Below are 144,179 nucleotides of genomic sequence, written 5' to 3' on the forward strand. Positions count from 1 at the left end.
CATTGACTCTGTCGGCTATGTTTTGCCATGCATGCTCACTTTCTTTTGCAGCTGTGGCTGTGTTACTTTTTTCCGCGGAATTTGCATGTTATCGGCATATGCTGCCATCAGAATTTCGGCCTCAAGCGCTGTAAGATACATTGACCGCGCCTTCTTTCCCTCCGTCTCCATGGTGACTCGCTTAATCTGTGCTCCGCTTATCAGGGCTTTATGTATCCTCGTCCGCGCGCTTCACTTGGGGTTAAAGCAACTCCGCGTTGACTGAACTAATTGTTATCAGCCTTTCTGAAACGGAATATTCCGAGTTGGACAGTTCGGGGTTACTCAACCCTGAGTGTCGTTTTTCACTCTGAGTTTTCCAAACCGGCTTCCTGAAACAGGGCCCAGGTATTGATTTGAAGTCGAAAACGTTGACCTCTGTATTTAAGGTCTCCACTCTGGTGGTTGTACAATGAAGTTAGAGGTTGATTGGCCTTTCACTGACTTTAACTTTCTCAGAGTGCAGTCAGGATACTTGGAGAGAGCAATGAGCATACTAAAGCGTCTGATCTCGTGTACTGCTGCTGATGGTGTTCAGTTCAGTGAACTAACATCATGTTAATCGTGACTCTTTCCTTGTGAAAGTCACGGCGTCCCCATTGTAATCAGTTACTTTATAACTCTTAGGGAACCGGACTTTGATTGGTGATTGTATCACAGAGTGTAAAAGTTGGACATTACTGTCATGACGTTGGCCGTCCTGTTATGAATCCTCAAGCACGGCCTTTTCCCGGTTCGATGAGAGGTGAAACATCAGCGATGCTTAAGGCTACCACGACCTTGGTACCATGAGAGGATGAAAATAAGGACCAAGAACATTTCTACTAAAGACCAGCTGGTCACGAGAAGAAGGCCAAACAGAAGTTGAAAGAATGAGGTAGGAAGCAGTGAGGAAGATTTAATAATAATAATAATATTTACCCAGTGAATATCAGAGGATATGAAAACGTATTGATGTCTGTAGTGATGATTGTAGCATGTGATCTCAGAGGGTTTTTTGTTGTGAGCCACAACATCAGCTTAAATCTCCACACAGCTCGTGAATCAGATGAGATATTGATGTTGAAATATGCCTGAGCTATTTCACAGGTATCAATATGAGATTTATTCATTTCTATTGTACACTTGAGATATCTATCTGTATGTATGCGCTATTTTCCCATCAATATGCTAAGGATTATGGCTGCATATAGTGCTGTCTAATCATTTGATTTCAAAGAAGAGCAGCTTATACAACCGAGGACAGAGAGAGAGGCGCAGAGGAGTTCCTTCATCTTAAATCCACTTTCTTTACCTCCTGTATGATATATATGATGCATGGCCACCACAGAGTCACAGAGAGCGAGGGGAGCATCATGGATGGATGGTTGGATGTAGCTGCGGGTTCTTTTTCAGCACTAAACAAACATTTTACCTTGTCAAGTGTGGAGAAAAGGCTTATCTCTGTTTCTACACAGACTGTATCACATACTTTGTCAGTTTATTAGGTACACGGCTAAACCAGGAGCAGCCTGAGGCTACAAGTTTGAAGAACTCCACCCCATCCCTGAAATGAGTCCTTGGGTCCGAAAGGATATCTGAATCTGACTTAGTCTGAAATATCTTTTGAGTCTTTTGAACAGCTATCGAGTATCAAAGCAGGGTGTTCTCCGTTTTCTTTTTAAATTGATATATTTGTGAAAGTATGAAACTAAACGCCCTGTCTTTTATAGAATCCTTCCAAACATCCCAGACGTTTTGTGGGAGAAACGTTTCGTCATCATCAGGTGACTTCTTCAGTCTCAGCTGACTGCAGGTTTCAATTTTATAAACAGTACATTTGCATATGACTGAAACCAGCCCACTGAAGGAACAATGGGCTGGGAGGTCAGTTCCTTGCATAATTAAGATTAAGGAACTGATCTCCCTAAGATTGGGGAAACCTACAGTCAGCTGAGACTGAAGAAGTCACGTTTCTCCCACAAAACGCTACGTCCAGATGAACAGAATCAACTTTTTGGACATATTCTGTTAAGTTACTCAATGTGAGTAACGTATTCTGAATACCTTGGATTACTTGATATATTGTCATGCCTTTTAAAACGATATGAATGTACTATTGCTGTGAGATTTATTACTATTACTGAAGGTTACTCACCACCGAGCTAACTGGCATTAGCTGAGGTTAGTTCATAGACTGCTTTCAGAGCTGCACATGATTATTTGCAGCTAGCAGGTTGTTAATGCTATCCATCAAGTCTAACAGTCTGCAGTCTATGAACTAACCTCAGCTAATGCCAGCCAGTGTTGCCAACTCCTCAGTAATGAAATTCGCTATTGGCTGTCCTAAAAGTCGCTAAATGACATCATCACCTAATTTGCATAATTGGTCATGCTAATGTAATTGTAACCTATGTTGTTGGAGACAGAAATAACATCATAGAAGAGACATAAAGTGAGTAAAAAACGTGACTTCAACTGGTTGGCAGGTAAGAAGAAAACATTTGCCAGTGAAATGATGATGATGTTTTAATATTATTGATGGTTAGAAACAAATAAATACAATTGATAGATAACATATATAAATAAAACCATAATCATTAACTTTGTTTGGAGTGTATATACACAAACATGCAATTTCTATACACTATTTTACAAATTCAAACAGTTCATATACTTAGTATAAGGATGGATAAATACATAATAAATAAACTATACTTGTATTGTTTAAATGCTATACAACGTTATAAACATATATAATACATTTTTTCCATTTATTTACCATGTGCCACTAGGACTCAGGTCAACTTCTCATCTCTATTGGCAGGTTAAACATCTCTATGTATTTAGTATTTATTTATTTATTGTCATTGTCAAGAACAATGAAATTGCGTTTGGGGCTTCCATACAACCCAGAAAAAAGAAGAAAATAATAAATACCCCTTAAAACCCAAGTGTACATATTTAACCCAGTGTGACTCCAATGCAATAAGACAATCCTTAGCAATAATGTTCGTAGAAATTCAGACAAAGACCTGAGAAACATGACAAAATACAACAATGCAACCCATTCAATATTATTGTACTGTGAGATATGATATCAGATATGATAGTTATCTATTTAAGAAAGAGGGGGGGGGGGGGGGGGCAGGAGGGGGAAGAGAATAAAGATATGATGCACCAATGCAGACCAGTTCATTGCTATTAAGAAGTTGGATATGGTTATTGTCCGTGAGAGGGGGGCAGAGAGTTCAGGAGCCTCACAGCCTGTGGATACAGGCTGTTGGCCAGTCTGGATGTTCTGGCCTGTATAGACCTGTACCTTCTCCCTGAGGGCAGCAGATGGAAAAGGTGGCGCGCAGGGTGATGTTGGTCCCGCAGGATACTGTGCACCCTCCTCAGACAGCGAGTGGGGAAGATATTACTGATCTCTGGCAGACTTGTTCCAATAATTCTGCCAGCTTCTTTCACCACCCGCTGGAGTGCTTGCTGATCGGCCTTGGTGCAGCTGGGGAACCACACTAGAAATCCATACGTCAGAACGCTGCTGATGGCACAGTTGTAGAAGTTCAACATCAGAGATCTGGGAATGGATGGATGAGCTTTATGAAGAGGGTGTCACTTAGGGCTGGGTATCGTCACTGATTTCTAGAATCGATTCAATTCCGATTCACAAGGTCCCAAATCGATTCGATCCACAATTCGATTTAATTCGATTCGATTCGATTAAAATCTGGGAAATTTTGACAGTCAGAAATATTATAATTCAGATCAGTACATTTACATATTTTTGTATCAATAAAAAGGAAGCTGACACACACAAGACTTTATCACAGGTGTGAGCGTCACAGCAGATGCCTTTGTGTCAAAGTAGCTGAAGATAAAACAGAAACACATGAAGGTTTTCCTGGCCTGGGATTTTATAAAAATATTCTGCAGTACATCAAAAACAAAAGAAAACCATTAATCAACATATGAAAATTACCTCTGAAGTTACAGCGGTTTTATTAGAGACACAGCGTTTTGCATTTTGCATAATTTTAAAAAGTTTAAATTTGTTCAGTATTGAACGGCAGAAATGAGGTTTTCTCTTTGGAAGAATGTAAAAGGGAAAAAAACAGCGGCCGACAGCCTGTAAACAACAGTAGACTGGTGCGTAACAAGCAAGCGAATAATGAAGAAAGGGAAACTGTTCTTGAAGTACAGAGAGGGAGAGAGAGAGAGAGAGAGGGAGAGAGAGAGAGAGGGGGGGAGAGAGAGAGGGGGGGGAGAGAGAGGGAGGGAGGGAGGGAGAGAGAGAGAGAGAGGGGGGGAGAGAGAGAGAGGGAGGGAGAGAGAGAGAGGGGGGGAGAGAGAGAGAGGGGGGGGGGAGAGAGAGCTGTGCATTCTGGTGGAAGCAAAACAGTGAAAGTCAGAGTGAATTCATGACGATGTTTATGTGAAGCGTAGTTTGGATCTTCTTTTGCTGCTGGTTCGGTCAATGTTGTTTGGAGAGAGATCAAACTAACAGCTTTAGAATCAGCGCATAAAGGGCGTGAACACAAAGCGCCGACCCGCTGACAGATCAGAATCAGCGAGCTGTCGGCTTTCAGCCCCGACCGTGAGAAAGGCGACATCTCACTGATTCTGATCCGCGGGTCGCGCTGTGTGTTTAAGTCTTTGTGCAGAAGCCCTGTACCTGCTCTCATTTACTGTCTTAGCTGTTTGGTGGTTGTGGAATTTTGTGAGGTTTCACCAGAGATTCTGGCATTTCGGGCAAAATACATTTATATTAAAAAAATCGATTCAGGATTTTAATGAATCGATTTTACGTTATCCAAGCCAGAATCGATTTTAATCGATGAATCGATTATAAAAACCCACCCCTAGTGTCACTGCAACCAGCCTTCTGGAGCACCTCAGCAAAGAACATCAGGAGAAGGAAAAGCAGCAGTCCAAGGGAACAGCAGGTGACCTCCCCGATATCCAGGCTGTTGTATCCTTTGTACTCAGCATCCCATCTTCCACTGGGTTTGAGGAGAGGATTTTCTCTCTTATGAAGAATAAGTGGACTGATGTGCGGAACAAATGTTCTACTGAATTAATTAGGAGTGAGCTCATTGTCAGTCTAGCTTATGATATGTCTTGCTCAGAGTTTTACTCTGCAGTACTGAACGACAAACAACGCCTAACTGCAGCAAGAGCTAAAAATATACAAATGGAAAAACGAGTCTGTTTCCACCTAATGTGGCTTTGAGCTTTTGAGCTCCTGAGTTTGTTCTTTTTTTACTTCAACTTCCGGCTACAGTCGAGGCCTTTGAGGCACAAATATTGTGTTTACAGGTGTTCCACAGACTTTCTGTTTGCACTTTTCTAATTGCACTAAATGTGCACTGTTACAAGAATGTTGTTCTTTCTATTGTTTTCTATTAATTTATATAATTTGAAGTTAAGCAGGACAGAGTTCTTTTGGTATAACTGTGTGTTTATTGAGTTTTAAACTTTACACTGACACCAAGATTAAACAAACAAACAACCAAAACAACAACAAAAAACAAACAAACAAAAAACAAACAACAACATAGCAGAACAAAACAAAACAGACAAAACAAAACAAACAGGCAACCCGGCTCATGAACACAAAGAAATAAGTGGAAAATCCAGACATTTTGATTATGAGATACGATTAACAGTACATATATGTAAAATAGCAGTGACCTGCTTGCATCATACCAAGGCCCGTGAGAAAACAGCAGAAATATCCAAACCGACACACGCCATAAATGGGTCCCATATTTTATGAAACTTTTTGTCCCTACTATGTAGCCTGCATGTTAGGAAATCTGGTGACACATATTCCAATACCGTCCGGTGCCATTGAGTCTTAGATGGGGCCGTGTCCGTGATCCAGTTCAAGAGGACACATTTCCTTGCACAGAATGTTAACAGTGCATAGTGCTGCTTTCCAAACTTCCCCCTAATTTTGTCGTTTGCCACTCCAAGTAGCATACACAGTGGATTGCATTCAGTGTCAGTGGTGAAGATCTTATCCAGTTCACACTTTATCAGGAACCAGAATTGTTGTGTTTTCCGGCAGGACCATAGACAGTGCGTGAGGTTGCCCACCTCTATTTTACATTTAGGGCAGAGCGGAGAAAGGTCTGAATTGTATTTATGGCGTTGAGAAGGTGATATGTGAGCTCTGTGTAGGATTTTAATTTGGATTGCCTTTACTTTATTACGCTCAGAGATTTAGCATTCTCCCAAACTTTGTGCCATACCTCGTCACTGATCTCTATATTTAATTCCTTTTCCCAAAAAAAGGACAGAGTTCTTTTAAAGAAAGATTTACTTATATTCTCAAAAGTTAAGCATGACAGGCTTCTGTTTAAGAAAGAGACCTGTTTTATGTGTTAATGTTGTCATTTTGAGCTAAAAATAAATGGCTAAATGATCATTTGTTTCACATGTGTTCATATCACAAAGAATATGCAGCTGCTTAAATCAACTTCAAGTCAAATGGTTAAAAAATAATTTCACACACAAAAAAAGGACCTAAAAAATTCACCACACTGGGAAGGGTGAAGACGATCGGGTCGCCCAGCCCTGTCCACGAGGTGTCCCTTATTTATTTTTCAGGGAGTTGGCAACCCTAGTTGGCACCTCGACCACTACCCAGCAGCGGTAAAAACAAGAGATGTGAGATCAATTTTGTTTTAATGCTAAATGAGGTCGAGCCACACTCTGAAACAGCTGGGCTACGCTGTGAAGGAAAGCCGCAGGATGAGCCAAATTCTAAATCTAAACTTTTCATTTTATTATTCAGCAGTGATATGGTGGGAAACACGGCCAACGCAACTGAAGAGGTCATGGTGAGGAGGAGGAGGATGAAGGTCCGGCTGAACAAACTAAAGATGACATCTCCAGGACAATCACTGCCATCACCTAAAATATAATAATTAAAATATAATAAAATATAATCATTATACTTGTCTTCTGTAAGTCACCACCTTATCGTGGTGGAGGGGTTTGTGTGTCGTTTGCTGTTTGTGTGGGATGATGATGTCAAAGGGGTTTTGCCCCCTCCCAAGCCAAACAGATTCAGACAGCCCATCAAAGGAGATGTTTCCTCTGTATTGTTGTAGGATTTTGAGCTTACACTATGAAGCACGTTGAGGCAACGACTGTTGTACCTGATTGGAGACACTTGAAACACATCACTTAGGAGGTGTCAGAGGTTGACGTGCCTCCTTTTGATGTGGAGGAGGAGCAGCTGTCCGCTCGTAACAAAGTCTCTAAAGATCAGATTTAAAATGAGTTATTAGTTGTCTGTAATGTGCAGACTGAGGACTGGTTCATCCTTCATAGGTCAGACTGAAGTGCTTCAACAAGCAAAACGTTATAAATGTGTTTAAAGGGGCTGCTAAACTAAACAGCTATGTTATTATAATAACTTTATTTTAATTTGAATATGTTCAAAGAGCAAAGAAGAAATGTGCAAACATGGTTCAGGCTGTAAGTTAGAAGGACACAGTCACTTATGATGTAAAATATTTTAGCAGCAGCACAAACTGCAGCCTCCAGAGAGGCGTCCACACGGAGCCAGCAGCTCTCTAAACGTCGGCATTCATTTTAGCGAGGAGCGCCAAAAAAACTGGCAACTGAGAGTATGCTCCTGATGTGTTGTGGAAAAGTGGTGCAAAGAAAAGACACATTTTCCTTGTCAACCAAAACATATCACGTCTTCTATAGTTATGTGTAATTCTCAAAATGGGTCATCCACACACACACACACACACACACACTCAGAATGATGGGTTTGAAGAGGACGGGGAGGAACTTGTCAGCAGTGCAGCATTTCAGAGCAAAAAAAAATGGTGGAAAGAAGAAAACAGCAGACAGGAGCTCATTATGTGATTTACCAAAGCAATGGAGGGGTGGTGGGGGGCCGCAGCATAGGAAGGAGGGCGGGGGGGTTCTATTCACACCCTTCTGTTGGATGATAAGATAAGATAAGATAAGATAAGATAAGATAAGATAAGATAGAACTTTATTAATCCCTCGGGTGGGTTCCTCTGGGAAATTCGACTTCCAAAAAAAGCACAGCAACGACCGAAGTTACAGTTACAGAATTGTTATATATATATATATATACACACACACACACACACACACACACACACACACACACACACACACACACACACACACACACACACACACACACACACACACATATATAAATACAGAGACAAATATAAATAAAATATACAAAGGGGATAAATAGAATAAATAGGAATAAAAAATAAAAATACAAGTGAATTGCACATTTCAAGTATTGAGTCTATTGCACTGTTGACTATTTACAAAAAGTATTGCACAAGGTATTGTACAGTGAGGTGCAGAGGCACTGCAGCTTAGTTGTTCCCCCCTCCTTTGTCCTCCTGTCTCCCCTCCCTCTCCCCTCCAGAGAGGAGTTAAACAGTCTGATGGCGTGTGGGACAAAGGAGTTTTTAAGTCTGTTAGTTCTTGTCTTTGGGAGAAGCAACCTGTCACTGAACAGACTCTTCTGATTGTTTATGGCCGTGTGCAGAGGATGCCCAGCATTGTCCATAATGTCCATCAGTTTCTTTAATGTCCTTTTCTCTGCCACTGCCACTGTCACTGATGCAAGGTCAAGAACACTCAGCGTGACAAGACGCGTGAATGGAAAGGAGTTTAAAGCAGAATGTGTTCCATTAGAATAGCTGGGAACGAGGCGAGCGCGGCGCCTCCGAGAGCGTCTGTCCACACATCACACGGAGATGGACAGATCTGGATCACTGGGCAGACAAACAGCCACAGGTACAGCTCAGTAATGAGGAAAACTGTCTCTAAATGTAATCCGTTCCCTGCACTGTCTGCTGTATGATCAGCACACAGCTGCACAGCTTCCAAACAAACACGAGGGTGTGAGAGCCTCATTGAACCAGAATCTTATGACGAAGCTTATGAATACATTCAGTAAGGAATATTCAGGCGAGAGACACGTGTCTGTCTGCATTCTTGTCCTCTCTCATCATGATCTTCACCCAACTCTCCACCTACTTCATCTCCACCACCAGCAGTGGTGTCTAGTGGATGCGTCCTGCCTGTGGCCATCTCCCTGTACAACGCATCCACTTAACACACTGTTTGCTGCTACAGCTACACATGTTTCTTTTCCAACTATTTATTTATAAGTGACTTATGTATGTATGTATGTATATATATGTATATATTGTACTATTCTTAGTTAGCGTATTGTCTGTCTTGTCTTAATGTTGGTTTAAAATGGAGCACTGTAACAAAAAATAATTTCCCCCAGGGATCAATAAAGTATTCTGATTCTGATTCTGATTCTGATAGACTCTGCTTTACTTCCTGTTAATGCTGGCGCTCCTCTCTGCTATGTAGTTTCATCTGAATCTGATCAGCAGGTCACTACTCAAACACTCTGCTTCAATAAGTGATGTTCAGTTCTTCCACGTGAGCTCTGCTTAATGAAATGCAGCTGGTTAAGCAACTCTAGAGGACCAGTTCTAGCCACCATGCCACTCGCTGTGCATGAAAGATGGATGAATTCTGAGACTGCAGTGCCTCACTTCCTTATCCACTGCTGTCATCAAACTGACTTTATCCTATGACTCTGAGACTGAACGGGTCAAGCTGGCTGTTTGTGATAAACCAGCAAAAATCGCAAATCCTTTGCTTCCTAACATTAAGAGTCCAGCTCTGAAACAGAAATTCCTCCACAGACAGTGAGGCAAGCAGGACGATGGTGTTACTGCAAAATGACAAATGCACCTGAAAACCTTGGTTGATTCAAATCAAATCAAATCAAATCACTTTTTATTGTCACATCACATGTGCAGGCACACTGGCACAGCACATGCGAGTGAAATTCTTGTGTGCGAGCCCCACAAGCAACAGAGATGTGCAAACACAACAACACAAACGAGCAAAATACAAGAATGGCCAACCTGAAACTAATAAATATATGTACAATATATAATAGTGTATGCATTTCTGGATGTGTATACTAAATATTTTCCTACGTGTGTGTGTGTGTGTATACACATTTTTACAAATTAAATAGTAAAAAAATAAAATAATAATAATAATAATAATAATAATAATAAAATATATAAAATATACAGAGTTGAATATGTGCAAAACAAGTGGCATTTATATACAGTGTGGAGTGCATAATGATTGCAATATAACCAGAATACAAACATCCACCCATCCATCTTCTTCCACTTATCCAGGGCTGGGTCACGGGGGAAGCAGCCTAAGGAGAGAAGCCCAGACCTCCCTCTCCCCAGCCACCTCCTCAACTATCTGGGGGAACACCAAGGTGTTCCCAGGTCAGTCGAGAGATATAACCTCTCCAGCATCTCCTTGTTCTGCCCCGGGGTCTCCTCCTGGTGGGACATGCCTGAAACACCTCACCCAGGAGACATCAAACCACTTCAACTGGCTCCTTTTCATGTGGAGGAGCAGCTGCTCTACTCTGAGCCCCTCCCAGATGGCCAAACTCCTCACCCTATCTCTAAGGGAGAGCCCAGCCACCCTTCGGAGGAAGCTCATTTTTGCCTCGTTCTTTCGGTCACTACCCACAGCTCGCTCAGGATAGGGACATAGATCCCTACCCTGGTTATTAAATACAAATAGCTGAGCCAAATCCTCTGTAACCTGGCACATCATGGCCTGAACTCTCTGAGAAGAATGATGCAACACCCTGAAAGTGAGCTGCAGCACAGTGGTCAACAGCATCCAGCAGTTTAACAGGACAGGTTCCACTCAAACCTCGCTGTGAGCGACCCAAAAAGTTCAGTGCACATGCTCAGCGTCATATCCAGATGTTGTCTTTTGAAAGCAGATGCATGAGTGCCGGCAGCATTTCCGCAGAGGTTGAGGGGGGGTTAGCACTGCATCACATGGCTGTCGTCCCAGAAGGAAGCTTCTTCTAAAGATAATACACTACGGATATACATTACGTGTGGTCTGATGAGACCAACATAAACGTATTTGGTTCAGATGGTGTCAGGGGTGTGTGGTGGCAACCAGGTGAGGAGTACAAAGACAAGCATGTCTTGCCTACAGTCAAGCATGGTGGGGGGATGTCATTGTTTGGGGCTGCATGAGTGCTGCTGTCACTGGGGAGCTACAATTAACTTAGGGAACCATGAATGCCAACATGTACTGTGACATACAGACAGAGCATGATCCCCTTCACAAACCGGGCTACAGGACAGTATTCCAGCATGATAACAACCCCAAACACGCCTCCAAAAAGACCAGTGCCTTGTTAAATCTACTGAGGGTACGTGACTGCCCACGCATGTCTCCAGACTTAAACCCTATTGAGCATCTGTGGGGCATCCTCAAATGGAAGGTGTGCAGCACTTTCTGTCAGCTGTGGTTGTTTTAAAGAGCTTTATAAATAAAGGTGATGATGATGAGTGGAAGAGGATTCCAGTGGCACCCTGTGAAGCTCTGGTGAACTCTGTGCCCAACAGATTTAAGGCAGTGTTGGAAAATAATGGTGGCCACACAACTTACTGACACTCGGGCACAGTTGGGACATTTTCACTCAGGGGTGTACTCGCTTTTGTTGCCAGCAGTTTACACATTAATGGCTGTATGCTGAGTTATTTTGAGGTGGCAGCATATTTACACTGTTGTACAAGCTGCATACTCACTACTTTACACTGTATCAAAGTGTCATATCTTCAGTGTTGTCCCAGGAAAAGATATAACAAAATATTTACAAAAATGTGACGGGCGTACTCACTTTTGTGAGATACTGTATGTAAGCATCTTGGGTGTATTTAACACAATCGCCTCATGTTTGAATAACTTTAATAGTCTTAATTTAATCAGTTGTTAAAGTCGCTACCAGAGCAAATCATCTGTGTGTAACAATGTCCACTAATGAGTGCAATAAATCCAACATGTTCTTCTTCTCAGTGATTTTAGAATTCCCAGTTAACCTAAGCCCACATGAACTCTCATTCTGATTAGCTCGCCTGAGTTTTTCCTCGTGTTTTACCATCGACCTTACTGAATCTATACCACGTGCTGTCATTACTTGCTGTGGTTTAATTTGGCTTCATAACTCAGTGCAGTTAACAGGAAGAAACTCAGGAACAGAACCAGCGTTCTTACTCTACCTGTGTGGCTTCTCTCCAGGTACTCCAACTTCATCCCACAGTTCAACTACACGTGTGTAGGTTACCACTGGAACATAAACACTTGAAGTACATTTACAATTAGTACAATCAGCATTACTCTGGTTCAGTGGCATCTATGGGAGAAAATCAATGATGGCAATCAAGTTAAAGGGGGGACCAGTGCAGCATATGCCCCCGTCTCCCCACACAGATATATGTAAATGGCCTGTATTTATATAGCGCTTTTCTAGTCCTTAAGGACCCCAAAGCGCTTCACACTACATTCAGTCATCCACCCATTCACACACACATTCACCCACTGGTGATGGCAGCTACATTGTAGCCACCCTGGGGCGCACTGACAGAGGCGAGGCTGCCGGACACAGGCGCCACCGGGCCCTCTGACCACCACCAGTAGGCAAACATGGGGTTAGCATCTTGTCCATGTTTATCTGTTCAGTAAGATGCTTCGCAGGTCAGACTGTCTCTAAAGCTCACATGGTGCTACTATCTTCGTTTTAAATTATTCAAGTCGTTAATCCTTTCTTTTCCATTTCTAAAATAAACTTCACAAATAGAAGAAAAAATAACTTCCTCAATAAAAAGAAGAAACTGCTAAAAATACGATGGAGTGGTGCTGCTCTCGTATTTTTTTTTTTTTTTCTTATTTATTTATTTATTTTTTTTGGAAGTGACATCAGAAACAGCAGCATGTGACATCACGTGATGGCGGAGCTTCAGTTCATCCTTTGTCATCCTTTTTTTTTTTTTTTTTTTTTTAATAGGACAGGGGGAAAGAATGAAAGAAAGAGGGGGAGAGGAAGAAAGAAAACCAAAGGGGAGAAGAGACGGTGAGAAGGGGGGGAAGAGAGAAAAAAAAAACAAAAAACAAAAAAAAAACAAACTCCTGGGTCACCTGTATGGAGAGAAAGAAAAACAAAAAAAACAGGGGAGACAGCAAACAACAAAGAGCAACATAATAAAAAAAAAAAAAAAAAAAAAGCACCATCACAATAAACTAGCTAGTCATAGATATCAATAGTTACTAAATAATAAACGATATTGTGCAGCACGCAAGATAGACAGCGCACAGTGTGCTTTGAGGCAGCAGCCAAGAAAGCTGTAGTCCGCATCTATGAATACCCATGTGTACACCTGTGTGCATACCTGTGTGGATCAGCATGCTTGCATTCCAAAGGTTTCTCCATGTAATGATCTGCTAGAGAGTGTGGGGGGGCCACAGCCCCGTCCTCCAGGGTGTGAAGCGGGTATGGAGGAGATCAAAACTCCAGACATCCAGAGGCCCCCAGAACACAAGAGACCATGGAAGACCCACAGAGGGGCAGCCGCGCCATTGTCCCAGTAAGAGCTGAGGAGAGTCCCAGATGAGGGCTCACTCAGCAGCCGCGGAGCAGAAGCCAGGGGGAGTTGCAGTGACGCGCCCGTGAGCTCCGCCGGCAGCCAGCTGTGCCTGAGTGACCGAGCCCCAGGCTGAGAGGCCGGGGGCACCCCACCTCCAAAGTGGCCCGAGCGAGCCCCAGGCTCCAGGCCCCGATAAGCGGCCGCCAAGGAGTGAGCCGGTGTGTACCCGGACACCCACCCCCAGATACAAAGAACCACCAACGCACCGATACCTGAGGGAGTCCGCCACCGGCAGGGGAAGTGGTGGTGGGTGGAGATAGGCCTCCAAACCTTGGAGGGCCTGAGGTGTCCCCAGAGAGGTGGCGTCTGATACCCAACCTGACATATAGACACAGACATACAGGCACACACAGACACAAACATCCATTCCCACCCTCATGCTCTCATATGTACTTCACACTCAACCGACGTGGAGACAGACATAAAGGGACGCTGTACACACGATCACACTCCCCAAGCGTACTCTACTAACCGGGTCTAGGTACCCTTGCCCCTGGAGGGGGGAACTGCACCCAGACCCAGGTGGTGTTACCCTTTTCCCTGCGGTGGGGAGAGGCAGACCGCCCCGACTCCGCAGCAGCAGGGAGGCCCCAGACCGCAGTCGGATGGCCCACTCCTCCTCCTAGCCCCCCCGCTCCAGTAGGCCGCAGAGAATGGGGGTGAGAGAAGACTCCAAACCTCCCTCCACCCGCTCATTGTAGTGTTGATGCATGTGTGTTCTAAGGTGCAATTAAAACCCAGGAGGGCATGGAGCTACCTGCCAGAGAGCAGCAGGTAAGCGCATAGTCCCTCCTGCTAGCCCTCAATGTCTACGTGTATTTAAAATTGAGAGGTGGGCAACGACGCCAGGGGTGAGGTGTACACCCTGATGGTACTTTGGACTCCGTGTATCGTGCCCACCCCCAAGATCCTATATGTATGTGTAATGAGGGTGTGAGTAATGTGAATGTCTAAGTTGTGGGATAAAATTGAGGCAGAGGCAGCCAGAAGGGGACAGAGGGGGGGGTAGCCTCCTCTGCATCCTGGTGACATACCCCTACTCCAAGGCCCTGCATGTGTGGGTGGTTGTGGTGGAGCAGGAGGAGGGAGGCAGCTGGAGATGGGGAGGGAAGGAAGGGAGGGGCAGGTGACCCCTCCCTGGGGCCAGCTCCCCCGCTGACCCCAGTAGGCACTCCCACACTCCGCGACCCGCCAGGGAAAGGGGGGCCCAGGCCCATCAGACCGGGGCCCAGCGCAGCAGCGCCCCCCGGCCCCACAGAGCCCGGGACAGTCCACCCAACCCCACCACAGAGAAAACTGCACCCACCCCACCATCCACTCGTCTTCCAGACTACATGAGACAATAGACGCCCAGGCTGAGATCTTCCTCCACCTCTCCTGTATCTCCCCCTCCTGCAGAGAGTTCCTGAGGGGAAGAAAGCTCCTGCAAGGTGTAACAATCTCCCCCACCGGTTGAAGAGCCCCACAGGCGACTCGACACGCCGGCGGCACCCTGCGCCAGGGATGGGCTCCCATGCACCCACCCGCCCACAACCCCGGCAACACACAAACCAGGACCCAAGGCCCCGAGGCCCAGCCAGGGCCCCGGCCCAGAGATGGAGCGCCCCCAGACCCTCACGCCCATCCCGGACCCACCCAGGGGCAGACAGGCTACCAGGTCAGTAACCCACGTCCGTCACCACAGACCCTCCCCTAGCCCCGCTGCACGCAGCCGCGAGGAAATGGTCAGAAAAAGGCCCCCAACCGGACATGACCGCTACCCCGGGTTGAGCCCCCCAAGGAAGATGCCTCCGGGGAACCCCCCGACGCCCTAAGCCTGTCCCTACCCCCACACCAATCACAACAGTGAAGGCGGGACCAAACTATGACCCCCCACCCCCACTAGGTGATGGAGCTGATCAAAGGAGCCCAGAGCAATTGATCTGATGTGGTGGCAGAGGCTGTATCAAGACTAATGTAATCTAATAGATAATTTCTATATTGGTTAGAATTAAGATTATTTTTATTTTTCCAGTTCATGAGGACTGTTTTCTTGGCTATGCATAGGGCAGTGAAAACCATATGGGCGATATTCTTTTCTGAAGTGACATTATCTAAGCTGCCCAACAAACACACTAAGGGGGAAGTTGGAATGTTACATTTCAGACATTTTGATAAGTCTTCACATATCTCGTGCCAAAACTTCTGCACTGGTGGACAGAACCAAAGAGCGTGGATATAATTGTCTGGTGTATTGTTTTGACAGTGTGAGCAGTTGTTGGAAGATGTAAAGCCCATCTTGAACATCCGATGACCTGTATAGTGCACTCTATGTAATATTTTGTATTGTATTAATTGCAGACTGGGATTTTTAATCAATTTAAAAGTTTTTAAGCAAATCTGAGACCAGAAGTTTTGGTCTAAACTGACTGATAAATCTGCTTCCCACTTTGCAATAGGAAGGGATATTGATTCATCTAATTTAGAGAATGTTCTGTATATTTTAGATAATAATTTGGGGGATTTAAGAGTAAGGAAATGTGCCGCACTTGGTGGTGTTTGTAATTCAACTTGACTGAGGTTAAATTTCTTTTTTATTATGGATTTAATTTGTTGATATTCTAAAAAATTTTTCTTGTTGATCCCATATTGTGCAACTAGTCTGTCGAATGGGATCAATTCTGTTCCCTCCAATATATGTTCTAAGTATTTAATTCCTTTACAACTCCATTCTGGGAAGTTAATCATATTATTGTTTTGTAATATGTCAGGGTTATTCCAGATAGGAGTACGTTTGCATGGGATTAGTGAAGACTCCGTTATCTTTAGAAACTCCCACCATGCTGTCAGAGAGAAGCTGATGTTGATACTTTTAAAGCATTCATGTCTTTTGATGTTTGAGCTAATAAATGGTAGGTCTGAAATCTCTAGATCCTTGCATAGTGCCTGTTCAACATCTAGCCAAGGTTCATCTAGGAAGGTATGTTTTGACCATTCTCAGATGAACTGAAGCCTGTTGGCTAAGAAGTATTGGTGAAAATTAGGCAGATCTAATCCTCCTCTATCCTTGGTTCTTTGTAGCGTTTTTAAGCTGATGCGCGGGGGTTTATCTTTCCAAAGGAATTTGGAAATATATGAATCCAGAGATCTGAACCAATCTTGTGATGGTTTGTTAGGGATCATCAAAAATAAGTAATTTATTTTTGGCAAGATCATCATTTTTATAGTGGCGACCCTTCCCATGAGTGATATGGGTAAAGATTTCCATCTAGTCAGATCGCCTTCTACTTTCTTTAGAAGTGGGATGTGATTTAATTTAGTTAAGTCTGAAAGCTTAGGAGAAACATTAATACCTAAATATTTAATATTTCCGGATTGCAGTGGGGCTCTCGTATTTTTAGCAGTTTTTTATTCTAAGGCGTGATCCTTAGAACTCACCACCACTTTTATTCAGAACTAATTTGGTATTTATTTACTTGTCATGCATCTGAGAGAAAGACCATCCTAATTTATGAATATTTTCTTGCTCTTATTTTGAAAACCCCTGCTGACACATCTTCCTGGTTTGTTTCCATGACAGCTGGTTGACCGTCAGTGAAGTGGTGGTCCTCGACATCATCTGTTCTGGAGGATGGAGGTCCACTCCAACCAGAACCTGCAGCAGGTGGAGGCCTGGTTGACGAGCAGGGACCACGTTTGCTGTTCGCTGTCTGAGTTGGTGTGAAACCAGAGGACGAGGGACTCACCGGAGAAGAAGCAGAGCATTGCTTCATCGACTGAGGCTGCTCATGTTTGCACGGGATGACACTATACTGGTACCAGTGTGCACATTTAGCCGCTAACACACTAATGCAGCTCTGCAGTCGTATATTCAGCCTGCGTTAAGTATCTGTTTGTGGTTTGCACATCAGCGAATGACCTTGGGGACTCAAACGCTTCATGCTTACGCTGCTGAGCGGGTCAGGCTGTAATGAAGGAGCATGTCATCGTGGACAGTCCTCATGACCGCACGGGTAATAGCCAGGCTGCAGCAGACCAGCTGAATTGTTTTCTGAGTGACTTTTCCTGGGATTGATTGTCAATTTATTTCCAATTTAAAGTCCTGATCCTCAGCTGCACAGTTTCCACCCACCTATCAGACTCCATGCACCCCCACTCCCCCCACACACACCTTTAATAGAGACCCAGTGCACTCGACTGCATTCAGCTGTAGCCTGTGTGGCCAACGAGAGTTTTAATCAACCTTCCCTGCAAAAGAAGTGTGATAGTGAAGCCTTTGTGGCTATAATGTTTCCTCAAACAAAGCCCTGAAAAACTGTCAAAAGCTACAATCTTGTACCTTTTATGAGACCATTCAATTACTGACAAAAAGAGATTCAGTCAGCTGAAATTACATCTCATAAAGTCTGTCACAACTCCAGAGAAAACTAATCATGTATCAGAAGGCTGACTCAAGCAAAAACGCGTTTCCCCTGCTCCATTCTGTCCGATCCAGTTTTACCTGCTGGGGAAATTTTCCCCGTGCTGTTAACGGTTTCTTGTCAGACCAGGGTGTGCTTTTTGTGATGTAGATGAAATCTGAAAATGATATAAAGGATACATCCTTCAGATCAGAATAGAGTGTTAAGAGAAACCTAAACTATGCACGTAAAAGAAATGAAAATCAGCCCCTTCGCTCGTGAATCTAAAACCAGAAACCAGGGAAAATCACAAGATGTGTTTAGGGAAAGTGACAGTAATGCACATGCTGATCTCAAAGCTGAGGAATGGGCCTTTAAATGCTTTCTGAATGGGTTCATGGTCCCTTCTTGCACGTTTACAGGTTTAGCTTCCTGTGTTTGTGAGCAGAGGGAGCTCGTAGTCTGCGTTTCCTCCTGAAGTCAGTCTGAGCTCCTCGACACGTAAAACTAAGAAGCATCGCGAGGGTGTGCCTCAGACGTTTCAGGTTTTCTGCCCTTCACCGTTTCTGTGTGACATCTGTCACGTCCGGCCATGCTGTGAATTTAATTAAAAGTGTCTCTAATTATAAAACTTGAGCACTGTTGCACTTCTTATCATAAATCCAGCTGCAGCTGAGCTGCAACAAAACTATTTATGACACAAATGAAGTCGCTTTAAATGAAGGTGAGGATGTCTCTCTCTTTTTACCTGCTGCCTCGCCACCTCAGCTCAGGTAGGAGGTGCTAAGACATGAGGAAATGAGACAGGTGTTGTTGCGGCGGGATGACTGACGGTGCTTCTGGAGAGTCGTTTGTGTCGCTGAGCTTGTGAAAGTCGATTAAATTAAAAGCACAACCCGCACAGTTCTGCTGATATGACAGTTCATTACATAAGTAAATGATCTGAATATTGTTGCTTTTCTCTTTAGCGTTACAGCTACAACACTGGACTAAATTCAGTGTGACTTTTTTCAGGGCCTCTGGCAGGAGTCACGGCAGTACCACAGATCAGTACCGTGCACCTGAACACGAAGTATTTCTTTAAATGACCTCCATTTTATAACGTACTGTAAACGTCACACTCTTGTTTCTCCTCCAATCAGAATCAGTATTAATGAGCAGTGTATGACCTATGCCGACGTCTTCAGAGGGGTGTAACTCCAAAGCGTAGAAGGAGAACAGGTGTGAGCACAGTTTTAAAGATGCTTTGCAGCAGGTTGGGATCAGTGAGCAGGTAAAACCAGGGGCACCTTTGTGGCACTTTAGCCCACTAACCTTGTAGTTGCGCTCAGATGAATGTCTAAGGGTTATTTAGGTCCAGATCTTCCCCTTTGTGTAATTTTTACCTGTGTGAAATATCCAAATGGAAAGGCCAGCTTGCTAAGCTTGTTTAGCATGTTGCTAAGATGCAGTCTAACCCGTTTCTGAGACTGTGCTGGGCTACTTGAACTGAAGCCAGTAGCCTTTCACACTTCTTTGCTTGCCCAGTGAGGTCTGAGTCTTCACCTTGACCCCCATCCTCGGGGGCTGTCGTGAAACCTCTTCGCCGTCTCGTTGGTCATCAGAGATACTGCAGCTAAAGAGCCGTCAATTTCACCCTTTTTATGACCATGCTGCTCATTTTAATTCAAAGGTCGAGAGTCTTGTCATATATGCGCACACCGAGCCACCTCACGGGTTGCCTCAATCAAACCCAGATCAATCCCCCGTTAATCTCTGTCATCAGTACGACCCGTTTATCCATTTCAGCATCTACGGACGTCCCGGGAATACATCGATCATCGCTTCCCCTACCTCCAAATTAAACTCTGTCGTGAATTATCGCAGAGGGACAACAGAGCTGGCAAATTGTTTACATCTAATCAATATTCCAAGTAATCAATGCAAATTATCTGTATGCAGCGTGTGGAAAGACAGAGTGAGCTGAGAGACTGTTTTCACAGCGTAGCCTTTTTAATGGGAAGAGCTTTCAAACGGAATTGTCCAACTAGTCATTCAATGGCAGAATAATTTAGTACAAAAAGGACAGCGGTACAACCGTTCCAGTGAGTCCAAAGACCGTAGATGGTTGCCAGGCAGCGAGCTGTCTAGGGAGGTAAAACCTCTTGTGGACTTCAGACGGATTGATTTATCAATTCAAGGCTAAGTGGAGCAGTAGAAAAGTGAGGGTGACCAAAAATCTCATCCATAAACATCAGTCAGGGTGGGAGAAAATATTTTCCCGGCAGAAATGAGTTAAATCAGAATGAAGAAAGGGGTGATTTTGCTTTTGTTTAAGGTACCACTTGGTTTTATTATTACAATGCACACTCCAAAAGCAAAAAATAAAAGCCTTGGCATCTGCACACCCGACAACATCACGACCGTACGAGTCACTCGAGCCTGCGTCGACCCGTTGCTGGGTCGACCGCAGCGTACATTATTATTGCAAAGGGTCACTTTCAGTTGAACTCATCATCAAACAGAAGGACATAAAGAAATAAAAGTTGTGAATACATAAAATATGGATCATTCAATTCTTGAATAGTGGGAAATACACTTTAAATGCAAACACACACACAGAGTAAAATAAAACGTTAAAACATGTGACCCATGACAAAAAAATCAAAGTACATAACTGAACCAATAATTGAACTTCTAAGCTAAGATTTTACAAATCACAGAAGACTAATCTTGAATCATTTTCTCGTTTTAATCATTAATCGATTTGAGGCTGTATCAAAAACTCTTGTAAAAAGAAAATTAAAACGTGATCTTATTGTTTCGGTGACTAATCGCATCCGCGTCTCTGCCTCCGTCGTCTCCTCCGTGAAATCTAGAATGGGATTATCTGTACAGTCCCGCGTGGCGTTCCCCATCCGAGTGGAGAGAAGAACTGCCTCGTTACATAAAAAAATAATTCTCCCTGGTCCAAAATAAATTGCAGGGTTGTTCTTCCTGTTAGTATACAACGTGGAGGTGTGTACAAAAGGGCAAGAGTTGTGTTGCTACATTTAATAATTGATCTCCAAATCTCGTCAACCTGTCAACTAAATTTCTTTGTTGCTTCCATCTGATTGAGTCTGTCGGCTGTACTGAAGGGAGGAAGGTTCATGTTTGAATTGTGATATTAGTGTTTCATATATATAAACAAACAGGAATACAAAGCTCCTGCAGGTTATTTTAGTGAGGCAGTCCCTTTCTTCCACATTTCTTCGACCTCCAAAAAAATATAACAATCTATCATAACGTCTTCCAGATATACAGTGAAACCCAAAACCAATGAAACAAAAATTATTCTTCTTCTCTAAATCTTTTTAGGCTACCTTGTTATTCTCATCTTTACTACACATTGTGAATAAGGATAAAAACAGACAACTAGTGTTAAAAGGCAAACCGTATTGAATCTGAATAAACACGCCCGCTCATTCAAACACACACTCACGCACACACTTCGGCCTCCTATTGTCTTGTGTCGTCTGCAGGGCTGAATTGAGATCCTCGCGATAGCTTTTCTCATATTCGAAGGATCTGTCTCCCTTTATTAAAAATGCGAGCTGTCGCCTGCAGCGGTCTGATGACAGGACGCCGTCTTCTCGCATTATTTAAAAGCCAGGCAGAAGAAGAGTTAGGCAAACACTTCAGTCCAGAGGAAAAAGAAAAAAGAATCTTGGGCTAAAAAGGTGAAAAATAATCCAGTATCCAAACTCGGGAGAAAAGAAAATGCTGGGATGGGAGCGCACGTCTCCCAGTTGTTGCTTCAGACCAGCTGGTCGAACCAAAGCCAGTGTGATGAGAATTTGCTCGTCTTAGGCCACTGTAGTAGGTGGGCTACCACGAAAACAGTAGTCCCTCCCTGTGCACTGTAAAGCCCACCCAAATCATTGCGCCCCGACCCATCCCAAACCAAAGTCGCTTGAAGCCTTTTTGTACTATAGCACCTCTTGTCATCACTCCCTGCAAATGTCCAGACAGACGAACACCAGAAAGGAAACTGTCAGAGTTCCTCAGGCATCCTCACCCTCCGCCCTATCAGGGGAGGGTTAATCAAGTCTTAGGGCGGCACATAAGGAGGTGGAGATCTGTAGGGAGTTATGTTCTTCGGACGGGAGCCCTTGCCCTCCATAGGAGTGGTGAAGGGAGGAGGCGGTTGGTAGGGAGGCGCGTTGGGGTCGTCATCTTGCAGAGCCGTGTACTCCCCCAGCAGCTCCTGATTTAGGGGAGTGGTTTCTGGCGTGGCCATGTTGGGGTATTCAGGGGGTGGAAGTGGGGGCTTCTCTTCCTGGAGAATCAAGGGCATACTGGAGGATGGAGGTGGCTTGGAATCATCAAGTTCATCTGCAAAGATAATCGGCACACCTTTCTTAATGAAGGTGGCCTGGTCCTCGATGGTAAGCTTGCCCTTTCGTTTCTTTCTATAGCAGATCATTGCAATAATTCCTGCTATTAGCAATATTGCTGCCACCACCACAGCAGGAATGACCGTGTGGAGATAGACGTCATCTGCGCTATCCTTGCTTGATCCCACAGCTGGAGTGACAGCTGGAGGTTCTGGGATATCGATGTCTCCTGGTGGGATGAAGGAATACATTCGGCAGCTTGCCCTCCCCTTCACCTTGACGTCCAGTGGTTTGAATTCGGGGTCCATTATGTGCTTGAAGCTCTGTGAGGGTCTTCCGTCAGAATTGGCCAGCGTCCTGCTCATGACTAAGATCTGCTCCTTTGGACATGGATGCTGAGGCAGGCTGGTGTTCGTCCACTCCACCACAATGGACCCTTTGGTGATGTTCCTTAGACTCACCGTGCTGCTGTTGCGGTCCCCGAGGACATATGCCAGCTTTTTAACCAGGAGGATCTTCCTGTGGATGTTGTTCGTTACAGACCGTGGCTCACCCTCAAATCGTGCCGTAAATATAACGGGCGTTTTGTCATTGGTTGGCCAGCGGTTTACGCGTACCTCAAAAGCATCAATTGCATTGAGGTCACCTTTGTCAGCTGCCTGCATGAAGTATTCATGTTTTCCCACATGCTGGACATCAGGCAGTCCATACAGGAGTTGGCTGGTCGTGTTGAACTGGATCCAGGAGTCCTCTGGAACTATTTCATTATGGTTTTGTCGAAGGGTTAATCGCAGCTTATCTGTCGTTCCATCCTCTTTGTCAAAGAATGTATCAGATGGGATCTTGACTTCGAAATAAGTGCCGACCAATGCATTGACCTGGTCGATGGGGTTCCTTAACTCGGGCTTTTCGTTGAATGCATCTGGAACAGTGCGTGATGTGGTGGTCATAGGAGACTTTGTTGTGGGGGTCTTTGGCGTTCTGAATGCTGGTGTGGTTGTCTTCTGCTTCCTTCCTGGTTTCCTGGTAGGTTTTCTGGTGGATGTGGGTGTGGAGGCTGTGGCTGGTGTGGCGGTGGGTTGTACGTAGGTAGGCCTGGTCATGCTCGGCTGGATAGCAATGCTGCTGGTGGACTCCATGACCTTCGTTGGCTGGGAAGGTCCCGTAGTCGGAGTGTGAGCAATAGGGTCACGTACTCTAAAAGTAGGCTTTCCCGGAAGCGGGACGGGACCTCTCACGGGAGGGGCAGAGCTTTCAGTCGGTGCAGCAATAGAGGGAGAGGAGAGGGTTGGGATAATTCGCACTGGTGGCTCCACTGCAGTTGTTGGAGGAGGCACAACCAGAATAGGCGTCGGAGTGTTGTTTAGTTGTCGTCTCACTCGTTTGGGGACATGAGGTTTCTTGTTAGCGATGTGCCAGCCCACCACGGGGTAACCCAGCTTGGCTGACATTGTGCCTTCCTTTGCAGGACCCTGGACGCTGTTGATATCTGGGACTGTGCTCTGGTCCAGCGAGCAGCCGAGCTTCCAGGACAACAGAGCGCCGTTCTCCACCACCTGGAGAGACATCAGAAATGTTGATTAGATGTTTACCAGTTCAACCCATTGGTGACTATTAGAATTATTTATAAGTAGCTGCACAAGGTAACTAATTTTGTTCTATAAGAAGCCCTTCAAATTGACACAAACTGCTCAGTTCAGAAAAGAGCTTTGAGGGGTACTGCTAGTAGAGTGAAATGACTATTCACTCACCTTTTTGGCATTCCCAGGTCCAGCCATAAACGCAGACATGTCAAACAGCCTGTTGTTGACCACAGGGAGCATCTTCATGTACTGAAGCCCAACACCAGAGAAGCTCCTCATGTTATCCAGAAGCTCTACCCTCTGCTCTGAGCTCATCTTTGTCAAATCAGCATCCAGGATCACCGTCAGCACTGTGACCGGTTCCTCGTTCCCACACATGAACTGTTGGACGTCATTTTCAGTGGACGCCTGGTTAGACGTCAGCTGAGCTGAATCTGAATCCAGGCAATCTTCAGGGTGCACTGCGATGGAAAATACCTCTGAAGAAGACGAGGATTTAGTGTGGTTGGAGATGGACACGGTGATGTAGTGAACACCTTTATCCTCTTCCAAAGGTAGACCTTGCAAGATTCTGCTGCTGGCATCCCAGTGCAGCCATTCTGGGAGCGAGTCCTTACCCATCTCTGTAATCTGGAAGACAGAAGAGGGGGGAAAAAAAAGAGCCAGATAATTATATATATTAGCTAGCTTAACGGTTTTAGCATGTAGCTACAAAATATCCAAAAAACTGGGTTGGAAGGGGAGTTGGAGATGTACTATGATGTGGTTTGGTTTAGGCCAGGGGTGGGCAACATTTTAGATGTGTCCTTGATCCAACACAGCTGATTTAAATGGCTAAAAGTTCTCCAGAGGCCTGGTAATGAACTAATGATTTGATTCAAGTGTGTTGACCCAGGGTGAGATCTAAAACCTGCAGACCCTCGAGCCCTGGAGTTGGACACCCCAGGTTTAGGCTCTAATCAAACATGATTTCTGGTCAGCTTTGACAGTAGTCTAACAGTATCAGAAGACAGGTATGAAAGTTTTGGGACCTCTCTACTTCAATTTTGCAACGAACCCGATGTAAACGTAGCTTCTTTGTGTAAATCTGAAACGGCCCCTCGGTGCTCGTGCCGCTAGCAGTCAACCACAAATGTCGATGCTCAAATATAAATCATAGTTTGTCATCAGCGTCTGCATTAACATAACCCCTACGTCAACCATAAATCCAGTTTAAGCCTTCCTCCTTCAGCGCATATGGACACACTCAACAGAATTGTAATTTAAACCCGACTAAAATTAAAATAACTCGGCCAATTACACGGCTGGGGACGCCCACATGGCAGGAGGCTGATGGAGAGAAATGGATCGCAGGGGACTGACAATGCATCCGTGCACATAAATTCAAAAACAAGAGCGAATGCATCCTGCGCCGCCTCCCCGCCCCCGACCCTCCACCAGCCCCTACAAGTTAATTCTGCGGCTAATAAATCCTGGTTGATAAATTATGTAGAGGCAACGCTCCCTAGACACATCATTAATGCTCTAACCAGCACACAGGCGTCGCCGGGGGAAAACACACACAAACACACAAACACACACAGCCATGCAAACAGTCGAACACACACACAGAAGCCTATTTTCCATGAGAGGTGCAGCGCATGTGGCCACCTCAACAAAAATCAAAAGCATGCCAGCAGCTGGACTTCTACCAGTTACCCCCTCGTGGACAACAAGTCTCCTAAATACCCCCCTTCACGCCCCCTGCTGGATAAGCGCCCTCAAGCCTTCTCTGGCAAACTCTTGGATCTCGTCCTTTTTTCCAGAAGCAGAGCAAACAGCAAAGGGACATAGTGGAAATAAGTTGTTCCAGTCATTTTATTTATATCTTCCTGCCTTTTCTTTGTTGCCTCGCCTGCTTTTCTCATCCTCAGTTTCCCGTCAACTTCACTCTACTTCCCTTTCTTTCTGCATCGCCATGCTCTCCTCTTTAGTCCCGCCTTCCTTTTCCTTCTGTCATTTCAAAGTGTCACGATTAAAATCTGATGCTCCTTTTCCCCGCCGCCAGATAAAAGCTCATTTCTGGATGTCACGATTCAGCTCGAAAATTATTACTGCAGGAAAACAAATTATAGATACAGTTCTGTCCACATAATTATAGATTACAGAAAAGCAGACAGGGCCCATTATAACCGACACTTGAGCTTCATAACATAGGCTGTTTGAAACCAGCAGCCTTCTGCGATGCTGCGCGGCGAGCAGCAGAGACGGCAAAAATATCAGAACGGGTCAACGGCTGGAAATCAAGAAACAAAAATCTTCAGCTTCCTCGGCTGATTGAGTTTGTCACAAAGTGTTCTCCAAAGACAGAACTTCAAACCAAACGCCTTCTGACACGGCGCTGCAAATTAAATCACAAAGAGACGACGAAGGACAGGCGAACTGTCGGGCAGCGATCTCCTCCAACTCGTCTCTAATTGTTCGGTAAATTGCTTAATTTGTGTCCGAATAGCAGAAGGATGATCGCTTACTTAAGAGTTGCTAATTAAATATGAGTGTGAGGAAAAAACACGGGTGATCATTTCACTTATCGAGGCCTATATCAGGAAAAACTCACTGCTGTGCTGTGTTAGTACCGTACCGGAGCCCCAGTAACACCAAACTGGGCCCCAGGTCCAGACAAACACAAAGGAACCGTTGCACCCCAATAAACATATCACCCTTTATACAGACATTCAAACAAATAATATTCAGTAAACCTAATTTTAGTAATTACTATATTTTTATGATCTCATTTCTTATTCTGCAGGGATGTAACTCCCTGGTGGGCTGTGAAGGTACTGCAGGTTAAAAAAAACTATTCAAAATCCTTAATTCTTATAAAGGTAAAAAAATGACAAAAGTTAAAAATTTATATGACTTATTCCCTGAGGATTAAGCATAAAATCAAATTATAATCTTTGGTTTAATTCTTATATCAGGCAGTAGGACAGCATCCATTGGGACTCGTTCGTCTATTAAAATCTTCCTTTGGACTTCAGTTTTCAATTTTGAAAAGAAGTTAAAAGACTGAAGCACGAATGTGAAGTTTAAAAATGATTTATTCTTCATTTTGGGGGTGCGTTTGATCCCAAATTCACTGAAGAGACTTTAATTTGAAAAGTAAAGCTGCTGATGAATCAAATTCAAGAAATGAATGAAAGGAAACACAAAGGGAACAGTTCATTTTCCTCTCGTGTGATGATCAGAGCTGTGATTACAGGTTCGGGTCGGCTGCAGAACATTTTCATTCTTCACATGATCCCAACAAGTGTTAAGATATTAGCAAATAAAAATGGAGCGATTCACTGATTCGGCTGAGATGTGAATTGGACTTGTGTGTAGCTTTTTCTGGCAGTTTCCTGTTATTTTTGGACATTTCACAATTAAAAGGCGCTCGAGTAAATTCATCTCCACTTTAGTTTATTGTGGATCTCAGTTCTGAGGACTTCTCTTCCTATATGCATTTTTATATGCAGGAAAAATCCTGGTGAAATATAAAAAGCTCCTGCTGCTTGCTACCAGGCATCCACCACAGGGTGAAGACATGTCGGGAGAACGTGACGAGAGTGGAGCAGAAAATAAAAGATGACAATGAGAGGTGGTGCTGAATGATAAGCTGCAGGCCAGCTGTTCCCGTTAGCTGTGTGGATACAAACGGCAGATGAAGCTAGTCAAACCTGATGTTTTTTTTACTAAAAAACCCCAAAAACCCATCTTCCTGACCCGACTGACACTAAAACGGCAGCGGCACAGGCCCGACTCCAGCTGTGATTGGGTAAGCACATCCCCTCCACAGCACATTCCCCAAAGCTGCTCTCCGAGGCAGCGTTCCTGGCTCGGCGTACGTTAAAACAGAACACAACAGCACCTTTTTAACTCCTGCATGAACCCAGCAGAGAGCGTGGAGTTTCCCGCTTCCCTAAAAGAACATGAAAAATACATCAAATCCTCTCAAAATGTCAAGAAAAATATTTCACATCTTTTCCCGGCACAAGTCTGCGGCGCAGAGGAGTTTGATGTTTGGCCCTAAAGGTTATCGTGCGCTCTCACGGGCTACTCTGGCTTCCCTTCTTCCTCCCATTTAGCACGCACCTCTGGCGAGGTTACAGCCCAAGCTCCTCTGAACCAGCCGGGAAACTTTGGGAGGATTGGTCTGCAGAGGAGAATGGAGGGCGCTAAACCGCTTTGTGGGACATTATTAAAGGTGAAGGCGAGGGATGTACGGACGTACCGAAGCAGCGAGCAGGATGAGAACCTTTCAGAGCTTCGGTTAAATGCTCGAGGACTTTACAGCAGAGAGTTCCTTTGCATCCAAAAAGACTTAATGCTTAATGATGACGTTGGTGCTTTATGGCCGATTCAAAGACCGAATCACTGACATGCAGACAGAGGTGTGGATGCCCCCCCACCCCCCCACTTAAAAGACTTAATTAAAGCCAAATACGTGATAATCTCAAAGTTGGGACTTGTTTCATCGTCTTTGAAACAAGTCCCAACTTTGTGGCTGACACATGCGTCAGCCACAAAGCCACCATGACTATCAGCTGCAACAAACTAGGCAGAAAATGTATTTGAAGTCTGTGTGAGCGACAGCCATGAAACACGAGGAGACGTTATCGCATATCAGCAGCATCATCCTCGTTTTCCTGCGCGTCGCCGGGCTCGCTCGCTCTGCAGGCTCAGCTTCCTCATTCAGAGACGCAGCCTGGACAAAAAGTCAGAGACGGATCGCAGAGTATTCGCAGTGTGTCTGACGTGCAGAGGGCATGAGCTTTATTTTGAAACACCCCCTCTGACCTCTGGCACGTAGGCGTGGACACTAGCAGGCTCTTTAACGAAGCACTTCTAGTTCGAGCCCAGTGTTTGAGTTTTCATTCCATTAAAGTCATTTTTAAATGAAATGAAATTGAATATATTTTATAGAATTATATTTTTAATGTTGGCCGTGTTATATTATTTATGTTCTATGACCTACATTAGCTGTTGTAAACGGGCCGCAGCGTCTCTGCCTGAGAGTAAACAAAGGTTTTCATGTCCTCTCTGACCAAAAGGACCCTCGTTGATAGCATCACAGTCGCTACGCTACAGGAGCAGCGCTTTTATAGACCGTCCCACCCGGTTCTGGCTTGTGAAGGTGTGGCCTGCATTAGCCACGCCCTGGATTTGGACACAGGTAACACGTGTTAACAATCACAGGTGGTGTGACACATAATTAACTTCACTTCTGTCCTCACTCTCTTCACACCCGGCGCTCTAATGACCTGATAATATGGCACATAGATACACCGCCTTTATGAAACACTGGACAGACACACACACACACACACACACACACACACACACACACACACTTTTGTTACCTCGAGAAAAATGCAATCACAGAGCTCTTTCAAAGAAGTCCAAGAGTGGGAGCGAGCGCGAGGCAGATAGACTGAGATAGTGACAAAGACAGGAAGCAGGAATGAGTGAGAGAAAGAAAACGAGAGGTCAAGCAAGAATAATGAGAGAGAAAATGAGGGAGAGATCTCCTAAACATGGACATATTACGAGGAGGCGTCGAGTCTCGCAGCAGAAAGAAAGCAGCTCATTGTCGCAGCGAGAGGCGAACGCCGAGAAAGGAGTCCATTGTTACGGCGGACCTGGTGACAGCTCCACAGATAAGCCTCATATTTGGGAGGAGGACGAGAATGAGGAGGTGCAGCGGGAGCACAGTGATGCGATATGATGACTTGGGGCGAAATGAACCTCAGAGTGAGATGAAGGAGGACAGAGGGAGCGTGAAGGGAGGAAGAGAAGGAGGAATGATGGGGGGAGCAGAGGAGTGTAAGGAAATGCAAAGAGGGGAGAAGTAGAGCGAGGTGAGAGGCTCAGCGTGGGGCGAGTGAGAAAGGTTGCATTCAGAGAGCAGGCGGGTGGGGGGGTTGCAGGAAACCTGCAGAGGGAGAGAGGGCAAGATGGGAATGGCTGCCTGGCACAGTCGAAGGTTTCCAGTGGAAAATATGAAGACGGACGGACGAGCTATTGGGGGGGGGCTTCAGCTGGCCAACAGGCAGGCGGATGTTTATGGGGGGAAATCCATCTTAGAGCCTATTTTCTGCTGTTAAAAATTCGAGGCCCCGTCCACAGCAGGCACACTCACACTCTCGCGGTGCAGTCAAGGAATTGGAAATATATGAGCAGCGAGGGCCGCGAGCTGTCCAACTCCCAAATGTCAGCTTGATCGCAAAAAACAACCAAGTTTTTAAAATGGAAAAGTTCTGAGATCGGAAAATGGGTTTAAAGGCAGTTCGATACGAACGCCGCTCTCCAAATTCACTATGGAGAACACTCAAGCCATTTTCACACAGGTCACTGTGGACTTTTTCCCCACAGTCGTCCTTCTGTCATGCGGCACAGGAAACACATTCTGCACTCCTGGAAATACTGTTTGTTATAGGTGACGGGGTCTGACGAGGCACCGCTCAGGAGCCACACGGGACTGAGCCAGGCTGAGCGCAGCATCTGCACAGCACCTCTGTCTGACACCTCAAAGGCTTCGGCCTCTACAGCAGCACGGCAGTAAAGACGTCCAACAACAGGAGGTCATCCTGGGAGCGAGGACTGAACCCTGGACTTTTACCCCGGAGGCAACAGCTTTGTATTTGGGACCGTTTACTTTAACTGGAATGACTCTAACACAGCTTCATACAACATGCCTCGTTCACCCATTCATACAAGCACTTGCATCTGTGCTCAAGTCCTTTCTATCCACCAATGACACGCATTCATACTCTGATGGATGCAACTTGGTGTTAGTAATATTGTCCAAGGACATTCGACATGTAGATGGGAGCAGCCGTGGATCAAACCACCAACCTGCTCTACCTCTGTGACTTATGCCGGGCAGTATTTTAGCAATAATTTGGTTTCCTGGAACCGTTTATTAAGTGTCAAGTCTGAGCCTCAGTTAAGCTTAGAACACCATCATCTTTGGCGTTTTTCATCAATGGAACTGCTTCTTCCTGGTAAAAGGAAGTTTTTCCTTCCCACTTTCGCCAAGTGCTTGATTGTAGGAGTTTTCCCTGTATGATTGTAGGATCCTTACCTTACAATAAACAGCGCCATGAGGCAACAGTTCTCGTGTTTTGTTGTTAGTTTTATATTTTACAATAAAGGCTATCTATATTCTATTATTATATTCTATATTATTATATTATATTCTATATTCTAGTAGAAATAACCGAACTGAACTGATACCACCCTTTGTTCTGATTTTCTAAGCGCTCATTCACGGGACTGTTACCTGCACAAACATGTGATCAGTACTGCAGTTCCTGCTGGCGAATTCGGACGAACAATGAAAATCATACAGAACACACACGTGGAAAAAACACAGATTTACACACAGCTACAGAGGTAAGTTAGACACAGTGCTGGTTTGTAATCTGCTGAAAGCTTTAAGGTATCAAACAAGATTTTCCATTCTCAGTATAACTAAAAAGAGAAGTGTTAATGTCGGCATTTCTCCAATAACAGCTGCAATATGCAATTATTATAAATTATATATACCTGCATTATAAACCAAAATTGAATTAATACATCCTCAAATATGAAAATATACACCCAGAACTCTGCATGTTTGTGGAAGGTGGGTTTACTTCATGGTCATAAAGTCAAACAGGGGTGTAGATTCCCACAGATGAAACACGTTCCAGGAAAAATATACTCTTCCTATTAACAGGCTCTATTTCAGGATCAATGTGGGATCCACAGGAATCAGCGGCATCAGGAAGACATTATGGGCTGTGGGAGTTTAAGAAGTCATTAAAATGTTTGCGACTGCTGCGCACAAGTTTGCAGTTACACGCACACGTGTGTGCACGTCACACACACTCATAACCACACACACGCGCCTATTATAAAGTCGTTAAAGTATGACGATGAAGCGGCTCTGGGCTACAAAACCTGTGCTGAAGTATGCGCTCTTTATATCACACACACACACACACACACACACACACACACACACACTGTGGAAAACCCGGCCGCCAAGGCCTGCGGCACGCTCACAAAGCTCTCCTCCTGTGTCTCTCTATCCCTCTCTCTCCGTTTTCTTGCCGTTACAATAACGAGCCAACAGAAGCCGGCCATTGTGGGACTCCAGCTGTGTGGGTGAGAGATTCAAAGGGAGGGAAGAGAAAGATGTGCGTGCATCAGCCGCTCCTGCAGGAGGAGAAAAGACGAGTGTGTGAAGCGGCCGAGAAAAAAGGTTGCAGGAGAGTGTGTGTCGTGTTATGACAAGGACGAGTGGAAGGCGAGCGAGGAGCCGAGCGCACAGCTTGCGGCCTTTGCAGAGACCGTCCGAGGAGCAGGCTCGACTTAGCAAACACGACGGAGCCGAGCTTCCTACCGCGCTACGCCGGACGCGCGAACGAGGAAAATGAAACCGTGTAAACAAAGCCAGCTGAGACAGATGTGTGTGTGAGAGCAGAGAAGCTGAGCTGGAAGGGCAAAGAAAATGAAATACTGCGTGCACACACACACACGCTGCATATAATGTGCATGCACGTGTACTGTGTGCTAAAAACAATAAACGTGTGTGTTTGTTATCTTGTCTCAGCGTGTGGCTCGGTTTTCGCAGACTCTCACTTTCAGCTCTGACTAATGCTGCAGCCCCACCACACCACAATTACTCACCACACACACACACACACACACACACACACACACACACACACACACACACACACACACACACACACACACACACACACACACACACACACTATCCTCAGCAGTAGAAAATGTTCCACTATCTCTTTACTCTCAGCCTCACGAGGAAGGCAGAGCACAGGAGTACACACACACCTACACACACACCCACATCTTCATCTTCCTCTGCAGCGCTCGAACACAAATACCTCAGAATAGAGACTGGCCTAAATATCTGTCAGCCGATGAAACAGATCTGCTCTCCAAAGCCGTCCTCTAAAATGACATGGTACCTCCGTCTCCACAATTCTCTCCATCTTCCATCTTTGTCTCTTAAATTTATTTTCTCCCTGTTATCTTTCCTGGAACCTCACCTTTCCTCACCTTGCATCTTGTAAACTCTTCCCATTCATTACTGAACTCGAGCAGTCTTATTCTGTTTACTGATGACACAAAGTTATTCCATTTTTCACTGAAAAAAGTTGCCAAACACAAAGCAAACACCTGGGGTGGAGGTGGGTTGCAAAGTGGCTTGCAGGAGCACGCTGAAGCGGCTTAAATGGCGTGTCCTGCGTCAGCCGCAGATGACCACATGGCCTTGGTCACATTTGCTGAACGTGTACGCTCATCTCGCCGTTGAATTATGTCAGCGGCTGGGATTTAAGGCATCAGCTGGAAAAATATGTCTAAAAAATGACATAAAATCTCAAAAAGTAGCAAAAGAGAAAACGGTGCTCACAGCATTACAGTCCTGAGTGAGCCGAGCGAGAGACTCAGCAGTGATTCACAGTAAAGAGTAAACTAAAGACAGCGCTGTGGGCCAAATAAGAACGCTGTTAAATCCTTTGTGACACGGCTACAATGGAGGGAAAAAAATGGACAATTAAGCACACGTCACACAAAGTTACGCTCCCATCATTTCTTCTGAGATGTGAATAAAAGGAGCTCAACCACAATTCGATTTGCTCTTCTGTTTGACGGACTCAGTTTCCCACCGGCCGTCTTCATCGGGAGACCTGACAGAGCGAGCGCGTCCTTAAAGACGACGGACTCGGCCGAGGCCTCGCTTGTCCCCAGGTCAGCAATTACGCCCTTTTTCTTTGCTGAATAAAACATTAGCCCTCTATATCCGGCTAACGAGCTTTAGTGCCGACACCAGCCATTAAATTTGAAACGCGGTGCTCGGGGATAATGAGAGACACTGTATAGAGCGTCCTTCTTTTGAAGCGGCGGTGACGCTGAATGCTGCAGCCTGAAGAGGAGACAGAAATAAGATCGGTTTGAGATGAGAGGAACGACACGGACGGCCTCCTTCCAAGTCGAGATTTCAGCCTGTTTATATTAACACCGTTGGAAGAGCGAGACCGAACAGAGCACACCGGGGTACTTGGGTACTGAAATCTAAGGCCATGTTTTTCTGGGGTATTTGTAGCCTTAACGATTGGCTGCCAAGTGTTTTCTGTGTGAGTGTGGAAAAAAAGTTGGCGTTCATCCTCCAGCTTCACTGTGCTAATGTTATGCTAACATAGCTGTGTCACTAGCAATCACGTAGCACAACATTATATACCAGCTAGCCCAACTTCAGTAACCCTAAAAACATCACTGCTGTTTAGTTTTCTGTCTTCATTTATGTTGGAAGTGGTAGCAGAGCTGTACGTTTGAATTAGTTTCAAAAATCTCTCAGTCAGAACATGCTATGAAATGTTTAGGTGGAAACTAGCGAGCAGATATTTTAGGCCATATCGCCCAGCCCTACGGTGCGCCTTAAAAAATATGATAACTTCTACCTTCTTTAGCTTTAACTTTTTGTGCGATGGTTAGCATCTTCCTACCGCAGATGCCTTTCATGGTACAAAACGTTTCGTTGACATTGTTGTTTGTTGGCGAGAAAACTTACAAACATACAGTGCAGCACTTCAGAGTCACACTGCTAGCATCGAAGATTTATGTAAATTTGACAAGCTGAACGCATTCTGGACTGTACACACAGCACGAGATCGATTGACAATGAGAAAAAAAAGCGTGCAAAATTGCACCAAAAAAATCAGCGAAACAGCGAGGCCGTGAAAGGTGAACCGCGTTATAGCGAGGGACCACTGTAATATATGCACAGCCACCCATTGGTCAGTGACGTCTGGCGTTTGTTTCCAAATTGACCTTGATGTTGTTAAATGAGACATATTTCTACACCCTGCTCTAACATCCTGTACGGCTAAAGTACAGAGACAACTGTCTCTTATAGTCTTATGTGTAAATATGCTGGATATTTTTAATGGACTTTATACATTTCAGATTTAGATGTACTGATTTTTTTTACATTGTCAGTCTGACGGCCAGTAAATCCATTATGTTTGTCAGGTGCACTGACTGGTGTCAAGTGGCTTTTCTGTTCTATTCTATTGTATTCTATTAAAAGGAATAGTACACCGATTGGTTCTCTCTCACTGTGGATGGTTTGGGTTTAAACCTCAGGCCCAGCAGATCTGGTCTTCTAATCTAATTTGCGCTATTATTTCTTTTTTTCGGCAAAGCAGCCAAACCACAAAAGCCGACAGAGCCTGCATGTTGTGGAGGAAGCTGCCTGCTGACAGTGAATATGGGAGTGATTTCAGCTGATTGAAAAGGCTGATAGCGTGTCACGAGGACTCTCTCCTGATTGGGTTGCAGGCACCTCAGTGAGACTCTGCCCAACATTCGGGCCGATGCCGTACTTTTCGAACTTTGTGCACACAGTGAAGCATCACTACTGCTTTGACTTATTAAGGCAGTCAACACACAATCTAAGACCGCAGCGTCTAAAAATAAACTGCCACTGTAACTTTCACACACCAAATATGGCTCGGCTCACCGAGCCTGGCAAACCAATGAAAGCAGCCCACCACGCTCCAGCTCCACTCCCCCTTTGGGCGACAACCAAGCATGCAGGAGGATCCCGGCCAGTCCAGAAGCCGTGGTTGCCTGGCTACAGAGGCACACACCAAAACAACGTCGCCGGGAGGCATTTTTTCAGCAGCACGAGCAGTATTTACTTTCAGAAACGAAACCACTGAAATGAGCTCCATCTTTCTCTGCCGTGCTTTTCTTTGGGAGGTTAGGGAGTCAAACGGTGGCTGTTTGGCAGTAATTATATGTGCTAAAGGTCAAAGGGAAATCACGCCCTGAAACCCAACACTGACATGAAGGCATCAATGTGAGTAGCAGAGAAGCAGCTTGACACTATGAGCAGGAGAGTCCCAGAATGTGAAGCGCACAAACCCTCATTTTAAACTGAGAGCCATCAAATTGTGAATGAATTTGTGGGAGCATATAATTTGGAACATATGAATCAAGAAGCCTCGCCTGCTGTATGTTTAATTACATAGCAACATGGCCACCGCCGTCCCGGTGCCAGTAAACCCATCGCACCGTGCTAGCTTACAGCTAGGGTGACTCATATGTTCTGGTGTGTTTTTATCTTTGGGTCGCCTCCTCCCTCCTGCTCTCTTAATACCAGTTTTCCACTGCTATCCTGCCAGCTAACAGCTCCGGAGCTACAGGGGCTCACAATGTAAGCCTGTCTGTAAAAAAAGACTGCAGGACAAGCAGAGAGGCCCGCGACAAAGAGTGACAATGCTGCCATTATCAGAGGAGAGCCTCGAGAGCCAGAATGAAAAGTTTTTGTGAGTAAAGAGACGTGGAAGCAAATGGAAAGAAGGGGAAATAACAGAATGACGGCTGCGGTTTTAAAACCCATCGAAAAGAAAATGCAGAGGGAGTCTGGCAAAAAAGGAGAAAATTACAGAGAAGGGAAAGAAAGAAAAATAATTTTTGCTCGTGCTTGTGTTGCAAGATAATCTGCAGTAGCTGAAATGGGAGACAGATTGCTGATGTGGAAGAAAAAAGATGAAGCACCGAAAAGAAAGGGAGTTCCCTTCAGTCGTGGGCAGAGAGCGGTGGAAATTTAACAAGAAAAAGAGACGGCGAATGATTGGGGGGGGGGGGGGGGGCAGGAGGATGAGATCTAATTGAGAGGAGGGAAAAGGATACAGCGGGGAGGAGAAGAGAAAGTTAGTTTTCCCACCAAAATGCCCCCGAGGGAGCCGCCGTTAACAACAACAAGCCACTGTCTCCGTTCATCAGGAGGGGAGTGATCCAAACAGCGAGTCGATGTGTTCTGACAACCGCACGCACGCAGCCGCTTCCTCCCTGCGTGCAAACACACAGCAACACGCAGCCGCAAATATGCATGCATCTACAAGTGTGCGGCCACTTATTCTGCTGTATGTGTGCAGGAAACTTGAAGATTTGGCTGTTTAGATTTGGATCCACTAGTCCGTGTCATCGGGAAGAAGCGCACCCGACTCAAATTCAGCCTACAGCAGCACGGCGAGCCCAAGGAAGCGCCAAGAAGATGACGAGACAGGCCTAAAGAATCCCAGCTTTAACCTCCTTGGAGCTGGCGTACACATATGTGGACGTCACATTTTGGGTTATTTAGACCAAAATACTCAATTTTGCTCTATAAAGGGCCTGAATCCACTTACGAGGACGTTATACTGCTACTGTTCTATCGAAATTTTAAATGAATATCCTCATATGTGGCAGCACGGTGGTACGGTGGTTAGCACTGTTGCCGCACAGCAAGAAGGTCCCGAGTTCAATACCACCATCAGGCCGGGGTCTTTCTGTGTGGAGTTTGCACAGACATGCAGACATGCAGCTTGTGGGGATAGGTTAATTGATTAATTCAAATTGCCCACAGGTGTGAATGCGGGAGTGAACGTGAGTGCGAATGGTTGTCTGTCCCTGTGTGTTAGCCCTGCTACAGACTGGCGACCTGTCCAGGGTGTACTCCGCCTCTCGCCCTATGACAGCTGGGATAGGCTCCAGCACCCCCCGCAACCCTGAAGAGGATAAGCGGAAGCGAATGGATGGATGGATGAAAAAATATCTGGTAATTCTTCGTTTTTATATTCATCAATCACCCCAAACATCAAAGAGAAATTAAAAATGCATGCCGTGGAAGAGTTCCGGTTTTAGGAAGTTAACATCACTGCCTAAAATGGTGCTAAGAGGTCTACATTATCCTAACAGAGCACTTGGCTCTCGCTCTGCAGGCCTACTTGTTGTTCCTAGAGTATTTAAAAGTAGAATGGGAGGCAGAGCCTTCAGTTTTCAGGCCCCTCTTCTGTGGAACCAGCTTCCAGTTTGGATTCAGGAGACAGACACTATCTCTACTTTCAAGATTAGGCTTCAAACTTTTGATAAAGGGCTGATCAGGTGATGCTGAATCAGCCACTGGCAACAAAAGACTCCCCCAAATCTTCCCACCGTTGCCAACTAACGGGATCTTTTCGGACACCAGCTCCACGCGGTAACAGCCGCTCCCTACAGTCTGCCAGCAGAGAACCATGTTGAGCCCATAACTGTGTCGTCTGTTGGAAACGTTGGTTCATGCTATAACAGTACGAAGTGTTAACATTATGGCACTTCAAATAATTTCGAGTCTCATATTAACCAAAATGCCATTTAATCATATAGTGTAGTATTAAGTGGACACGGCCCTGAAAAACAAAGGCATTAGACTCCGTGTCCTTCAGTGGTAGAAAGCTGTAGACTCTCGCCCACGAAAAAGTAGACAACAGGGGACCATCATTTACTGAGAAAGTTACTGAGACACTGTTGTTTAGAGTAGAATGGCGTAGCGGGTAATAAAACTGTTAAGCGTGCGTCACCATTTTGAGATCCGTGGCACCGTGTCATGCAGGACGCATCACCCTTCTAGAAGTATTGTGTAAGAGAATAAAAGTTGATGGTCTCCTGAGCAGTGGTTTGTCTTCCATCGGATGCCTCTGAGGAATCAAAAGAACTCGGTGAAGTGTTGATATTCAACAGAAGCTGTCCAAGCCCGACTGTTTGGTGTACAGTCTGCGTTTCCTTGGCAGCACAGTCAACAGCAGAACTATCAGGCGGTGCAGCGGCTGATATGAATGCACTGGCTTTCAGTGCAAACCATAACTTGGTGTGGTTTAAAAGCTGCTGCTGAAACCCTGACCATCAGCAGAAGGGACCAAAGGGGCTTCGGTGCTTTGATTGGGCAGCAGTCAAAGGTGCAGGAGGTGGACGGGGAAAGCAAGGTTGATGCATCTCTGCTTCGACTCCAGATCCAGATAAATGGTAGAAAAATACAGATAGACTTCTGACGAGGGTCACCTGCTAAACCATCCATCTGACTGAAGTAGTTCTAGTAACACTGAATAAGAGATTCCCAACACTGTCCACACTGAGCATGTGTCGGAGTGATTCACTCTCTCTTTCTCCAGCTCACACCTCCTCCTCCTCTGGGTGTGAGCTCAGATCTTTCAAGCAGAGCAAGACCAGCGTTTTACCAAATAAACTGTTTGTTATCCAGAGTTTTGCTTTGAGGCGCTTTTACGTGGAGGACAAAGACGCAGGGAGTGGAGGCGTGTGGGAGGGAGGGTGGAGGTCCTTCCACAAAGTAATTATGAAAGGGTTAGCTGTGAGTATCTGTCTTTAATCTTCATGCACAATCACAACATTGAGATAACAGAGCAGTACGCAGCATCTGCTCACAGGCAAACAGATGAATACCCACATAGGCTTCTTTCGTTTTCCGTGAACTGAAGCACAAAAGAATTTTCAGCTAGCGTCAGTTATTTCCTGGAATAAAAAAAGGAAAAGCGGGTAAGCGTGCTTTGCCTGCCAGCGAGCCCATCAGCCAATCAGCTAATTACGCTGGTAATTGCAGTAATGAGGCAATGGAGAGTGCTCATCTGCTGGCCAGAAAGCCCAAACTTCCAGCCACTTCCATTAATAACAGCAGAGAGAACCACAGCAGGGTCGTCGAGTCCCAGCAGCACCTGCACGCAGACGCCACGATCGCAAAGGTTCTGGCTCTCCAGCCGCTCTGAGTGATAACATCCAAAATAAGAAAAGTAAGACCTCCTCTTCCACCTCTGTTTGGGCGCTCTGCAGTTTGCACACATCGTCCAAACCTTTTCATCTATTCCAATAGGGCTGCTCAATTAATCGAATTTTAATCACGATTACGATCTGGGCTTTCAACGATCATTAAAAATGACTGAGCCGATTATTAGCCCCTCCCTCATTTATCCGCGACACCTTAAAGGCCGGTCCGTGAAAATATTGTCGGGCATAAACCAGTCCGTGGCGCAAAAAAGGTTGGAGACCGCTGATTAAGAGGACCCGAGGGAAGCCCGGAAAGCTAAGCAGAAGTTATTTGGAGAGTGACTGCTGTTGGTTGAAAAGAGTTAAAAAAATAAAAAAAACTTCAGTGGTGTTGCACACTATTTTATATTATTTTTTTAAAGTCATTGTTAACCCTTTAAAGCCGGTCAGAGCAGCACGCTCCGTTTTGCGTAACTATTTTTAAATCCCTGTAGAATCTGAACCGTGTAAGCTAGCGCAATAATTTGTTTTGCATATGAAACCGGAGGAGTTGTACTTACATCTGATGCCATCAGCTTGTCCTCGGTCACGGTTTCCTTCCACATATAGCTTTGCAAAAACTGCATAAAAAGTGCTTGCAGGAACAAAAACATAATATTCCAGAAACAGGCTTTGCCGTTCCTATCAGCTGTTCGTAACACTTCCCACAGTGAAATGATGCACCTGCTGTTTTCTTTGCAAATTTGCATCATAGGATTGTTTTTTGTTTTTCCTGCAGTATATAAAAATTGCTGTATCTCCAAAATAAAACTATGAAGACACTCAAAATAAATTTCCTGTGGTGGGAAACTATTTTTTGCAACTTTATTGTATTTAAAGTTTTGAGGGATAAACCTCTTAAATTTCTCCAAGTAGAAATATATGTAAACAAAACAAAAGCGATTTTCAATTTTTTTTGTAGTTTATTGCACTTTTTTGCAATTTATGTAATTACTATGCACTTAATGCATACATATTATTAAAATATGGGCTATAACAGTTGTATTGATGTATAGCAACTTGAAATGCTCCCACAAATGGCACTACAGCATGTACAAAAAAATAAATAAAAATAATATAAGCTCTGGTGGACTTGGTTCTATAGTAGGTCTTAAAGGGTTAAATAAATATCGTCAAATAATCGTGATCTCAATTTCAGTGAAAATAATCGTGATTATCATTTTTGCCATAATCGAGCAGCCCTATATTCCAAAAGCTTTCAAATCGCTCCACTCTGACAAGGTTAACCTGCCACGAATCTGCCCGGAGTGGAGAGCTGAGCAGATGTCTGTCTACTTTCCTGAACTCATCTCAGGTACAAAAACATTTGTCTAATAACACGCCAACAACAGCTTCAGAGCCGCTCGCTGCTGTGTGTTCACAAACAGGTAATCGGTGAAGACTGGACACGCGTTTCAACGCTGCCAGTGTCTGAATCTGAAGTTCTAGCAGCTTTCAGACCTCCCTGATGGTACAACCCGCTGGAGAGCTCCCCAACATGCCAGCTGGAAACCAGCATAGCAACAGATACAGCTGAAATAACAAGACTGACCATGTGCATTTGTTGCACGAGTTGGAAAAACAGTTTAGCACGGCAGCTGGTCCGAGGATGAGGAAGGGCAGCAATTTAATGATGTGCGTTCTTTAAAGCATGTTTGAGCTTCATACCTGCAGAAGCGGGATGAAGCTGTCTTAGGCTACGTTCACACTGCAGGCGAAAGCGCATCAAATCCGATTTTTTTGACCCTATGCGACCCATATCCCATCATGGTGTGACAGTGTGAACGGCACAAATCCGATCTGGGTCACTTTCGTATGTGGTACTGAATCCGATACATATCTGATGTTTTAGAAAGCGACTGCTGTTTGATGGTCACGTCGCATTAAATCCGTCTTTTACGTCACCGACACAAGACAGACGCCAATTATCAGCGCCGGAGAAGACATCGCGAACGCTTCCTGGACATCCGGTGAAACTGCTGAGAGGACAACGTTGGAGAAACGTGAACATTTTATTTGTCCTGTATAATCTGCAGATTCTGACAGAAATCTGCAGCTATCCTTTGAAGCAGCGCTCCTCTAAAACAGCAATAAGGATCATTATTAGGTTATTTACATTATTATTACATTATCATTATTATGTCAATAACAAAATAACTTAAAGCAAAAATTGGGAAACGTAAAGTCCGAAGTTTTTATATTAACGGCCATCAGTCAAACAATACTGTTTGTTCTTGGTCTAAACAGAGCGCGTCGTGTGTGACGTCTTCTTTTGCGCATGCGGCCGCTTTGAGCGTTCACACTAGAGCGCGTTTGCTGTCGCATTTTATTTGTAGTGTGAACAAGCAGACAAAAAAATCTGATTTGATCAAAAAAATCAGATTTGATCAAAAAAATCAGAATTGAGCATCAAGACCTGCAGAGTGAACGCAGCCTTAGATGCTCCCCTATTCACACAATGGCAGATTTTAGCCCAAATGGTCCTCCAGACGCAACACCAAAGGGATCTGCATCTCTTCCTTGTTAGCTAACTGTGTACATCGCCTTCAATCATTTGTCAGTTTCCTAAATCAGCCATTAAAAATATAAGAACCTCTGCTCTAAATGAATCTTCAGAGAAAGCTTGTAAAGCTGCATTTTCTCTGTTTCATAATGACTCAGTGTAAGAAAGCGCATTGAAATCCATTAACCAATGCAGCCATCCGTCGGCCAATATCAGATCAGTACTGGCCCGTTCAGTTTATCACCTAATATCTCACCGCGACCCTTCGATGAAGAAACGGTGTCACATTAACCTCAAAAAGGATTCAGAAATGTGTTTAGGCAGCTGCAGCAGCACGGGGAAACGCTACGGCTCTCAGAGATATCACTCAATATAAATAACGTGCACTTGTAAAGGTTTATACTGTATTTCTTAAATCACCCTGCGACCTCTTTAAAACCTCCTCTGAGGCTGATGTCCTGCCCACCCGGCTGAGAACCCTCATCTCTACGCGGTATGAAAGGCTAAATGGCGATGCATTCACTGATGGGGCACCCACTGCTCAGCTAAAGGTGAATGAGCAGGCGAGGCTGTCACGGAGCTGGAGACCTCTCAAACTCTGGCAGATTTTCATAAGAAAAGGCCATTAGTATGAGTGCAACGGCAAGCACAAAAATTGATTTGGCCTTTCGCTCCACAACCTTCAGCGCCGACCTTCGAAATACCTGAGGGGGGGGCTAACATCTGAGGAGGAGGGGGTGGCGGGGAGAAAGTGTTGAAATTTGTAATTGAGGACAGAGCAGCAGCGGGGAAGGGATGTGCAGGGCTGAAATTAGAAATGGAGGAGGAGGTAAACAAACTTTGTTAGAGTCGTGGGGATTTCTTGGCTCGGCTAAAAGTCTGAGAGCGGCGCAGGACGAAGGTGCCGACTCCTTCACGAGGGCGCTTCGGCAGGCCGGCGTATCTCGTGCTCCACATCTAATCTGTGACCTTTTATTTGCAGAATTTTACAGAAGCTGCAGCTTCTAAGGTCAGGATGTCTTTTCTTCCTCTCCTCCCATCTCTCCGTTCTTCCTTGCTTATACTTCTTCCATTTTTTGGCTTATTTGCCCACGCTGTCTGCTCCTATTGGCTCTAATAGAGGCCCAAAGCTTCCAGTGTGACAGATATAATCAGGTTTGGAAGAACAGCTTTCGCCTGCGGGACAAATGGAGGGAGAAGGGGTGGGAGCGAGGAGACAGAAGAGCTGGAAATTGTGATGGGAAGTGTGAGAGGAAGATGAGTAGAATGATTAAAAAAAAGAAGGCATGTCAGAAGAAGACGAAGAGGAAGAAAAGGTGAGGCTGAAACGGAAAGCACCGACTCCCAAACTCACGTTAGATTAGAAGGAAAAAGCCAACCACATAAACCAGGGGACTGACCCAGCGGGTTTATTTCAGCTGTCACATGAAATCTGCGTCATATTCCCTTAAACTTCCAGACAGAACGCACGCGGCGCCCGGTTTCTTCAGAGAGCCACATCGAGTTCAGCAAACGGCCTAGGTCGCTCATCCGTAAGCTGTAAAAGAACATTAACGCTAATGAAACACTAAACAGAAGCTCCCACCGAGTATGAAATAAACTGCTTGGAACTTCTGCGAATCATTCACATCGCTCCCAAAATTCACCTCTGACATTTTTGTGCCGCATGTGCAGGAAAACATCTTTCCAAAGTCGGATTGTGTGCAAATGTGCCGAGTTTTACTGAGGCGGTTTAAAGTAAATTAGCGTGCCGCTCGTTGCTGGGGGAGCTTGATTGATATGATCTGATGTGACTTGACAGGGGTGGAAGAAAGGAGAGGCTGACGGGGGAAGGATGTGCAGGGCAGAGATCGGACTTAAAAGCAATGGAGATACGAAGGCAGGGGGAGGGGAGGGGGTAAGCAACAGGATATGAAAGGCTGGAAGGTGATAGGGAGAGGAGGGAAGTTTAAAAGTGATAATTAGGGAGAAGAAGAAAGATGGCGAGGGGCGGAGGAACAGCAGGAAGGTGACGAAGAGAAGAATGGACGGCATGAAGGAAATATAAAGATTTACCCCAGAGAGATGAGTGGATGACGAGGAGGGATGGAGGGATGGGAAGCTGAGGGCGATGACGTCAAGCGTGAGAGAGGGTGGAGGAGAGAAGGAGATGAAGAAGGAGGCAGGAGGTAAGGAAGATAAATGGAATTAAGGGAACAGAATGAATAACTGGGACAAGAAGAGGAAACAGAAAGAAAAGAGAGAGGAGGGCAACGCTGCACTCAGGTATGAGGCCATATATTATAGAAAATTGGCTATTGTGGAAAATGCGGTGCAATTAAAAAAAGGGCATTTTGCTGTGAATGGCCTCAGAAATGTGGCGCCTCGGGACAGGTTCTGAGCAACGGCGCACGCGTGCTTCATTTCCCGGACATATTTTTTAGTGATTGTTCTTTAGAGTTCATCTGCAGTTGGCCTATTTGCTCAGCACGAAGCATTTGTAACCAGCACCCACCCAGAGGCGGTCCGTTTTTTGTGTCTGCACATGCTGAAGGTTTGGGGCACTTTATTAAGAGTCTTAGCCATGGACCGGCATCATCAGAAGGGCGTGTGATGGGTCTCAACTCCCCCTGCAAAATGAGCCCAAACATCCAGACAGAGCCATAAAGAGGAAACGTCAGCCGCAAGAAGGCCAAGACGTCCTGCAACAGGTGCTCATGCCGTCACACTGCAGCTTTGACATTCCCCCACTCCCACTCACAGAAGGGATTTGAAACTGTGTTCAACTGTCCAGCTCGCTGAAGAGCAGTCCAGCCATCAGCAGAGTGGTTTTCACCTGTTCTCTCCCCTCCATTTGGGCTGTTGTCTTTTACACGTGAGAAGCAGCAACATCACACTATGTGAGGATCAGATCCTCCTGACACCATCCAGAGTCCACATGTGAAAACAGCCTGAGAGATGCCAAACCCACGAGGGATGATGCTGAAGAATCTCACTCAACAATCAGCACGAATGACCCGCACACCTGCTTTTTATTTATCACTATGTGTTAACAGACCTCTCTGCATTGAATCATATCTGTTATTAACCTCTGTCTCTCGTCCACAGCATGTCTTTATCCTGTCTTCCTTCTCTCACCCCAACCAATCACAGCAGATGGCCCCGCCCCTCCCTGAGCCTGGTTCTGCCGGAGGTTTCTTCCTGTTCAAAGGGAGTTTTTCCTTCCCACTGTCACCAAAGTGCTGCTCAGGGGCTCATATGATTGTTGGGTTTTTCTCTGTATCTATTATTGTAGGGTCGACCTTACAGTATAAAGCACCTTGAGGCGACTGTTGTTGTGATTTGGCGCCGTATAAATGAAATTGAATTTCATTTCCTTTAAATGACTGAAGCTGATCCACTCCACTGTGTCCACATCACAGTATTGCTTCTTGTGAGGTTTTCCAGTGGAGTCTGATTTACTGCCGAACTACATTTAGTATTGACAGACGAGGTTAAGGCTGCACCTTTCAAAAAAAATCTCCAAAACTTGGAAACTCTGTTAAATCACAACGTAAATGTGTTTATTTCCACGACGCGGTCACTTAAAAACGACAGCATGCCGGCGAAATAAGAGCTGGACTGAAACAGCCTCGTACTCCACTAAAACCTGGACATGGTCTTATTCATCTCATACTTCACTCACAGAAGTCATTCAAATTTGCAGCCTATAACCAGAAACCCTTCAGCAGCTACCCCCCTTTAAATCAGAGTCCCTCTGAGTCTTTGGATTTTTTAAACTCCCCAAAGCTTTTTGGCCTCTGATACTTGCTCTGTGGTGTGTGAGTGATGTTCTCCTGTGAGTGCCGTTTTGCTTGTTTTGCATGTATTCCTCTAGTTTGGACATACTTCTCCTGCTTGTTATTTATTCCCGCTGTCAGTTGGCATGAAGCATCCATGATTTCATGATACATGTGCAATGACAATGAAGCTATTCTATTCTATTCTGAGCTTCTACTTTAAACCTGCCGAACCAATCACAGCCGCAGCGTCACGTTACGCGACTTGTTACGTGACTTGTTACATACAGCACAAGTGCCAAGCCACACATGTGTATTTGTTTGGGAAGCAGCCAGCCGCCGTGCCGCCCGGGTAATGGAGGAAAAGAGTGCGCCGACTAGAGAAAAATCAACCGAGAGCGTGACCAAAGGTTACCGAAGAGAAAACAGATGATGGTTCCAACGCCGGAGAGATTGTCGAACGGAAGAGCCACAGAAGTTCCGTAGTGTGAAGGTATTTCTGCTATTTCAAGTCAAACAGAGTAGCTGCACTGTAAATTGTGCCGAAAGCAAGTCTGGAAATACAATAAAGCGGTGCAGCTCAGTCTCTGACTGGAAGCGCTAATTCGTCATTCGGCTTTTGTCAGACTAAAGTAACTGTTAAAACTGTTTGAAAAGCTCAGCTATACAACAAGGAGAGATCGAGAATTTCCTTTTAGTTCTCAGTTTATTTGATATTGACAAAAGTTAGTCAGTTTTGTCTGTTCTTCTGTAAAACAAACTAAGATTTATTTTTAGAATTAATATTTTGTTTCTAAGTGGAATTGACAATTTAGTCTGTTTCGTTTGTTCTATTTTGAAACTTAAACGCTTTAGCGGCTGCCTTTTGTGTAGTTTGCAATATTTGCCTTTATTTATCTGAAAAAGTCTCATGTTCCTTAAGTACATCTACCCTGTTGAACTTATTATGGGAAATAAATATTTAAATCAAAACAAGCTGCTGATTATTTCACATTTTACTTGTGAGCAACGGCACATTTAAATCTTACAAATATAGTTATTTGGCTTATATCGTGATAGATATCGTTATCGCCTGAAATGAAAAAAACATATCGTGATATGAAAAAATCTCATATCGCCCAGCTCTACCTGAACATAGGATTTTAATAAGCTCATAAGTAAGACCAGAATGTATTTAAAGTGAGACGTCTTGGCGTGTTTGATCAAACGTGGTGCGATTGTGTGACTCACCTTGACGATATCACCCAGGTAGACATCCTCCATCTTGTTTGGCACCTTCATCCGGAAAATCCGACCCACCACCGCTGAAGAGTCGGGGAAGGCTGTGGGCGTAGCTGCGTTTTGCTGATTTGCTGCCGTTTCGCCAACGTCCGCCGCCGCGACGCCCTCTGTCACTTCCTGGAAGTCCTGCAAGAGCGAGGAGTGCATGGAGGCCTCGAGCTCGCCTCTGCCTCCGTCAAACCTCTCGCTTTCTCCGCCCGCTTCTATCAACACCATGCCGCCAAGCACGTCGATGTCCAGCTCCGCAGCCACGGCCACGGTGAGCAGCACGCCCAGCAGCACGACTCTAGTCCTGGGTAGTCTCACGTCGAGGCCGTTGCTCAGCCCGAGCCGGCCCAAACTTTGTTTATCGCGCATTCTTCACCTTTTGTCGAACCGTCACTGATGCAGATAATAAAATAAAAAGGAGGATGTCCGAGTGGGAGGGTGGGGGGCTCAGGGGGAGCATGCACCCCCGACAGACAGAGCAAATCCCTCTTTACAAATCTCCCTCCCTCTCCAGCACCAAGGAAGAATCTTCTCTTTCTTCTGTTCCTCCTCCTCTTCTTCACTCGGCTTTATTCCTGCTCCTCTCCGTCTTTTGTGCTCGCCCCTCAGAGGGTTACGAGTCCCATTGTGCCGAGCACCTTCGAGATCTGTGAGGAAACACAAGAAAGGCACAGTTAGACGAGCAGTTTGAACACAAGGGGCGAAAAACACTCAGCGCAACCCGAACAGGCCGAACTCAAAGCTCACACTCCATCAAAAGTCAATCTCACGACAAGTTCGGCACCTTAAACCGATTTGTGCGACCCAAATCTCATTGCTGATAGAAATCCATCATGGACTGCACAGAGGGTGTAAGGAGGAATAATATTATCAATGCTGGGGAGTAATCTGATTAGTTCTTACAGACACACACACACTTGAATCACTCATTGCTGAGTTATCCAACGAGTCGAGTCAGGAGTATGAAAGCGCTGAGAGAAAGGAGGGAGAGGAGGCTGAGATGGATAAACCAAGAGGGGGAGGTGAAGGTGATATACGGTGGGACCTTGGATTAGCCAACAATGCCAAACCAGTCAAAGCCTTCTTGGAATTCCTAATGAATGCATGCCTTCTCTATTGTGTGCAGGGTCAGACTGAGTGTGTGTGTAGGTGTGTGTGTGTGTCCATTGTGAGCGTGGAGGGTGAACTCAGAGGTTGTTATTCATACAGCTCTTTCATGGCGGAGAGGATCCCCTCCTGAGCGTGTGTGTGTGTGTGTGTGTGTTTGTGACAACACAAATGATTTCCCCCGAGTGCTTTCATTAGACAGAAAGAGGGCGAGAATGAGAAAGAGGGACCCCCGCCGTGACTCCACTTTGCCCCGTAGCAGATGCCCGCTGGAGAGAGTGAAATCACCGCAGGACTTCCCCGGCAACAACAACACCCGGCCTCCCAGGTAGCTTTTCAACCAGCTCAAAGGACCCTTTGTTGTCGCCGCCTCGCCCTCGGCGTGCATCACCTTTGGACAAAACTTTGTTTTTAATCAGGAGCGCCACGGTGTCGTTCCCCCCGCTGCTCAAGCTTTTCTACAACGAGTCAACATCCGGAGCGAGGGAAGGAAAAATCACTGGAATTTCGACATTTCCTTTGTCAAAGTCGAGTTGCTTTTTCTACTTTTAAATGTTTTCATTTCCACTGAAGCTCCTTGGAATTACTTCTGGTGCGTTAAAGTTTTACTGAGGCTTCTTGAAAGTAGTCCAAGATGGCCACCGTGGATAACCCCCCCCCTCGCTTTCACATAGGGTCCCTTCAACTGCAGCGCCAGAGGCAACATCCCTCCCGCTTCCTCTTCCTCCTTATTGCTTTTCTGTGCTGTTCAATCTGTCATCGGTTTCTCTTCGTCTGATTGCCTTCGCTGCTTTTGTCTGTTTCAGGATGTTTTTTGTTTTACATTTTGTCCTCACACGCCTGTCTTCATCTCAAACACTTCCTGTCCTCCCTCCAGAGCATTAAGCTACGCCACGCCTTTTCTCACATCTCCAAAACCTTCAAGGCCATTTTTCTTCTTCTTCTTTTCCCTCCTGGCGCTCACTCACCTATCAAAAACACAGCCTTTCTATTCATCGCATGACAATGGGGCTGACGATGGCGGGGGAGCGTCGCTGTGAAAGCGCCGGCGAGCTGGATGAAGAGAAGCTGTCAGCGCACAGAAAGAGAGGCACGTAGACACGAAGGGCACAGAGAGAAGTCTTTGACTCTGAGCGGGACAGAAAGCTGCCATTACCTCAACACCTACAACACCGCCCCCCAAACATGCTCCACCCACCTCCCGGCGTTGTAGCACAGGTGGGCAGGAAGGTGGGCAAAGACAGCCAAGAAGGGAAGGAAACGGCAGCTCTTGGTTTCAGCATCTCGGGTTTAAATCTGGATTCAGACTGAGAACCTGGTGCTTCCTGATTGGTCAAAACCATCAAAGAGAAGCCTCCCCTCCACATCATCTATATGTTGGGCAAATTGTTTTATTTACTCCAAATAACCATGTAACTTGAACCAGGGTTCATCGGGGTCGGACTGACTGAACCGGAGATGGTGTCGCTCCAGCGCTTGCTGCGTGCTTTCATAAATCAGAGTTCAACACGAAAGCCTTTCTGTCTTTATGTAAGCTGCTGATTTTCCTGAAAACAGAACAAAGAATCCTGAAGGTGAATTTATTTCCTTGTAAAACCACAGCAGCTGCAGGACGTAAAGAAATGAGGCAACACTGTGCAAAACCAGCCAAACTAATGCAAGCGTAATGACAGCCGGCTGCTGAGGAATGCGGGCGCATCTCTAAGAGGGATGTCAAAGTAAATCCACTTTTAAAAAGCAAACGTGGAACCGACACTACAAGCCCAAAGCCCAGACATTTATCCAGAAACATTTTGGGTTTTTCCTGCAGTCGATGAGGTTTTCGGTGTAATGTTTACCCAACGCACCGACCTGGAGGTCCGGAGACGATGATCAGAATATCAAAGCACAAGTTTTCTGCTTCTTTGGTCGTTTTTAAACTAACTGCAATAAAACAAACACTCATTTACCGAAACATAGCCCGACATCCGGCCCGCCGCTGCTCAGGGGCCAGAATAAGCATCCAGACCTGGCTCCATCTCCCGCTATTATAAATAAACGGCTAACCGGACACTTGCTGCTGCCCTTCTGAGCGGCAGTGACAGTCGTGGGGGCGGGGGTAACAGAGTAAGAGGGTGAGGACTGGTGAGGGGTGGGATGCAGAACTAAAAGCAGAGCGGGAGTGGGACGTTTGAGAGGTCTGGCAGATGATTCATCATCGGTTTGAGAACAAAATGTGAAATGCTGCCAGTAAAGTCTAAACTTGGAGAGCCCGACGTTAATAAAAAGGTGGGTGTCCCTCCCCGCTCTTCTTCCTCACGCGGGCTGCGTGAGGAAGAAGAGCGGGGAGGGACTCCATGGGCAGAGACGGCTTGAGTCTAACCACAAAATATCTGACGTCATCACCTCTTTACGAAGACATGGCTCCTGTGCTGCTCTGTCTGATAAACAGGGACGTCACTGAAACGAGCTGCCTTAAAACTCCTCGTCACTGATTACTGAACGTTTAAGGTCCAGATCAGGGAGAAGCTTTCATCTCTAAGAGGAGGTGGGGTAGTACTTTCAGTACCCAGCACCATTTGTACAACTCGACTCAGATTTAAAGCCTTGCTCTTACTACAGCTGACCTATTAGCTCCAAACAGAGCCTGCAGGTTCTCAGACAATCTGCCTTTGGAAACCAGGTCGGTCGAGTCTGGCGCTTCTTTCACATCAAACTTTTCGAGAAAGCAGTCCTGATTTCACCGGATCTTCACTTCCTGTAACTTTTATCAAAGCTTGTTTTATTTTGAAATTCAGATGAAGCACTTTGGAACGTGGATCTTGGAAAGTGCTTTCAAAATAAAGTCAGTGGCTCCTGTAACCACGGCTACACACACAGATGTGCTATTTTAGTCTTTCAGATTTACTTGAAGCTGTTCTTTGAGGTGTGGAGGGAACCTGGTGAGGATGTTATGTGGATTGCTTGATGCCGTTTGCGTCTCCGGGTCATGGCCCGGCTTTGGCGTGCCCATGGTAACAGCCGGAGGTCTCAAACAGCTTCTCAACAGGGCTGTCTTCTTTATTGGAATCCCGAAGCTTCCGTTTTGCACATTTTACGACATCTATTGTGTTTGAGTTTGTTTTCCCACCAGTGTCGGCGCCAGGATGATCGCAGTGTCATTGCATGTTAAGGTTATGGCTGGGTGGGAGGGTTAGGCAGTATTCAAATAAAAATGAAAGGAAGAACTGAAAACAAGAGCCACTAATTTGTATCAATCTGCTGTAAAAAGATGTGAACCTGCACCGGTTGTCTTCATACTGTCCTCATTAATAAAACCGACTGTGGCTCGTACTTTGAATCGCCTCCAAACATGAAGTCTTAACGTGGAGCAGCGCCTGTCTGAACCTGAGAGGACATTCCTTCGTTGGAAATCCTCGGAGCAACCAATGAGCACACAGAAACGCCACACAGGGGCCAATTAGAGGAAAGGCATCCCTCTGTGGCAGCTAATCGGAGAGCCGGGCGTCTTAGCTGCGGTGAAACATTAGCACTTCAGTGGCACTTTAAATTCTTCCCGTCTCTTCCTCATTCTATGTCCATTTGCCTCCCTCCCTCCTTCCCGTCACCTTTCAATCCCCCAAAGTCACAGCTGATGCCTCTATTATTAGCACAGACAGGACGAGAGCAGCGTGATAAACAGAACGAGAGGGAGAGCCTCTAAAAATGGTCACCTTCCTAAGGAAGCTCCCAGACTGACAGGTGACACTGACGCCATTGCGGGATGCAAATATTCCCACCATTCAACGCCCCCCACCTCCCTCCCCCCGCCTCTGCATCCCACTGATACAACAAACCGAGCGGCGGATAGAGCTCCCTCGGGACGAGACTACAGGTTATGTTTGCGCCCAGCGAAACTCGGGATTACGGCGTGGTTTACCTTTACAATGAGATTTGGATATTTAGCACGGAGATTAGGCACATTTCAGCTATTTAAGCGCTTCTTTCATCCAGCCTGATCTGCAGCGTGTAAACAGAGGCAGCTTATTCTTCCGGTGTGAGGATGTAAGGAGTCCACATTGTTCTGTTACAGCGTGGGGGAGAAAGAGGGGGACGCGTGTGTCTTTGTGATAATTTAGGCCTCATTATTGGTGACTTATGGATGAGTTTCAAAAGCAGAAGCATCGAGAGCCAAACGGGGACCTCGGTGACTCAACAATCTGCACTTCCTCTAAAATCTGCTGTAAAAAGCATTCAAATTAATCCTCGTTCCCACTCGTAATTACATTTGTAATTAGCTTGGCTCCAACTGGAACAAGAGGAAGAAGCTCCAGCTACAGAATAATAGAAATGCAAATCCACCTTCCGGGCCGCTTCACCATTAGCTGCTGCTAAAGGCGAGCCGATGGGCCATCTGCGAGAACATAAGGCGGCGAGGAGTGCGTCTGTGTGCAGTGCCAATGCTGACCAGCTCGGCCTGAAAACTCTCCCAACAAACCCACAAAACCAACAGAAAGTGTGAGAAAACAAACTTCCACAGCAAGCCTGAAAAACTGCATTCAAAACTCCATCAGCAGGTGGTCAGGGTGGATGACGGGTGTACAAAACACAGCTGCAGAACCAGAGACTCGTAGCTACGTCCAAATCATGAAAAGCAAGAGGCCACCTGAACCCTCAGAATCACCTGAGTATCAATAACATTAGCATCTTTATTTAATTCACGGTATGTCAAAGTTCACACGTATTAATTTATCCAGCATTTTTACAGCCTCGTGACTTTTGAAGTAGTTTCAAACACTTTGATCTAAAGACCAGAGTTTGCTCGGCACAGTTTTGCTCGTGTGCTCGGTGGTGAGCGTCTGCATCACGGGGTCGGTCGATGTTTGAATATGCTCCACCCAGGAGAAGAAACCCACCGGGTTCCCCGGATCTTTGATCCATTTCTCATAATTCACTGGAGAAAACTTCACAAAAGTGCATTGTGGGTAAACCTTCATTAGCATGTGGTGAACAACTTACGAACAGATGAATGGTGCTCTGTAGGAGAAGATCCTGGTACAGCTGTGCTTAACTATCAAAACGCTCACGTACCGTAGTCATAATTTTTTGCATGATATTTTGGACTTGATCGATCCATTCAGGTCCTAAACTCAAGTTTTTAAAATCCCTCATACTTTAATGCTAAAGCAAAGAAATAACACAAAAAAAACTATGAAGGTGAAGCTTTGCATGGCTACATTAAAAAAAATTGAAGTTACTGTATGAAACAATCAGCTGATGGGGAAATTGTTCAGATTTCTATGGAATGACCCGAATGTCAAAGGTCAATGCTGCAAGCTAGAATAGACCTGCATTATTCCAAATGGCCAGCAGGGGGTGACACTGCTGGTTGCAAAAAGCTGTGATTGCATAAAAGTCTATGAGAAAAAGAGCCGAACTTTCCAAGTTTAACAACACTTTCCTGATGAGTTTACTGTCTCAGCTGAGAGCTTTGTATGGTGGTCCTGAGAGGCCAAATGGACTGCAACTTAAGAAAACACCAGAAATAAGAAAAACACCACAAAACACAACAGAAACAGGAAAAACTGATTTCCAAAAGCACAAGGTAAGTGTTTCTAGGGAGGCAATAACCGGACGGAGCAGTTGCAGGAACCAAAGTATGCTTGGGAAGTGTGTTTTAATGTCATGGTTCATGTAATACTGATGACAGATTTTTAGGCTAACAGTCAGGCTAACACACTGACCTCTCATGTTTGGTTTTTTTTGTTTGTTTTTTTTTTTTTAGATAGATCCTCCACTTATTTTAAGTGACTCCCAGCGCAATTCAGTTCCTGCATATTTATTAAATATTACCATATTTTGGTTGTGCTTTTGGAAATAATTTTTTTCCTATTTCTGTTTTCTTTTTTCCTGTTTCCGTTGTGTTTTGTGTGCTTTTGCAGTGTTTTTCTTACTGCTGGTGTTTTCTTAAGTTTCAGTCCATTTGACCTCTCAGGGCCACTGTAGTTTTGGGTCTTTTGTTGAAACATGGAAGTCCCACTTAGAGTAAAAGAAAAAACGCTGAGTACAGACTTCAGTGTTCAGTAAAAAACCCCAAAATTCAGTTTAATGTGCCTGAAGACAAAGAAATGAGAAACATTCGAGTGTCTGCAGCTCTAATCCCACAGAGTTGGTTTCCTTTAAAAATCTTTTATGATGATTTCATTTTTTGTTGTTGTTGTTAAATGAGTTGTGTGTACAGAGTTTAAGAAAACAGATGTTAGAGGTTAAAAAGTACTTAAGAAATGATTATACATGATAAAGCAGCTTTACCAAAGATCCCCCAACTGCTCCACTGAGAGCTGCGAATGAATTAAACGTATTAATTCCACAATAAATAAATAAGTTTGTGTCATGACACAGAGGAGATCAGAGCGGAGCTGTGGGAGTCAGAGCGCCGTTTCAACAAACAAACAAACGGATTTTTAAAAACACTGAATTCTGAGAAATGAGAAGAACAAGCACAAATCCAACCGACAGGAATAACAACTCCCCACGGCAATTTCCGGCCGCTCCTCGGCCACACCGGCTTTGATATGTGAGTCGCTGAATGTCCACGTGTGACAGACAGTTGGAAGCAGATGTGAACCTGCCTCATAAAACAAGAGTTCTGAGAGCGAGCGGGAACAACAGGACAGAAGGACAAGAAAACAGCAGGCGACGGGCGGGGCCAGACGCGAACGCCATCCAACCTGAAGCCAGTGCACTGGGCGCAGATGTCTGCACAGATGTGCATTCATATGTAAAAGAAACTGGAGCCGGTAACATGAAATCGATGTGTCGTTCGTGGGTGTAGTGGAAACTGCGGCTGAAGCAGAATTTACAGCTTCAACAGATTCGTGCCAACGTTCATGTCACGAAGGACGTCGTACAAAAAAACAGCACAGCCGAGGGAGGGGCCGCTTTTCCGGACCTCCCAGGTCTCCACAAACACACCCAGGGAACCTCTGGGGTTACGTGGGCGGGCAACCTGCAGCGTGCGGAGCGCCATTTATTATCTCCAACAACAAGATCCTCCTACATTGACGATAGGCGGTGGATGATCCTGTCGTGGAAAACAAGAGCATCCACCGCCTATCGTCAAAACATCCGCCTTCTGGTCTCATCAGAACAGAAATGAAACCTCAGCGTGACCTTCGCCCGGATGAAAGGACCACGCCGGCTTCCCGGGCTCTGAGAATCGGGTCCATATGATGCAGAGGGCCGACACCGCCCCCCCGCCCATCCCTCCGAGGTCTCAGCGTGCTTCAACTTTGTCAAAATGAGGATTTAATTTGAGGCGAAGCTGGAAATAAATAAATAACTGAGAAGGAACCCAGCGGGAAGAATCCTGGGAATTCTTTTGCGAACGCAGCCAAACACACGTCCACTTTGATTAGAGTCGTGTTTTTGCAACGCCGGAGCATCAGCGCTTTCGCTCGCCCGCTTACAAAGCTCATAGGCTTTGGACGGAGAGAGAGAGAGCGTGTGTGTGATGAGGCCAACGGCTCATAAAGGGAAGATGCGGCAATGCTTTGCACATCTCCGTAAACTAATTATAACATTGCAATGGCTGCAAAATGGAATATGAAAGAATTAACAATCAGTGAGAAAGACGGGCAGAGTAGGAAATATAATCATTGTTAAAGAATGTGTAGGACGAAGAGTAATTACATTTCACTCCCATTACACCTCTGGAGTTGTGTTTCCTCTCTTGTTATCATTCGGCCTGTTTCTGCTGCGATTCTGAAGCAGATCCATCCTGCTGTCCTGATTTCCTGTCATGCCTGCTCCTGCTGGATGTTCACATTTGACACCAACAAAGTTTCTAATAATTAACTTATGAACAGCCTAAAGGTGGATTTGAGCCATTTTCACACATAAACTTGCGTATTTTTCGGGAAACCGTCCGCGTCACGCTGCAGGAAACACTGCATGTGGTTCAGGTGAGGGAGCTACTTGGACAGAGCTCAGCTGGGTCGCTTTGGCAACACGGTCCAGCGTGAAGACCATCAAACATCTGATCAGACGTGTTCACGGCTCAAAGTTCAGCAGTGGCACAAATTTCAGTTTCAGATGTGAAGTGACAGAGTGAACCACAATCAGCAGCTGCATTTCAATGTTTTACGTGTTCGTACGACTTTTACAGACAAATAAATCGAAGAGTCGGGATCACTCCTGCAGATCTCGCCCTCCTGCCTGATGGATGGAGATTCACTGCTGCTGGATCAGAGCTGCGGGGTCATTCCAGTTTGTGGGCTTCTGCTCGCCTCCCTGCTTTTACACGTACCAACTAATCTGGATCTGGAGCGGCACCGACTGCGAAACCTAACTGTGAAAAGACTCAGGACTGCAGTGCAACATATGATAACAGCTGTGGAGAAGGAAGCTCGACTGATCCACGAGGGAGAAACAAAATCTGATGCAGGTCAGACGGACCAGAAATCCTCGGAGAACATCAGAGAGATGTAATGACAAGCCCCAACGAGCCAGAGGATGAGGATCATTTTAACATCATTAAAGCTAAAACAGGAAATAAAACCTGAATGTTCAGGAGCTCGTGTGTGTGTGTGTGTGTGTGTGTGTGTGTGTGTTCCTGGTCATGCTGAGACCACCAGCAAAGAGCTGAGATACACCGACAGCTCTGTGTGTGTGAGACAGCTGGCTACTGTTGCTAGCTTGACTGAAAATGACAGCTGGGTAACACAAGACTTTATATATGCCACACACACACACACACACACACACACACACACACACACACACACACACACACACACACACACACACACACACACCCTGGCTAATCTGCACTCTTTAATCCGAGGGCGTGCTTCAATCCATGAACTTTCCCTCCCAGGTGCCATCCAGCTCCCTCCAAACGCGCTGGGCTTTCTTTCCCTTCAACAGCTCTGGCACGAGTAAACAAGCCAACGGCGACTATTTTTAGCTTTAAAGTGAGTCAGAGGTTAAAGGAAGCCGTGTGGAAGCTCTCCTTCTTCTTCTTCACTGTTAAACAAACTCCAGGAACAGCCGACTTTAAATACCGCTGCACTACCGTGGACCAGCTGTCTGACCTTCACTCGTCATTCAGAAAAACAATCCACTCAGCTATTTTAGTCGGATGAATAATCGCGTCACTTTATTTTTCTGAGATGAATCACGTTACAGGAGAAGGTTCTGGAACGCGCGCTCACAGATGAAACGGTGCGACTCGCACTCCCAGAAAGAGCTGTTATTTGTCGTACAGTCGTCGGATTAATGCGTCCAAAAGTCTGAGGAAAACTGATTTAAGAAGAGCTGTGAATTATGAATTTAGTGCAACCTTTAGAGGGAGTCATTCATCCAGGGCTGACTGTAAACGTCTCAGGCTGCTCTTCTACAAGAAAACAGAGGCAAACAGCACACGACGCAGCAGGTCTTAATTTGCTCTAATTTGCCAAACGATCTCTTTTTCAGAGGAATCATACAGATTGCACCATTAAAGTAATAACAAACAAACTTTCCTTCTGCACGCAGACTAAACAAAAGCACTCACTGGACGCACTACGCCTCCCGGAGGCGAGGCTTTTACTGCAGAGGGACGACAGCTCTGCAGGTCAGCAACAACAACCTCGTTTTCTTTGGTTTCTACGGATCAGACGTTAAACAGCTGACGTCATCTAACATCTATTTTCAATTCAAATCACAACACCATCACTTTATATTGTAAGGTAGACCCTACGATAATACATACAGAGAAAAACCCATCATATGACCCCCTATGAGCAAGCACTTTGGTGACAGTGGGAAGGAAAAACTCCCTTTTAACAGGAAGAAACCTCCGGCTGAGGGTCAGGATCTGCAGAGAAACGAGGCAACAAACAAAATGATTAAAAAACGTGTGATTGCACTGAAGTTTACTTTGAGAAAGTCAAAGAAATTAATTTGTGATCATTATTAATATTATTAATAAGATCTTCTTGCTCTTATTTTGAAAGTTCAGTGGCTGTCAGCTAGTCAAACCTGGTGACCAGCTAAAGGAGGTATTAACATATTTACCTGTAAACATACTTTGATGTACGAGGCTCTACTTTCTTTCTGGGTTAGTTAAAACGGGTCAGGTACACGGTGGACTCCCAAACTGACGAGCCCTCGGGTGCTTCACGCCTCTGACAGGCTCCATTTAGCTCCGCACTGCAAACACGTCTCCTTCCTCCTCCACAAACATAAAACGGGCCTAATCTGGGTCAGCTGTGAGCAGGTACACGTCTGACGATACAGCTCTCGTTTCCACACACACCGCAGTGACCTTCTTACTGCAGCAGCCATCGCGTTTCCTGTGTGTACGCCGTCGGTTTCCGCTCACACAGCATGTTTGTGTGGTTACCTGCATCAGTGTGCGATGAGTTTGCAGTGATAGGAATCTCCTCCCATCCCCAGCTGATGCAGGTCATCAATTCTCATCTCCGTGCCTGTCCTATCTGGCTTCCACTGCCGAGTTATAAATACACAGGCAGCAGCGCAGACAGCCAGCCTGCTGCATACACACTCATGTAAACCCCCGGGCTGTTCCCCTCCTCTCTCTTTATTTACACAAGTATTATTAGCCAAGCGTGCCGTGCATTGTTACTTACAGAACGAGCTGCACGTTTTTGCACCGAGAGACAATTTAAAAATCTGCTTTTATTACCACACAGACCTGCAAACGCAGGGAAAACATCTGCGTTTGACCAGCGAGCAGAGCGTGTCACTTTATATCAACAGATCTTTGACATGCCTATTATTACTCTTCTGCACTTCCCATAATGCCTTAGGGCATGCACAGAGGCAGAATGATGTTTCTGCAGCTTAACTCCTCCCCTTTTCTTTGTCTGTGCGTGGTTACATTATGTTAAATTGGCAACAATAACAGTTTCTGCTAGCAGCTCCTGTTTGCAGACACAGTTGACGCCAGAGTTAAGGTCACTTGGACAGAGTTCTTTGCCAACAGCCACTGACAGGTGAAGGACAAAGCATCGGTTCTCTTGTTGCATTGCAGTACCTTTGTGGGATACACATAAATACCAGGACCATGTTACAGATACCTGCTCAGTAACATCCAAAAATATGAATTTTATTCACCAAAACTGGAGCTCAGATCCTGTTAGTACAGTGATCTCACAGCAGCCATATTATTGGTCAGATGATGTCATCAAAAATGCTCCAACAGCACAAACACAGACCAGAGGTCCAGTTCAGGCGAAGCTAGCAGACCACCTGTGTCACCGTCCACCTGTAGGCCCCTTGATGTGCAAACAAAACATAAGCTGTTAATGATCAGAGTGATGGAGAAGAGCCAACATGCAGATGGCTTACCCAACAGAGCCTCCACCAAAGCTCGTGGGAATGAAGAGCTAAAATTATTACAAGAACTATTTGATTTGACTTGAATGTAAAATCCTCTTTTTCTTATTTTTAAAGCTGCAAGCCAGCTAGCACCAATCCTTCCCATCATGCTTCCCTATGTTCAGGTCACCGTTCGGTGCTCTCCTCAGTGCCATTCAGCTGTTTCAAGTCCAACTGCAGGACAAACTCCAGCTCCACCGTCTTGGACTGCAGTGGACAACATTAGTCCCGGTTCTGCCAAATCGAACCAGAACCTCTAACAGGTGGAGACTTGTTTCTGCTAGGAGAAGTCACCAGCGCTCCCAGCAGCAGTCCAAGATGGTGGAGCTGGAGTTCATCCACTTATTCACAATATTTATTGGGAAACAAAGATAGCAAGCACATTTGTCCAACCACCCAACCCTCCTGCCTCTGCGGCCCAGCGGGTTAGAGCTCGTTTGGTTTCTAGACAACATGAAGGAGGTGGTTTTAATGTTTCAGTCCAAAAACAACAAGAAATCAATCAAAAATCGACTTTTCTGTCAATCAAAGGCAGCAGGTCGGTGATCAATAACATTTATTAATTTGTTCAATCTGCTGGAAGCAGTAACTCACTCCACCAGCCTGCCAGCGTGTTACTGAGTCACTCGCGAGTGCAGCTCGTTGTACTCTCAGCGATACGGCCAGAGCGCCACTCGCTCGCCCGCTAACTCACATTTCTGCCAGCCGGTAATTTTTTTTTTTTTTTCCCAAAGGACATAATTCACTGCAGCCAGACCGTATCTTCGTCTACCTCCCTTCCCCTCGCTCCCTCCACGGTCACTGCAGACGTCTCGGCTTCGAGGCCCCATTCTTTATCTCTATGATAATAGCGGGCCACGGCTGATAGCCTTACAGCCCGAGCAATGTGACCTCCAACTGGCTGGCAGGGTTTTAAAGGCACCACGGTGTGGATTTTTATTTTTTGGCCAGGTTAAAGATGCCCCCCGTCTACTAAATGTATCTCAGCCCAATGGAGCGAGACGGCCAGCTGATATTTATCACTCCATTTTTGTTTTTCCTCTCAGTGGCGGATGTTACGGACGCTCCGCCGCAGACGGACTTAGGTAAATGTCACGAGGAATCAAACCTGAAATCCCTCTAAACTGTTGCAAATGAAAACATGTGAGAGAACACGGAGTCGCCGACAGCGTGGCTTATTTTTTACCGACGAGAACACGCCATCGGCGCTGATACAGCCGTGACTGCACGCCGCTAACAGGTTAGAGGAGGTGTGAGAGCACAGCTCATCTCTGAAAACGCCCGAAAAGAAAGACTGTCAGAGACTTGCAACACAAAGGCTCAAGACTCAAAACTCGGACGTGCAGGTAAAAACTAAAAAGAGACAATTCAAGGTTGGTAATTTGGTTATTCTGCTCTCCTGTCTCTACTTTGGTCTTTGGATCACATCAACAACTTCGGCCTTTGTGCAGCTTCTGTGTGAAGTGGAAAAAAAGCCTCTTTGATGCTAATCAGTCAATTAAAATGTGATCTTCTCTGCAGACTTTCGGCGTGCTTTGATTTAAGAGCACTGTGCCGCAGAAGGTTCTGTGAAGGTGACGTTGCACTTGTGTTATCAAAAAAAGAAAAAGTAATAAGTGCCCACAAACAGGAGAAACTGATAACACTAAAGGGAAGGACGCGGAGTAGGCAGCGCCTGGCACTGACTGAAAGGTTGAAGGCTCGAGCCTGAACATCAGGAGATTTAGATGCTCCGCAGAAAAAAGGAGAAGGCAGAGTTTGTAATGGCAGCAGCTGAAGGCCTGACCGACTGACGTGGAGAAGATGGAATAACAGTAACAATAACACGAAGAAAGAGTCAAAACAAGAAACTCCAAAGAGCCGCAGAGTCTTGAAATTAAATCACTGCATCTCCTGCGTACCAAAGGAAGAACGTGGGAGCAGGTCTATCAACATCAGTGCTTTCACATTCATTACCGGGCGAGTTTCCCGTCACACACTGGGTTAATCTACTGTGACGTCCTGAGCTTCTTGAGGGAGAACAGCAGGAAATGACTGAACCGAGATGTGTGCCACAATCCATGTCGTTAGTTTTTTTGGCCACATTAAAACAATCGTAGCTCACCGGCCGCCCGACTCACCAGATCTGTCATTTCTGCCCAAAAGTAATGACCGAGTTGAAGGATCACACGCCCATTGCAGAGGCACAACAGGACTTTAAATGCTCCAGGTGCACGAGGACAGACTTTGAGACCAAAGGTTCGACTAACACTATGAATCCTCGTCTGTCTTTCGAATCAGGAAGAATCTCTTATTTCCCATTTAAAGACCCCGAGCTCAAGCTCACCTATTCTTTACCGCAGGTTGGAACCTTTGCTCGAGTTCAAGCTCAAACATAGCGGCGACGGCCGAGCAGCTGGGCTCTCGAACGATGACTTCCTCAGTTCAAAGACATACGAGCTGGAGCCAGCTGCAATTTGCAGTCATTTGACTTAATTTTTTGGGCGGTGCTCTTTCTTTTTAAGCTTTGAATGATAAGAGAAAGTTTGTTTTTACAGAGCAGAATTCAGGATGTGAATGATGCTCGGCATGTTTGCTGGCAGACTAAATGCAGAGGTCTACTCTCACATTTCAGACACACGAGGTCGTGTCAAATACCTGCTGCTCAAACACAGCCAGAGTTTCTAATAATCACGTCACCTTCAGACAGATTAGCAGTTTTTTTTCTACGATTGGCTCTGCATGATGTCATCAAGGATGGATATTTGCATGTTTACAAGGTCAGACAGAGGATGAACTGATTGGCTGAATGACCAGGACGGGATAAAGAAGGATTATGTTGAACTATGAATCATGCAAAGTTGCTCTAGAAGAGTCCAAGAAGAAAACATGGAGGTGGAAATGAGTAATTTTAAAATGTGCGGTCGGTGGGTTTGAAATCTGTGCCTTCATTTTGTTTGATCCCCCCCTCCCCTCGTGTATTTACTACAGGTGTTTGTGTTTGCAGATTGCCACGTGAGCAACAAAATGAAGCCTTTTTAAATCCAATCCAACTGAGCTGTATGCGTCTCTTTTTAATAAAAGGAAAAACCTAATTTCACAAAGAGTTTCTTAACTGTAGGTGACGGCTGCCTGCAGCTTGAAGAAAACAAGTCATAAAACTGCAGAGTGCTTCATAAAACAACGACGTTCACGCTGGCTTCATTCAAAGTCGGCAATTTGTGCCGTCTGCAAAGTTATTGGAGTGTAATTTGGGTTCAGTTACTTATAGTGTGACAGTTTGGAGGATCTGAGATATGGAGTCTTTGCAGCTCGGCTTTCTTTAAGTCCTCTGCACACACAAGGCACGTCTCGAGGATTTTACGCCAACCATTTGACTTTGTTTTATGCAAAATCCAGAAAATGAACATTTAGATAATGGCTAAATATATATGATTACCAGCGAAGGCACAAAAATAACAGTAAAACCTCCAAAAAACACACCAGCAATCACCTGAGACATTTCTGGAACCTTCAAAGTGCTTTAAGATCTCAGGAAAAAGTAAACTTGAAGGCGCTCTGCCGTCATCTGCTCTGTGTTTAAGTCCTGAGACGACAGGTGGATTTACGGCAGAGCTCCTATTTAAGTTCACCTCAAACCAGGTGTTGAGCCTCTGCAGAGCCGGGCCTGTAATCAGCACAGCTCGGCTGGAATGATATGAATTCTGTTTGAACATTCAGGATGAGCTCCACACCCCTCACGGCTGCACAGTGAAGCATGCAACCCCCCCTCAAAGAAACCACACAGACTTTTAAACGTTCTGCTTGTTTGTATGAACCCCTGCTTTTTGCTTGCCATACTTAGCAGATATGTATGCATGAATAAAGTTCTGGCACTTGGAGCAGATCTAATTTTACCAAGTGGAAAGAAAACTAATCAGCATCTGTTTTGCCCTCTTTAATTTAAAAGTAAAGACAAAGACGGGCTGCTCGGCTGCGCCGTGTTTGTTCATAGAGCAGGAAGAGACGGCGAGGATTTTCTCTGAAGTGCAGTAATTCAACCGGAGCGTCCTCTCTCGACTCGTTGTTATTCTGAGATGCTAACACCCTCACTAGCACGGCCAATACATCCATTGTTTGCTCTGTGCTATCGGGATGTACAGGACTGCACTTCAAGAGACCCACTTCAGCCGGCAGAGAGAGAGAGGGGGAGTCATTAGGGCAGGAGCGAGCAGCTATCTCTGCATGCAGCAGTACGTCTGCTGCCGGCAATCCCTCCACACAGACAGCCGATTGTTGGATGTACAACACTCGCTGCTTTACGTGACGCTAAATATCACCGTTATCCTGAGGTCTAAACAGACTCTCACACTCATGTTTCTCCTCACCAGTTTTATCGTTACCGGCTCCATCCCCCCAGCAACAGCTGTCGTTTACCTCAGTATAGGAATACCATCCCAGGATAATATTCCTGGGATGGTATGAGAGGAACTGTTTTGGGTTGTGAGTATCCACCACTGGTGACGCCAGGATACAAAAACATTGAGTCTGAACCTGACGCAGAAACGTGTCAGAAGCCGGATGGGACCGGTTCTGCTCATTTCCTGCTTCGCGTTTTTATTCTTGGACTCTCCTAGAGCAGCTTTGCATGAGTCACCATTCAAAATAATCCTTCTTTGGTTTATACTGAGTGTCAGTGCAGGCGTTTTAGCTCCACCTCTTTCAGTCAACTTTCTTCTTGTAGGTGTGTAGAAGGAAACAGGTGAAATTTGAATTCATAAGTACAGATAACTCTTAAAATTCAGAGCAATCCTTTTATATACGACATCGTTAACGTGAGCAGTAAAGCGTAAACAATGGACCAATAAATGTCGAGACATCTGTGTTCTGAGCAAACAGAGTATTTAGACTCTGAATGATTAATAAGTGCCACGATAACTTCACATACTTAAAGGGCTACACATGTTATCACCTAGAGTGGGACACTCCTTCCCAAATACGACTGGCTCAGTCTCCGATTCTCTGAACTGGAGGAAACCAAAAGGACGACGAGAAACATCTCATCCTGAACAAAGGTCGTGACTCCAGGCAATTAAAAACAAGTTGAGAAGATGCAGATTGACAGTAAAGGCACCATTTAACACCAAAATCACATCACATGATGGAGAACAGGTTTCATAAACCCAACCTTACAGACAAAGAGAGACCATAACCATCTACAAGCAGCTGGACCGCCCTCATTTCCTGTCGTCAGCAGAGATCATCGTCCTGAAGCTCACCTTTGTGCTAGGGGTTAGGGTATTTGAGTTTGAACTCCAGCAAAGGTTTCAGCCTCCAATAAAAGTCTTCAGATGATTCTTAGATCTGATAAACTGCTTTAAACTCTCTCTGAAAGTCGGCAGGCGGCGAGATTTTGTGGCGTCGATAAGACTCCGCCGCCACATCGCGAACAGCGGGGAGTTTGGGTGTGAGCTCCACCTGCAGTCTGTTTGCCCTTGAAGGCTATCGGCCAATCAGAGTGCAACGCTCTGAAGCGGCAGCGACGTCAACAATACCGTCCTCCTGAGGTCCGCAGCGCTGGAAGGATGCTCAAAGGCAATAATCTGCTCCCTCGTGTAATTTTCCTCGACTCACCCATCCTCCTGCTGTCACCACCTCCACCCATCCTCCACCTCTGTGCTCATTTTCTCTGCCGCTCTCACGCCACGGCTTTCTATTAACCCCATTTCTCTCCCTGTCTCACCCTCTGCCATGCCTTTCTGCAGTCCTAATAAATCAGCTCATCCCATTACTACATCCACTGTCATTCCCAAATTCCTCCTCCATCCCCGCCGCCCGCCAACAAACACGCCGAGCGCATGCACCGCCACCGTGGCGTCTCCAGGACGTGAATCATCAGAGCGAGCTGGCAGACGGCAGCGCTCGTCCCCTGAATGACTGCCTGTCATAAAAGACAGATTGACGGATGAATGGGTGGAGAGAATAAACGGCTTGATGGGTGGATGAGTGTGTGGATAGATGGGAGGGTGGGTGGATGAAAAGGAGGGCGAATAACTGGATGAATGGGTGAGTCATGACATCCTGATCCGTTACACAAATCTGCAAATAGGCTCGGAGATGAGCATTCATCCGCCGTGACACATTTCATGTTTACTTCCTGCTGCAGAAATGCGAGCTCCTTTAACAGAGAGCTGGAAGCTTCTGGATGTATCTGAAACTCAATGTCTCTGCAGTCGTCGCCAAATTTATGTTTATCACACAAGTGGATTATCCAGGAAATATCAGGCTTTATTGCAGCGGTGGCGGCGTTCACTGACGGAGACGCGCAAAAGCAGATTGTAAAGAAATCGACGAACCTGATAAAGTTAAGACAATTTAGCCAAAAAATATTACTGATAAACTTTGAAGCCATTGATTCACTGGTTTCAGACCAACACCTGGTCATTCATCACAGGCTGCCGCCGTGTCACGCACATGTGACGGTGGAACTGCGATGGACGCCGATGTGCAACATTTCTATTCTTAAAGAGCGATGAGGGTTCGCCTTCCTGGTTAATCCATCCACAGGTCCTGAGTCTGCCCTCAGGGTCCCAGTCAGACATCCCCGAAACGACCCACCTGGGAGGTCCTGCTGACCCACCACGGCTGGATCTGTTTGATGTGGAGGAGGAGCCTCCTCACCTCAGAGGCCGAGCCCAGACGTCCTGCAGAGGAAGCTCATGCTTCTAACTTCGACCTTCTGCTTTTGGTGTCCACCCACAGCTCGTCACAGCTGACCAGTTCTTGTACCAGCTAAGAGAAATGACACTTTAACATCGCAGGGCATCAGGCCGGCTGTGGCACCGTCGTGTACCTCTCATTGTTCAGATGCATATTTTAAAGCTTTTAGGGGCGCAGAGAGCCGACAGCAGCGTGGACACACCTGTTGGGGTGCAGACTGACACCACAGTCCAGATGTTTAATACAATCTGTGGAAACAGTAGGAATTACCCATCATGCCTGTGACGGGCTGAGCAGTCAGCCCGCGTGAGTTTACCGTCCTATCTTTTAGTTATAATCTTTTCTCAGTGTTTGATACCCATCAGTAGAAAAGCTGGTGGCTGATGCTGGTAACTGCCATCAGGTTTCCTCACATCAGCCTCATTTGTGAATATTAAAGATGTTTAATGCGCACTAATGACTGCAGCCTGCACTGCTGTTGTTTGCGCAGCCGAGCTGTGAGAGTTTTTGTTCTCTCTGAGTGTTTTTAACTCCGGTATTGTTGCCAAGAATAAATCTGACTTTGCTGTGATTGTTGATCAGAGAGAAGAAGCCATCATCAGGATCTCAGGCTCCGGGAGCTTAATCTGATTATCTGAGAGAAATAATTGAGTCTTAAGCATAATAACCATTAACTGCAGCACTAACGCACTAATAGCAATAATGCTGAAGTGATTATTAAGAACACAACCAGCAACAGATCTCATGAACAGCGAAAAAATGTTTTTTCAGTTTTCTCTGCTGAGAGTTTGTAGCCAATTAACTGACACGTTCATCCAAACGTCACTGGAACTGAAGAACTGATCGCCGAACACGCAAACGGACGTTTAAACGCTGCGTCTTTCTTCTCCTCCTGCAAGAATGCATCTCTGCAGTCTGGAGTCTTTACTCCTGTGTGTGTGCATGCATGTATGCAAGTGTGTACACATTTGAATTCACGCCAGTAAAGTCACCTACTCAGAAACCAACTGCACAACACACACACACACACACACACACACACACACAAACACACAGAGGGGCAGGTGTGAAGCTGGCCGGGTGGTGTTTGACTGTTAGATTTAACATGTCAGCTTCTCTCACGTCTCATTTCCTCGGCCGGCTGTATTTGTCTGTCGCTGATGCTTTAAAAGCTCCGGGCCAGGTGGAAGGGCCGAGCTGTCTGCCTGAGTCAACAACACACACACACACACACACACACACACACACACACACACACACACACACACCTTTTAAACTAAAGCCAAAATTTGAGGTGTAATCAGACAAATTTAATTGAAGTCAGCGACCTCAATGAAGGAAAATAGTCGCGCTGAGAGTCGCGTTGTGTCATTAGCTCATCATTAATCATGCATCAGTGTGTAATCAGCATCTTACTGCTGTAACTCGCAGAGGTGGAGCTCATTTCTAAATCTTTATTCGGGGATGGAGCCAATGATCGTTTCCATTATGGATGACTCTCCTGGTTGTTTGATCAATGAATCCCTGATCGGTGTAGAGCAACACGTCACAGTCAGAGCTCGGCGTGACGCTGTGACGTTGTTTTTAAAATCAACCCCCCCCAAAGAAAAAGAGAAATTGTGCGACCGTCCAATGACTGGACGTTTGTTTCCCCTCTCTGCTGATAAAAGCAGGCCATCTCCTTTTGTGTCCAAAATATTAATTTTGTGCAGCTTTCATATTAATACAAAAAAAAAAAAATGCTCTGAGAGGGAGTGCAGCAGAAAAAAAATGAGCAGCAGAAGAAGCATAAATCCATCAGAGGAAATGTGTTTCCACCGCCGGAGACAAATGTGAAAAATGCTGCTTTTCCTCTTCATGTGTCATTTCTTTGGTTCCTCTTTCACACTTGCACCACACTCATTAATTTTTAATAATAAAGCATGCAAATCGTCTCCAAAGCAGCAGCAGCAGCACATGCCTGATAACAGTCTCTTTTTTAACACCACACACGAGATAAGCAAACAAGCGCTTATCTTTTTTTATTTCAGCGCGTTGCTATCACAGACATCGTCAACAAAGTAAAACTGAGTTCATGCAAACATTTGTGTCTGTTTGGCACTTTTATGCTCCCCCAGCTAACGGGCAGTTCTCCATGGCTGAAGCTGAATTCCTGAAGCAACATGTCCACACATGCGAGCCTGTTTCCAGCACCTCACTAAGATCTATTGCACGTCATGAAACAGCAGCCTGAGAATGGAAACCTGACCGATGCCGCTCCAAGAAACAGAAAATCTGAAGATCACCGGCAGAGAAGAAGGAGCAGAAACGAAGAAACGCTTTTACAATCAGGTTTTATTAAACTGAACTTTCATCGTTGGACAGCGGTGCTGGGGAAACATCCACCAGGTGGCGTCCCGCCCATGACTGGGTTGGGTTACAATCCCCTGTTTTCACTGATGTTTTCCAGCCTGAATGAGAAGCTTAAACTGATCCCCTGCGATCAGGGCGAGTGGACACAGACCACAAACTACGCTAAACTTCTCACGTTTCCCATGAAAGCGTTTCTGATCTTCTAGTTTCTGAACACGTGCCGATTTAGCATGAGGCTAAAACCAGACCGAACACCTGCAGCGCAGGTTGGTGCTGGTTTAACGTCTGGAAGCTTCTGTTTGGACGAGCCGAACTGTAATCCCGACAGTAGGAGACTTTCACAGATTACATCTCAAACATTACACATAGTGGGTGTTAACCACAGGGTGCTGAGTTTATGAGTGTAGCATATATGAGTGTAGCCTGTATATAGTAAACATGTGTGGACTGTATAATGTCATATTCTGAATATTGATGTGTAAATACTGGAATATAAAATAAGGGGGTGGGAACAGAAAAAGTGTAAACTTCTGCTAAACATTGTGTATTTCATGAAAACTCGATGTTTTTAAGTTTTTCTTTTCTCGGGTTTTTTCACTTGTGTTGGAAATAAAATTATTCCATCCATCCTATGAAAGGATTGGACACTCCAGATGGGTCACCACTGAGGGAAAACAGGAGATGACCCACAAATATTCAATATCATATGAATTCTGAGTCCATGAGCATCTGTCCAGTTAATATTGAAGCATTAACCTTCGGCCTGTGTGGGCTAAAGGTCCGCATCTCCCACACTCTTCTTTCTTTATGGATTTAAAATCTGCTCAACATGAACACGCTGTGAAACTGTCCGGTATTTAAGTTGGTGTTTCCTGTTGACATCCAAGCCACCGAGGGCTTGTGTACGATTATCCTCCCAGCCTTTAAGACTTTTCATCAGTTTGGACCCAGAAAAACAGCAAATCTATCGTGTTTCAGACTTTATTTCACATCTAACATCTTCTGCTCTGTGAAACAAAAAGCAGCCCCAACCCCAGACGGGTCGACCTGATGGTTACAAAATGCTTGGCCCAGCAAATCAAACGGCACCACCCAGGCTCCGGTCCTATCGCTCTATCTGCTCGCTGCTGGAAGCATTTCAGTTAATCAGACTCCATCTCGGCGGTGAAAATCACGCAGCAGCGTGTGGCCGCTGTGTCGACACCGATTTCGAATCACAATTAGGTCCTCTCCCGGCACCGAGGGTTCTGGCACGGCGGAGGAATTCCTCCATGGTTGACCGGACAACTTGGAGCGCCATTTGGCTCCATGTCCAGAAGGCTAACCAGCCAAAACAGGGGGGCTAATAAAAGCGCCCACTGATAAGCAGTTAATGCTCCAGAACTAATTACTGAACTGCCACCCTGTTTTCTCTCCTCCCAAATCAGAAGTGTGACATGTGAGCACACACAGGGAGGAGGGGGGGGGGGGGGACTGGGATATCTGCTGCTGCCACGGCAACCGGGCAAACAGAAGGAAGTAACAAGGAGCTGATTCTGACCTCTGATGTTCATGAGGCACGTCGGCAACTGATCCAAACAAATATGAGCCACAGCAGCGCTCCACAGGTACGAGCGCCGAGGCGGCACTACAAGATCGACGTCCGCCCCCTGCTGAGCTCTAAAATGGATCCATATCAGCAACTACAGGCCCGAGCGCCGCGCCGAGCATCGCTCATTATGACCGGCTCTGCTTTCCGTCTCCCTCTGCAGCAGCCGATGTCAGATTTGCAAGAAGCTGCCACCGTGCATCCGCAGAGCCGCACGTGCACGTGACAAACAGGCTTCAGGGGACATTTTACTCACCTGTGGACGGCGCCGCTGCCACTCATTTACAAGTAAAGGTCTGAAAGATAAGGCTCATCGATTCCACGCTTTGCTCTGCATTTAGATCTCAGCTGTTTTCTGTAAATGTCTTTGAACTTAAACTGCAAATCGACCAAAAGCAAATAAGAAAAGCAGGAAATGAATGTGAGCTGTGGCAGGATCGTGGAGGGGGATGCAGGGCTTAAGTGAAGCGACTACAGTAACAGAAACAAGATCGTCACTGTGAATTTCCGCTGTAATCGAACTTAAAATTCACCAGTATGGTTTCCAGCCAAGTGTGACCTGACTACGATGTGAGGTAACACCTCCAAAGCCGAGGTGGTGGTTGTAGCGTGGGAGGAGGAGTGGCCGCCCCAAGTGAAGGACTTTAAGCATCTACAGCATCTCTGCTGTAGCAATGCGCCATGGCGAAGCGAGAGCAGAGTGCGAAGGCAGTCCTACGCTGATCTATGAGCACAAGCTTTGGGCAGCTCCTCCCCCTGAGGGGGGCGTCCTCCTTATTTAGGACGGTGGAGGATTCTTCCTGTTGCCGGGTCAACACGGCCCTCACTTCAAGCATGTGTGACATTAGTCAGCGAGCATCCGCACAGATGAGCTCGCCGTGGAAGGACAAACGAGTTCTCCTGCCACCATCGCCCCACTGCAGCTCCTCTCTGATGATATTAGTGGCATCAGGATCAATTAATCCTGCAAGCAGGAAATAAAATGCGCTGGGCCTGAAATGACTTCCAGCCTCTGAACTCCAGCAACTGAAGACGGAGGAAACTCCCCGTGAGCCCTGACAGACTGACGGGATCTGCATTGAACGCTGTAAGCCCGATGAAGCGCTTACGCCGGATGAAAGCTGCGACTGTTAATGATAAAGGAAGCAGCTAGAGACAAAGCAGCAGGCCTGTTGGGTTGCAGGCCGGTGTCTGAAACCAGCTTCGGCAGCACTCGCCCGCTTCGCACCCCTCAATCTGCTCGCCAACCAAAGCCCCGTTGTTATCTCAGGCTAAGAATAGCCCTCGCCGTCCCACGCCTCCTAAAGCCCGCGAGGCTCTTTAAACATCTCATGACCATTTTATTTTCGAGTTCTGACAAATGCGCATCGACAAGTGGTGTTCGAGTCGTGGCGAGAGCATGACTCACAGCGACAGAAGGGTAGTCAGCTGTGGGCACAGTAACACTCGGGATGCCTCATCCCCCTATTTTAGCCCACGAGAGCTCAGGAGGAGAGGAGGGAAAGCGCCTAAAGGATCTCAAGCTCATCTCCCGGCGTGATAAAGCGGGCTTATTCCACAGCACGTTTTCTTTACCTTCAACCCAAAGCTTCAAAAATAGAAAAAAATAACCCAATCTTCCCTTTCCTTCTCGTAACCCAAAAGTTTGAAAAGCAGGGAGCCAAAGATTAGACTCATCATCCTGTAAATGCACAAGGCTTTTCATAACACGAGAACTCGATCCTATTTTGGATGATATTGATTTCAGAGATGGGGACTCGCTCAGACAGAAGAAATGCTGCGAGAGAGGCGGGAAGAGGAGGAAGGGGAGTGTGACTGACTGTTTGGCTGAACCATTGCTGCTGTCAGATTTACAGAAACAAAGACAAAAAAATGAGCCTGCAAGGTTTATCTTTGCATAAACGCCCCGTGCACCGCCATGCCGGGCAGCTGCGACGCAGGAGGGGGTCGTAAAGCAGTCAGGAGCTCCTGCAGTGGACGACTTATAAATAAAAATAAGAGATGGCCACACTCAGAGCTGTTATGAAGGAGAAGCTATCCAGAGAGGCTGAAGCAGGCTGTAAACATGTTTATTCCCCCTGTAAAGTCGGACGTTTTAACACGGGAGTCCACAGAGACTGGCTCGCTGCAGGAGAACATTAGTTTGCACACTGCCTTCATTTCTCTGCTCCAGAGGTTGCCCCTTGGTCTGAAGTTACTCAGCACATTACTGCTTATGTAAGCATGTAAGGGGGGGTAGAGCCCAAAACCCAAAGTGGAATTCCAGGGTTTCCTTTCCAAACCTCAAAGACGGGCCAGCAGGCTTTGTTTCAGTGGGCCAGCACACAGCAGGCCAAACACAAAGCCTGCACCACATCTATTAGGCTCATCATTGCAACGAGCAGCTCCGAGAGGTCATTCAAGCCCGAAGAGCGTCTCTAACAAAGGCTGGGGGGCATTTCAGAGGCGAGAGCAAACGCTCGCCCTTACGGGTCAGCGCAGAGACGCCTACTACAGGACAAGCAGAGAAAATGTGATGAGGAGCAGCCGGAGAGCAGGAAAAGGCATCTTTCCCCCGACGCAGACAGAGACGTCAAAACGTTTCTCACCTCGCCGTGCCGCTGCAGCTCTCCGACAAACCGATGACGGCTCAGAGTGCGCGTGGCGTCTCATCAGAAGAGGAGACCAGGTTATTTACTGCAGCTGCCGGCTGCACTGATCTGGTTTTTAGAGCTTTTCTCGCTCGGGGACAGTTGGGTGAACACGTTTGCCTTTTTTTCACATGTTCACATCTGACTGCGTTTGAAACAACTCAGCACCACAGGTCCACATCTGGACCTAACAAGCAGCAGGTCACTGGCAAAAATGGAGAAAAAAAGAAAGAAACCAGCATCTACGACCTCTTTTGAAGTTAAACCAAACCCGACAGCAGCAGAATCACTGATAACCCAACCCCAGCAACTGCCCTCCTACATGAGCAACACGGGCAGGCAGCCACACACACCCAAAGGAAAACTGCTGACATAAGCTTCATGCAGATAAACACGCCTGTGGAGCTCCTTGGAGCCAGGAGAAACAGTCTGGGGTGCAAATCCCAAACAACCAGAGCCCAGGACCAAAGCAACTACGTTACTCCCACAAAAACTGCATCGGGGTTTCACGGGCATCAGAGACACCCCGCCCTCCCTCAGCTCTCCTGGGGAGACACGGAGGCGTTCTCAGGCCAGAAACACAGGAACTCCACCCTTCGAAGGTGGAGAACCACGGCCAGCTTCTGCAACTATCTTCACAGATATGTCCACGTTTCTACATACTACTTCATCTTCATGTTTGAAAGAGGAAACAAATCAAGTATTAAACTGATGAAGTCATGACCCACAGCACAACCCTCTCGCTGTAGTGTTGCAGTGCTACAGAAATCCAACTGAAGCCTTTTCACAGAGGAAACGTTCAATATTCCGACTTTTCTTTGTCCAATACGATCGTGAGCAGGTGTTAAACTGCTAAACAAAACAAGACATTTAAAAATGTGACTGTGAGCTCGGTCAGCGTCTAACAGACACGTTTACAGGCTGAAAGTCTGCCGTCATCCACAGTCAGGCCCACCGCAGAACCCATCACCCACTCACATCAGGAAATGCATTTTGTTTACTAGCACGGCGACCTATCAGTGCATGCCTCATTTTTGTACATTGACTTCTGAAAAATTTATCTGATCATTGCCTAATAAAACGACTTTCATCCACAGTGTCCACAAAACGGCCTCACGTGGAAGGAAAGCAGCAAACGATGGGCACATACACACTTTCACAGCTGGACGTCAGAGTCAGCACACACACACACACACACAGTGAACAAATTAACAGTCCGGTGTAGAAACACACACACTCATCGCCACCATGACGCTGATCAGCTCCGGCTCTCAGACGGAAACAAACATTGTTCTCAGTGTGAAGGATTAAAGTCGGCATGTGTACAAAACACACCAGCCCCATCAACATGACACACACACACACACACAGTGTGCTCAGCTGCAGCTCTGGCTGATTTGCGTCACTGAAGCCTCGACAGAATAGAAGAGAACAGAATCCATGGTGATGTACTGAGGAGGTATTGATCTACTTCCATTGGTGGTAATAGGAAAACAGGTGGACCTCCAGGCCTGCTCCCGCTTCAGACAGAGAGTAATAGCACCCACGGGACCGCTCAAAACCCTCCAAATTACCCATTACTGAACAGCACAGCCCCTTAATTTATGTAGGGCCCGTGAAGCAGAGGGGCCACATTACTCTGGACCAAAAAAAAAACCCATGAAGAAAGCAAGCTGAGAGTGAAGAAGTTTAACAGATAACTGGAGCAGATCAGAGCTGAGGTCAGCCTGGATCAGCAGAGTGTCTGAAATAAACCCGCTGTGCACCGAGTGCAGAGCCCGCGCCGCTCGGGGTCCAGCAGCAGCGGACGCGTTCCTGCTCCGCTGGCGTGAAGCAGCCAATCACGTCCCGTGGTTAAAACCTCTGCACGCCTCACGCAATTCACGAAAACTGCAGCTACCGATCAGCTTGGACCAGAAGACCGTTCACCGATGAGAAAATGACGTCATGGAAGCGCCACTTTTTAGATATAAAGCGAAAATATTCAGTTTTCAGGAGGAAATTTCTGCTTTAAAAATGACCGAAATCAGGATTATTTCATAACTACGTGAATATTAACAGACTGATTGATGAGTCCAGCAACACCATCACTGAACCGGAGCAGTGTGTGAGCCCCCCTCACTCCCCCTCCCCCCGCCGTCCCCCGGTCAGAGGAGACGTCCCCGCGCCGCGGCAGACTGTCAAACGTCTCCATGGCGAAGAGGACGTGAGAGGAATGAAGAAGAGTCGGGCGAAAACACCCTGCGGTGCGCACCTTCCTCACCTCTCCCCCCGCTGCTCACCCCGCAGTCCCGAGGAGCTGCTGATGAGGTGGAGGTTTGCGTCCACGCCGCCCGGCACGTTTTCACGCGCCTGGTGCACTTCGGCCAACTTCCAGCCCAGCAGAGAGAGAGAGAGCCCGGGAAGGGTGCAGGGGAGCCGGCGGGTCAGCGAGCCGCTCAGCCTCCGTCCGAGTGTCCGAGGAACGCTGCCCCTGACTGCCGCGCTGTGTCCGCGTCAGGGGCAGAGTTCCACACATGACGCCTAAAATAAGCCCGACTGTGACCGAGAGGCGTTTTAGAAAGAGGCACCCCCCCCAACCCCCGAATTAAAAAGCACCTGTTCGGTTCTGAAGCCCGAGCCGCGGACACGGAGGACAAGCAGGGCTCCGGGGCGTGCTGGAGCCGACGCGCTCCGAACGCACCGATATTCACACTTAAACACACCGGAAGCACCGGCGGGAAGCCGAGCCGCCGCGCGGTGACGCACAGAGCCGAGAACACACTGACCGTGAGCGCTGCTGTGGGTCCGGGTCCTCCCGACATTAATCCCGCTTCCCTCTCCGCTGCTGCCGCCGCGGTCACACCGGAGCTGGTGGCGGAGGAGGCGACGGGGAGCTCCGGTTACCTCCTTCCTGTTCACTCCGGAGTGCAGCGGACGAACCGGGCCGTGTGTCGGTGTCAGATCTCCAAAGTTGCACACGAAGCAGAGGCGGATGTCCGTAAAGCTCCGAGTGGAACACCGCCGGAGCTGAGGGAGGCACGGCAGCTGGAAAAATCCGAGGAACCGAGAAGAGCTGAGAGCCACCGGAAAAGCACAAGACGGAAATCACGCCGCTGTGTGCGGAGCTCAGAAGCCGCAGAGCACCAAACCCGGCGGTAGAACTTCTGCTGCCACCGCGGGTCTCCGAGTCTCCGCGTCCCGCACTCCCGACGTCCTCTTCACAAATGTCCGCTACCCAGCCTGAAGGATGAATTTCCACCCGGAGGAGGAGGAGTGAAGAGAGAGGGAGGGAGGGCAGTGTCTCGCATTCTCTGAATTACTCCACCCTCCAAGCTGCCCCCACCCTCCCCTCAGCGCCGCCACCTCTCCACCAGTGGCCTGCGCGCGGGGGCAGCACTTATTATTATTATTCTGTGTTTTATAATTAGTTCTTTAGTTTTCAAGCCAAATGTGTGTGTAACACAAATCTACCAGACAAATACACCAGATAGGAACTGGATTTCAAAATAAAATACAAAATATAAAAGTTTGTTTGCATTTCATTTTTCAAACAGTTATTAATCAGTAAAATTACAAATCAGTCAAAGGATGAAGTACAACATCCAAATAAGATTAAGATCTGCGACTCCAAATTCTAGTGAACTTAATTCAAACATCCAAAAGTTAAAAACGTGGAAACATATCAAATATAGGACAGAACAAGAAAAAATAGAAATGTACAACAAATAAAGCCACAGTCTGATGTGAGGTGTTCAGGAAGTTCGTTTCACACCGCAAAGATCTACAAGCTGATTCTGGTTCTCAGCGTGGGAGCGCAGACTGAGCCTGCGGAAATGTGCGAGCGCATCTGAAACGTAACTTGGTCTGCTCGTGCTTTTTAAACCAGTGAAAGGATTTTCAAGTCTGTCCTTTGAAACACAGCAAGGCGACACAGCTTTGTGAATGTGCGCGTTGCTGTGGTTGAACCTGCTGAACGCCAACACGTGAGCGAGTTTTCCTCAGTCTAAACGAAACTCAGACTCGCAACTATTCCAGGATTTCGGTCCTGATTTGGAGATTCTGGTTTTCAGGTGGACTTCAGTCTTTTGTTGCAGCGGATTTAGGCACTGATAAGTACACCTGTGTGTCATCAGCAAACATATAAACAGTATCTGAAATCTGAGCAGGAGCGAATCAGACGCTGAGGTTTGGTTTGTTCAGATTCATCACTGCAGTCCAGTTTCGCTCCAGCTGGTCTCCGGAGCAGATTTTGCTGATTTTACATTAGTTTTCATTAGTTCATTCATTTTAATTATTATCACACAGAGGTTGTTTGTCAGAGGCTAATATTAAAAAATGCATCTTCACCTTTCCTACTTCTCACTTTCTGCCTACAATCATCACTGTTCTTCCACGCACTCTTCTTTCTTTCAGTCATCCTTCAAACTGTCGCCCTTTTGATGGCCTATCTCATAATTATTGAAACGCACCGTTATGCATCAGTTCCCACACACAGGCGTGTTGTGGGCCTCCCTTCTTGTTGTTTTGCGTTGAGAGATCTCGTTTTTCTTCGACATGAACGCTGGAGTCTCTGCGGGAGTCTCAGTCGTGTTGGTCTGTAAGAGCGACGCCACACGTCCACCACAATCCCAACATGACAATAACTGAAACGATTACGATGTTACATAAAGAACATGAAGGGCTTTCTGTTGGTGTTGCAGAAACGATCCTTACTCAGAAAAACCAAGAACAAATTATTAAAACATGTATGTAAAAATATCCTCCGTGATGTGGATGAAAAGGCCATAAGTCAATATTAGCAAGTAAACTACACACACTTGCATATATGAAGTTAAATGTAAATGATGTGGAGATGCTGTTTGCACCAAAATATACTAAAAGCGCCTAAAGTAAAAGTATATATTATTTAGAATCATGTGCATATTGTTGCCTTATAATTATTCATGAATTCATTAAGCTGTTCATCATTTCAATGTTGCAGCTGGAAATAAATACATGTATGATAAACTGTAGTTTTATTTACAGCACTGGATTTAAACTTTGAAACGTGCTGATTGATGAGTGACAGTTTTAAACTAACTGAGAGTCCTGCTCGATCTCTGGCTGGCTCCCTCCTGTTGCAGCGCAGCCTCAGGTGAGCTTCCACACTGTTCTCTGTCTTTATCTGTGAAGCGTTCACCCTCTAATCATGAGCAAATAATCAATTTGTTGACTCAACGCCTCCTCCGGTGAGCTGAGACGCTTATGACATTGATCCAGGATGTGAATAATCATCGTGCAGGGCTTGTCGATATCTGTGCACGCAGTTAAGTCTTAACAGCTCATAATGAACAAGATAATATCTGACATTTAACTTTGACCAAATCCTCTCATATTTTGAATTCAGCTTCTTTTATTTTTCTATTGTATGACAGATCCAGACAATACCCACCTGTCTGATGTTTGTTAACCATTTCTCGTCTCCATTTCCCAAATAAGTCAAACTCTGAGGCACCAAAGAGAGCTAAAAACGCTCCAAGTCCCACTCCAGGAAAATGATCTGATCAGAAATAAATCACACACTCCGCCAACACTTTGGGCGTAAACAAAGACAGAAAACTGAAGAGCAGGTGGGAGAACCCTGACCTCAGCTGACGTAAAGTGATGAGGTAGCTGGTGGCTAGCTGCAGAGCTATGGCCAGGCTAATAGAAAAGATCCAAAGTTTAAGACCACTTGAAAAATGGCAACTAAAAAAAATCATATTTTGCATGGTTGGATCTTAACAAGGTTCCGAGTAGAGCTTCAACATGCAACAAGAAGAAATGGGAGTGACACAAAACATCTTTTTGAGCATGCAGTTTATTGAAAACAACTGAAGCACATTAGCAGAGGGAAGCTGGAGGATGAGGAGTCAACTGTTCCCAGTAAAAGTTCATGTTGAGGGTCTCTGAAGGGCAGAGACAATCTCAGTCAGCCTGAGAGAGACTCTTTACTGAAGCGATGGGCACACCGGGAGCTCCTGGGCTGCACCCTGAGACTTTAACTCAACAATTTGCTGCACATGAGCAGAGCTGACAAAAAGATGCAGAGGCTGAGAATGATGGCTGAACAGTCAAAGAAGCTCATCCAATGTTTGAACCAGAGACAGAGTCGATATATTAGAACTTAACGAGAGATTTGTGTATAAGAAGAACCTGGTGAGAGTGAGGAGGAAGAACTCTCTTTTAACAGGAAGCAACATGCAGCAGATCCAGGCTCTGCTGGTCGGTCGGGGCGAAGAAATGAGAATAAAGCAGCCCTGTGATTTCAGAGCTTCTCTGCAGCATAAATATTATCTGTGCAGATGTTTTCAGAGAGGAAGCTGAGCTGCTTTTCAAAAAAAACCCTTTAAACTGCGTCTGCGTGGGGCCGGAGGCTTTGTCTCCATGCCTGCATTGCTTGTGTTGGCTGTATGGACAGAGTGAAGGCACCTGCAGAGGTTTTATGCGTGTGCCTGCATTTCAGCACTGCGTGAAATGAGGCTGATTGGATATAAAAGCTCAGCTAAGTGTTTTATGAGATCATAAAATCATTTTTTATCCGTAGTAAAAGCCTCGTGTTTCTAGGAGAGGGTCTGAACTGTAACCTCGCACGATGGGACCGAGGCTTAAAAAACAGACTTTTGCTTGGAGACGTGTAAATGCTAACGCCTTAACGTCTTTAACCCATTGTTTGTCGCATGGCGTTGAGTGCTATCCCGCTAAAGGTGCCGTTAACGAAGCAGAGCTCTGATTGGAAGGTCACTCTCCAAAATCTGAGCCAGCGATGAGGAGAGAAGCGAACACAGCGCTGCTCAGGGAGCATAGGGTACGTAATGATGTGAGCGTGAAGCAGGGTGGTGATAAATGGACTGCGTGTATACTGTGCCTTTATCTCAAGAGCACTTCAGAGCACTCTCGATGTCTCGCATTGTTCTGATGGCACAAACGGCGTTTCATACATCACACGAGGCGCCGAGCGGCGGGAGTAGGCCGAGGCTCACAGCAGCTTCAGCTTGGCCAGTTTACTACTCGTTTCATGGAAACTAAGACGTTAACACATAAGAACTGAGGAGTAGTTTGTGTCATTCTGAGAATATTCGTTTATCCATCTCTCCATTTTCTCCTTATCTGATTCTGATTCAGATTCAGACGTGTCAGGAGTCTTCGTAATCAAGTCATAAAATTACTGACGCATCAGCGGTTGATGCATCAGCGGTAGAGAGGACGGTCGTCATTTAAACATCTGCAGCTTCTGGATACGGAGTCTGTGAGGAAGGCGATGGCAGCCAGAGTCCTGCATGCACTGCAGCCCCAAACCTTTCTACACGTTACGCATGAAGCATTACATCTGAGGCCATAAAGTCAGACTTTAACCTGTCAGCTCGCATGTACAAAGTCCATGTGATGCAAAACAGAACAGAGCAGGTGATCGACTGGTCTGAGACTCTGAACCAAACAGACGGTGATTTTCCAAAAACCCTCCAGCGAGTGTTTGGTGTGGAAACGGCTCATTTGTGCCACTTTGGTCCTCAGTCTCAATCTTTCTGTCAGCTCCCACAGCTCGTAGACAGAAATGATGGTAGATACATACGTCCTGTCTGTCTTCAACACCACAGACCTGTAGAAGTGACTCCTATGTCTGTGACTCGGACCTGGAAAAACAGAAATGGATGGAAGAACGAACCGACTGCGCTGACATCGAGATCAAATCAATGGCTAATTCTTGATTTGATCTCGATGGCACTGCACCAGTTCTCCATCTCTTGAAGGAAATTCCACATTCACATCAGTCTGGAACGCAAATGTGTTTTCTCCTGTAAAGTTGAGGGAAAGTTTTCTCTCTGCAGTGTTTAAAAAGAAAGCTCTTTGATGGCGTACTGTGGTGTACTGATCTGAGCGCAAGAGTCTGTTGTTGTGCTGGTCTTCTGCACCTGCACAGATGTTATCTTTGTGTCGGTGTTAAATCCGCAGTACGAGATGAGCGTAGGTGTCACTTTTAAGTAATGCATGTTTCATTTCAGAGTGAGTGAGATGTGAAACTTCAATCTGCTCATTAAACGCGCTTCATTTCATTCGTGTTTAATTGGGAGTTAAGTTTTCTCAGATCGGCGAGTAGGAGTGCAAGGCTGAAACTCACACTGTCTGCCCTGTGATGACTCAGCGATCACATACGAAAGTCTGGAGGTGAAAGAAAAGTTGAGTACGGTGTGTACTTAGCTTCGACGGTGCTCGGGACATCTCCGGACATGAAAGCGTCCACTGAAGTGGAGCTGCCAGAACCAGCGGAGGCAGTTATGAGTGAGGGGGCCGAGGGATGAAACGAATCTGGAAAATTGTTGGTATTTTGTCCGAGAACTAGGCCATCTTTGAGAGCGTTATTATAACTGACAGCAGACATTGTCCCAATTGTGCAGAGACAAAAAATTGTTCCGTGCCTCTCAGGCTCCGTCAGATAACTGGAAATGTATTGTTAAATGCCGCAAACAAGAGAGGCGAAATTGAACAATTGACCAATTCATCGTCAGAAGCAGAAGTTTCTGTGTCACTTGAAGGTCTCCGTAGGACTTCAGGAGTCACGTGGGGGCAGATGAGTCAGTAAAATACTCACCGATGCAACGAAAAGTAAAAGCACAAAGTGAAAGAATTTTAAGTGGCTATAAAAAGCCTCCTCATTCAGCAAAACACAACTTTACTGCTCGTGGAGTAAAATTGCTGTACTGAGAGCTTTAGGCAGAGGCCAGCCGACTTCACGTGGTCGAGGACTGCAGGAGCAGGTCCAGGGAGGCTGATCTCACTGTCTTTGGAGTCCTGAGGAAGATGGAGCTGAGGTGATGCTGAGTATCTGCAAGATGACAGAAAAGCAAAGGAAAGAGGCGGGCAACTGTTAAAGGAAGTTAGAGGAATATTCGGGCTTTGCTGCTCGGCCGTGGTCAGCATGCTGCTGCTAGCTTTGTGTTAGCATCACAGACTGTGCACAGAGGAGGTTAGGAGCCCCGTCCACACAGAAGCATTCGTTTTGACCAAGTTCACCTTCACCTTATTACCCCCTCCCTCTTGTTCCTGCATCATCTTTGTGTCTCCGGTTGGCTTGTGCGAATCTGGTTTGCTCTTATTCTCCTGACTGTCTGAACTCCGGCTGTACCTAATAAATGGACCGCCAGCCTGCTCGTGCTGAGTGCACAGAGCAAACACTCGCCCCTGGAAGAGGTATTCATTGCTGCTAACGTCGGGAGACAGGCCATCTTTACCGAGGGGGGTGGTGTTTCAATATTCATGATGGTACATGACAGAAGTGTGGATGAGAGGAGAAGTAGGAGTAAACCAACACCGCGGAGGCACAAAGTGGAGTCGAGAGAGCCGGGGAGGGCTGGGGAGAGCACTATAAAGGATATCGAGTCTGACAAAGACAGAGAGCGTATAAGAGCCGGAGCGCGAGGCACCGAGAAAGAAGAAGATCATAGCGAGACCTGCCACAAGTATAAAGAATGAGAGGAGACAGCAGTAAATTGTATTATATTTATACTGCATAGAATAATTATCCTTATCTTCAAAAGGAACCTTCTGCTTTTCTTTACTTCCCTTCTTAATGCTGGCTGTTCAGATTAAACGTTGTCTCCAATAATGTGGGCGGTACTTTCTACTCCTGGATCAGGATGATGTCAGAAAGAGCTTAAATTCCAAACCCACCTGCTGCCCAAGCTTCCTGTTTAGGAGGGGCAGCCAAACAGCAGAAGGTTGGCTTGAAGGGGGAGGAGCTAAAACAGCCAGTTTCACACAGAGGGAGACAAAGAAGGATTATTTTGAATTGAGAATCAAGCAAAGCTGCTCTACAGATTTGTTTGTAGCTGTGCATAATCATAACCACCTCACTACAGTACAGAGCGCACTATTTTCTGGAAATTTCCAGGAATGCTCAGCTTCTGAAGCCATCTTCAGAAATCCACAAATGACAGCTCGGCAACATCTGAAGCTCGGTGATTGGACGTTTCTTAACGAGTGACTGAACATGTTTATACTTAAAGGAGCTGCTCTTTCTAATGAAGCTGCTCACGTCCGGAGGATTCAGCCAGGAGATTTTGTGCTCGCCCACCAGTGAACATTGTCTACACACAAAATAAATAACTTGCGTTTTTAGGGAGCTGGCTGTCCACCGTGACGTCCCCTCGTTTCCAGCTCTGCAGATTGAAGACAAAAAAGCAGGTTGTCCACAAAGAAACTGAGCCGGGGGGAAAGAGGTGGGACACGTGGCTCTAAAATCGCACAAACACACTGGAGGGGAGAAGAAGGCAAATCTCTGCAGATGCTCAGCTCTCCGTCTCAGACTATGAATGCAGGGAAGGCGTCAGGCGAGCCGGGGCCTCGTCCGTGCCGCTGTATCTAATGAAAAGTGACAACTCCCTTCTCCCGGAAAGCCCTCCTGTTTTGCTAGGCTTCAAATCCGATTTGCTTGCCCTGCCGCCACCAGCAGCACCACCGCCACTTCCCACACCGTCAGCAGTGCTCCTCATCTCTTTCCTCTCAGCCTTCTAATAAAGTGCTCCCCAATTTTGCTGCCAATATATACTTATTATATTTTAAATATTGTAATTGTCCTGCAGGGAAAGGGGGGAGACGGCTGGCTTTAAACGTGTAATAATGTGAGAAACTGTAGGCGGTGTGTTGCTGCTGAGCAGCAGATGTTTGGGGAGAAAAGCCGGCGAGGCAGAGGAACGCTGCGACGTTGTCATTTGAGAGATAGCAAGTAAATTGATTATTGAATGGCAGGTATTCAGAGCGTGTCAGATTATCTGATGAGCATGTGATAGGAAAACTTCACAGTGCACTCAATCAATCTACAAGAAAGATAAAGTCTCCATCCTCGGTGGGCGTCTGTAGGTCGATGAGGCGAAGCAGCTTTGGTGTCGGCGTATCCTGCGGCTTACAGACGCGCCGCATACTTTGTTTTTGTTTCATTAATACTCCAGCGTGTTCGTGCCGCAGCCACATTTATGGAAAACCTTCTTTTTAGACTGGGTGCTGGCTGGTTTTGTGTTTTCTTATTGAGGATTTGGATAAATGTGGGCTGTCCTGTGACTAAATAAAAGCAAGGCAATGTCCTCTGTGTGTGTGAGTGTGTATTCATATCTTTGTGGGGACCAAATGTTGGAAGTTTACTGCAGTTGTGGGGACCAGAATCCCGGTATGGCAGTTTTGGTTTTAGTGTCAGGGTTACAATTGGGCTATGGTTAGGGTTAGGTATTCATTTTTCATGGTTAGGGGGAGCATTATGTCAATTAGATGTCCCCACAACACATGAATACGTGTGTGTGTTTTCCGCTTGTGTGCCTTGTAAAGCAGCGAGTCAAACTGGCAGTGCAGGATACAGTATGTGGGTTAGGGTGCCGTCCTCCTCGTTAATATTTCATCTCAGGCCTGACAGAATGAAACGGGGCAGAGAAACACAGAAGGCCTAATGTGACGGAGACTCTGCGTAACACGGCGGGATGTGTGTGTCTGTGTGCAGTTTTGTTTATGTTTTATTGATTTCAGATTGTATTGTTGTGCCTGGTTTTTGAAGCTAATGCCTTTGTGTGTGTGTGTGATGGTACACGTACACAGGAACGTACGCTTCAGGTTTCGTCAGCAGGTCTGTCGTGTGCAGGTAACATAAACAGATCCCAGCGCACTAAACGAGGGACAGACAGGGTGTCTGGGTGGGAGACGTCGGGACACAGTGTGAACTTGAACATTTGTGATGTACAGACCACATATGTTACATTTCAGTAAAAGCAATAAGGATAAAAGGAAGCTTCAGTTTGTCTTACAGTCTCAAACAACAGCCTCTATATGCGCCTGTATTCTCTTAGGTTTCACTCTTATTTCAGCACTTTTTGTGTTTCAGTTTGTATCCATAGACTGGTGTACCTTTTTGGAGCCATTATCCATGACAATTTTAGCAATTTTTACCCAATTATGGCACACATCTCCTGTGCCACTGCACACCATATTCCCCCTGTGCAACTCTGAAAGCAAAAACTATTTCTGAGTCCTGCTGCTTCATTTTCTTTGTGTGCTTCTCTGATAATCAGTGAAATCTGCTACGCTTGTGACTTTTTAGTGACTTCTAACTTTCCCAGATGAACATGACACAAACTAACCTTCTTCTGATTATAATAAAGGTTTTCCTTCACTGGAAACTAGTCTTCATATGGGACGTTGGGACCCTGGTTTCACAGGAGCTGAAGATGAGAGAAGAGGTTCATCAAAGAAAACGTGTTTCTCAGTGTAAGAATTACAAAAACTTTAAACATTCATCTAAAAAACATAAACTCATCTGTGGAACTGAGGCCACGGCCTCCTGCCTTTCTAACAATCCTCTAATTATTTGGATTAAGCTAACCGATATTCTTCGTTATGGGGAGAAACATTCAGCAATTACAAAGAGTTGGAGATGCAAATCCTAAAATCAATCAACAAAAAGGAGACTCAGACTCTAATCTGACTCCAGATCTGTTCTTCGCACCATGAACGAGCAATTAAGTCGAGAGAAACTGGACCATAAGTCACTCTCCCTGCAGCTGACCTTACAAACGACATGATGTCTCAAAAATATACGGAGTATGAATTATAAAGGGCCGTAGGTGGAAGCCTTTTGCACAGCAGTGTTTGGCGGCACATCTCAGCCAAACCACTTCATCTATTCATTTATTCTTTCAGTGACTGGGCTGCAGGAATCTCCTTCGGCCGCTCACTGTGCTGCGGCCTGTTAAAGATTCAAGGATGAAGCTGTTCAGCAAGAGCTGCAAAAACAGAGCAAACTATCTATTAAATCAGGCGAGAAACTGTGTTCATTCCCACTGTTTGGAGGTGATAATTGCAGTAATCAGTGCAAACAGTCACGATTTGGGTGTTTGGATGGTTGGAAAATCACTGCGATAAAATTATGACTGATTTTAAGTTGAATATGAAGAAGAGGAAATTGAAATTCGGCTGTAAACACAAGATCTGAGGCATTAGGCTGCTGCGGTAACTGAGGCCAGAGCATCCTGGCAATATTACAGTGACCAGAGAATTACCATGTAAGAGAGAGCAGCGCTTTAAAGGGAAAGGAGAGAAATGAAAGCCGAGCTGAGAGGCAGAAACGATTCTGTTAAGTTGGAGATAAGAGCATATTGTAGCCAGCAGAGGGAGGGAGATACGGGAGAGGGGATATGATTCAGTGGGGACAAGGGGACGTGATGCACTTCTCCAACAGATGAGTTTTCAGCCTGTGCTGGAAGATAAGTGATGCTGGAGCTGGCCTGGAGGTGTCACAGCGCAGCTCAGATGCTCTGAAACGCTACAGTGGAAACAAAATCGGGGGATTTTCTACCGCAAGATAAAAGGTCGTTACTCCCGGCAGCTGATTGACGATTTGTCAAGTTACACAGGTCATCGATAATCCCGGGGCGCGGACTCGTCAGCTATCGTGACCCTTCATCAGCACGCCACGCAAACAAAGATGAAGCTCGCAGAGATTTGTCTCAGTTCGTTAAAACGTTAAATAATGTCGTGTCATTTTTGGTTGATGGTGGCGACTAACGAGCGAATAACTCACGACACAATCTGCTTCAAAGAGAAGCTTCTTACAGACGCAATAAAATCCTGAAACTAATGTCACAAGATCGAGCTCCAGCAAATGTCCTTAAAGCTGCAGTGGACAGCACAAGTCACCCTTTCCTCCTCAGTGTCTCAGCTGATTGTTGCGACTGCTGCAATAAAACTGCTCAGACACAAACAACCAAAACAAATTCAATGTTATGAAGTCTAAAAATATTCACTCGTTTTCAAGAATATCTAATAAACAGTTCAGTTCTGGCACAACTCCACCTACTTCCTCCACCTCCTGTATCTCCTGCACCCGTGTATAGTGAAAGCGTTCTATTCTATTCTATTCTATTCTATTCTATGGTGCACGGAGTGACACTTAAAACAGTCTCAGACATTTGGTATTTTCTTATTGAATCTTTACAAAACAAAGCAAAGCACACTTCCTGTTTCCTGCTGAGACTCTTATTTTGGTGAAGCTCTTCAGTTACATCTTTGTTTTTTTATGATTTTGTCTTTTAATAAAACTGACGGACATTTTATTTGGTGTTTTTGGAGTTTTTCGGAGACATTTTCTCGCCCAAGAAAGCACAAAATTATTTTCTAATAAAACTGGTCAGATTTTGAGCTGGTCTCTGTCAGCTGGTCTCTGTCAGCTGGTCTCTGTCAGCTAGTCTCTGTCAGCTGGTCTCTGTCCCAGTTTGCTCTGTCAGGTCCGCCTGGTGTCAAATTTTGAAGCAGTTTCGCTTCATTTTTCAGTTTGCAGGTTATAGCTGCAGAAAAGAAAAGAAAACTAAAAGAAAAAACAAAGAAAAGGTAGGATTTTTTTAAATATGCATTACTGAAAGTCCTCCTCCTCCTGCCACTGAGACAAAATCTCCGAGGAGTGTTTAAAGCACCTTGTTGAATCTAAGTCAGGAAGACTGAAGGCACCTCTGCAGGCAAACGAGGGTCCAACCCACACCTATATGTGTGCCTAATAAAGTGTCTGGGGACTGCACACACCATAATACTTACTATATGCTCATTTTTTATGTTGATGCGCTGTGTTGGTAAACAAGAACGTGCACGTGTGTGTACATGTTGTGCGTACGCACCAGTGATCAAGCAGAAAAATTATGGCTCTCATGAGCTTCAGTCCAAACACACATTTATGATTTACTGCATGTGAGACATTTGTCCCGTTTGCACGGCTGTTGCATCACAGATCTGGGGAACGGCGAGCTGAGAGAGCGGATCTGCAGCCATCACCAAGGACACGGCCGCGTCGTTAAACGGCTCATATTAAGACTCGGATCAATAAAAGTGTGTCTGCTGTTGTGTTTTTATATTTGCTTCATTTAGATGTTCCCTGCTCAGGATGTACATGCATGTACACACATGCTAGCTGTAGTTTCACAGCTTGTAACTTTGTAATAAAACGATCTCGTTCTGCGTCTCCAAAGTTTGTCTTTTTGCATATTTTTTGCATTCAGTGACAGACTGCAAGTAATTGCAGTAACCGACTGTTTGCCCAGATGCTTGCCATGCAACACCACTGACCTCCGGGCGACCGCTTTCAAAGCGCTCGTGTTGGTCCCCGGGTGGGAGGCAGCTTGTCTCCAAAGCTGCTTTGAGGACGGAAACTGACTGCGAGTCCTGCTCAGAAACATTTCAAATGCAACAACCACGGCTGTCCGGCGTGACCCAAGGCTAGCATATTCATCCATTAATGCTTTGCATGAATCAAACAGGCAGCGGGAGATTGTTTTAAAGAAGACTCGATTCATCTCATCATCAGTTTCTCCCTCCAAAGCCGCCCTCGTAGTTTTATGGTTCCCCTTCAGCTAATACCGAAACGATTAAATATTCATGCTGCGAAACAAAAGCATGTTTACATGCTGAAAAATAACAAGGAGTCATGTTTGTTAATCTCTTTTAGCTTAAAAATTAACAATAAACTTCTTTAAAATCTATAAATAAAATATTAAACGAGAAATACAGATACAGCTGATACAGACATTTATCAAAGCAATGATCCCACTTCATGGTTTAAGAACACAAAAACTGACTTTTGTAAGCAAAAGATCCAAGTTTGGATTAAAAGGAAAAGCCTAAAAATATCCTCTTAAAGAGGTTTGGATCTATAGCAAGAACAAACAACAGGAACATGTTCACAGACCTCTGTTAAGTAACGCTGGCTCTTTGCTTTAGCTACACGCAGACCCCCCAACAAAGGCTGGAAATACCCAGATTAAATCATCTATTCTCTGCTGGGACTCCTGTTGCGGCATGTTGGACGAACTGAAAGCTTTTCCGGAAGCTTTTAGGACAACCTGATAATAAGGAATTATAACAACCCGCTCTGAACTGCCTCTGACATTCCAGAGTTAAACTGAGGGATCACGCCCACCACCACAGCTGTGCTTGTCCTTACCTGTCTTCATATCAGCATCCACAACACAAATACCTGCCTGCAGGTTTAAAATGGCTTTGAGAACAAACATGTGAATTCAGAGACTCTCTCTCCTCCAGGACTTCTGTCTTTGCCGAGAGCTGAAGGAATGCCAGCATGTGCCGAGGAGCGACTGATTTCCAGCTGGGGTGTGAGCAGCGTGCCAGGCTGTCTGGGAATTATCTTGTAAAAGTGATGAGTATCTAACAGGGGTCTTTGGAAACAAACAGGGGTCTCGTGGCCTAATTAGCAAATTAAAGAGCCAGAGATCAAGCAGGGCTTTGACGGATGACGCCGCGGCTGTAGATGTCACCAGCTAATGCCCCCGTCTTGGCCCTCAGCTCCCAGCAGGCTCAAACACACACACACACACACACACACACACACACACACACACACACACACACACACACACACACACACACACACACACACACACACACACACACACAGTCTCTGAGGTAACTCTGCACTCATGCAAACACACCGAGGCATTCGAGTGCCATCCATCCATCCATCCATCTTCAACCGCTTATCCGAGGCCGGGTCGCGGGGGCAGCAGCCTAAGCATTCGAGTGCCAGGGATCCATAAATAGAAGGAATCCTGAACACCAGCGAGCGAGCACACACACACACACATTCCTTCAGCACCTGTTGCAGGATCAATAACTATCTGTAGATACAATTGGCTCCTAGCTCCTAACCTAATCACTGCCCTCACAGAGACTGATGCAGCTCGTGCACAACCACACTGCCAACTTTATCCTTCCCACCAACACGTTGAAGAAAACTCTTGTGATTTCTTGAGTTTGCATGTTTTAAGATTTAGGACTCATGAACTGGTCATAAAAATACTCTTGACATGAATGTGCAGGTTTCGTGGTCGCTGTCAGGACAGGTTTGTGTCAAAGTATGTAACCTGACCACGAGACTGCACCCGTGCGCTCCTGACACCCTCCCTTTGTCCTCAGGCCACACAGGCCAGGTCAGTGAAGTCATCCAATTACAGATGAACGTGCAAAGTCACGCCATTGATCCACTCTTCCCACCGAGGAGGGGTCCTATCTAAAATCAGCCCCTCGGGCAACGTTGGCTGCAGGAATGTGAAAACAGGAGACGTCTGCTGTGGAACTTCAGGGCGCACATTGATCAGCCCGATGGAGAGGGACACGTCGGCGGGAGAGTAACAGTGACGCAGGCGACATCATTGACCCGCTCAGTCATTAGGTGTGAAAGTTAATGAGGTGAGATTGTTGCGAGGACGTGGTAAGAGTGCCGGTGCAGCTTTCACCACACACCTCCACGGTTTCAAGCAGAGCTGCTCTTTAAACATCTGTGAGTAAAAGGAAAATCCAGTTCTGTCTTTGCTCCCGACAACGTGAACGTGAGGAGGCGTTTGAATCTTTAATGTTGATCTGATCTGCAAACAGCTTCCAAACCTGCAGCTTAGACCACACGACCCCGACGCCACCTCATTTCACTCTGCTCAGGTGTTTGTGACAGTTTATGCCTGAGTGTGAAGATTAATGTGGCTTCCAGTGCAGTTACTCGTTACTCACGCTGATCCGCCCTGTGACAAAGTGGGCGAGAACACACTCTGTCCATATTTGCAGCTCGCTTTTCTTAGTTAACGTTCCTGTTTTGAACTTGGCCACACATTACTTTTATCCTGTAGTTTGCAAACATTAATTATCCCGTGTTTGTTCATGTTTTGCACTTTTACAGATTGTGTAACATCTTGGTTAAAATCAACTCTGACAAGTTTGTTAAGTTAACATGTTATTTGTTTTAACTGTTAGTTGTCTACTTCGTTGAATTCACCTTACTTGCCTGTGTTTCAGGAGCTAAAGGAGGAAGTGCAGCTTCACTTCCTGTATTTATAGCTTCCTGTTTAGTCTGAGGCCACAGGAAGGCACCGGGGGCAGAAGGGGGAGAATTTAATAAAGTCAGTTTTAGCATTGTTTGTTGAGAAATGGATGTTTTGTTGTGATATTTATCGACTACACCTTGGAATGTTTGTATTGCTCATAAAGTTCAGCATCATAAGTTGTTGATAAGAGAAGAAATAGCTGAGCGCACGTCACCTTCATTTTTGTTGGTTTAAGTTCAGTTTTGTGTATTTGCACCGAGTTAACTTTGGAGTTGAGTTTTTTGATTTTTGCAAATATTTTTTGGTAAATAAATCGTTGTGCAGTGGACAGCATCTGTCTCACACACCCTGATGTGTGAAGTCGTACTGACGACACAGTCGGAAAAGAATTTGAGAGTTTTTTAATGCATCGCATTAACGTTAAACAGGTGCACAACTTACTGATGCAGTCCTTCCAAACAAAGTGTGAGGCTCACGCAGGTCGCAGGAGTCTGCTGCGAGGTCACCGGGAGAGCGTTGGTTGTAAAGTCTGTGAGAAACGGGACTGAAGGCCGGTGTGTGTTTGAGTTTTACAGTCGTCACCAACATCAGGTACATCATCGTGTATCCGTTGTTGTGAAATGTCTGTCACACGGTTTAACACAGACATGCACGGATGCTACTGCACACACCGCGCTGAGGTCATAGTGTCGCACTGCTGAGCTGCATGTTGCCATCAGTCAAGATCAAAATCCAAGGAAGTTTAAAGCAGCAGCGAGCGCTCTGCTAATGCAGTTTTTCTCTCATTATGAGTCATCGCATCAGGTTTCGCTGGTTTGCAGGTGAATGTGGTTCTTGTGTTGCTCCTCTGATGGTAACAACACAGCAAATGAGACGAGACGAGGGAGCGATGGCTTGGAAAACCTCGCGCTGTCTCAGTGGCCTCACAGAGCCTAAAGCAGGGGGTTCATGTAGAAAGTAATATCTGGTGACCCAGTTACAATGAAGACAGACAATAACAAAGTCTGCTCTGAGATTCTTCGCTGTGGGCAAAGGAAACATCCATTCATGTGACTTTATCGCGTGCATCATTCGCCGTGTCATTAATCCTCGTGCAGTCGGCGTGCTGTGTGCTAATCAGCCCTTTCTCCCCAGTTTTAATAGACTCTTAGGCTAATGTGTCACACTGCGACATCCACGTCTGTGACCTGAAGTCTTCCACTTTCTCTCACCTGTTCTCACTGCAAGCGGCAACGTGTGAAATTACCTAATTCACTTTTAAAGCCGAATGTCTCCTTTTATGGATCCTCTCATTACACAGCATTTTCCAGAGGGGCATTTAAACGAGCCGCAGGACCGTGTGCGTGTGTGTGTGTGTGCGCTGTAGGTCACGGGGTTGTGTTTACTCTGCACATGTGCATGCAGATTAAACACTCCGTCTTCCTTCCATCTGTGGCAGAGAAGCAGAAGAAGGAGAAATCTGAACCGTGGAGGCTGCGGCAACGGCGACGACCATCGTTGCATTAATGCAAATAATATTTACACGCAGTGCATCAGTACGAGAGCAAGGAAGGAAAGGATTTTAATAGCTAAAAGTATTCAATTTAATGCTCCGCAGAATGCAGTGAATGAATGGATTATTTGCACACATGCGCCGAGTGTGAGTCGACTCCTACAAAGGGACTTTCCAGAGTCACGGAGGAGGCTGAATGAAGCATTCTCACCCGGGGGAAGTAAACAGAGGCTGAGCTGGCTTCATGATCCAACCTGCCCTGCTGAGAGTGAGGCAACGCCGCTGCCAGCCACCCCCCGGTGCACCTCCTCACGTATGAGTGCTTTCCTGTTTATCATGCCACTTATGCCAGTACATTTATCTTTGGGGGATTCTTACGCTCGCTACACCGAGAACACGGGTAGTTTGAGAGAAAAACCAAGATGACCATCTACATCCAACTGGAGCACTCAGGCCCCGCTCACACTTCGACCAGGCTCACCTGATGGTGGCTTGGCTTAATGACTCACATGATAAGGGGGTGGGGGTCAGCGGCTCTCAGACCCGCCCGCAGAGCGGTCGGCAGCTTTATCGTGTCAGCGCGTTCGTTCCTCAGAACAAAAACAGAGGCCGGCGTTTTCTCTGGCTCTTCAGCTATTAGATTCCTCAGCTGTCAGTAACTCATCAGCATTTCTCTCTGTTTCCTTTCAGCAAACCAAAGAATCAACCGGCCAACTGAGAAAACACTTCAAAACTTCCTACTGCTATCAAACTCATAGCTGAAGAGTCATTTATTGATACAATACAATCCCGATCAGAAGTTTAAGACCACTTGAAAAATGACAAAAAATCCTATTTTGCATGGTTGGATCTTAACAAGGCTCCAAGTAGAGTTTCAACATGCAACAAGAAGAAATGGGAGAGAGACAAAACACAGCTGATCAAAAGTTTAGGAGCGCACCTCCGAAAACACCCGTAAACCCCCAAATCAGAAATCAAAGATCCAGACATGAACGCTGGAAACCATCAGGACCATCAAGGTCACATTTGTTCTCATCAGAGAATAAAACTTTCTTCCATGTCCGGTCATTTCTGTGGCATTCACGGAGACGAGGCCTTTGAAGGCTTGTTACATATTTTAGGGCACGCTTTGGAAATCACAGAAAGGTCATTAATGGGTAGGTCATCGGGTATCTCCAACACTGAGCTCAAATCAGTTCTCTCTAGATGACTAATAAAAGGTCTGAAATACTCCGAGAAATTCACGGTTGGAGGTCTATCTGTGAATCCCACAGAAATGTGACCCCGGGAACATGATAAGCTGTGACACACAGAGGATGGACGTCTCGAAATGAGCAGGTGCTGATTTTTGTCAGGTGTAGGTACGGCGCTGCGTCTCGTCCGAGTGTCCTTTGTTTACAGGAGCTGCAGCGAGACAGAAGCTCAAAGCTTAAATGCATCTCTGAAAACAGGAGTCGATAACATGTTGTTTAGACCTGTTTGAGAATCGATTTGTGTAACCTTTCACTGGATGTGAGCAGCAGTCAGTAGCCCTCCTCTGCACTCACATCATTCTCCACGCCGCCCTCTTCGCTTTCAGAGCCTCCATTTATTTGTTTCTTTATGCAGCCTTTCCCTGGATCGTCCACGGAGTCTTTAACGTTAAAACTCATGCATGCACGGAGCAAACGGGGTCACCCTGTGCATGCATATTTCTCTGTATAAAATGTTATTGGTGTTTTTATTGAAGACGGTGGGTGATGACTCTGTGTGGAGCTGAAAATCAATGCACGCGTGATGAATACTCGGCTGCCGCTTCACTGAATCGTTAAGCGGCCCCATCGCATTAGCCACACTGACACTTTATGGATCCACATGTCATTTTAATAACACCACTAATGTCTGTATCATGAGGCCAGTCTTCTTACTTTGGATAGCACTCGCTGCTTGATGTCACTCAGCAGTTTCTGATCAAGCAGTGAGTGAAGTACCGATGACACAGGCCGTCCGCGAGGCTGCTGCTCATGTTTCAGACGGTAAAGAATCACTCAGGATCTGCTGCAACAGAAACCACGTGCATGCGCGTCAGAGAGTGAGGTTTCAAGACTGTATAAAAGGGATGGACACAGCTTCCAGGTCTGAAAACACACACAAAGGGTCTTAAACCTGCATTTGCTCTAATGTCCAGCTGGGGGCGACTCCTCTGCTTGTGAAAAGAAGTCGGACTGTTGTCTATGAGAAAACGAGCCTTCTGTGCAGCTGACCTCAGTGAACGCTGTCCTGATGAGTTTATGGCCTCAGTCTTATTATGATTTAATAAACATAATCCAGGACGTGCTCATTGGCTGAAGAGTGTCTCTCTCTGTTTATTGGTCAGATCTGCTCTGTCCTGTTTCAGCATACCAAGGCTGGGACTGCGGCTACTTCCATCTTTATATACAGTTCATATAATTATGTATGAGCGCTCTGCAAGATCAGATATTGTCATGAACCGAAGTTCCGAGCGCAGGCAGGACCCAGTAGCAGAACACACACACTAGGGTAGGAGCGAATAAAGAAAGTAATTTTTATTGCAACTAAAGGTGTCCCGTGAGGGTAGCCTGAAAAACAACGTATGGAAACCGAGGGACCGTGCAGGGAACGCCGAGAGCGGGGCTGTGAGAGGCTGTAAAACAAAAAGAGAGACAGATTACTGGGGTGCGGAAAAAAGGCAGCATACGAGGGAAGGTGGAGTGTGCGTCTCACGGTGATAGCCGGGCCGAGTGAACCAGAGGGGGGTGGAGCTCCAAAAAGGGGTCGAGACGGCGAAGCTGATGGTGAACCAAATCTCAGGCGGACAGGTGGACAGGCAGGTGGCTCGAAAACAAAAACACGCCGAGTTGTGATCTGGGTACACAGGGAAAAAACAGTGTTAGGTCCGATGGAGAGTTTGTCATAAGAGTTCTTTTCCCGCAGGCGTACGTTACCGCTGAGAGGCGACTACGGACTGGCATGGAGCAGCAGGTAGGGCAGGATTAAATAGTCCACCTGGTGATCGCCTGGGATGGGATGCAGGTGTGGGGTTAGCAGCCACGCTCGTGGGCGTGGACATCCCAGCAGCACCCCAGACGCCGGGCCGCGGACCATGACAGATATTCTGTGATTCTGAAACCTTCTCAGACCTTTTTTCCACTAAAAGTGAAACCATCCGATCAAAACTCTGGACTGTGGACAGACAGATGACTAGCTGGGATAATAACCTGATTTAAAACAAAGAACCTCCAGAGATTATTAACCCATCTTTTAAATTTCCAACCCAGCTGATGGAAAATCATAAAGAGCATCATAACGACTGCACAGACGGTCCACAACAACACACACTCACACTATAACCGAGCAAAATATAAGCACCGGTCAGCATTTTGAAGGCGAACATGACCTTAGTTCATATTTAATACACTCAGGGTTTCAGCCTCAGGTGGCAAAACTCTACCTAATGATGGATCCATCTCCCCACACCTGCAGGCACAGCTCACATTACAGTGAAAGGAGAGAGTCAGCGATCGCCATGACACCCACCATCTCTCTGTCCTGGAAAAAAGGAAAAGCTACCAGACAGACGCTGCTCGGCCGGCTTTCTGCAGCTTTCTGAATCTCCCTCGATTCCCAAAGCGAACAAATCCTAGAGGCACCGCTGAGAGTTCAAAACATTCTCGGTTGTGTTGGTTTCAGTGGGAAGACGTGACTTTTAATTTGAAGGCGAACGCTCTGTTTCAGGTTTGTGTTGTAACTTCTAGTTCGGAGCGTAAAGTGTGTTTGCAGACAAGCTGGCGTCGTCCTTACAAAATACATCATCAACTCATTTCCCCTGACCCTGTTTAATGACATCACGCATCGTCTTGATGTTTTCAAACAGGAAGTGATGAGTGAGGATGGGCTGGACTGCGTAATCCTCCCAGAATGACTAAAATAGAGAAAATGAACTCAAGTGTCAGGAGCTGAACCCAAAAATGTTCCCCTCACTGCCATTTTCCCAGAAAGTCTTTTCTGGAGCCACAGATATCGCCCCCTGGTGGCAGTGCAGGTTTTAGGCTTTCATGATCTTGTGTTCTGATCCGCGATGTTCCCTCGCTCATTCTGGCTCAGTCCTGTCTGATCGTTTGGTCGTGTCTGCTGAACAACAGCCAGCTTTGCCACACTGGTTTCATGATGAACTGGTAAGTGCATACTGGTTTTTGTCACCATTATATGCCACGCTCGCTGATTTATGGGTAACTGATTATACACGTGGAGCTTGAACGCTGCATATCGCTGCTCCTTTGCCTGGTGGATCAGAAGAATCACAGCTCACAAGCCCAAACACCTTTTGCAGATGTAAGGGCTGCAGTGGATTACCCATCATTCTTAGCGTGTGAGCCTGTGTGGTTCAGTCGAAGCTAACAACACAGTTTTCTTCTAGTTAGCGACGAATGATCCTGCTGTGAGGAAAAACTACGGTAAATAAAGACTAAAGTATTGTCCTCTGAGTCTCACTTTTATCCAGGCTAAATACAATCTGGCATATATTTAGGATCTAATGGCACTTTATCAGGTTTCTAATTAGACCGTAAGGTGTGTAATTAGGGTAGGGACTGTGCTGCTTTTTTCTGATAAAGAATGATTTATTTCTAGTTTTTTCTAATGCGAAATAAATGCACAGCTTATTTCCATAAAGTACAGCGTGACCCACAACTGTAATCAGCCAAAATGAAGCCAGTTTAAAGCAGACATGGCTCAGCTTGGTGGAGTAGCTCACAGAGCCCTGAAACGTGAGGATGGCATCCAGCTCCACCCGGCTCTCTGTGCGAGGTCACGGGACGAAAAGCCTCGGAGCAGCTGGTTTCATCTTTGACAATGCCTGCCATTTTTAAGCTCATTATATTACATTTAAGGTAAACTCTCAAAGTGACAGTGACTGCAGTTATTCGCTCAGCTCAGCTGCAGTTAGCATGAAGCTGCCTTTTCTCTGCCTGTCACGTCCATTTATTTGTCTTTCTGCCCGTCTCTGTTTGTGTATCTCTATTGTCTCTCCTCTCCGACACACACACCACCTTCCCTGCAGGCTGGGCTGGGCGGATCAATGCTGCAAACCCACACTGTGTGTGTGTGTGTGTGTGTACACGGCACTGATCAATGGTGATTACCTGCAGCCCTCTGCTCTTTGTAATTGGGGAGTGAGGAATGATTGGCACTGTGCCACGGGCCACTGCCATTAGGAATACACACACACACACACACACACACACACACACACACACACACACACACATCGAGCTTACCTGATATAAAATGATTGTTGCTCCTAGAAACTGGAGGTGCAGAATCTGGACTTCCTCGTTACCTAAAACGTTGTTTTTACTGCATTTAGTCATTTTTATTTTTATGTATGTTTTCTACGCTGATTTGTTGCATTTGAATTTGTTACATCAGGAACAGACAGAAGCTGCTGTGTGGCAGACTTTCAAAATAAAAGTCCACAGTTTCTTAATAGCAGAGTGATACTCTTTAAAAAAATTAAATAAATAAAAGCTCTCTGTTCTTTTTCTGAGAGGGGATCATCTCCTCCTATCCCAGCTTCCTCCTCCATCACACCAGCCCTCTGCATGTCCTCCTTCACTACATCCATCTTCATCACCCTCCCTCCTCTGCACATGTCCAAACCCTCAGCCTCTCCTCTCTGTCCCTCTGATGGACTCATTTCTGATCCATGCTGCTCAGTGAACATCTGAACATCTTCAGCTCCACCATCTTTTGCTGCTGTCCCTCTCTTAGTTGTAGGAATTCATCAGCATGCTTCAAGATTTTATTCTTTTCAGTATAAAATACAAACTATTGTCTGTTTTCGGTGGTTTTAACCAAAGTTTTTAGCAGCAGCAGCTTCTTATTGCTTTTAACAGAGCGTGTCCGACCAGCCTGATCCTGGCTGCTGTCCCGCGGCTCTCACTGGGATTCAGAATTCATTTGAATCCTTCACTGCTCACTAACCCTGGTTACATGTGCTGATGCTGTCATAGCTGAGACTGAAACACAAAGACGACCGTACTTTGAGACCTTCAGTTCAGCTTCCTGTGTTTATTCATCAGATCTGCATTGACTGTGAAGAGTAGAGTGTGCGCGTCATGTCATCCAGCACCATCTTTTTATTTTACCAGCATGTTGTCCTCCCTCCCAGACGGCCTCTCATTATGAACCATGTGGCAGCTGCAGCACTGTGTGGAGTTACAGACCAAAGGCAGCGATCTGAGGTCACTTACAGCCAATCCTCTTACACTTCCCTCCAATCCCTGTTTAACAACTCGACCGCTTAAGCCTGGGCTACTTAGCGTGAGCGTTCCCTGCCAGTGGACAATGCCACCGATGCTTTTTCCTCCGCAGCGTTGCCTTAATTTGATGACTAATGATGGTGTTTGCTTCAGCTTTCACTTAACTACGCTGCTCAGGCTGCTCAAGCGAGCAGTCTTTCTGGTCAGCAAAAAGATTCAAATTCAGCAACTAAACAAAAATCGGCCTTTGTTAAACTTTTATGTTTTAAAGTGAAACTTTTCATTAAAAAATAAAAGCTGTGAACAGTTTGACATCTGGGGTAAAAGAGAAAGAAATCAGGAAGCTCACACCAGTTTGTGTCGGTTCCTTTTAAGTGAGTTTAATCTGTAACCTTTAAAAAAATGAGTGTGTTTGAAGGTGAGCATCACATCAGGGTGACAGCTGAGCCCGACATAAGAAGCGCTTTATCTAAAACACGTCTTTCAGATCGAGTACGTGGGGATTTGAAGGCCTGGGCAGGTTTTCTAACCACATTAACCTTATTTAGTGTTTTTTAACTTCCATCTGGTCACACATCTAGTGTCAGGGTTCAGTCAACGTACGCCAAACAGAAAAGCTTATGACCAAAGAACTAGGAGACCAAAATGGACAGTAAATGTGCTGTGAGAGTCAGAAAACATACAACACAAGCAAACCACAGCTCTAACCCTACACGGTCACCTGGCAGATGTTGGGTTTAATTAATAGATATTAAAGATTAAGACATTAAACCCAACATCCTGAGAGCTGATCCAGCTGAGGTGCTGTGAGAGCATCCTCATCCTCATTTGGAGAAGGAATGACGAGTGAAGCCAGTGTTGGGTTGGAGAGCTGCACAATCTCACACATCTTCATTCATTTAGTTACTTTTTGCACAGTGCTCCGTCTTTTGTCATTGTTGCACTTTTCTGTTGTCTTTCTTTTGTTTGTTGTTGCAGTTTTTGCACACTTGCAGTCCTGTGTGTGTCATATGTAGCACCGTGGTCTTAGAGACACACTGTACTGTACCGCTGCACGTGGTTGGAATGACAATAAAGCCACTTGACTTGACTTGACTTGAGATTTATTAAAGTAGTCAAACGATTTATGCTTATCTGTGGAACACAGCTGGTGAATGCAGGACTTTACCAACACAAATACTTGTCTTAGTACCAAATCTCACAGTTACAGTAACTCTACCATCTGTTGGACAGGAGTGACTACAGCTGCCTGTCGGTCGAAGAGGCCGCTGAGTGCGAGTGTGGGCATCGTGAGTTAAGCTCCTCACGCCTTTGGACACCTTTGGGCTGACGCCTCAGACTCATTTCCCAGACTCTGTCAGGAGCTTTTGCCGATCCGTGGTCCGGAGCGCTTCTTCCCGCGGGGTGAAAGGTAACTGCATCCAATGTGAGGACATGAGGTGTTTAAAAGTGGCTCTTTAATAAAGCTCCTCCAAAGCAAATTAAATACAGCTAAACTGAGGTAAGCAAGTCTGCATCGTGCCACCAGTTGCTAAATCTGAGTCACACAGAGCGAGAGAGAGACTACAGTTAATCTGGATAACTGCAATCCCTTTTAAGTCCTCTTGTTTATAGGAGAGAGGAGTCACAGCTCCCACAGGCAGCAGTGCTGGCAAGGTTACGCTCAGAATGTAATCTGGCCCAGACGACTGTTTATCTGCCTCAAACTGCAGTCAGAAATGTGATCTATGGGATTACTCTGTGCAAATACGCTCACGAAATCACTTCTTCGCTCGCTCCAAGGTCACTGCTAAGATTCTTACGAGTGCAGTCGACAACATGCAACATTTATCTGGAATAAAAAGGGAGGAGGAGAAAGGCAGATAACATCTCATCTCCCCAGGTGAAGCGGCTGGGCGGAGCTGACCTGCTGGACTCGACAGATCAAACGTGGCTCCTCTTAGATTAATAATAATGTGAACTAATATTGTGAACTTGTGTTGCTCGTGCTTAGGTTAGCGAGGACTTGCTCAGTAATCAGCAGCTTATTGCTGTCAGCACTGCTTGTTTTTCTCCAGTTCTCTTTGAGCCAGCGGCACTGACAACATGCTAAAAAGCCTTTGGCCAGCCCCCAGTAGATCATGTGCTTTGAGATTCAGAGCAGGAAGCAGATTCCCAGTGATGGTGCTGAGTCAAGTAAAGCAAAGACCACTGTCGCGATTCCGGAGAGAAAAATGTCCAAGACTTAACGCTAAAGAGCGAATATTAATCTGTGATGTTAACTACATCCAGGTCCACACACCGAAGCACCACCGAGAATCGAAAACAGTCGTCCTCAAGGCGTTATAATAAAGTTCAACATCCAGGTGTCCATGAAGAAGCAGATGAGGTTTAGCTGAGTTAGAAGTCAGCAGGAAGTGAGTTTACTGGTTCCCAGTAGGACATGACAGCTCTGACTGAAGTCTTATTAATAGCTGTGCTGTAACTTTGGACCCAGACAGACAGAGTGAGCGCTGCAGCTGTATGGATGCTTCTAAACGCAGAGTTTCTGTTATTGGTATTTCAACAATTAAAAAAAGTAACAAAACACCTTTTATAACTGAGAATCAAAATCCAGTTTGACTGTACGAGCACCAGTAAAAGCTGGTTTCCAGTCCTCCCAGCAGCTCTCTACGGTGGCGCCTAGAGACAAAGCATGTACAAAACACAACAGAAGTGCTCCAGGACGCTAGGGGCAGTGTTCAGCTTGATTTGCAAAATAAACAGCAAGTTTGTTGCAAACACCTGGAGTTGGATACCAGCGGGAAACATCTGCAAGGACAGAACAACCACGCTTTATAAGAAAGTTAATGTGCAAACTGTTGTTTGTTTGATTTGTTTTTCATTACTATGAACGCTTGGTGTATGGTGGAGTCAAAACTGACATTAGCTGACAGTCAGTGTGCTTTGCTCAGAGAGAAGCTCAACACTGCCCCTAGTGTCCTGGAGCACTTCCGTTGTGTTTTGGAGTTTGTACGTGTTTTGTCTCTAGGGGCCACCGTAGCTCTCTGATGAGCAGATGATAAAACGATGAACTTTCTATAGCAGTGCCTTAAAATCATTATAGATTCTGTAGTCTGAAGAGTCAAAGGAGCTTGCAAAGAAAAGCGTCTGGACTTCTTTAAGTTACTTGAAGACGTTTCATCTCTCATCCGAGAAGCTTCTTCAGAAGATAATAATAATCAGAGATAATAATAATCACTGCAAACATGACTGTGGGATCAAAAAGCTAAAACATGCCTGTGTGTCACATGATATGAGACATCCTCTCATGGTGCAGACGTGACTGATGGATCGATTCATTCGCTCAGTAAATAACATCAGCTAATCAATACCGGCTAACTAATGGAATAATCTGGCTCTGCCACTGATCTATGTTATATGTATCTTTGACTAAAACATCACCGTCATGACAAATTAAATGTGTGATCATCAATCAGTGCTCATTAAATTCAACATGTGTGCGAGGCCAGTTGTCATCAGCCGCTCACCCACACGATCGATAACACGAGGACGTCGGTGAATGTGAGCTGTGATGTGCATCGATTCATGTGTCAGTAATGTCGCCTGTCAGTGTCATTACATTGAAATGATGAGATAAATATAAATTCCACATCTTTAATTCAATTCCCTACGTTCCAGCTTTGGTTCGATATTTTCTGATTTTCAATCAGAAAGTTTCATGTTTAGATTTATGAAATATGTGAAATCCAGACGTGTTTGAATAAGTGGAATGAAAATCAGATTATGTGTGAAACTACGTTTCTTCCTTAAATTCAAAAGTCATCTATAGGACTATAATCAAGTCCTTTAACATCCTGGTAACTCATATGATTCAAACATGAATGAAGCCAGGCTGTAGCCAAAGGGCTTACGATTGACTATGATAGGTTTAAATCCCACCATCGGTTCTTATCAAATACAAAAGCTACATTAAAACATCTTCTGCGACACAAAACAACCTTTAATAATGGGATGGAAATCTGCTTGAATCAAATGAAAAGCTGATCTTTAGTAAACCTAACCCAGATTTTTGAATTTCTCCTGTAAATGAAGGTCACGCACAAACTAAACTAACATTCATAACATCCACAAGAATTTAGATCAAAAGCTGAAGATAAAAAACTCTCAGAAGAGAAAAAATAAAGAAAGACAAACTGTTGGCTCCCTAAAGGCCAACAAAGGAAGGAGATGAAGATAGATGGAGACGTTTCTCTGACAAGTTCAGCTTTGTTGGCTCTTTTCAAACTGGATCTCAGAGCCAGAGTAGAGCTCCAGTGATATTTTACAACCGCTGTGAGACATCTGGAGACTCTTCTCTCCTCTCTGTGTTACTTTCCCGTGTCCTTGAAAATCTTGCATAAATCCTAAGTGACCACAGACTCGAGTATTTCTCCTTTAACGGCTTTTGTTGCTGATCTTTTTATATCTGAGCTCAAGTTTAGAAACAAGCTTGATTATTTTAAGTTAATTATTTGTGAAATCGTTTGCAGGCGTGCAAATCAAACAAGTGCGGAGTTCAAATACCTCGGCTCTCTGGTGCAACAAAAGAAAGTGGCATCAGCAGCGGAAATACATTCAAGAATTGGTCAAGCAGCGGCGACTTTCACCTCCCTCCGATGGTGCATCTGGAAGAAGACAAACCTCACCCTCACCACCAAAATCCGCCTGTACCGTACACTGGTGTTGCCCATTCTTCTCTATGAGTCGGAGACCTGGGTTATCCTCAAACACGACCTCTTCCAAATGCGCTGTTTACATCAGATTCTCCGAGTGTCCCTCCGTGATCGTCTCAGCAACAGCGTGATACGTAGTCAATGTCACCAGCAGCCGTCAACGCAAGAGCTGGTTAGGAAGCAACGACCGCATCTGCCACATGAGCAGCCATCGCCTGTCATATCGCCTCTTGAAGCAGCAGCACCCCACCACTGGAGAATCAAGTGTGATGCACCCAAGAAGACTTGGATCAAGCAAACTGAAGATGATCTTAAACAACGACGTCTAACCCTCGAGCAAGCAAAGGTGAAGGCAAGAGACCACGAGGCCCGGACGTGCATCATTGATCAAGATGGAAACCCTGCGGCACCCACAGCGACGTATTGGCTTCGTGCAATACCTCCTTGCCGAGCGCCAGCGAGGGACAAAAGAAGAAGAAGAAGGTTTGTGAAATCAAATCATAGCCTAAGTGCTTTTGATTGGAGCCGTTTTCACACATCTACTTCCTCCTGAACTTTTAGTCTGTCTTTAACCTGACAGCGCTCTAATGAAAACATCTGCAGACACTCCTGTTGGTTTTATTAAGCCTGAGTTTTTAGAAGTGCAACACTTTTTCATGCAAAACATTTTTATTACCAGTGTCAAAAGAGATTATATGGTCCGTAAATACATTTTAAAAAGCACGCATCCTTTCTTCACTCTGATTTATTTATGACAGATTCAGCACAAACTTTCCAGTAACATCCACAGGAGGTGACATTTATGAAGGTTTTTCCTGTAATAAAATATTTTTATTGGCAATGTAACTTCAGAGATCTTCCCAGATGATGTCCAACAACTCATGGAAGGACATCCATGTGAAGGATTTAATTCCCACCTCAGAGACTTTATATTGTAAGGAAAAGCCAACAATCAACAGTCCTCTCTGAGCGAGCACTTGGCTGGGAGCTCCGGGATGGAGACAGGACAAAGATGTGGAAGAGAGTCAGAGATTAACAATAACTCATGATTAAAGGATGAAGTGATGGTTCCTGATCCAAGTATCTTAATGTTTTCATGGCTTTAGGGTATAAATACATTTTTTTAAAATTGTATTTGTTAATACTGGTCATTCAAGCGTGCTGCTATTGTACAAATTACACTGAATTAAGTAAACGAATAAAGAAAAGCTCCTAAAAGCTGAAAGAGCAGAAAGGAACTGGTGACAGGAGGACGTGTGAGGCGAGCCGGATACATTTTCTTCGTGCAGATTAAGAAGCTGAAAGGGGAGCTGCTCTACAAAGATGTGTTTGCAGTCGCACCTTTGAAGAAGCAACAGATGTGCGCTGGCGCAGACCCTGAGGCATCGCGGAGCGGTGGGCCAGCAGCACTGAAAGCCCTGTCATCCATGGAGGCGAGCCGCTGGGAGGAGGGGAGAGCAGATGGGCCGGGCTGTGCGGGGACGGAGGAGAGTGGATATGAAGGGAGGGGGCCGTACTGTGCAGGGATTTCAAGGCGAGGAGAAGAACTTTGTAGTGTGTGCTGCACCGAAGGCAGAGGCAGGTGCTGCAGGGAAGAGGAGGTGTGCCGCCGGGCTCCCGTGTGATGCCGAAAAATGGAAATCAGTCCGAGCTCTGGAATTCAGCTGATGATAAAACTGCATATTGGCACTGAACAACCGGCAACGATGGAAGAGTGATTAAAAGATACACTTTATGTAAGCAGAGTTTGGGCCGGGGCTCTCGAACCTGCCCAGCTCCTGGCTCCTCGTGATTTTCAGAAAAACCCAGATTGATGGAAATGTGAAAAGCAAACCTGTTTTTATGTTTTGTTTTTCATTTTAAACTTTAAAGTTAATTGGTATGAGCCGATGCAACCAGCTGAGCATCCGAACTTGGCCTCTCGCGGCGTGACTAAACATGTCAGTTTGCCAAAAGCAAAGCAGAACTGGCACAGTCTCAAGAAAAGGACTGGAAAGCTTACAACTTACAATAAAAAAGGCAGATTTTCATAAAAAGTGGTAAATTGATAACTTGCAACTTTAGAAGAAAAATCTAGTGCATCGTGCCGCAGTTGCTAAACCTGAGTCACACAGAGCGAGAGAGAGACTACAGTTGATCTGGATCACTGCAGTCCCATTTAAGTCCTCTTGTTTATAGGAGAGAGGAGTCACAGCTGCCACAGGCAGCAGTGCTGGCAAGGTTATGCTGGTGGGTTAGCAAAGTTAGATTTTAAAATACCAAAATTGACAAGAAGAAACTGGCAAATTTATATTAAAAAAAACTGGTAAATGGACTAAAAAAAAAAAAAAATTTGTCAATCTTACATGAAAAAGAAAGGAAAAGTAAATAAGACATGAAAGAAACAAACACCACAAATTTACCAGAAAACAGTCGAGCCAATAAAACAGTGAAAATCCCGCCGGAGGCTTTGATGAAGCAGCTTGATTGTGCATAATTTGAATATATTATCTAAAATGAACGCGGTGAACATCTATTCATGCTACACAGCTTCAGCATTTGTGGCTGTGCAGCTCAAACTCTTCAGACTTGGTTTGAACGCACGGCGACAGGAAGTGACGTTCTGCATGCAGACGCAGCTAAAGAAAGCAGGAATCTGCTGCTGAGAAAACAAACGTGAGATTTGTTCATTTTATACCAACAGCAGGAGAATTTTACACCGAAAGACTAAAAATCCAAGAGCTGAACCACAACATGTTTCCATATGATAGAGCAAAGCATGCTGGCATAAATACTGTGAATAATACAGTGCTGTCCATAGATCACAAAGTAATGGTGCTGTTTGATGAGCTTCTACTGAAATGCAGAGAAATGTGAACAGTGAGATAATTAGAGTCTGTGTTCACAGGCGAAACGCCAAAGCTGAAATGTATTTATAGGAAACGTTCGCTGTATGAAGGATCAACAGAAGAACTGAATTATACATCACGGCGCTCACGTCTCATCAGCATGTATGTGTTTATATCTCATCTTTATGCACTCCCTGTATATAATAATGGCTCTATTTTACCCTTAATTATATTTCTTAATTACACCACTGTGAAGAAAAGTTTTCAGGTACTTTTTTAAAGCCATTATACCCTCGAGCGTGGTCTCCACTGTGATTACCGGCACCTCCGTGATGTAGCTAGATGCAAAGCGCAGCCTAATCAGTGATGAATGCCCTCCTGGTAGTTATTGCCGTGCATGAGCACATGCCTCTCCAATCACCTGTGCTCTCATTAAGCAGCCATTGTGGCGAGGCCGGGTTCAGGAGGTGCTGCGATAATTAACAACAGTTCAGGCTGGATTAAAAACTAAAGAGAGAATGGGACCTGATTATTGTGGCTTCCTCCCCATCTTGTAACCTGCAGCACCATTAAGTCTCCATTCATGTCACCACCTTTGTTCCTCACCTTCAAAAATAACAAGCTAATCTGCGACGTATGTGGCTCTGCATAGTGTGTGCGTGTGTCAGACAGAGACGTGGATATCTGTCTGCTACGGACCTACCAAAACAATGCTGATTTGACTTATACTGTGGGTGGAGCTCCACATCCCATCGCTCAGGGGTGGGGAACTCCAGGCCTTGAGGGTGTCCTGCAGGTTGTAGATCTCACCCTGGGTCAGCACACCTGAATCCAATGATTAGTTCATTACCAGGCTTCTTCAAGACATGTTGAGGAGGTCATTTAGCCATTTAAATCAGCTGTGTTGGATCAAAACCCGCAGAGCACCGGCCCCTGAGGCCTAGAGTTGGACACCCCTGCTTTAGACCCTCCCCCTTTCAGCTGACTTTGTTTTGATTGGCTGCCCCTGGCATTGGGTGGGGCCACTTGTTAGTCAACGTTGATTTTGAAGCCTGTAACTAAGTTGCCAGAAAGCCTAAGCAATCATTTCTAAAACTAACACAATTTTGGCCACTTTGCCCCAAAATAAGGATGATAAGTTTTATTTAAACTCCTACACATGATCAAGGTTTCATAAAGTTCAATCAGTTCAGATCGATAACATAAATGCTGCTGATTCTGCCAAGAAAAAAGTCAAAAAGTACATTTATCTGCCAAACAGACAGCTGAGATCTTCCTCATGTGTGGCAAATTTTTATGTTTAACATTTTTTAGATTCTAATTTGCTGCCTAAACATGCAAAATGCATCTTTGGAGCAAAATTACACCAACCAGACACATGAGATATCAATGGAAACCCCGGGATGTGCTTTATTTAGTACATCAGGACTTGGTAGGGTAGCTCAAACGAGTACAAAGATATAGACCAAAACAAGTGTCAAAAGCAGAGGACATAAATGACCAGGCGGGATCTCAGGAGGATCTTTCCTATCACCTGTTTTCAAGGTTAAGGCTTTTTTGAGTTTTATGTTTAAAACAGGCTCTTGCATAACAATAAACCTGAACTACTACACAGCAAATTCAAAAGTGTTAAATGTTTTGGTGTTAATAGTCTTCTTGCAAAAGTAGAGTTAATTTTACTCTAAGCAGAGTCACATTCTTTTAATCTAACTCTGAGGTGTAAAATGATAGTAGTTAAAATCGAGTGTTAAAAATGAGTGTTTCTCTGTCAAATCTGGAGGTGTTACAATGGAAACATTAACTCTTGACCTCTTAACTCTGAACTCCTACAGGGGCTATGACACCAACAGAGTAAATTCACAGACTCCGCCCCCAGCACGGCTCCAATCGAAGCTGAAGTGAAGCCGTTTCAGAACATTTTGCTCTACATATTTGAGTTGTTTGCCATGCTTGGTAAGTCATTTTTTCAAAGATTGTTTCAATTATTATTATGAGCTTTTACTTCTGTGGCTCTTTGGAGTTGAGACAAAGCTGTGTGAAAGGCATTAGCCATGTTGCTCGGTGATAGCATAATATTCTGTTTTAGCTAGCTGAAAGGTATTGTTTGCGGGCAAATACCACAGCCTTGAAAAAAAGCTTGCATGTGAATTTTCAGTCAAACCTTTGGTCAAATACACCTAAAACAATGTGTAGAATGTGAAATGTTGGTATAATGGTGCTACTTGAAGCCTGAAAACGATCGCCCATAAAAAAAGCGAGCAAACAGCAGTAGCAGACGTCCTGACTGGATTCTACGTTAGCATAGATCCCTCCAGAGTTTTGTGCACACGGTTTAGGTAAAAATGAAAAAGGTTGAGGTTTTACATTTAGTTCAGTATTACCTGTTGCCTGTGTCTTTGTCTTTTGGGAAAATACTTTACACAAGTAATGGCTCAAAGAGGATTCCTTTTTCTTTTTTACTGTGCTGCAATTGTTTACTGGATTATTTGTGCCATTAATTAGTGTCAACTAATTTTTATTCAATCTCCACACAGGATATGCTTGTGAAGATGGAATATGGGGGAGAGCAGAAGTGCGTTGCAGTTCCACAAAGGGATGAATGAAGGACATGCATATTGTATTGAAGAAATAAGTGATGAGAATGCTGTTATTTGCATTTGCCATGTCAGACCTTTTGATAAACAAAATTCTAATGAAAGTGAGAACATGTATACTGTTACATCTTTCAGAAAATGTTTTGAAATCTTGGTGCACAGTTCAGAATAAATGTTTTTCAAAAACCATTGCATCTTTTTAGTAAATGTTTATTTCCAAAAGAAATTTCTAGAAGTTCAGAACAGTAAAATTCCCGCTTTTTAGAATGAATTAGAAGATAACTCTTATGTAGTTAAACTAAAATACTCTTTGAGAGTTAATATATAAACTCTTAACACCAAGTGTTAAATTATCAACTCCAGACAGATTTGGTGTTTAACACTAAATGAGAGTTAACGTACCAACTCTCCAAAAAGAGTTAAATTAACACTCTCTGGTGTGGACCCATATAGACACTTTAATAGTGTTGAAATCAAATCCGACAGTGTTAATTTGGACATGCTGGATTTGCTGTGTATGGAGAGGCTCGAAAGGGAGAGACCTCTTGTTTTTGTTATGACCCAACGGGCCACACGCTGCCGCCTAAGGACATCTTGTCCTGACATCCAGTCTCGGGAACATTTGTGGAGACCATCGGCAGTGCCACGGCTCATCAAGTCCAAAAAATAAAGAGAAATGTTGGTGCCTTCGCTGACGGCCTGAACAATCCGGAACAATCCAGAACAGGAAGTACGTTTTGGATACCTCTGCCCTAAATCATTGATCAGAAGATGATCTGTCATTAACTGTTTTTTTTTTTTCATTCAGTGTTGTGACAAATGTGAGCCTTAAAGTCCCTCAGGTCCTGCAGACGAGACGTTAGGTGACAAATTGTCCAAAGAAGTGAAGGGCAGTGACAGATATACACACAGGCTGCTCTGTACAGTATTTCCACGCTGTGAGTACAGCTGTGTGTGAGTAGTACAGCAGTATATGTTACAGTTCAGCTCTGAAACGGTAGGATTTGTCTTGGAATGATTCCCAACAAACCCAAACACAATATCTGCATTTCCCTCCTGAAAGTCTCGAGTTTTAATCTGCAGAGCACCTACCAAACCAGCATATACTAACGAGGCAGGGATGAGACGAACACACTGAAGGTTTGTGCAGCTTCTTAAATGCTCAGCACAGTCGCTCCACTGGGACTCAAACCTCTGACCCTGACAGTGTTACTGCCTCGCTCTGCCCACAGAGCCTCTGCAGAGTATCTTAATAAAGGCTCATGTGTCTGAGTATTCCCACCCACACGGCAACACCGAGGTGAAAGCAGCCGCTAACCGAGAAGTGTTTTTGAATATAAAGGTCATATTGTTTGTGTCACTGCTGCTGTTCAGTGGCAGCCTCGCGTTCAAGAAGCTAATAATGGCTCCTGCAGAATTATCTGCTGCCTGATTATCAGCAGCGAGCAGGAAGGCCAAATAAAGAGAGTCCGAGTGACTTATCACCGAGTCTGTGGCTGTGTGTAGGTGTGTGCATGTGAGACTAATAGTATGTTAGTGCAGATAGCTGGCAGCAGGAAGGAGCCCTGAGATTACATATCAGTGGAAATGGGCTATACGGTCAATAGGTGACAAATAGCTGTGAACTCCTAAAGAGCATCGGTGCAGCACGTGCATGCATACGTCAACTCAGAGGCTTTTAAACCAGCTGCACCACAAACATGGATCACGACAATACACTGCAACCCCCCCCAAATAAATGATTATGATACGACTCAGCATGAAAGGGCATTGATAGAGTCCATAAATTACTGCTGCAAAGCCTTTACTTCTTCAACACACCCACTCTGGACTCTGTAGTAAGAACAGACAAGCACACACTCTGATGCAGGCACACAGCAGAAAGGAATAAATAGGGTTCAGTTTGTCTGGGAAATAGTTAAAGCCAATAAGAGTGATAATAAATCTGCAGCAAAATCTCCAACTTCACTCAATAAGAAATAAACAGTCTGGATTACAGCCTGCGGCCTCTGGTGACACAGGTGGGTGTAGCTGCTAGCTGTCTGCCTACAGTCACCTCCATAGCTGCAGTGAGGTTACTGTGCTACCAGAACGTCCAGTTTCGGTGAAATTCTAGGATTTCGATTGGATGCTGACAAGTATCCATGTCTGTGGTCACCTCAAGACAGACTTGAGGTGACTGTTGTTGTGATGTCGCGCTACATAAATAAAATGGAATTGAATTGTGGATGCTGTTGGATAACCAAGCTGGCATGAAGTAGATGATAACTGACCGAATGTTTCTGATCACTGATCTCACTGGACAGATCTTCGTGCTCAAAGAGAAAAGAAGAAGAAAATGTAAAAGTGTTTCTGACTCTGCTAACATAAAAACAGCAGCAGTGTTCAGTAAGTTGTACCTCTGTCAGAGTGTTCAGTCTCCCCGTCCTAAAAATAAGCCCTGTACTATTATGACTGCTGGGATGTGCAGGCTGAGACACACACACACACACACACACACACACACACACACACACACACACACACACACACACACACACACACACACTCTGGGAGCTGCTGGGCTGTCTAAATTTAACTGACAGAGGTTATCGAGACGAGCTGTTTATCTTTGTTAGGGCGCTGAGGACTTGGTACACCCCAACAAACAACTCTCTGATTCCCACATTTAAACGTCCAGCTAAAGCTCAGCGGCTAAAAGCTAGCAGTAGGGATTCATTATGGACTTTGGATCGACAGCATATACGGCCTCGGCCAAAACCATTAGGCGTAATAAAGTCGAGGAGAGTTAAAGTGGCTCGAGGCCAACCTGTTATACTGGTAACCATTACAGCACCCTGCACACTCCATTAGGGAGGCCAGAGAGACTGTCTTGAGTAAAGTAAGGCTCTGCGTCTGTTTCTGTGTTTATTTATTGCATCGACTCCATTTTCAGACTTTTTATTATTTTGCTTCTATTTCTGTTTATTATTATTACTCTTCACTCTTCTGTGGGTTTCCACAGTTAGCAACAAATTCATGTAAAGCTAAACAAATCCATCTATAATATCATGATGTCATACTGTAACATGTGTTACCAAAATGTTTCAACTTTTATTTCATTTGTCGACTTTGTATTAAATTTGTGAAATTAATAAAGCAACAAACAGGTAAGTAACAGCCTGATGCTGTCACTGGGTTTGAGCAGTGTTTTGAGTTTGCAGTATTAAGGGCGTGACCTCTGTGACTGACAGGTGGGTGGCGACACAGGCGGCTGCAGCCACTTTGAATCAGATTATTTTAAGAGGAAAAAGTAATAAGAGCACTGTACGAAGTGGGATGTGACATGTTTACTGTCGTTTGGTGGCAAAATAATAAGAATAATATCTATCTGAAATTGCTCGAGGTCCTTTTTCACATCCACAAAACAACCACTTCCATTGCAGCCTGCTATCTTCTCTGCAAATGAACATTATGTTTAAATATTAAAGACCGAGGCGATGCACCGTATGTGATGTAGTGCTCTAATTGTCTGGAGCAGTCAGCACGGTGCAGAGGAGAGGCTGTGAGGAAGAGGAGAGGCTGAACAAAAGAGTGAAGAGGAGACAGCGTCAGCGAGAATGTGACTTTGTCCTCGGAGCTCAGAGTGGTTCCACACGGCTGCTCAGAGCAAATAGTTAGGATTATTATCCCGAGTGTGTGTGTGTGTGTGTGTGTGTTCATCCTGCAGGACAGAACGTGAACAGAATCATACGTTTACAGGTTCAGGAGTGCATCCACACACACGCTCATATCATACATGTCCTGCTTTTCATATGTGGACCTACCACATGGTATTGTTCCTGTGTGTGTGTGTGTGTGTGTGTCAGGTGCACATCTCGTCCTTGCAGAGGGGGAATTCTTGCCGTCACCCAGAGCGCTCCGTAGCAGCTGTTCTAAATTAGACCAAATCAGTTCTTCTAATTGATATTCCCAGGATCCCCGGCGCTCCCTAATTGGTGTACCTGCGCCCTGATTGGTTACCTGATTATAACTGATTAGTTGGCTCAGCCAGCCGGAGGACACACAGACACAGTGTACTTTAGCAAACGGGCATCACGGACGCGCCTACGGACAGCGGACAGACGCAGATCCGCGGTGAGCCGTGCCACCGTTTAAATTGCAGATAACAGCCTTCCTGACCCCGCCCATCACCGCACATTTTGTGCTGCGATTAGCATGACCAATGAGAGGCCACGCTGACATTTATACCATTTAGCCTTTCGTAACCTGCATAACTGAGAGTGGGAGATTTGATCGTGTCTCTAGGCTCTGCGTATTTTTTCACTCTTGATAAAAATCTGTTATTAGAGCAGCTGCACCGCCACGAGGAGGTCATGTGACCATTTTGGTTTGTTTTTAGCAGGACTATTCAAAAAGACATGTAGGTGTCTGCATGGAAACCTTTATGTTACAGTCCCATGGGCAAAATCACTGTGTGTGCAATAAGCTGGCAGCCTTGTTACCTTTGAGATGGGTGCTTTGACCTGGGGGCCAACAGCGACCAATCACAGTCTGCTGTCATCCTCAAAGAGACTTTGGTGCATCACGTTGAAACAGCGATAAGATGGAGTCGGTCTGCTATCAGTCAGTGAGTGAGTGGGATCAGGTTGGTAATTACATGTAATCTGTTTGTGATAAACTGGTGAAAATAGCCAATCTGACGTCTTCTACATACACAGAAGTTCACAGGAGCTACTTACATTCAGACTCGAGCCAGAAACTCAAATTCAAAAATTGCTCCACAAATTGTGACGCAGTTGCTGCAGGACAGCAATTTACCCTCAAACTGACATAGATGCTAGAGCCTTGCAATCACTGTGATCAGATCTCTTGTGGTTGCCCAGAATTCGAGCTCACTGCACATTTAATCTCTGGGCAATCAGATAGTTGTTGCAAATACTGCAAATGTATTAAAGATTCACTTTAATTTCTGGCTAACCACCAACATTTCCCGTTTTACCTTGGTGTGACTGAGTGATTAGAGAGTGGGTCTGATTCATTTTTTTAGTGGATCCAGACATTTGTGGGTCACCGTTGTGAGATTTTGCATCATATCTCCACAAATACATCTCAGACTAAGCAGAGAAAAACTGGGAGACATCGTTTGGATGCTTTCAACAATGTTATTGCTAATGCTCAGAAAGCTATCCGGATGTTCAGTCTGACGTCACTAGCCGTGTCTGGGTCTAAACTCCGCTGCAGGTCCATATATCAAACGATCACTATGGCATTACTGAGAGTTGAAAAACTGTCTAAAGTCTTTCATCTTTAATAAAATGATCAGCGTTCTGCTCTACCAGGTGTAACAATTGAGTTTAACATCCAGGCATCCATGAAAACGGAATTTATGACATTTAACGGAGTTAGAAGTTAGCAGGGAGTTAGCTCGCTAGCTTCTATCTAAATACAATATAGCATGTCCTGGCTGCGGGGTTTTGGAAACAAATTAAAACGTACAGCTCTGCTATCACTTCCAGCATAAATGAAGACAGAAAACTAAACAGCAGTGACGTTTGTAGGGTTACTGAAGTTGGGCTAGCTGGTATATTGATGTGCTACGTGACCGCTAGCGACACAGCTATGTTAGCATAATATAAACAAGCTAACTTTTTTTCCACTGGATGAAAGTTAACGTGAGTGTTCTCGGTGGTCAGGAACAAATGTAATCGCATGGCAGGATGCTGTAAAAGGACCAAACTTCAGCCAGGAGAACAACTGAGATAATCCATCCACAATACGAGGTTAGTCATTCATATACTGCTGCATGGGCTGGGCTGTAGTTACATCGTAAGGTTTTAAAAACTGAGCTTAAATAAATGATTAGCGGTAATAAAAGCCGAGGGAGGTCAACAGGGATCACTGACTGTTTTAGGAGCTTTTTGAGATCAAATAGAAGAAAATACAAAACATTAAACATGTTAACAACACAAAAGCCATATTAAACGCAGACTACTTTAGACCCGGAAGTAGGATTCGTCGCGTCATCACTGAACAACCGGATTGTGGAGACCTGCATATGGATCATGTGATACTAATGGATGAACTTTAAGCCACTAATCTGCAAAATCTCACATTTGCTTTTGATCCTCTCACTGCTGCATGCGATGAAGCTGTTAGTACATGAAAGAAACATGAGATGAAGATGAGCGGGCATCCTGGAAATGAGCGCTGCTGTTTGTACAGTCTATAAATGGATCCATTAATGATAACATGCACATGGATGACAGACACAGAGCAGCGGAAATTGAAAAAGGAGAAGATGGTGATTTTTGTCCACTTAAACAGGAAACTGGACAAGTGTCTTTACATCCCTCCTCATCTGCAAAGCACAGTAAGAAAACTGATATAGTTGTTGTCATATACATGTGATGTTTCTGTGTGAGAAGACGCTCAGACTGGACCTGATGAAGATTACTTGTTACACCCGTGAAATAAATAGATTCACTCGGAAAATTCAACAAAAACAAGTTTCCATGTATAAAAATGTTGCACTTCACACTACAACTCAGATAGTAGTTGGTGAATGTTTGTAGACTCGTCTTAGAAGCAAACTACTGGTGGCCTGCTAGCAACCAGCAGGACTATCCGAGGAAATCTTCCGTGCAGCATCCTTTGTGACTGATTTCACTCAGCTACCACCAGCGTCCATTTCCCAACTGGTCATGGAATATCCAGTTTTCCCTGGTGGTTGCCTGATGGTCATCGAGCAGCCTTCACACCCACGTGACTCAGGATGACTTCGCTTGACTCTTCTATATCACAGCCAAGGTAACAAGGTTAATGATCACATGACTGCAATACTTGGATACATGCCGTGTTTTACTTCCTTTTGAGTGTTGAAGTTAGTTTGGTCACCGTAATTCACTTCCTGCATTCTTAAGGGCCACCAGGGGGCGACACAGTTCCCACAGGAGTTTTTCTCAGTCACTTGTTCTCGGTAACGTTAAACAGAACATGTGACGATTATCCGATTAGGATATACTGAAACTGCAAGACTGTGACAGAAAGCCCCCTCAGATCAAGATGGGACTTCACAAACCAATGGGTGACTTTTTCGGTGACTTCAGGGTAGCCATGTCCACCAGTCTGTGGTCGAGACTTAAATAAGGAATGTCTGTGAAGGTTCTCAGTCATCCAGGTCATCGTAGTCTAGGTACTTTAAAAAGAAAAGCGTCTGGACTTCTTTAAGTTTCATCCGAGAAGCTTCTTCAGTTCTAGGGTCAGATTTAAGCCCGTGGGAGTGTCCCCCCAAGAGGGTCACGGACCCCCTGATGATCCTCTACCTAATCACATGAGCCAAGGTGTGAAGACGAGTGTAGGTTACAATCAGCCAGGGTTTCAGGTGAGCTCATTGTGAAACCTGGCCCCGCCCTATCATGTGATTTCCTGAGGTCAGATGGCCCAGGATGTGAGTGGGCGTTAAGGCGTCTGGGGAGGATCTCAAAACTGGATTATAGATGGCAGAGAGTTGGTGTCGTAAGCCCCGCCTCTGTTCAAAGATGGTCGCTCACGGTGGACACAGATGCTTCTTTCACTCCTCTTTCAAACCATCTGTCCTCTCTGTCCAAAATGTGAACATTGGCATCCTCGAGAGAGTGACCTTTGACCTTTAGATGCAGATGGACAGCCGAGTCTTGTCCTGTGGAGGTGGCTCTTCTGTGTTGCTCTTAAAACTGAAGAAGCTTTTCGGAAGAGCACTGAAACATTTTCAAGAATCTAAAAGAAGTCAAGATTTATTTATTTATTTTTTTGTTTCACACATGGTACAGCCGTAATGCATTCCCATACACAACCTTCCTTTCAATTAAAGTAGCACTGTTTCCATGCATGAAAAGGAGCAGGAAGAAGAATAAATTCTTATTGATACCTGCCCCCTATCTGTGATAATACAAGTAGGCAACCAAAATTACACTATGACAATTTTCTGCACATAACAAAACAAAGCAAACAGAACAATATACTCAACAATGAGCAATACCACTAAGTATCAAACTAAAAGGATCATTTTTCTACAATTAAATTCTATTCTTTTCAACTTCTTCATATTGGTTTATCATTTTATTCTTATAGCAGATTTTAAATTGAGAAACATTTATACAACACTTAAGATGATCACTGAGAGAATTCCAGTTTCTTATGCCTGTGACTGTTGGACACATTTGCCTTTGTGTGGTTCGAGCTCAAAATAAAACTTCCTTCTGCCGTCCCCATTCTCTGAACACAATACAAATAAACTTTGTAACTTAAGAAGTAGTGTTTTATTTTTCACCCTAAACATAATAGTTAAAGTCTGTAATTTCACTGTCTTCTAGTTTTAACAATTTAGATTTTATAAACAAACTATTAGTGTGTTCTCTATATTTAACATTATGCATAATTCGAAGCTTCTGTAATAAATATAATGGTTTCATATTAGTCACGTATGTATTCCCCCATACTTCAACACAATAGCTCAGATAGGGTAGAAACAATGAAAAATATAATATTCTCATTGTCTTGTAACCTAATATATATCTAACATTACCCAGGATATAAATACTTTTAGCCATCTTTTTTTTAACATGTTCAATATGAGGTTTCCATGGTAACTTGTCGTCCACTATTACACCCAGAAAACTGAATTCTGTCACTCTTTCAATGAATACTCCCTCTATAGATAATACTATCTCTTCCTCCTTTACACGGTTTCCGAATATCATAAACTTTGTTTTTTCCAAATTCAGCGATAACTCATTTACATCAAACCATTTTTAAATTTTTTTCATTTCAATAACCATAATTTTAGCCAATTCTTTCAAGTTCTTTCCGGAACAATAAAAATTTGTATCGTCTGCAAACAAAACAAAATTTAACATTTTTGACACATCACAAATGTCATTTATATATAAATTAAAAAGTTTTGGTCCTAAAACAGAACCTTGAGGGACCCCACAGTCTATTTTCATTCTATCAGATGAATTGCCTAAACACTGCACATACTGAAACCTATTATCTAAATAGCTGCTTAACCAGTTCAATACTATTCCTCTCACACCATAAGTTCTTAACTTAGAAATCAAGATGGAGTGTTGCAGAGTGTCAAAAGCTTTTCTTAAATCAATGAATACCCCTAATGCTTTTCTTTCCAAAAATTCTCCCCATTAAAGGCAAACGAACGCACAGCGTTGGCGTCAGTTCCTTTCATCGTCATGGTCGCCGCTCAGATTCGACACACGTTGATGCTTTGATGCGTTTCACTTCAGTCGTACCGGGAAGGATGGAAAGGCCTGGCAGGTCATGCCTGCACCCAGACATCTACTAAAGAGAGCAAGGAGGCACGAAGAAGAGAGGAAATGTTTACCGGATGAAGTAAAGAAGGCTGATCCAGACACTTCTTCAGTCCCTGCATGTGCACTCGTGTCTCATCTGCCTGACTCTGCCGTATTATATCATCGGTGGTTTGAAGATTTACAAGGTCTTGATCTCATTTTGATCAAATCCAACATGTTCGCCATCCAATTTCCAAACAAAATTCCTCCTTTGAAGTGTAACTAATTGTGACTCGCAGCACTAATTTAGTGCGAGACAATTTTTTTATCGAGGCACCCTCCGCCCCTTTCCCTCTCCGCCTCCTCTTCCTCTCCTCTCTTTCCCTTCACTTCCTGTCTGTCATCTTTTCTCCTCCATGTTTTCTCCTCTCACCTGTCTCCCAACACATTTATCCAGATGTAACGTTTGTCTTTCCTGCTATGTGGCAATTATTAAGCTTCCTTTGTGGTTGATTCTTTTCTTGGAGCCGTCTCCGTGGATAGCTGCTGAAAGGCAGATGCAAAAAAAGGAGACAGAAAATCGGAGGGAGGCTGTCAGACTGAGACACAAAAGGGGAAAAATAAGATAAAAGTCAAGAGGAGAAAAATATAAAGCACGGGGCTGTCACGGATTTAAAGAGGACAGAAAGAAAAAAGTGGTCTTTATAATGAGCCTGAGAAAATTCCCAGCAGAGTTTACTGCACAACAAGGTATTTACTGAGACTAGTAATGCATTAAATTGTACACAGCGAGACAGACAAAAATGAAATCAAATAAATGTTTTGATATCAAACAATTTTATGCTAATGAAGAGGAATATTTTTTTGTCTTGTAGAAATGATGCAATGAATGGAAACAAAGCTCATGTTAGTTTCTTGTTACACGTCTTACGCGTGCTGCATATTCTTTGTGACAGTGCAATATCCTGGAGAGCTCCCATCTGCATCGCTTTAATCACTATAAGCACATTACATCACTCAGTCGTATTCATTTGGTGCACTTTGGGGTTCATTGCATCCCATTGTCTTTATTACAAACCAGTTTAAATGCTGCTTTTTGCTCATTGCATGGATCAGTAAATATGTACAGAGTGGATCTGCATCCCTGGCTCCACTGTATCCCTTAAAGGGAATTTTCCTTTAGAGGAAGCTGCAAACCTTCTTTGACGGTCTGTTAGTACGATTAAACTCACAGCAGCCATGAAGTCATTAAAAATGCTCCGAAAGGCTCCAAAAAGGTCTGCAGGTCTAGTTCAGGGTGAAGCCCAGCAGACAGCTAGCAGCTACAGCCGTCTGCATCATGGTGGTTCATCAGACTTCAGAGGCAGATAGAGACTTAATTAATACTCTTATCAAGCTCACTGAGCTGCTGCGCCTTCTTCACTGTTTTGTTTGTGTGTACTGACCACGTAAGATCCTCAGCCAGATGTACACCAAGGAACCGGAAGCTGCTCACTCTCTCCACAGCAGCGCTGCTGATGGTGATGGGGGTGTGTACTTCTCTGCACCTCCAGAAGTCCACTATCAACTCCTTTGTCTTTGCGACGTTGAGGGTGAGATGGTTGTCTTGACACCAGTGGGTCAGGGCGCTGACCTCCTCCCTGTAAGCCGTCTCATCACCGTTGGTGATAAGACCCACCACTGTAGTGTCGTCTGCAAACTTCACAATGATGTTGGAGCTGTTAGTGGCTGTGCAGTCGTAGCTGTAGAGTGAGTACAGGAGAGGGCTCAGTACACACCCCTGTGGAGCACCAGTGTTCAGTGTGATGGGGGATGAGGTGATGCTGCCCAGTCTGACCACTTGGCGCCTGTCAGACAGGAAGCTAAGGATCCAGCTGCAGAGGGAGCTGCTCAGTCCTAGATCCTGCAGTTTCCTGTCCAGCTTCGAGGGAACGATGGTATTGAATGCTGAGCTGTAATCTACAAACAGCATCCTCACATACGTGTCTCTCTTCTCCAGGTGTGACAGGGCAGTGTGTAGTGTCAGGGCTATGGCATCATCAGTGGACCTGTTGTGGCGGTATGCGAACTGTAGAGGGTCCAGTGAGTCGGGTAGTGCAGAGCAGATGAAGTCCCTGACCAGCTTCTCGAAGCATTTGCTTACGATGGGGGTCAGGGCTACAGGTCGCCAGTCGTTCAATGAGGAGATGGTGGAGGATTTGGGTACAGGGACGATGGGGGCCATTTTGAAGCAGGCTGGGACTACAGACAGAGAGAGGGAAAGGTTGAAGATGTGCGTGAACACTCCAGCCAGCTGAGCCGCGCATGACCTGAGGACGCGGCCGGGAATCCCGTCCGGACCAGTAGCTTTGCGTGCGTTCACCTTCCTGAAGCACTTCCGCACATCCTCCTCAGACACAGTGTGCGCACTGACGTCATCCGCGGTGCGCACACTGTCCGGTCTCATGGTGTTCGCTGCGTCGAATCTAGCGTAGAATACGTTTAGATCCTCACACAGAGAGGCCGTGGTCTGCGGTGTGCTGGTTTTCCCTCTAAAGTCTGTGATCGTGTTTAGTCCCTGCCACATACTCCGAGGGTTGTCAAACTGTTGCTCCACCCTGTCCCTGTACTCACGTTTGGCTGCTTTGATCGTCTTCCGGAGTTGGTAATGTGCGTGTTTGTAGTCCGATGTGTTCGCGGAGGCAAAGGCGGTGCTCCGTGCCGCGCGAACATCTCCGTTAATCCAGGGTTTTTGATTTGGGAAGGATTTGACTGTTCTGGATGGGACGACATCTTCCACGCATTTCCTGATAAATCCACAGACTGAGTCTGTGTATTCATCAATGTCTCTGGCGGCCACGTGAAACATTTCCCAGTCCGCGTGATCAAAACAGTCCCGCAGCGCAGACTCCGATTGGTCCGTCCAACAGTGCACCGCCCTCCGGGTTGGAGCTTCCTGTTTCAGCTTCTGCCTGTAGGCGGGCAGGAGCAGGATGGAGCGGTGATCTGATTGGCCGAATGGGGCGCGGGGGAGGGCTTTGTACGCATCCCGGAAAGAGGTGTAGCAGTGGTCGAGTAGCCGGTCTCCACGCGTGTTAAAATGGATGTGTTGGTGGAGTTTGGGTGAGACTTTCTTCAGGTTTCCCTTATTAAAGTCCCCGGTCGTCATAAACGCTGCCTCTGGGTGTGCGGTTTCCTCGCTGCTGATCGCGCTGTACAGTTCCCTGAGTGCTCGGTCAGTGTCGGCTTGTGGGGGAATGTAAACAGCCGTAATAATCACTGCTGTAAATTCCCTCGGTAGCCAGAATGGCCGGCACTTAATCATCAGGTACTCCAGGTCCGGTGAGCAGAAGGATTTGACCGGGTGCACGTTCGCATAATCACACCAGCTGTTGTTGATCATGAAACACACACCACCGCCTCTGCTTTTCCCAGTAAGATCCTGTGACCTGTCCGCGCGATGCACGGAGAACCCCGGCAGTTGTATTGCGGAGTCCGGTACCTTGTCCGATAGCCAGGTTTCTGTGAGGCAGATCACGCAGCAGTCCCGCATCTCTCGCTGGAATGAGATCCGTGCCCGAAGCTCGCACAGCTTGTTCTCCAGAGACTGCATATTAGCCAGTAATAAACTGGGTAACGGTGGTCTGTAAGTGCGCCGTCTCAGTCGAACCAGAACGCCAGATCTTCTCCCTCTGCGTCGGCGTTTGCGGCCTCCAGGGCCAGAGAACAAAGGCGTCTCAGGTGAGATGAATGGGGGGTCTGCAAACGGAGGGTCCGTGTTGCAAAACTTGAACTCCGGAAAGTTATAAGAAAGACCGTCTTTTATGTCCAGTAAGGTTTGTCGGTCGTACACAAGGAGACATGTGCTACTCGTGAAAAAATAAAGGAAAAGTAAAATTAAACACAGAAGAAAGCCGTTGCTTGGGGGAGCTCGCGACGAGGCTGCCATACTCGGCGCCATCTTTTAACACATCATCATCATCATCTGTGGTGCGAGCCGTTTATATAGCCAGCTGTGAAAAGTTCACGTGGTCTTAATAAAAGACGTTCATGCAGCAGTTCTGTGCTGAAACATTAAGGATGTGCTGAATCTGTTTTTTTCAGCCATGAAGAAGAAGCGCTGGTCTTTTGGTGAATGGTGCTGACAGTCAGTGCTGGTGAGGATGATCCAGTGTGACAGACAACCAGCTCCCCTGCAGGTCTGATCTCAGTAACAGAGCGCGGTCGAGAGCGTTTGAGTAAACCCTGAACGAACTCTTCATTAAAGTTTTCATTAAATACGCAGAGAGAGAGAGCATCCCAGCAGTGAGAGGAGCAAAAGTTAGGGCCTCGGTGTCCTTAAATTATTACTGCGGCCATAAAACAATCATGCAGAGAAGCGAGTTATGCTCCCATGAAAAGCCCAGTTTCCTTTAATACGGCAGTATAAGGGCTAAATATGGAGGAAAATCACCTCCAGCATCCTCAGAAAAACAATATGAAACTTATGATAAGAGCAGCGACGGGGAAACTAAAATCTTAGAGATACACCACTCCAAAAACAATTAAAGCCACAGTTTTAAATCAGAGTTTAGCATCAAGTCAGTTAAACTTGTGGGGCATTGATCTGGTCAGTTTAGTGGAGGAGGGGGTTGTTATTGGTGTTATTGAAATTAACCTGTGCATTAGAGGTTGTTTTACAGGTGGAGGTCAGTGTCACTGCTGGTAGCATGAGGACATACCTGGTCCCTACAGAGGCTGCACAGGTGAGAATGTTTGCTGCGTCTCCCAGTACAGTCTGAAGAGCATGGAGGAGACTCCAGGAGACAGGCAGTTCCTGTAGGAGAGCTGGACGGGGCCGTAAAAGGCCTTAAGCCATCAGCAGGATCGGTATCTGCTCCTCACTGCTCATCACCGTGGAGCTCAACTAATATTTGTCATAGAATATCATAACTGGCACATTGAGCTTTTCACAGATGGGAGCAAATGTGCCAGACGTGAAAGGGTTTGGAGAATCGTATCCTGCCTGCTGCATCAGTCAGCATAGCTGGTTGGTGGTAAGTTAGTGATGGTCTGTGGAGGCATATCCACAGAGGGATGCACAGACTTTCACAGGTGACAGCCATTAGGATGGAATCCCTGGATCTGTCAGACCCCACTCTGGTGCAGTGGGTCCTGGGGTCCACGTGGTACAGAACAATGTCCAAACTGACGTGGTATGCAGAGAGTATGCAGGCAGTTCCTGGTAGACAGAATTGAAACGATTGACTGGCCCTCATGATGGACTGACCTAAATCCAAAAGAACGGCTGTGGGACATTATGTTCTGGTCCAACTGATGCCGTCAGGATGCACCTCAGATCGTCCAGGAGTTCAGTGATACCCCAGATCTGAGAGGAGATTCCTTGGCACACCATCCATCGTCTCATTAGGAGCACTGTCAGCCATGCATACGAGCACGTGGGGGCCATACAAACTCCCGAAGACCAGTCTGAGTTGGTGCAATGAAACTTTGGCAAAATGGACTAATATGCTCCATCGTTTTTCTCATTTGGATTTTTAGGGTATATTTAAATTCAGCTCTCTGCAAGTTGATCTTTTTCATTCATTCATGTGTTTTTTAATATTTTAAGCAGCGTATAAGGCAAGTTTATTTGTATAGCACAATTCAACAACAAGGTGATTCAAAGTGCTTTACAGAGACATTAAAAAACAAAAACAATAAAAAGCAGGATTTAAAATTGATTAAAAAAACAGTAGATAAAATCAGTAGTTAAAATGTACGTTTTGAAATTTAAGCTTAAAAGTGTGGATTTGGTGCTTTATTCAAATGCAGCTGAGAACGTACGGTTACGGTGTAACATTGGTTCTCTTAGTGAGAGACTATCTCTCCACCGAGACGCGTTCTGATCAAACGATCACCGGTGTCACGTCTGCACAGCTGTTTTATACGTAACTGTGGGGCGTAGCCGGGCGTGCCGGAGTGTCTTAAAGAAATATCCACACGCCACGACCAAGGGGGGTCGTACCCCGTACATATGGAATATGTAACGGTGTGGAGAGATAGTCTCGATATGCTAGAGAACAGGTGAGTCTTCAACCTGGATTTAAATAAACTGAGTGTTTCAGCTGATCTGAGGCTTTCTGGGAGTTTGTTCCAGATATAAGGAGCATAAAAGCTGAATGCAGCTTCTCCGTGTCTGGTTCTGACTCTGGGAACTGATAGAAGACCGGATCCAGATGACCTGAGGGATCTGGATGGTTCATACTGGGTCAGGAGGTCACTGATGTATTTTGGTCCTAAACCATTCAGAGCTTTATAGGCCAGCATCAGGACTTTAAAGTCTATCCTCTGACGGACAGGCAGCCAGTGTAAAGACCTCAGAGCTGGACTGATGTGGTCCACTTTTTTGGTCTTAGTGAGGACTCGAGCAGCAGAGTTCTGAATGAGCTGTAGTTGTCTGACTGATTTTTTAGGTAGACCTGTAAAGATGCTGTTACAGTACTAACAGTAGTAAGCAAAATGTGTATCATCTGTGGGCAGGATGAAACTGTCACGGACTTCCCATTTCCAAAAATATTTGCTACGGAGCATTAAGTAAAGCTCGAACAGTGTTGTTGAGACTTTGAGAGTCTCCTCCCACACTGTTGGTGTAGCTCATGGGAACAATCTTTAGGTTTGGTGTGTGGCCCATAGTTTGGGACACTGCTCTCATCATCATCCTCATCATCTGGTGTCAGAGCACCGGCCTCTGGTCTCAGCATCATGCAGTCCGTCTACAGCAACATGAAGAAACAGGAGCTCGTCTTTGATAACGAGCACCTTTCAGCTCCGATGCTGCTGTTTTAAACATTTTCACGTCTTGTTTTCCGTTTTTGTTTTACTCATGGAAACTTTGAGAGCGTCCTCACTTTTGCCTTTGTGCTGGAAAAACAAACTTTTCAGCTGCACTACAGTGTAAAGCATCACCATTATCCGCTGTGCTTTGTGCTGATTTAAAAGAGCTAAAGTAAGGAGCTTTAATTTGTCGATGGATTCGCCTGAGAGAACAAACACTATTGACCTCCGATCGCACATAAAAGCCTTTAAAATCCAGCTGATGGGATTCAGGGCGACTGGGACTTTTCTCTGTTTTTCCTTCTCTTCTGTTTCTTCGCGACTTACTGCAGAGCGATGTCATGCAAAATGTTCTCCAGGTGAAGCAGAAGCCGCCTGATCCCACAGATATGCAGCAGAATCGGATAAGTAAGCGGGCTTTCACCTGGCTGCGTTTCCAAACACCTTTTCATATCTGTTAGCGTGCGTGTGCGCGCTGCGGGGGTTTTGTTTGGCTCTGACATGTAATCCGCTTTACAGCGTGACGAGATACAAGTGCGAGGAAGCCCTGCAACCTGTGGGACTCCACGAGTCTTCAGGTAGCAGCCAGTTCATGAAAACACAGAATTGGATTCGGCCTCTCTTCTTCCGTCACGCTGCCTCGCTTTCATTAAGTCACGCCTGTTTCTGTCCCCTTTGTCTGAGCCTCCATTTGTCTCCCACACCCGCCCAAATACTCTCCATCCTCCATCCCCATCTGTCCTCCCCAAACCTCTCGTCTCTCATCTGCAAGGTTGTGGTTTCTCTCATTAATAAGGCATGATCGGCGCGCTGACCTGCAGAGGGAGGGGCAGGGGTGAAGTGTGCGTGTGTGGAAGTAAGAGTATGGCAACACAACAGGGTCAGTGCGCAAAGAGACAGGAATACAGAGAGACGTGTGAGAGGAGGAGACACCGCTCATAAATTAAAGAACAGGAAAATGCTCGATGTGTGCTCACCTTAAAATCCCCTTTCTGGCACAGAGGGGCTCACGGGGGCCAAAGTTTACTCTAATATCAGCGTTTCACCGACCTGGTCAAACAGAAGATAATTTAAGTTGAGTTTTCAAATTACAGACTGTTAGATTAAACTCCGCTCAGCAGCGATGTGTCAAAATCGAGTTTTAAGAGCCTGCGGGGTTAAAAAAAAAGCCCTTTGGCACAGCAGTGGAAGTAAATAAGCAGCTCCGGTGTGCCGAAGGGAGGAGTGGGTGGTGAATGGGTGGAGGTGGTGGTGGAGGGCGATCGTGAACCTGGAAATGAGTTTAACTGAAGCTGGCAGTTTTTGGGGGGTGGGGCATTTTTGCAACCACTGAATGCGAATGAATAATTTGTCCATGTATCAGGGTGTCAAAAACATTTAGATCTGCACCTTCGTCTCACTGAGCCACGATCCTTGGCGTCGCTGCAAACCCACGCTGTTGCTGCGAACCCACGCCGTCGCTGCGAGCCCACGCCTTCAGCCGTCGCTGCAAACCCACGCTGTTGCAGCGAACCCACGCCTTCAGCCGTTGCTGCAAACCCACGCCGTTGCAGCGAACCCATGCCTTCAGCCGTCGCTGCAAACCCACGCCGTTGCAGCGAACCCACGCCGTCGCTGCGAGCCCACGCCTTTAGCCGTCGCTGCAAACCCACGCCGTTGCAGCGAACCCACGCCGTCGCTGCGAGCCCACGCCTTTAGCCGTCGCTGCAAACCCACGCCGTTGCAGCGAACCCGCGCCGTCGCTGCGAGCCCACGCCTTCAGCCGTCGCTGCAAACCCAAGCCTTTAGCCATCGCTGCAAACCCACGCCGTTGCAGCGAACCCACGCCGTCGCTGCGAGCCCACGCCTTTAGCCATCGCTGCAAACCCACGCCGTTGCAGCGAACCCACGCCTTTAGCCATCGCTGCAAGCCCACGCCTTCAGACGTCTCCTTACTGTTAGCTCGGTTTCACTGCAAGCTAAACCCAAAAAGTTCAAAATATGTCAGATAACAGATCAGAGGTCTACATCGGAGAACTTGTGAAAAACCCTTGACAGGACGATGCCATCGCCTTTGTTCCATCACTCACTTTTAACGTGATCAGCATAGTAACTAAACCTGAAACATGGCTTTGGCTCCACCCTCGCCTGTTAAAATGGTCACTTTGGATCAAATCTAGATGGTAAAAGCTAAAGTGGAGTCCCTCACGTTACAACACACTGAATTAGGCTACGTTCACACTGCAGGTCTTAATGCTCAATTCCGATTTTTTGATCAAATCTGATTTTTTTGTCTGCTCGTCCACACTACAAATAAAATGCGACAGCAAACGCGCTCTAGTGTGAACGCTCAAAGCGGCCCGCATGCGCAAAAGAAGACGTCACACACAACGCGCTCTGTTTAGACCAAGAACAAACAGTATTGTTTGACTGATGGCCGTTAATATAAAGACTTCGGACTTTACGTTTCCCAATTTTTGCTTTAAGTTATTTTGTTATTTACATAATAATGTAAATAACCTAATAATGATCCTTATTGCTGTTTAAGAGAGGAGCGGTGCTTCAAAGGATAGCTGCAGATTATACAGTACAAATAAAATGTTCACGTTGTCTTCCCAACAGTTTCACTGACATCTACACTGGATGGCTAGGAAGCGTTCGCGATGTCTTCTCGGGCGCTGATAATTGGCTTCAGTCTTGTGTCGGTGACGTAAAAGGCGGATTTAATGCGACTTGACCGTTCAAACAGCAGTCGCTTTCTAAAACATCGGATATGTATCGGATTCAGTACCACATACGAAAGTGACCCAGATCGGATTTGAAAATATCGGATTTGCGCCGTTCACACTGTCATAGCATGATCGGATATGGGTCGCATAGGGTCAAAAAAATCGGATTTGATGCGCTTTCGCCTGCAGTGTGAACGTAGCCTTAAACTGCGAATAGTCCCAAAGCTCTCGAGGCTGTGATCAGGCACATTTATGCATGCTAATTCGGTTAGCTGTGGCTAAAGTACGGAGGGCTGCTCAACATGAGTGAGTCCAACAACGAGCTCAATGGTGTTTCCACTGATCACCTGCTGATGGTGACATGAAATGACGGGCTTCCATAAAGTCTTACCACAGGTTATATTTTATGTCTGAAACATAAAGGAGCACAGAGCGCAGCCCTTTTTTTTCTCTCTTTGTTTGTTCTTTGGCTCTGCAGTACTGTTTCTTCATAAATACTGCATCTATGTACTGTTGTTTTGTGCCTCCAGTTTCTACAATTATCAAATAAAAAAGAATTTCTCTCCGGAGTCTGGCAGAAACAAAAAATCCTGAGAATGACCTCCATCTCTGTCTTTGCCAGCCTTATTATTTCAGCCTTTTCTTCCTCTTCCTTTCTTCTTCCTCTGTGCCTTTCAGCTTCTTTCTGTGTCTGTCAGCTCCGGTCTTTATTACCTGTCCTCCCCCCTCGCTGCTACAGTGCCAGGTTGATCCAGTAAAACATCTGTTTCTAAAAAAGCTGGCACCGTAAACGGCCCCCAGTCTCTTGGCCTCTTTACGAGGGCGCTCGGTCTGAACTAACAGTGGCAGAATAGCACTCAGAGGTGTTGTCCTTCCTCCTCCTCCCGCCTCCTCTGACACATACTCCTCATGCTGAAAGGCCAGAGGAACGGGCCTCTGTCCCTCTTTCTGCCTTTGATTTTTCATCCTTCTGTGGCCTGCTGCTCCCTCTGCTGCTCCCATTATTTGTGCCTGTGTTTGTGCTTTTAATTCCCCGTCCTCCTACGGCCTCGCTCCGTCATCCCCCTGCCCTCATGTGCCCTCCTCTCCCCCTTCCTTCCTCTACACTTGTTTATTGTTTTACAGCTGCTGTATTTGGACAAAGTCTGGGCTTTAGCACCTCCAGGACAACAGCTGACCAGCTGTCCTCTTCTACTCAGCATCCTCTCATCTGTTTCTTGTTATCTTTCAATCTTTTTGTGGCATTTTTTCTTATGATTGCTTATGCAGTCCTTCCTTCTTTGTTTCCCACCCCTTTAATGACACCCTCGAGGGACAGATGCCTCCTTTTTGGTGGAGGTCAAGTATCCCCTGCTGATGCTCGTAGTAAAAAATTGATTGAACACAGGCCTTGCAGCGAAAATGCTCAGTGTGCGACTGGAGATTTCCGTGGGTATAAAAGGATTACACGAAGAAAATAAATGTGTGTTTTGCTTCATACATAATTCCACCACAGATACAGCCTGAAGGAAAGATCTGTTTCAAAATACTTAGAAAGTTGTTGTCAGCCAGTCATTTCAGGGACACACGGTGAGCAAAACCATCAGTGAGTGAAAGTGAAATAATCCTGTTGACAGAGCAGAAATAAGCCGGAGTTTTTACAGGAAACCAGGGTGTAAATTTAAACACAAATGATGCACGGATGTCGAATGCTCAACGTTTAACCTGGAGATGTTTTAGGGATTCTTCTTTTTGACTTTTCACTGTTCGGTTTGGACCAAAATGATGACGCCAGCTGTTTGGTTTTTGTTTCCACACCTGCCCATATTTGGACGTATAAGAGCCTTACACAGAGGCAGAAACCTGCTAATCAGTACTGAGTAACAGCCCAATGGCGTCTTAGAATTTCAGTCAAAAACCCTATCACCTTAAATCTTCACTCAAAGACGAGTATCTGTGACAGTGTGTATACAGATGTGTTATATATGAGTCAAATATTGTTCGTTTAATTTGTTGGCATTACTAAATTTGTCTCAATGCTTACATATATGTGTAAAAAGCAAATGTACGAGCTGTGATAACTGTGTCTGATAGAATGAAGAGTAGACTGATATATGAAATATTCCTTTATTGGGTGAGAAAATCAGACCATGTCATAACTGCTGTAAGTCACACAGAATAAATATCAGAGCCTTAAACAGGCTGACGTCTGCTAAATGGGTCAAACTGGGCAGAAAGTCTACAAACACATAACATCCTTATAGAATATGATGTAACACTATAGATCAACTTAGCTCAGAATATATAAAGCATATAAACAGTTACAGCAATATGATGCAACACACACAGCAGCTACTGATCCAAAACATGTTTGTTTCCACTGTTAAGTTTTAGTTCAGTGCTTCAGCATCTGGAGGTCCCCACTTATTTCTTTGTTTATTACTATACTCATCATGTTGAAAGTTCCACACGTCGTGCAGTGAAGGTAAACTAACCTGTGACAAACAGAAATAAAGATGCCAGACTCAGACACAGCAAGGTAACAAGACACGGGTGGCAACAATCAAAGAGAGCTAAACCCAGTAGAGACAAGAAACCATCAAAAGAAAACAGGAAATGAAAACCAAAGCTAAAAATGGGAAAGAGCTGACACAAGAGGAACTTAAACTCTAAATCTCAGATTAAATTATATCAGGAACACAGAATAAATAAAACGGGAAACTCAAGCAAACACACAGTCGGACCCGTGATCATCGCTGCAGGTTTTTCCACTACTTTCCACATTTTTTCTAATCATATCTTCAGTGTTTCGGTCGCTTTGGTATTTCAGCCCCAAAGTTTCTTAAACTTTGCTTTTTTATCTGTGCTACTCAAACTACTGAGGAGAACAATGGCGAGCTCCGATTTAAACCAATTCAGCAAAATCTTTTTGGTCCTGAATGAAATCTCCCAGTTATTCACCACATATCTGCTTTTCATGTAATTTAGTTGAAGACATTTTTCTCTTAGCCAGCCTCTCGCTTTATTCATTTTGCAGGGACAATGGCCTCCACTGCTGAATTATATTAATCATTTGAGTCATTCTCTAGCTGTTTCCTTTAAGTTATTGTTTCTGTCCCCGTGCAGTGAAATCCTTCCCAGCGGACACTGCTGTATCTGCCCCTTTCTCTGCAGAGGATTGCAAACCTTATCGACCTTCTCGGGGCTTCCCGATACTGAAAATCTGTGGAAGCAGCAGCTTGGTTTAACCAGCCTGCATGCAGCCCCTCTGCAGCCGGCGACGTGAAACGCCTGCACTTATTAAACTAAACGACATGAGGAAAATCGCTGGGAGCAAAAGGAAACACAATGCATTTGTCTCAGTAATCACATTAATGTACTTTTGCCTATTGTTCATTCAGATATTCAGAGTCTGTGTGGGTCGTTTTATTCCTTCTCTTTTTGTCTCTCTGGAGCTCATAAATCAAGATGTAAATTAAAGCATGGGCGCTGGGCGTGCCGTCAGGAAATACCATTGTACTATCTGTCGAGTGCTGCTCCATGAAAATGGGAATGAAAACGAGGAACGTGCAGCTCGTGGTGCATTACGGGCACGGCTGTCTGCTCTGTGAAGATAAAATTATATGCATATTGAAGTGTTACATTTGGATTAAAAGACGTTCTCATATTAAAACTATTGTTTAAAGCACAGATATGTGTAATGGATACATGTATTTTCACTTGTAGGACAAAATGTCATATCGCAAGTGTCCTGGTTTGCACATTTGAATGCATATATATTCTTTTTTATGCAGTTTTCTTTCAGTACAGAGCCCATCTTACAGCAGCAGGTTCAAAAGAGTGGGGATGGGAGGCAGAGCCTTCGGCTTTCAGCTCCTCCTCGGTGGAACCAGCTTCCAGTTTGGATTCAGGAGACAGACACCCACAGGCGCTTGCTCAGAGTGGGTCAAGTGATTCAGGCTTCATCTTACCATTGTTATGAATTAATGCTCTATAAATAAAATACATTTTTAACAGATGTATAACAAATCAAGTTCATTAAATATGCGTCAAAATCAAATTGCAAAATGATTTTGAACCAGACAATGATCCTGGTAGCAAACGTGGGTAAAAATGAGAGCTCACATGCTCCGACACCATGAATGCACTTTCTGAAGTTTTCTCCGGTGACCTATCAGAGTGGGAGGCACTGATTCGTCTTGGACTGATGTGCGCGTACACACCACACAATCAGTAACTGACATTAAGTTGTTCTTCAAAATTAGAGGAAGAGAGCAGTTAAAATTTGTGATGTCATATTTACTGCCAAAAATCTGTTCTTCTGTCCAGCTGATCTGTTTAGAATTTAGAAGCATCTCAGTAACTTCAAGTTTACGATGGACTCACAATGTAAAGAAACTTGTGTAAAGTAGAGCTTTTTTGTTCCTCCTGACCAAAAGAAGAAGAAGAAGAACCCCCCAGAACGGAGTACAACATGATTAAAGGTTCAGTGGGCAGATGGGTATAGGAAGAAAAGAGAGAGGTGTTGAGGGGGAGGTAAAGAAAGGGGGGTGGGAGAACATAATGACCACTGTTGTTGTTGGTTACACAATTCGAAGGCAGGTCTGCAGCTATTTCCATCTCTGGTGGGCTGACGCAGTATGCAAATGTGTCTTCTTCTTCTTCTTCCCTGCTGAGGCTCAAGAATGCAAATAACACAGGAGCAGCATATGTTCAGATTGCAGTAGCCACGACTAATGAGCCTGAGGAGCTAATCACCACGGCATGAGAGCAGGAAATGGAGTGGCTGTCCGCTAATGCTGAACCTTTGGCCTTTGCCTCTCCAACAGGCATGTGCACAGGTAGATTCCAATAAAGCAGAGAAGGAGCTGCGGACCTTTTGCCCTTATACAACCTATATACGCTTGCTTTTACAGACCTGTGTCTTAAAAACTACATCCTGATACAGCAGTATAGCTGCAGCATGTCTTCTCATGCTGAAACAGTCCACATGAGGAGCAAACAGGGTGCTGGAGGAAAATCCAACAAACTTTCATCCAGGACTTCAACTCCCGTATAGGACCATGACTTTCTTTCAACTATAGTTGTGTTTTGACTTTTTCCTGCTGTTTGGATTGTTTTAGGCCCAAAAGGTATCTGATGGTCCAGGACAGAACAATATAGCTTAGTGCAGTATGTGAGATAACTTATGTAAAATAACATGAAGCAGCGATCGGTCATCAGAGGGTGAATCAGTCACAGATATTCTTATGAACCATGAATGGGTGGGTTTTTTGCAAGTTCCTTTAAATGATTCAAAATATAAGCCTTAAAAAAATAATGAAATGTTTCTATCCAGAAAATTGATGAGGCCTCAGTCACACAGGCCTCGAGACCAGATTGCAACCATCTGGAAAGGAAAATGTATATTTGTGACTGGTTGCAAGCATTTACTGGAAGTTCCGGGCAGTCGCTATGAAATCAGTTGCTAAAGCTCCAGTGCAGGCCTAGAGACCAATCAGAGGCCCGCAGGCAAACATCAATATTCCTCATCAATTTGATGAGTAGACGGTGGCTGTTGTTGGCTTATCCTGAGTGATATCGGTTGCAAAGTGATAAACGAATCGGCATCAAAAACTTTTATAGCAACCATAATGAATCACAACCGTCCAGCCTAGAATTAATAAATACATGAAATCATTTTTTTCAAACTTTAGAGATGTTGCACAAATGGAAGAAAGCAGTCCTACATATGTGTTTAATATGTGCGTTGAAGGACATGTCCTGGTCAAAAATGACTCCAAGGTTCCTCACAGTGTTACTGGAGGCCAAGGTAATGCCATCCAGAGTAAGAATCTGGTTAGAGACCATATCCAAAGACTAATTGGTGTGTGTTATCTGGCTTCATGGTGTGGGGATGAACAAAAGTATTTTACCAGCACAATATAATCTGCAGTATGATCATTGCTTTAACAATGTAACAGATAGCTTTAAGATGGCCTTAAGATGTTTATGCATACTGTTATCATATTAACCTTGTATTCCAGATGCAGTTATAACTATTTTATACATATTGCATATCTGTGCTTATTTTGAGTTGATGTTCGGTTCATTAAGGGTCTTAAGCTTCACTGGCATGACTGTCCAGGGGATACATGCTGAGGGAAACTAGAACATAGAAGGAATTGCAATACATGCTTACAAAACACTTATATCAGGTCATTTTTATTTTCGTTTATAAGTTCATATTCTTGTATTAAGCCGTTAGTAGAGATTCTTGATTAAAACATTTATTCAGTAGATGACATATACATAGTTTCAGTTCGGTTATTACATATATGAGAGTGGCTTCTGTCTCTCTGTCTGGTGAGAGGTTAGGAGCTAGTCGGCGAGGTGAAATAAGGTGCAATTGTGGTTAGCACACACACACACACACACACACACACACACACACACACACACACACACACACACTTAGTTAAAGAGAATCATTTATAGGTGAAAGTTTAATCATGTTTTGCTCGGGGTTGCAAAAGAGCAATTTGTCGCAGAACTGCTGCTGATGTATCAAGATGATAAGCGAGCATCCGGCAGTGACAGGAAGTACCTGCCGTGAAGACGAAGACAATGTTCTTTTTAAACTGTGTTAAAAGTCATTGTGGTTTTGATCTGACCTATGTATGAAATGGATCTGACGTTGAGGGGGCGTCATTCGATTTAAGCCCTGATGGTATAAAATATCTGTTTATGCTTTGATTAAGTCAAAGATCAATTGTCAATTGTGATTTAATGCACGCGTGATCTTCCCACGCGTGCATTAAATCATCGTTTGACTTCACCCGGCTGGATCAGTGTGGTTATTCTTCGATTTACGTCTTGTACCCTTCCTCAATATTGAACCCTTAACAATTGACAGATAGAGCTGGGTGTCATCTGCATAGCAGTGTAAATGTATGCTATGTCTTCTAATGATGCTGCCTAAGGGAAGCATGTATAATGTAAACAGAATTGGTCCTAGCACTGAACCCTGTGGAACTCCATAATTAACCTCAGTGTGTGAAGAGGACTCTCCATTTACATGCACAAACTGGAGTCTATTAGATAGATATGATACAAACCACTGCAGCACAGTACCTGTAATACCTACAGCATGTTCTAATCGCTCTAATAGGATATTATGGTCGACAGTATCGAACGCTGCACTGAGGTCTAGCAGGACAAGCACAGAGATGAGTCCACTGTCAGAGGCCATAAGAAGATCATTTGTAACCTTCACTAAAGCTGTTTCTGTGCTGTGATGAGCTCTGAAACCTGACTGAAACTCTTCAAATAAACCATTCCTCTGCAGATCAGAACTAAGGATGGTTTCCCCATGTGCAGAGGGAATGTAATGTTTAAGAAGAGATGAATAGGGTGGTGGGTCTAAAAAGCTTTGAATCTTATGTCATAGACCAAGGTCAGGGAAAGACTGATTAAAGGTAATGTTGACTCATTGGTGGAGCTGTAAACATTTAAATATTCAGCATCAAAATCCTTCATTACTATTTTTTTCTCATTAAGCTGAAGAAAACTATATAATCCTGTCACTATAAAATGTTATTTTAAAAATAAATTGCTGTTGCAAATAAACTGAATGTCTGTTTCTATTTTGAGGAGACGGGGTTGCCATGTGAGTGTGCCCTTGCTGTTTTCTATTGCTTTCTGATGCCAAGTCATAAATCAGCTGCTCAGGATGATTTATGTAGGTCAACTCCACAGTGTCCATTTCTCATATCTTCAGCAGAAATCAATGTCTTCAAGCTCTGACACTTATTCGAGCGTTGTGGAATGCAGAAACGTCAGGTGGGCAAAATGCTGAAGCACTGTCGAGAAAATGAAGACAAAAGAGAAACAGGAGCTTGCTGGGAAGATGAGAGCGCGTTGAATCAATGAATATTTGAGTGGAAGGAATTATTTTCAGGTTGCCTTTCTCCCCACTTTTCTCCCGTCTCACTGTGTCATCTTCACTCTTTAAATCTTTATTAGACAGACGCAGGGGCAGAAATGTGAAGCAGACACATTCAGTTTTGTTTCCTAGCTGTTTACTTGCATTCCTCGCTAAGAGCACAAAAGCAGTAAAACACCTCCATCTGCTAAAGATAGCTGAGCAGAGAAACACCTTCATCTGCCCTTTGTTCAGGTTCTGCAGACAAGGAGCCGTTTATTTACGAACGCTCATAAATATCTGGACGAACATCTTTCCCTACGTGCCGAGAGTCCGGTGCCCACGACCTCAGAGAACCTGTACACCTCTGCCGTTATCTGTGTGATGCTCTCCCCGACGGGCACCAATTAGAAAGAGCCGACATCAAAGGATCGAGGGAAGTCACTTCAAACACTCAGCTTCCACTTTGACTGCGAGGCCGAGCTCAGAACAGTGTATTTACACTCAAAATCAAGACCAAGCAGGAGATTAACAAGTGGTTTTAGTGTCATTATTCGTCTTTATTTCTTAGAGTTTAAACTCAGAGAGCCGAGCCGTCGGGTTCTTTTACTGCAGCGGTTTTCCTTTGTATTGTTGAAACAGCACTTAGCACGTCTCGAGAACTGAGTGTCTGGTAAACTTGAAAGAAAGGTGGAGGTGGTGATTATAGTTTGTGGGGCAATCGTGTTTTGGAGATTATTTATCTGAATTTCAGGAGTAGGACCACGCCTCCAAACATGCTCCTTCCGGTTGCCATCCATATATGTTCCCCCAGTTCTGCAACTGCTCATTCTCGTTTACGTGCCCCACCCTCCCTCCTTTTTCTCAATTCGTTAACTTCTTCATTTCTGTTTAGTACATGAGGATCTGCCCGGCCCGGGACCCGTTGCCAGTCCCCTTCAAGGCCTTCCCCAAACCGCCGCTCAATTCACGTCCACACCTTTACCTAATAAAACACTGTCGATCCAAAAACGAGGACGTGGGCCCAGCTGCTGAAATTGGTCTTCAAAAATTGTCTATATGTGGCACATAAGTCTGATACGTCCACCTTAAAGAAAGGGCTCGCTGTGAGATTTAACAGTGGGATAAGTTTTCAAGCCCATTTTTGATATGATGTCATTTCTTATAGTAGATTAAATCTAGTTATCTTCAAATGACCATCTGGCAAATAATTTCGGAGAAATTAAGCAGATTAGAAGGATTTTCGTGCCTCCTGGGCCTCTCACACGAAATCCTGTATTCTTTGTAGATAAAAGAATAAATCACACCCCGTGTGTCTTTAAAGAAAGACTCAGGAAAGTGAGACATATTCTCGCCCGACGTCACCAAATGTTGGGCAGATGCTTCACTGTCCGGTACAAAACAGCTGGAAGAGCTTTCAGCTTTTTCACACGACGTTAACTCAAGAACTCGCCTCAGGTCGCCGACGTCGGCGCTCACGCCTTCAGCAGAACACTTTTGTCACGCGGACCGTGTGCTTCTTACATGACTGACGTATGACGATGCACAGATTACACTGCGCCGTGGTGAAAAAGTGCATTTCACAGCAGGCGGCCTTACGTTGCCTCCCGTCGTCAGCCTTAAATCTTTCTCTTTCCAAAAGCATTCCCAGCATCCGTCCTCCATCAGCTTCTCCCAGGGTGGATTTTTGTGAGGGTGGAAGTCATCAAGTGCAGTCTGCGGTCTGAGAGCTTTTAAGCTTTGTGTATCACCGCCGCTGCTGTAACTAATTGTAGATAGACTGGCTATTGATTTGTTTCCAGACACGAAGCAGATGTTTGCCTGCAGTTTCAGTGAAAGCAGCCGGCAAGTCCACAAAAAGACAAAGGAGCGCAGAGGCTTTTCATTCCTCACAGGAGACACGTCCTATTCTTTCTTGTCTGTTTATGTTGCCGAACAGAAGAAGCAGAAATGTGAGGGGTCTGAGGAAAATGCTTCTCATCCTAAGAACACATATTCATAACTGCGCCAGTCGCTCTTAATTCATCTTTTATCCATAATTCTTCTCCTCTTAAAAGAAAAAGTAAATATTCGTCGGAACGAACAGACGGACGGGGCGACGGCAGCTTCTTCTGCAACATGTTTCAGGGACAGGATGCGCCGTTTCAGCCGATTGGTGGCTTCCACTCATTAATTCAGTCTGTGACAGAATAAAACGCTGACTTCCTAACTCGTTCTCTTTCTGTTCTCACCCACACATCATTAACACTTCTGATAGAAGATGTGTATGCGTAAAATGATCGAGTTATTAAAGACAGATTCTAATTTAAAATGCACCATCAGGCTTCAGTCCCAACAAATGTCCTCTAATGTCTGTTATGAAGAATGAAACTAACGTATGTTGTGTGGTCAGCTCTCGTGGGAAATAATCTGTGTCCGTACAGTAAAGCTTTATTGATCCCAAAAGTCTGAAAGAACTGCAGATGAGAAGCTTTACCAGAAGACGCTCGATCCACTGTGGCACTCCCACTCTGCCTGTCCCATAGGGGGCACTCTCAAGCTCATCCAGCGTGGATGGGGCTCTGTGGAGCTGTAGAACGAAAATAAAACTCTCATGTTGCAAACATCCATCCATCTATTTCTAACTCTTACTCAGTTCAGGGTCGTTGCTGGAGCCTACACCAGCCGTCATGTTCGTCCGGTTTTTGATGGAAGAGCTCAAGGTCACAGATATAACTCAATTTTTAGATGTTTTGGCCTTGCAGCAAAATATCTTTCTGAGTACTGGGGACATTTCAGCACTACAAGCCGGCTCTTTACCTAGATTGGCTTTAGGTTGTTGCTTCAAGAGATCAAGATCTGTTTCTATAAACGGAACATGGAAACGCTTGGACAGAGATCTACAATTTGATATTAACCCTTTAAGACCTACTATAGAACCAAGTCCGCCAGAGCTTATATTATATTTTTACATGCTGTGGAGCCATTTTTGGGAGCATTTCAAGTTGCTATACATCAATACAACCATTACAGCCTAAATTTTTAATAATATGCATGCATTGAGTGCATAGTAATTACATAAATTGCAAAAAAGTGCAATAAACTATAAAAAAATAGAAAATCGTTTTTGTTTTTTAACATATATTTCTAGTTAGAGAAATTTAAGAGGCTTATCCCTCAAAACTGAAAATACAAAAAAGTTGCACAAACTAGTTTCCCACCACAGGAAATTTATTTTGAGTGTCTTCATAGTTTTATTTTTGAAATACACCAATTTTTATATACTGCAGGAAAAACGAAAATAAATATTATAATGCAAATTTGCAAAAAAGCAGCATCTGCATCAAAATAAACTATTTCCAGCAGTGCAATATGAGTCCTCAGCATCCCAGAAACGACACAGAAAGTCAGAAAGTCAAACATAACTTTTAAAAACACCAGTATAGGCTCATGAGGCCTTGATGGTAAAAAAAATACATTTCCGCGAAAATGATGTCACTTCCGGTTTCGGGCAGGACATGACGGACATGCGATAGTTCGTGCTGATGGACGTAGGAAGTGTTACAAACAGCTAATCGGATCGGCAAAGCGTGTTTCTGGAATATTATGTTTTTGTTGCTGCAAGTGCTTTTTATGCAGTTTTTGCAAAGCTATATGTGGAAGGAAACCGTGACCGAGGACAAGCTGATGGCATCAGATGAAATACAACTCCTCCGGTTTCATATGCAAAAAAAATTATTGCACTAGCTTACGTGGTTGCAGAGCTACCGGGATTTAAAAATAGTTACACAAAATGGAGCGTGCCCGCTCCGACTGGTTTTAAAGGGTTAATGTTCTCAGAGAGTCATTGGCCTCTTTGACTGACAGGTGGATGGCGACACAGGCGGCCGTAGCTGCTAGCTGTAGCTTCACCTCAGTGTCGTAGTAGTTCAGGAGTGTTCGCGTCATTTTGCGCGACCTGCTTTTAGAACGATGTCCTTCTCTGTGAAGCTCCTCACGTTCATCAGTGAGAGTTTTGCCATACTCACCTGACACCATCATTCACTGAACACCACGAAGTTCTCGTCAGTCTGCACTCACGGGTACGTTCGTTCTCCGGTCCCACGGCGCTCTGCAGAGTTTTAACCAACATCTGAGCTGGAATGAGCTCTGCAGTCACGACAGTGATGGAGTTTAAGAGTCAGAGACAGAAGGTATGAAGAGAATTAAAAATGAAACGGCCTACGAGGCAGATCCGAGTGATCGGGGCGCCTTCGGGCCAGAACGTCTGATTAAAGCAACTCAAAGTCAATCAAATGAGCACAAAGACAAGAGAGAGAAAATAAGTAGGGTTTCTGTTTGACTGGAGAGAGGTTAGGGTTCAAATCAAAACTGATTTCATAGGGTCTACAATGGGAACAATGGAGGACAACAACAGAGGAGGGCTGCTCAGCACGGAGGTGCGAGGGTGACCAAACTTTCCATCATTTTTTTCCATACATGGATTTTTTAAAGAGTAAAAAAAAGATTAAATTGACTTCTACCTGTCGCTACTTGATGCAGAAAATGATCCTCCATCATGTATAAATTCTGAGAAACGTCTCTGGTGGAATGAAAAAGCATCTCTGATGCACCACCCTCACAATCACAAAAAAGGATAAATTTAGCTTAAATTGAACAGGAAGAAAATGGAAAAAGTGAAGAGCACCTTAGTCTCTCTGTCAGAAACACGCTGACGTCATTGAACATGTCGAGGTCCAAACGGTCCCTCAAAAGCAGAGTGAAGGGCATCATGTGACAGTAAGACATCACCAAAAATGAACCAAGCAGCCAAGAGAACGTCTGGGATGATCCACGACCAATCACGAGGTTACTCGTTCATATGTCGCTGTGCAGTTTGGATTCCTCGCTGCCCTGAGAGTTTGGTGTCCGTGAGACGTGCTGCACATGGAGACAGCGTCAACACAAATACGATACATCAGAACTTAACAAGCTTGGATGCTCGTCTTCCTCACGCTTGCTCATCATGTGAACAGGTGTGCACCCTTTTGTTACTCCAGCTTCTCTCTCACTCGCCAGCTTGTCTCCGTGTCTTCTTCCCACCCTCTCGTCCAGGCTGCTTCAGCTAATCCCTCCTTCCCTTTTCATCCACCCTACACTTATGCTACGAGCTGTTCCTGCCATCGTTCCCCTTGTCCAATCTGGCAGAGCCAAACGGAGCAGCAGCTCACTGCCCACAGCTTCGCCTCCTTTTGGTTCAGATTGATGCCGAGAGCCGCCGGGGTCAGAATCATCGCCCACCGCTCTTCTGTGGCTCTTCTCGAATGGAATGAGGCAGAAAATGATCGTGCATGTTGTGGAAGTTGTTTCCCATTTCAAGGTTGTGAGTTCAGTTTTCTCGTGGTGATGGAAGGAAGAAGAAAAGAAAAGAACAACACGAAAACACGAAGTTTGATCTCCCGATCCCTGTTCTTCCACCTCGTCTCTTGTTTTCTCTCTTTGCTTCTCTTCCCCCTTCCTTTTTTATCTTGGCCCTTTTCAATTTTTTTCTGTTGTTTGGTTTGGAGAAGTAAAAAAACAAAACGCTTTCATTTCATCTTTTTCTTTTCATTTTCATGTTTTCGGTTATTTTTCACACGTCAGTGCGGTGTAGAAAACCCAGCTCGGCTGATTGATCTGAATCTGGGAAACTTTGTCACCAAGCAGGGCTGATTTTTACTTCAATACGTGGAGTGAAAACACTCCCACCACAGCTACGCATTAGTGATTACCAACCATCTAAAATGATTTCTTGGACAGAAGTGATTTTGAGATCCTCTTCATCCATTTCACCACTTGGACTGCCAGCTTTTTATTTCCGGTCGCTCAACAGTGTGTGAGACAGAGCGAATGTAATTTCACTCGTACCACTCCCACACCCTTCCTGCCATTTTATTCTTGATTACATTTCACTTTCTGCATTTTATACTTCTTCTTTTTTTTTACCAATGCAGTTTATTTCCTGTCTACTATCATCTGTTCCAATAGTGAAGATTTTATGAAACCAACGTTTCTAATAATGAGCCCAAAGCTCTGCTCAAAACAGTGTTTTCTACTTGGATCTTTATGATGTCAGTGACAGAGGACAGAAGCTCCACCCGCCTGCTGAAGGAGGAGTTACAGCAGCTTGTTACAGAGAGAAGATGAGCTGAAGATTATTTTTAACTGAGAATCACTGAAAGCTACCCTGGCAATAAAACTGTGGGTCACAGGAATGCGATGCTTACTGGAAACAACCAGTTTATGTCCAAGAAACCCATAACAAGTTAATCCTGCCGTGACTGACTTTAAGGACTACATGAAGGAGCGTGTTGGCTAATATCAGCACCAAGCAAATGCCTGTGTTGTCCCCAGAAATGCTTCACTGTCTCTCAGGAAGGTCTCACGTCTGATTAACCAAAAAACTCACTTTTTTGTAAAATTAATGACAGAAATTACTGAGTGGAAAGAGAGTAGAGGGCAGAGAGGAGCTCGAGTGTCTCGGGTTTTGTTGATGAAGTGCAGCAGGAGACCAAGCGGCTGCTGCAGCATCTGCACTGATGCTGATCTGAGTGTGAAGGGTTAGCAGGCAGCCTATGACGATGGACTATGGGAAGTGATATAATACAGTGATATAATTGGCTGTTCATAAACACCAAAGAAATGAATGATGAAAAGATATTTCTTCTTCAGTTTAAGCTACATACTCACTGTGTCAGACACAGTTACAGAGCTGTTAGAGTCACTAATGACACGTCATGAACATTATTAACAGATATGGAAGACATGTCAGTGACCCCAAAGTGTCACTGCAGTCAGATATTTTACAAAAATACGCACACATAAGGTAGACATGATGTTTATAGATACATGTGTGTGTATACAAGCATGTACACACACACACACACACACACACACACACACACACACACACACATATATATATATATATATATATATATATATATATATATAAAGTAAAGTTCCCTTCATGGCTCCTCGACGGGAGTATGAGCAACGAGCTCTCATGAAAGTGAGAGGAGGTTTGAGCTGAGCAGGAATGCAGAAGAAGGCGCCGAATGCGTTAACTGTGACACGCTGAAACACGTGCAAGCAAGCTGACTGCGACCTGCAAACATGAAATATCTCAGGGCGGCACAAGATTTTACACACTGTTGTCATGTGACGGAAATGCAAACGGAGCCGGTAAATATGGCCGCAGCTGAGTAAAGAGCAGGAAAGAGGCCGCGGGCCCGTTTCAAAGACGGGCTGGCAGACTGTGCCGCGAACCAGACAAAGGTGCTGAGAGCGATACAGAGCTTGTTGTAACAGGTTAAACGCAAAGTTTTCTCTGTTTCACGCTGCAAAGCTGGAATATCCCACAGAGCTCATCGGGCACTTTATCAATACCAGGAGGCCCTTTCTTCCCTGCGTGGGTTTTATTACATGTTTGGATGAATAATGTCACACTTTCAGATATGATAACCCGTCTGCCTCTCAGGTACCGCCGCAGCTTTTCCACCAAGCCGCCACACGAGCTGCTGCATATCTACGCAAACATTCCCGGCATACCGATCCCTGTTGACACAACCCACACACGCATGGAGTAGCTACACACACGAACACACACACACTGTATTATCTCAAGCCCCCGGGGCCCATGTACCGGTATGTGCCAGGTGGTTCCTCCCAGCCTGAGCAAATAAAGTTTTTCCCTGCAGGAAAGATGACAGCTCTGCAGAGTGAGAGTCCTGTAGTATTTGCAGGTTGTTTCTTTAAGCAAAGAAAAATAACCGGCAGCGTTAAAGGATTTATTTAAAAAGCATCACTAATGAGTACAATTATTCCTAAAGATTGTTCATAATTTAAACGTTCCTATGTGATTTTACAGTTCTTAATGTTCTTATTATACAGGACGTGATGGTAATCAGCGTGAAGAGCCTCGACCTTATGCTGCAAAGAGCCCCGAGATGACCTGCGCTGTGATTGGCTGCTAAATGAATGGAAATTAAAAATTAATGACTAAAATAAGTGGAACTTGATTTTGAGTAGCTGTATTTTCTTGACATTAATTACTCATAAAGGCCACAACATGCATCTGAAAGCTCTGAGGGGAGTCGGGTAAATGGATGTCCAAGCGAGAATCTTTCGCCAAAGCGAGGAGAGAAAAGCAACGAGGAGAGCGGCGTGTGTCGGAACAAGCCGTCCAGAGTATGAATCAGAGCTGCCGTCGGCTCAAAAGGAGAAGGTTTGGATCAATAGTAGGTTTTTTGTAATGAAAAATCGGTTTTCAGGCTGCTGATTCAGACTTCTTGTATTTCCTGCATTTCTAAGAATTTTAATCACGGACACGTCAAACATTTTCAGTCCGATTTACAGAGCGCTCCTCACAACAACACTGATCTACAATGGAGGTCATCAAGACCCCAAATCAAGGCCCTTTCAAACGCATGGACCTTCTCTCTGAGAGGAATCTGCCTCTGGGTGATTTCAGGGTTGCTGAGAAATTAAAGGAAAAAACAGCCGAGTGTGTCAGTGAGGCGTTGTGTTACTGCAGTGTCCACAAAAGAAAATAGTGCGGACCAACCGCTGCCAAACTCATTTAAACCGCCTGTTCTTGTCCACGACGTCACCTCAACAGCTACGTCAGAACCGCCTCCTCACCCGTTTACGTCGAAGGCGTCCACGCTTGTGTCCCGACGAGTTTCGGCGTCCCTCTGTTATGACGCAGTGTAACAGCTGTGAAGGAGTCGGGGTCGACCAAACCTTACCGAGTACTATTAGCGCCAAAACGTTAGTGCCTCATCCTAACCGTCTGAGGAGCTTTGGGGTCTGAAGAACGTTGAAAACCTGCCTTTGTGGACGGCTCTGCTGCAGTAGATGTCTTTACCACGATGACCAATGTGGTAACCAATGATAACCAACACTTCAGTCAACGAATAAAACAAGATGAAAATGTTCTGGAGAGATTACATCCAATCAGAGCGAATCACGACGTGTAGAGA

At 45.2% G+C, this 144,179-nt stretch overlaps 1 protein-coding gene and 1 long non-coding RNA gene across 2 annotated transcripts; one reads left to right on the plus strand and one right to left on the minus strand.

Annotated features, from left to right (window-relative positions):
* Nucleotides 1-19,971: 19,971 nt before the first annotated feature.
* Nucleotides 19,972-76,046, minus strand: dag1 (dystroglycan 1). Its single transcript, XM_085407702.1, has 4 exons — nucleotides 75,593-76,046; nucleotides 47,088-47,773; nucleotides 24,105-24,566; nucleotides 19,972-23,909 (listed from the first exon to the last, which is right to left on the minus strand). Exons 2-4 carry the CDS (start codon nucleotides 47,493-47,495, stop codon nucleotides 22,068-22,070), a joined length of 2,712 nt encoding a protein of 903 aa, XP_085263828.1. The 5' UTR covers nucleotides 47,496-47,773; nucleotides 75,593-76,046; the 3' UTR covers nucleotides 19,972-22,067.
* A 13,864-nt stretch (nucleotides 76,047-89,910) lies between these two features.
* Nucleotides 89,911-108,726, plus strand: LOC146670668 (uncharacterized). The gene is made up of 4 exons (XR_014911887.1): nucleotides 89,911-90,050; nucleotides 99,662-99,839; nucleotides 107,783-107,903; nucleotides 108,485-108,726. It is a non-coding gene; the product is annotated as an uncharacterized LOC146670668 (long non-coding RNA).
* The last annotated feature ends 35,453 nt before the right edge of the window (nucleotides 108,727-144,179 follow it).

This window comes from Rhamphochromis longiceps, linkage group LG5 (assembly GCF_057381845.1).
Source record: "Rhamphochromis longiceps isolate RC_006_pf linkage group LG5, R_longiceps_female_GT1.1, whole genome shotgun sequence".
Taxonomy (NCBI): Eukaryota; Metazoa; Chordata; class Actinopteri; order Cichliformes; family Cichlidae; genus Rhamphochromis; species Rhamphochromis longiceps.

What these genes read in the sequence shown, in the direction of transcription:
- dag1 (XM_085407702.1), bottom strand. Translation starts at nt 47,495, where the DNA reads ATGCGCGATAAACAAAGTTTGGGCCGGCTCGGGCTGAGCAACGGCCTC. An exon ending in ACCTGGGTGATATCGTCAAG is followed by an intron (nt 24,567 to 47,087) that starts GTGAGTCACACA and finishes TCTGTCTTCCAG; the next exon opens with ATTACAGAGATGGGTAAGGA. An exon ending in GACCTGGGAATGCCAAAAAG is followed by an intron (nt 23,910 to 24,104) that starts GTGAGTGAATAG and finishes ATGTCTCTCCAG; the next exon opens with GTGGTGGAGAACGGCGCTCT.